The sequence below is a fragment of the Oncorhynchus masou genome, chromosome 6 (genome assembly GCF_036934945.1).
Source record: "Oncorhynchus masou masou isolate Uvic2021 chromosome 6, UVic_Omas_1.1, whole genome shotgun sequence".
Taxonomy (NCBI): domain Eukaryota; kingdom Metazoa; phylum Chordata; class Actinopteri; order Salmoniformes; family Salmonidae; genus Oncorhynchus; species Oncorhynchus masou.
The window spans coordinates 72,604,985-72,749,163 of NC_088217.1; the positions used below are offsets into that span (position 1 = coordinate 72,604,985).

Genomic DNA, 144,179 nt, shown 5'->3' on the forward strand with positions numbered 1-144,179 from the left:
TCAAACTAAGACACTTATGAAGTGCAATATTTGTGTTGTTATACAGAGTTGAAAACCACTATTTGTTGTTGGTCTAAAGTATGATCTACATTCAACTATGGCAATAGCATGAAAACATCTCTCACATACACGTTCTCTTAAAACATAGAATACAGAATACTACCATACTTCTAAGTCACACCACTGCAGAAACAACAGTGTTACTTACAGTAAAAAAAACTATTTTTAACTCCAAAAACACATCTTTCACAATTCTTTCTTTATTATCTGTTTTCGTACAACAGCTACTGTATGATGAGCTATACATGTTCTTACTCAATAAAATAGCAATAGTGTTGCTGGAGAGAAACCATAAAAAATGTATTATTACTGTACTGAATACTAGCACAATATATACAGTACTGTATTGACCCAAATGCTACCCTGGCCCTCAGCCTATGATGTATTGTCGGCCTGCTGTATGGAGATAAATGTATGTCCACATTCTGTAAATTAATTAAACAACATCTCAATATTACTTTAGTTTGAAACCTTACCATTCCTTGTCCTCAGACAATGTATTTAATTATCAAATAGTCCATTAATACTCTCTGGAAAACTATGTTACTAAAGAAAACTTTATTAGATACATTATTTTACAATAGTATTTTCATCTTTCAATTATTATGTTATGGTGTGTTGTAGGCATACTATGCATGGTCTTGTTGTATATCACCCTTGGTAGGAAACATAATTCAAATGTTTATGATATAAATGTATATTAATCTAAACCAAATCAATGTTATCAATGACCTAATATTTAAGATCATGTTAATGTCTAAAATAAATAATATTGAGGTTCTATATATTTCAAATGGCTTGCAATGACTATGCAACTAACTAAGAAATACAAAGCAACAATAGAATCATTTCATAGTGCAGTCCATCCTAACTATTGATTGTTTTTAATGAACAGTATAGCATGCGTGAAATGGCGGATGTGGGATAACCTATGTAGGAAAAACTCCAAAGCTTCTAGTCCCCTTATTGCACCTCTGTATAGGTGATGGCCCCTTCCTGAAGAAGGCACTATGGATGCTTCATTATCTCTTAGCTGGCTAGCATCCTGGTGTTAGGGTCTCACAGCTGTCTATTGGTTGGCTACACTAACCCACCAACCAATCAAGTGTCAACGTGCACAAAGCTGCCACTGAGTGACATCTTATGTCTTGTGTCATCTCCTCTTCCCATTTGTGTCTTTCCATACTTGTCCAAACGAATTCTATCAAATCCAACTGAAACTGCTAAAGGTAGAGATAAGAGACCCAGTAGACGATGTTGAACAGGAGGAACGACGTAGGGAAGAAGACTCTCGAGTAAACGTCCAGCTCCTTAATGTCGACATGGATGCGTCCTTTCCTCCACCCACCCCCCTTACACTCCTCGTAACAGCAGAAGAAGCTCTGGCAGTCCTTCCCGTCCAGACACTCGTACACGTCCTCATAGTCCTGCCAGTATGAGTAGTTGTTGTTCAACGGTACCACGGTGGTGGGGGACCTGGGCCCCATGTCTAGCATCGAGTAGGTCTGTGGGAGGGGACAGAGGAAGGCCATCTCCTTAGATGTGTAAGCGATAAAGGGAGAGAAAGAGAGGGAGTGTGAGAGAGGAGGTAGGGCAAGAAATGTGGGGAGGGGGCAGAGGAAGGAAGACCTCATACAGGGATGCAGCTTAAGCCCCACCCTCTTCAACATATATATCAACGAATTGGCGCGGGCACTAGAACAGTCTGCAGCACCCGGGCTCACCCTACTAGAATCTTATGTCAAATGTCTACTGTTTGCTGATGATCTGGTGCTTCTGTCACCAACCAAGGAGAGCTTACAGCAGCACCTAGATCTTCTGCAGATTCTGCCAGATCTGGGCCCTGACAGTAAATCTCAGTAAGACCAAAATAATCGTGTTCCAAAAACGGTCCAGTCGCCAGGACCACATATACAAATTCCATCTAGACACTGCTGCCCCAGAGCACACGAAAAACTACACATACCTTGGCCTAAACATCAGGTAACTTCCACAAAGCTGTGAACAATCTGAGAGACAAGGCAAGAAGGGCATTCTATGCCATGAAAAGGAACATAAAATTAAACATACAAATTAGGATCTGGCTAAAAATACTTGAATCAGTTATAGAACCCATTGCCCTTCATGGTTGTGAACCAAGAATTCACAAAATGGGAAAAACACCAAATTGAGACTCTGCATGCAGAATTCTGCAAAAAATATCCTTGTAAAGCACCAAATAATGCTTGCAGAGCAGAATAAGGCTGATACCCACTAATTATCAAAATCCAGAAAAGAGCCGTTAAATTCTACAACCACCTAAAAGGAAGCGATTCCCAAACCTTACATAACAAAGCCATCACCTACAGAGAGATGAACCTGGAGAAGAGTCCCCTAAGCAAGCTGGTCCTGGGGCTCTGTTCACAAACACAAACACACCCTACAGAGCCCCAGGACAGCAACACAATTAGACCCAACCAAATCATGAGAAAACAAAAAGATAATTCTTTCCAATGTGTCAAGTAATTAACAAAAACACAGAGCAAACTAGAACACTGTTTAGACCTAAACAGAGAGTACACAGTGGCAGAATACCTGTCCACTGTGACTGACCCAAACTTAAGGAAAGTTTTGATTATGTACAGACTCAGTAAGCATAGCATTACTATTGAGAGAGGCCGCTGTAGGCAGACCTGGCTCTCAAGAGAACAGACTATGTGCACACTGCCCACAAAATGAGGTGGAAACTGAGCTGCACTTCCTAACCTCCTGCCAAATGTATGACCATATTAGAGACACATATTTCCCTCAGATTACACAGATCCACAACAAATTCGAAAAACAAACACAATTTTGATAAACTGCCATATCTATTGGGTGAAGTACCACAGTGTGCCACCACAGCAGCAAGATTTGTGAACTGTTGCAGCAAGAAAAGGGCAACCAGTGAACAACAAACACCATTGTAAATACAACCTATATTTATGTTTATTTATTTTCACCCTTTTGTACTTCGTTACAACACTGTATATATACATAATATGACATTAAAAATGTCTATTCTTTTGGAACTTCTGTGAGTGTAATGTTTACTGTTAATTTTGAATTGTTTATTTCACTTTTGTATTTTATCTACTTCACTTGCTTTGGCAATGTTAACATATGTTTCCCATGCCAATAAAGCCCCTTGAATTGAATGTAATTGAGAGAGGCAACAGGGAGGGGGCGGGGGGACAACAAAAGCCAGACAGGAGACAATAAATACATGTGGGCAAACAAGGGAGAAAGACAGATGGAAAGATGAAAAGAGACAGAGAGAAAGAGATGAAGAGAGAAAGAGAGCTGATGCGTTGTGAGTGGAGCTGTGCTGTCATGCATTAAAGCTCCGCAGCGGGCCGTGTCCTCCCACACCCAGCAGGACGCTGTCATAGCCCAGGCAGGCAATGAGATAGAACCCCTCGGCTTTAGTGCTCTACCTAAGCTGGGACTCACTCACTGGCTCGACAGCACTACACGACATGACATGATGACATGACACGCCATTTACCAAGTACACTCTGTGACCGGTAGCTAGTGCAAGAGGATGGATATATGAAGGATGGGGGATAGATCAGACCTCAACCCTCACCGGGGGGCAACCTCCCAATTTGCTACCATGCAGGTCAGAGCCACTGACTAATACTATCACAGCCCATGCACAGTGTGACTGATGCAAGAGGATGGAGATATGAAGGATGGACTAGACCTCCACCCACTGAGACCATAATCGCTACCATGGCTAGAGCTATTGACTGTGACAACACAAACAACCTCAGTCCATGTCTATAACAGCATTACACTGTATCGAGAAAAGTTACACCGTTTCGTCATATGGAGGAAAGGTACACCATTACATGGTATGGAGGAAAAGTACACCATTACATCGTATGGAGGAAAGGTCCACCATTACATCGTATGGAGGAAAAGTACACCATTACATCGTATGGAGGAAAGGTCCACCATTACATCGTATGGAGGAAAGGTACACCATTACATCGTATGGAGGAAAGGTACACCATTACATCGTATGGAGAAAAGGTACACCATTACATCGTATGGAGGAAAGGTACACCATTACATCGTATGGAGGAAAGGTACACCATTACATCGTATGGAGGAAAGGTACATCATTACATGGTACGGGGGAAAGCTCACCAGTCTCTGTGTCTTGTTTGTCTTGTTGTAGCGGGGCTTCTGTGCCCTGTAGGCGAAGTAGTTTTGGATGGCGTACTCCATCATGGCCGCAAAAACAAACAAGAAGCACACAGTGACGAAGAGATCCATGGCCGTCACATAGGAGACTCTGGGTAGGGAGGTCCTGGCCACTGTACTAAGGGTGGTCATTGTCAACACAGTGGTGATACCTGAAAGGACAAAGTCAGCGTCATAACACAGATTGTTCACCTAGTTTGTTTGGGGGTTCGAACCAGCGACCTTTCGGTTACTGGCCCAACACTCTTAACTGCTAGGCTACCTGCCACCCCGTACAAGCTGTTTGATATCGCTCTTGGCAAAATGGCTGCAATATTTTTCTCTGGCAATAGCCTGAATATATTTTTCAAATACGTTTTTAAGATATTTTATCAATTACTGAGGGTTTTAGCTTTAGAAATAAATGGACGTTTACATCAATACATTGTCAGTGCTTAAATATACTGAACAAAAATATGAAGGCAACATGCAACAAGTTCAACGATTTTACTGAGTTACAGTTTATATGAGGGAATCAGTCAATTGAAATAAATTCATTTGGCCCTAATCTATGGATTTCACATGACTCGGCAGGGGTGCAGCCATAGGTGGGCCTGGGAAAACATAGGCCCACCCACAGGGGAGCCAGGCCCAGCCAATCAGAATGAGATTTTCCCCACAAAAGGGCTTTATTACAGACAGAAATACTCCTCAGCACCACACCTCAGAGGATCCCGTAAGTCGGACGTGGAGGTCCAAGACTGGCGTGGTTACACGTTGGTCTGCGGTTGCGAGGCCGGTTGGACGTACTGCCAAATTCTCTAAAACGACGTTGGAGGCAGATTATGGTAGAGAAATGAACATTAAATTATCTGGCAACAGCTCTGGTGGAAATTTCTGCAGTCAGCATGCTAACTGCACACTCCCTCAAAACTTGAGACATATGTGCACATTTAAAAGTGGCCTTTTGTTCTCTCCAGCACAATGTGCACCTGTGTAATGATCATGCTGTTGAATCAACTTCTTGATATGCCACACTTGTCAGGTGGATGGATTATCTTGGCAACGGAGAAATGCTCACTAACCCATTTGTGCACAACATTTGAGAGAAATAAGATTTTTGTGCTTGTAGAAAATTTCTGGGATCTTTTATTTCTGCTCATGAAACATGGGACCATCCCTTTACATGTTGCATTTATATTTTTGTTGAGTATATATAGTGAAAAGTGAGCTAAATGTACCGGATGAGATTTTGCATGTATAGAGCCTTTGATATAAAGTGATGGGTGTGACACGCACACACACTCATATGCACACACACACACTCTCTCTCGCGCTTTTATGCACATCACCAGGAACCTCTCATTTGATGACTGAATGTGGTGCTGTTTCCTAGCAGTTACCATGGAGACAAGAAGGCCCATCTATTTTGAGCTGATATTTCATACTCAATCCCCCCTTCCTTCCTTCAGACTCTGCTGGCCACGATGATTACCTTCACCTATTTCCCTTACCTTCTATACATACTTTGGCACTTTGGCACTTAGTCAGCAGAGTTCCTTCTTAACTTTCAAACAGGCAAGGTGTAAGAGCAACTTTAACTGGTTCCTCCAAATAAAATGGCAAAAATGTAATAAATGACAAAAAGGTAGCGTAAAAAATACAGAAAAGAACAGAAAATAATATAGATACAAAGAATGCATGTGGAAAGATGTCAGTACACCTACACTAAATTAGAGACACAAAGACCCATAGATGTCATATGAACAGATACAGCACATAGAAAATAATACAGATAGAAAGAACTTTGTACAAAGATAGTCTACAGTGCTGTCGTGACACAGAGAGAGAAAGAGAGAGAGAAAAGAAAGACAAAGAAAGTGACAAAAAAGAGGGAGGGGTCACACTGTATGAGTCACTGAACTGAGCATTCCTATCCCTTACTCCCTGTCAGGTATAGCCTGATAGTCATTACCATCTGTGGTGGCCCTTACTCCCTGTCAGGTATAGCCTGATAGTCATTACCATCTGTGGTGGCCCTTACTCCCTGTCAGGTATAGCCTGATAGTCATTACCATCTGTGGTGGCCCTTACTCCCTGTCAGGTATAGCCTGATAGTCATTACCATCTGTGGTGGCCCTTACTCCCCGTCAGGTATAGCCTGATAGTCATTACCATCTGTGGTGGCCCTTACTCCCTGTCAGGTATAGCCTGATAGTCATTACCATCTGTGGTGGCCCTTACTCCCTGTCAGGTATAGCCTGATAGTCATTACCATCTGTGGTGGCCCTTACTCCCTGTCAGGTATAGCCTGATAGTCATTACCATCTGTGGTGGCCCTTACTCCCTGTCAGGTATAGCCTGATAGTCATTACCATCTGTGGTGGCCCTTACTCCCCGTCAGGTATAGCCTGATAGGCATTACCATCTGTGGTGGCCCTTACTCCCTGTCAGGTATAGCCTGATAGTCATTACCATCTGTGGTGGCCCTTACTCCCCGTCAGGTATAGCCTGATAGGCATTACCATCTGTGGTGGCCCTTACTCCCTGTCAGGTATAGCCTGATAGTCATTACCATCTGTGGTGGCCCTTACTCCCTGTCAGGTATAGCCTGATAGTCATTACCATCTGTGGTGGCCCTTACTCCCCGTCAGGTATAGCCTGATAGGCATTACCATCTGTGGTGGCCCTTACTCCCTGTCAGGTATAGCCTGATAGTCATTACCATCTGTGGTGGCCCTTACTCCCTGTCAGGTATAGCCTGATAGTCATTACCATCTGTGGTGGCCCTTACTCCCCGTCAGGTATAGCCTGATAGGCATTACCATCTGTGGTGGCCCTTACTCCCCGTCAGGTATAGCCTGATAGGCATTACCATCTGTGGTGGCCCTTACTCCCTGTCAGGTATAGCCTGATAGTCATTACCATCTGTGGTGGCCCTTACTCCCCGTCAGGTATAGCCTGATAGTCATTACCATCTGTGGTGGCCCTTACTCCCTGTCAGGTATAGCCTGATAGGGCCACCACAGATGGTAATGACTTACTCCCTGTCAGGTATAGCCTGATAGTCATTACCATCTGTGGTGCCACTTGTGAACCTGGCTCTTTGGGAATGTCACCCAGTACACCCCATCACTGCCACCAAACCACACTACACCCTCAGGGGGCACCTGCATGTCAGCACCTGCCTCCTCCTTAGCCCCCTACCACCACCAGCCACTCTGACATACCTCCTGCTCTTTGCAGTCAGAGCCCATTTTCCTTATCACTCTTCTTTCTTTTCAACCCGCTATCGATCAGCGGGGAGGCCCGGAAAATCAACGCTGCGCTTTTGTGCCCCAGAATAGACACTAAATGACTTCTTTTGTCAACGAGAATGGGATATTTATCTTTACTCCTACAGTCAGCATCCTTACCTGTTAGCAAGGGGAAAGACAAACATGTTTCCGGGCTTATCTTTGTACGGTGTCGTAACAGGTGTCAAGACTGCCGAGGGAGACTATTCAATGTGATTGTGGTGGTTCAAGGATGGTTTGGTGATGAAACGGACTCGTTAATACACTTTAAGCTTCGACTTGTTTAACCACCGTTGCAAATGTGGTTGTGTTGTCACTTAGTTAAAGGTCATGTATAATGCTAATACTGTAATTTGGACTAAATGTGATATTTGACCTTGAAGACAAAAAACATGACTTGGTCAAGGTCACAAACAAGAGCTGTCTGGAGGAATTGAATCGTACTTACCGCAAAGTTCAACTCAAACTCCAAATCACCTTCAACTACATAATCCAGACGAATGCGCATGCACTAATGGAAAGCATGCATCGGGGGGGAAATCATGAATGAATTACAAGCGTAAACACAAAAGGTGACTGTTAAGCCTTGATGAATTACAAGCACATCGCATATACAAAATACAATGGTACAAGAATCTGAAAAGCAGAACATAACATTGCGTAATTGGTCTCTGGTCTAAACAATAAAATATCGATTTTTCATGCAATCTGCCATTGTGGTAACCTTCTTTTCAACCATCCAGCTAGACTCCGACGTATTTTTTTCCCCTTTCAGAATAACACATGCAGAGGTAGTCATTTCTGAACACATACAGTGCACTACATAAACACTGGTGGAACAGGTTTGATTGAATCCTTGGGGTTCTTCATCTACTTATTATCACATCAGTGTGTATCCTGCCAAATGGTATTCTTCAGATCAGGTACCTAGTGCTGTTCTGGCAGGGGCGGCATCACTATTGATCCAGAAGGAGACCCAGGAGAGCACCACGGTGAGGATACAGGGGATGTAGGTCTGGATGGTGAAATAACCCATTCTCCTGCTCAGGTCAAAGTACACTGTCATGACCACATAATCACCTGGGAGAGGGGGGGGGGGGGGCGAGATGGGCGTAGAGGGGGAGGGAGCAAGTTAAGGAGGAAGAGAGTGGGGGGGAGTGAGGGAGAAAAAGAGCGATTGAGGGAGAATCGGAGCGTCAGGTGGAACAAGAACGAGCCAGCATGGGGAGGGAGAGAGGGGTGGAGTGTGGGAGAAAGAGAAAGATTGAGGGAGAATCAGAGCGTCAGGTGGAACAAGAACAAGCCAGCATGGGGAGGGAGAGAGGGGTGGAGGGTGGGAGAAAGAGAGAGAGAGAGAATCATGAGATATAGCATCAGGGGGAACCACAGAATATGGCACCATACACAATGCTTCAGGGAGTCTACTTTGGTGGGTTTTGAAGAGGGATGCTGTAACAATAGAAAGAAAGGAGGCAGATATAACAGAGGTAGAACCAGAAGTCCCTGATGGCAAGGTGGTATGGGAACTGTCCACTCGCCATTTTCCTCATTACCACGCTATTCATTTCATGCTGGATGAAAAACAACAAGAATAAATTTAACGCTTTGTTTTCCCGAGTTTGTCGAGATGTAAATTAATGACATGCTATTTTTAGCTGCAGGAGCAAGCTAGCTAATCATCATGCAGCATGATGCAAGCTGGGAGTCAAGAAAAAGTGAAAACAAGATGAGAAACGTCTAATTTCCTTGAACAGAACTGAGGGAAGATCTGTGGAAGAACTCTGGCTTTCATGATTTCTCCACTCAGAACGTGGACTTGTGTCAGTGCACCATACGCAGAATACATCATTTATTGGATCACCTGAGTTTTCAAGACAAGACTTCAAGACTTTCTTTTCAAAATGGAGATGAAATCATCGTTCTCCAAAAGGAATAAAGTACAGCATGAACAATGTCACCTATGAAATTTGAGAATAGGGTCAATATGGGTTAATTACAGCTTGAGGATTCATACACGAGATCAATTTATCAGCCCCTTAAAACGCTGCTACATTAATCTTCGATGCTGTCACGAATGCATTAAAAATGTATTGCAAAGTCATTTCAGCAAGCACCACTCATGAGTATAATTAGATACCTGTTTGTAAAACACGACCTTAGTCGCAAGGAATGATGGTTGGAAATAAATAGATGTAGAATTCAGTATTAAAACCAAACCACATCCTCGGCCTCTGAAAATAATTTAAGTGAATAATTAAATATTTTGAATCTTTAATCCTGATGGTTTGTATAAAAATATGTTTGCCTTTATACCGGATGGGATAACTGATAAGCTTCAAGCAGCCTACAGAGAAACAATATGTTAAATGTCACATTGAATTATGAAAACAGGTAAATGCACTTTCATTGTGCACTATTTTATTACACAGTGAATGATAAAGACAACGTCTACTCCCTGAGCACTACTCTTAAGTTCACTACCACCACAGTACTACTCCTACGTCTACTACCAAAGTACTACACCTAAGTCTACTACCACAGGACTACTCCTACATCTACTACCAAAGTACTACTCCTAAATCTACTACCAAAGTACTACCCCTAAATCTACTACCACAGTACTACTCCTAAGTCTACTACCACAGTACTACTAACACAGAACCCAAACCGGCTGCGCGCGGTTAGCCTGCGTGCATACATTTATTTTGCCCCCCCACATCAAACGCAATCACCACAAGCAGGTTAAAATATCAAAACAAACTCTGAACCAATGACATTCATTTGGGGACAGGTTGAAAAGCATTAAACATGTATGGCAATTTAGCTAGTTAGCTTGCACTTACTACCTAATTAGTCCTATTTAACTAGCTTGCTGTTGCTAGCTAATTTGTCCTGGGATATAAACATTGGGTTGTTATTTTACCTGAAATGCACAAGGTCCTCTACTCCGACAATTGATCCACACATAAAACGGCCAACCAAATCGTTTCTAGTCATTTCTGCTCCCAGGCTTTTTCATCTTTGAACATATATGGTGATCACATCTAAACGTTCATAGTATTACTACGACGACTGGCAAAACAGTTCATCTTTCAATCACCCACGTGGGCATAACCAATGAGGAGATGACACATGGGTACCTGCTTCTATAAACCAATGAGAAGATGGGAGAGGCAGGACTTTCAGCGCGATCTGCGTCAGAAATAGAAAGTTCTATTTTAGCCCTTGGCATCGCAGATGTTCATTGGAACGCAAGAGCAGTAGGTGCAATAATTTAATAACTTGGATTTCTACATTTATTTTGCGACGCTCGCACACGCGACATGTCCGGTCTGGTCAGCATGTTAGTCTACTACCAGAGTACAGCTCCTAAATCTACTACCAAATTACTACTCTTAAATCTACTACCACAGAATTACTTCTAAGTCTACTACCAGAGTACTACTCCTAAGTGCAATTTCAACCTGTTTTCTGCCCTGCCAAATGCTGTCTTTGTCATTTCCATGGTACAATAATACTACATATCTTGACTATCTTCCAAGAAAAGGTATTGTCTTTGCTCTCTGGCAATATCTTGCAAAACTGGCAAAGCAATTGTCTTTGCAATGCGATAGTTTACAAAGACTGGAAAAGCAATTGACTTAAGCCAGAGTGGTGGCACCAGACCTCAAGACACCAGCTGGTAATGCCTGCTGTCTCCCACTGCTAACAGACAGGAGAATATGACAGATCATTTACAGTAAATGTAGATCATTTTATTAAAAAACAGCTAAAAATAGCACTGTCCTTTTTCCTTGGAATCAGTATCTAATAATTCAGAGAGAAATGGGATGGAGAACACAGGAGCCAGTGAAGGGCTGTGATGAGGATTTATTTTATTGGTTGTGAAAAACAGGTCAGCTGTTTGGGTATTAAATGTACGATAACTAATTTACTGTACCTGCTGTTGTTTTTAGGACGTCTGTAGTATTCCGCAGGCCCATAAAGTCAAACTGGTAGAGGCGCCAGTACTTCTGGTCTGAGGTTTCGATGGAGTTCCTTTTCCATCTGTAAATCATTTCATCCTTGGGGTAACCATCTGTAGGTCAAGTAAACACACAGTGACCCTGTGACCCTATGGTAGCATTTAATTCTAATAAAATAAGATTTATGCTTCAATCTGACCCATACATGTTTCATTGTTTGATGGGTCTTACTGGACATATTCATATGTATGTATTATATAACCTACTAATTGCATACTGTTATATACACTTAAATACGGGAACAGCACACGCGCACGCCGGCACACACACACACACGCACATAGCACCACTAGACTTTTAAAAAGTAAAAAACAGGGCCATAGTAAAGTGCTGTAAGAGCAGATGAAAAGGGACAGAACCAAGTGTAATGGGATACTTTGAGTTACTGTGAGAGTGTTGTGTTGATGCTGGAGTTGACCTTCCCTTTTCACAGAAGTGTGTGTGTGCCTCTGAAATCTAATTTGAAAGCCATGCAACGGAAATGAATCACTTCATTGTGCTCTGATGATTTCAAGCAGGTGAACTGTATCCCATTGACATGTTATTATGAGGTGTGTATCTCACACACACACACAAAGCGACAATGTTATTCACATTAGCGAAAGCTACAACAAAGGGAAGCTGGTGAGATGATGTGGAATGTGCTGAGTGCATGTCCATATCTTAGAAACTATTATGCCGTGAAAGTACAATACAATAACGAGGAGGCAGAAAGCTATGTTTAGGCTAGGGCTCAGCTGCAAGTTGGGTATCAGGGTTTGGCTCTGGAGTTGGCACTGCCTCCTAAAGGTGTGGTGTCCAGGGCATCCAGGCCAATGAGAGAGGGGGCTGCAGCTTCATGGCCCTGCAGCTGATCCACATGGCTGCGGTGCACTTTACTGTCAGGCGTCCGAGTCCTGTAAGAGGCCGGTCCAGTGGCTTCTTCCACAACTGCAAGGACCTACATAGGGCCTCGAGTACATGTACACAGACTGTACACGTCAGGTGGAAAACACCTTAAATGATCACGGCCCCTGTCTGCATCACCCTCCTGCCTTAGACGCATGTCACTTGCCATGTCCGGGTGCAGCCGATCTAAAGCAGTTGTCAATTGCCTGTTCATTAACAGCTCGGTTGGAATCTTGCCAGTTGACGCCGTCGTAACATGTTGAGACAGCAGGAACCTTGACAGTCAGGCCTGCCAGTCACCCACCAAGATTTTATTTTATTTATTTTTTATTTTACCTTTATTTTACTAGGCAAGTCAGTTAAGAACAAATTCTTATTTTCAATGACGGCCTAGGAACAGTGGGTTAACTGCCTGTTCAGGGGCAGAACAACAGATTTGTACCTTGTCAGCTCGGGGATTTGAACTTGCAACTTTTCGGTTACTAGTCCAATGCTCTAACCACTAGGCTACCCTGCCGCCCCAAGATATAGATCCTCCTTGGTTGTCTGAACCATGTGTTCAGCTTGGCCATTGGAGAACGGATGATATGGGGCTATGGTGAAATGTCTGATTCATTTACACCCAGCGAACTCCTTAAACTCAGTAGAAGTGAAGGCAGCTCCATTATCTGACACCAGGACGTCACACAACCGATGAATGGCAAACAGGAAATGGAGGGTTCTTATTACAGCACCACAGGGCATCAAGATAACCATGGCTACTTCCATGCACTTTGAATGGAAATCTACTATAATGAGAATTACCCAGAATTACCCAGAAAAGTCCATATGAAGACAAGCATTTCTTTGTGGTCCACTCCCATGGGTGCAAGGCAGCCTTGTGTGAGCAGGGTGACTCCTGACAGGGAACACAGTGACGCACCACAGCCTAAATTTCCATGTGCATCCCGGGCCACCACACATATCTCCGTGCCAGTGCCTTCATCCTCACTATTCCAGGATGCATACCATGCATCATGGAAAAGATCCCCATGTTCGCCATGCCAGGTACCACAACCCGACTGGCCCACAACACACAGTTCTTGTGAACCAACAGCTCGTTCCGACGATACCATTGAAACCCAAACGGTCTACCATGAACCTCAGAGGCCCATCCATGCAGCACCCAGCGAAGCACTCTGGGACAGGACAGGATCCTTGGAGAAGGGCATCGGGCACCACCTTCTACAGCATCCCTTCCCAGGGAGGTGGTGGCTCAGACAAAGGGGTAGTGAGTGACAGGCAAATCAGGGCATCTGCATTAGCCAACTGCTTCCTTGGATGATAGCAGAGCTCATAACTATGTCCCAGTACTCAGACTCCATCTGACCATGCAAGTGAAAATATTTTTGGGCATGGGCTTCATATGATGAAGCACGCCCATCAAGGGCTTGTGGTTGGTGTAGACCACAAAATGGCGACCTGACAAATACTGATGGAACTTCATGACAGCAAAAATGTTCGCCAGGGCCTATTTATCCGGGTGTGCATACTACTGTTCAGCGACAGTTAGGGTCCTAGATGCGAAGCACACAGGTGCTTCCCAACCATCATATTCCACATGACTAAACAAAGCCCATATGGAGATTCATCACAGACCAGTAACAGGGGTTTTCTATTATCATAGTGGGCTAGCAGCCCATCTGCTTGCAGCAGCTGCTAAGCCTCTTTATAGACTTCTTCATGAGCGGCCATGTCCAGTAGGCGATGCCAGGGCTGTAGCTTTATCAAGCAGGAAGCAGTTGTAAAAATTGAGATGCCTCAGAAACGACTGAAGCTCAGACTTGTTCTGGGAAGAAGGTGCCTCCTTAATGGCCTTTACCTTATCCTGGATTGGTCGCACGCCTTCCGTGGAACCCCAGGAACTCAACACTGGGTGCAGCAAAAATGTACTTCTCTCTCTCAGGCTGTGGCCCCCCCATGGGTACTATAGACAACATACTTCTCAGGGTCTGGGTGACAGTTTACCAAGTGTGTCTGTTGTGTGGTCATAGTGGGCATGAATGAACTGCCTGAGGCCTGGGACTGGGACCTTTGTCAAACCAAGTCGAGCTATATGTCCCCTCTGTTTACAGTAGTGACAGGTTGCAACCCTAAACCTACATCTGTTGGAATTATGAGCACCTCCACATCTGAAACAGGCTTTGAAGTCATCTCTGGACTCTGACTCCGCCCCCTCTGTGCGCACCGGCCTACTACGTTCAGCCAGATGAATTACAGGAACAGTCGGAGGACCTGTTCTTTCAGGGTGAAGCAGGCAGGCATTATTTGCAGCAGTCTCAGCTGCCAAGGCTTTTACCTCAGCCACTCTAAATATCAGATTGGGCTCAGCCAATAGACTCATCTAACAATTCTGTCAAGCAGCATTGGCTCCAGCTGATCTCCAAAATGATGGTGCACCGAAAGCCTGCACAGACCAGCAATGAAACTGGTGATATTCTGATTTGCCTTTTGTTTCCAATTATGAAAATAAAATCTCTGCACAGTTTCTGACGGATCTGGGCTGAAAGGCCACTTCAAACATGCCACTATGTGGGTAGTGAACCTAATGTACACTGAACACAAATTATAAACACAACAATTTCACATACCGAGTTAGAGTTCATATAAGGAAATTAGTCAACGGAAATAAATTAATTCGACCCTAATCTTTGGATTTTACATGACTGGGAAAATTGATACAGATGCCTTAAAAAAGGTAGGGGCGTGGGTCAGAAAACCAGTCAGTATCTGGTGTGACCACCACTTGCCTCATGCAGCGCAACACATCTCCTTTGCATAGAGCTGATCAGGCTGTTGATTGTGGCTTGTGGAATGGTGTCCCACCCCTCTTCAATGGTTGTGTGAAGTTGCTGGATATTGGCAGGAACTGGAACACGCTGTCGTACAGATCAATCCAGAGCATCCCAAACATGCTCAATTGGTGAAATGTCTGGAGAGTATGCTGGCCATGGAAGAACTGGGACATTTTCAGCTTCCAGGAATTGTGTACAGATCATTGCAACATGGGACATGAGGTGATGGCGGCGGATGAATGGCATGACAATGGGCCTCAGGATTTAATCACAGTATTCAAATTGCATTCAAATTGCCACCAATAAAATACAATTGTGTTTGTCGTCCGTAGCTTATGCCTGCCCATGGGGCGCTCTGTTCACAATGTTGATGTCAACAAACTGCTCGCCCACACGACGGCATGGATACACGTGGTCTGCGTTTGCGAGGCCGATAGGATGTACTGACAAAATTACATTGGAGGCAGTTTATGGTAGAGAAATTAACATTAAATAATCTGGCAACAGCTCTGGAGGACATTCCTGCAGTCAGCATGCCAATTGCACACTCCCTCAAAACTTGAGACATCTGTGGCATTGTGTTGTGTGACAAAACTGACACAATTTAGAGTGGTCTTTTATTGTCTCCAGTACAAGCTGCACCTTTGCAATAATCATGCTGTTTAATCAGTTTCTTGATATGCCACACCTGTCAGGTGAATGGATTATCTTGGCAAAGGGGAAATGCTCACTAACAGTAATATAAATAAATGTGTGCACATTATTTTTGAGATATACATTTTTTATGCATATGGAACATTTCTGAGATCTTTTATTTCAGCTCATGAAACATAAAACCAACACTTTACACGCTGTGTTTATACATTACATGAACAAAAGTATGTGGACAACTGCTCGTCAAACCTCTCATTCCAAAATCCTGGGCATTAATATGAAGTTGGTCCCCCCTTTGCTGCTATAACAGCCTCTACTCTTCTGGGAAGGCTTTCTACTAGATGTTGGAACATTGCTGCGGGGACTTGCTTCACTTCAGCCACAAGAGCATTAGTGAGGTGGAACACTGATGTTGGGCGATTCGTCCCAAAGGTGTTCGATGAGGTTGAGGTCAGGGCTCTGTGCAGGACTGTCAAGTTCTTTCACAATTATTTTGACAAATCCTTTCTGGATGGACCTCACTTTGTGCATGGGGGCATTGTCATGCTGAAACAGGAAAGGGCATTCCTGTTCTCTTGGCATCCACCAAACCCAGATTCATCCGTCGGAATGCCAGATGGTGAAGCTTGATTCATCACTCCAGAGTCCAATGGCGGTGAGCTTTACACCACTCCAGCCGACGCTTGGAATTGCGCATAGTAATCTTGTGTGCGGCTGCTCGGCCATGGAAACCTATTTCATGAATCTCCCGACAAACAATTCTGGTGCTTCCACGTTGCTTCCAAAAGTAGTTTGGAACTCAGTAGTGAGTGTTGCAACCAAATATTTTTATGCGCCGGTCCCATTCTGTGAGCTTGTGTGGCCTACTATTTTGCAGCTAAGCCATTGTTGTTTCCACTTCACAATACTCTACTCAGCAAATTGGATGTAGCCTATCACAGTGCCATCCGTTTTGTCACCAAAGCCCTATATACTACCCACCACTGCGACCTGTATGCTCTCGTTGGCTGGCCCTCACTTCAAATCCGTCGCCAAACCCACTGGCTCCAGGTCACCTATAAGTATTTGCTAGGTAAAGCCCCACCTTATCTCAGCTCACTGGTCACCATAGCAGCATCCACCCGTAGCACGCGCTCCAGCAGGTATATTTCATTGGTCATCCCTAAAGCCAGCTGCTCCTTTGGCTGCCTTTCCATCCAGTTCTCTCTTATAGTCGTATAAGTCTTATGGTCTTATATCTCCCTCACTAACTTTAAGCATCAGCTGTCAGAGCAGCTTACCGATCATTGCACTTGTACACAGCCCATCTGTAAATAGCCCACCCAACTACCTCATCCCAATGTTGTTATTTTTTTTTGCTCATTTGCACCCCAGTATCTCTACTTGCACATTCATCTTCTGCACATCTATCACTCCACATCACTCCAGTGTTTAATTGCTAAATTGTAATTATTTTGCCACTATGGCCTATTTATTGCCTTACCTCCCTAATCTTACTACATTTGTACACACTGTATATAGATTTTTCTATTGTGTCATTAATTGTACGTTTGTTTAGCCCATGTGTAACTCTGTGTTCTAGTTTGTGTCGCATTGCTTAGCTTTATCTTGGCCAGGTCGCAGTTGTAAATGAGAACTTGTTCTCAACTGGCCTACCTGGTTAAATAAAGGTGAAATATATTTAAAAAATAATAATAATTGAAAAACAGCTCTTACAGTTGACCGGGGCAGTTCTAACAGGGGAGAAATATGACGAACTGACTTGTTGGAAAGGTGGCATGTTGAAAGTCACTGAGCTCTTCAGAACGGGCCATTCTATTGCCAATGTTTGTCTAAGGAGAATGCATGGCCGTGAGCTCAATTTTATACAACTGTCAGCAACAGGTGTGCCTGAAATATATACTTTCGTACATACAGTTGAAGTCGGAAGTTTGCATACACCTTAGTCAAGTACATTTAAACTCAGTTTTTCACAATTCCTGACATTTAATCCATGTAAAAAATTCCCTGTTTTAGGTCAGTTAGGATCACCACTTTATTTTAAGAGTGTGAAATGTCAGAATAATAGTAGAGAGAATGATTTATTTCAGCTGTTATTTATTTCATCACATTCCCAGTGGGTCAGAAATGTACATACACTCAATTAGTATTTGGTAGCATTGCCTTTAAATTGTTTAACTTGGGTCAAACGTTTCAGGTAGCCTTCCACAAGCTTCCCACATTAAGTTGGGTGAATTTTGACCCATTCCTCCTGACAGAGCTGGCAGTTTTGTAGCAGTGGCTTCTTCCTTGCTGAGTGGCCTTTCAGGTTATGTAGATATAGGATTAGTTTTACTGTGGATATAGATACTTTTGTACCTCCAGCATCTTCACAAGGTCCTTTGCTGTTGTTCTGGGATTGATTTGCACTTTTCGCACCTAAGTGCGTTCATCTCTAGGAGACAGAACACGTCTCCTTCCTGAGTGGTATGATGGCTGCGTGGTCTCATGGTGTTTATACTTGCGTACTATTGTTTGTACAGATGAACGTAGTACCTGCAGGCATTTGGAAATTGCTCCCAAGGATAAACCAGACATGTGGAGGTCTACAATTGTTTTTCTGGGGTCTTGGCTGATTTCTTTTTATTTTCCCATGATGTCAAGCAGAGAAGCACTGACTTTGAAGTTAGGCCTTCAAATTCAGCCACAGGTACACCTCCAATTGACTCAAATTATGTCAGTTAGCCTATTAGAAGCTTCTAAAGCCATGACATCATTTTCTGGATTTTCCAAGCTGTTTAAAAGGCACAGTCAACTTAGTGCAAGTAAACCTCTGACCCACTGGAATTGTGATACAGTGAATTATAACTGAAATAATCTGTCTGTAAGCAATTGTTGGAAAAGTTACTTGTGTCATGCACACAGTAGATGTCCTAACCGGCTTGCTAAAACTATAGTTCGTTAACAAGAAATTTGTGAAGTGGTTTAGAAACATGTTTTAATGACTCCAACCTAAGTGTATGTAAACTTCCGACTGCAACTGTATGAGGTATTTTTGTTCAGTGTAGAATACGTCACCGTCCCGCACACATAGAGCAGCACAGTGCATTTACTTTCGTCATTTCCAATGTCATTAGCCACAAAAAAACATTCCAGCCTTTCAACATACTCCTCCCAAGACCTATGCTTTTCATCAACAAACTCCTTACTCTTCCCATAAAAAGCCATGATCACGTCAGAAAAAGAAAATCCACTTTTATTTATTTAACTAGGCAAGTCAGTTAAGAACAAATTCTTATTTATAATAACGGCCTGCCTCGGCCAAACTCTAACCCAGATGATGCTGGGCCAATTGTGCACCAACCTTTGGGACTCCCAATCACGGCCAGTTGTGACACAGCCTGGAATCAAACCAGGGTCTGTAGTGACACCTCTAGCACTGACATGTAGTGTCGTAGACCACTGCTCCACTCAGGAGCCCATTTTATGTTTACTCACAAATCCTCCTCAAACATTCCAGTCCAGAGCCGCCTCGTGTTCAGTACTATGTCCGTGACATAGTGAAAGTACAATCCAATACTGAGGAGGCAGAAAGGCAAGTTTAGGCTATTTACTCCATGGTGCAAGCAATAAACATGAACGCCATGTCGGCAGGTGACTGAACTTTTACACCCACTGTATGGGGCGGGCACGCTATATATGGGAGTGTCTGTACACGCTCCTTAACGTGCCCACAACAACATTACCCAATACATAACAGAACCCACATACTCTCCTGTCTCCATTAAGATAGTAGCAGTACAGTCAGTACACTGTAAGATTGACTCTTCACTGGTAAATGTCAGTTATTGACATATCCCACTCTGTACTGTAGGTTACACTGAAACGAGCCATGGTAGACAGCCCAGCCAACTTCCTCTCTCCTCTGCACAGATAATAGCTTGGGTCAAAGCAAAGAGAATGTATAAGGGACAGATGTCTATTAATCCTTGTATAGCAGCCTATATGCACTGTGCTCTAGGTTCGGTCGTATATAAACACTTCAATGGACAGAAATGACTAATCTCTTACCTGGGATTCTCTTTTTTTTCATTAGATTGAGTCACGATGTGCTTCCTGCTTAAAGGGATAGTTCACCCAAATGACAAAATGACATTGGTATCCTTACCCTGTAAGCAGTATATGGACAAGGTATGACATCAATCCATGCTTTGGTTTAGTTTCCCTGGCACTGTTTCCAAATGCTAACGTTTTAGCATTTGTGGCACAAAGCCCATTCAAGTCATGGGCCCATTTTTTTGCTAATAAGTGACTCTGCTGAGCTTCAGAACTCATTTGAGATACTTTGGGATGATTTGAACGATGTGCAAACATTTGTAATGTCGGTCCCATGACACAAATGCTAAAACATGAGCATTTGAAACAGTGCCAGGAAAGGTAATCTAAAGGACGGATTGCTGTCATATCTAGGCTGCTTACAGGGTAAGGAAACCAAATATGTCATTTTGTAGTTTGGGTGACCTATCCCTTTAAAGATCTGAAAGATGAGAAGTCCACATTGATTTAATAACAAAATAAAATAAATGTTTTAGATAAATCAATGGAGGCTGCTGAGGGGAGGACTTCTCATAATAATGTCTAGAACGGAGTGAATGCAATGCCATCAAACATGTAGAGACCATGGGTTTGATGCCCTTCCATTTTTTTCTGCTCCAGCCATTACCACGATCCTGTACTCCCCAATTAAGATGCCACCAAACTCCTGTCGGTGAAATGTGTTATTTTACAGGGTCAGCCATAGCAGTACAGTGCCCTTGGAGCAAATTATGTGCCTTGCTCAAGGACACATCGGCAGATCGTTCACTTTGTCGGCTCGGGTATTCAAACCAGCCACTTTCGATTGCTGGCCCAACGCTCTAACCGCCAGGCTACCTGCCGCCATTGTCACCATGGGAGCACAACACGCCACATGTCCAATGTTCTTTTCCCTGGGGTAAGTGAAAATATCAAACAGCGAGGATGTGTCTGTCGGCTCTGCCATGCCAGTGGGTGGGTGGTGTGGAGGAATGGATAGAGTTTTCCAGGTCAGAGATTAAGCGTATTCTCTATTGAGCATGCTTTTTAAACCAGGACTACGCTCAATCTGTGTCTGGGCAATCAGACAAAGATGTTGATTTACAACAACAAAAAACATTCAAATCCAGAATAATATGATAGGACTATTTTCTGAAGGTGACATTTTTGAGGATGACTTACTGTATGGATGCACATAGAGTACACAGGCTGTGGATGGTGAAGCAATGGTGGTTCATTGGAAGGGTGAGGAAATGGAGGGGGCATACGGGGGGGGGCGATTTATTGTAGACTTAATAGAAGTAAGATCAAGGTCTTTATCTGGGAAACAGCTGGAAATCCATTAGCTTCAGTGTGCATGGCCTTCACATCCTGTTCCCACCAATTCTTTAATTAGGGTAGAAATTCAATGTTCTACTTCACTTAATAATAACGTTCTATGTTCACTTCCCATTCTGCCTGAGCTGAATTTTGTCCCATTTTATTGCAGGTGACGTGCTGTTGTTGTGTTGTTAATGGACTGCCCAGAAAGCCTGGTCCTTTTCCATGTGGCTTTAAAGAATGGAAAAGAGGTACAGAGTAGGTTTGCATCAAGCTTTCACATTGGTGACTCACACATTCTCATGAAAGACTGCAGAAAATCTTTCAGGCTACAAACCTATATACCTTTCAGAGAATCTGCCCAACAAGCCTCCTACTCAAAACAGTTGTATGTGCATCGACCTCATACTGTGACAGAATAGAAATGGTATCATTTGGATCCAGTACATTGGACCTGTAGTGACCAATGGCGTTCATTGCGGATACCTCCATCGTTTATAGAAAAGTGAGTTGTAAAGACTACAGTACGTGGGTGAGAAGAAAATGCCCGGGATAGCATGGTCTGACTTTTGGTGTCTATTGTGTATCATAGTGTGATTGTCTTGTGTTGATTGTTGGATATATTAGGGGTATGTGAGACAAGGTAGATGCACCTGTCCAGAGTTGATTATTAGGAAATGGAACTATACTAATTTGCTCAATTTATGAAACAAACAACAATTTGGTCTGTCATTGTTTGTTGCAAATAACATTGCTGCCTAACCTTGCTGCCCCCCCCCCCTTCCCTCTTCAAAAGGATCAGAATGGAACTAAGCTTTCAAGCTTTATTGTGTTACCCTAGATGATTTTCTTAAATTGTATGTGGAGGCATCAATTAATCAATCTATATGAAATATATTACCTATTCTCATGAATTTTTCATGTATCTATATGAAATATGATGTTTCCTGATGTATTGTTCATATATTAAATATACTACTTTTCCCCATATATTGTTCATAAATGTACATGATTTCCCCATATATTTTTTTAATATGTTTATACAAAATGTGACATATGAATGGGTGACATGATTGCCTTGCCGCACAATACTCACAGCTAGAGAAGACCAGGGGACAGGAGTGCTCATCCATAGGGAAGTTGTGGAGCTGCAGCTGGCACTCTGCATTGATGGTCAACCTACAGCACGAGTCAGAGAGAGGCCGTGAGTGAGCATTGCCATCGTTTCTCACATACACCACTGGTGATGTGAACGTGTCATTTATTGATGAAGACAGCATAGGGTGTGAAATAAGGGACGGCTGGCTCTTGATGTTGTTCTTACATACTGCACATGCTGAGAAAGAGACAGAGAGCCATAATGCTGAATTTCGCTGCTATGCTGTTTCCATTTTTTTTGTTAGTGTGAAAAGAATGAGCGATTGCAGGGATAACAAACTGGCACCTTGTTGCATGCCTGTGAGAGACCTAATGGGCCACCTATCATCCTGACATGACTGCCAGTGCCAGGGGGCTGGAGATTGCCGGTCGGCCGGCCGACTGGTCGCCTCCGAGTCTGGTGAGCCCTTCAAATTGTTATTTTCCTTGAGTTTTTATTTATTTTATTTATTTCACCTTTATTTAACCAGGTAGGCAAGTTGAGAACAAGTTCTCATTTACAATTGCGACCTGGCCAAGATAAAGCAAAGCAGTTCGACACATACAACGACACAGTTACACATGGAGCAAAACAAACATACAGTCAATAATACAGTATAAACAAGTCTATATACGATGTGAGCAAATGAGGTGAGATAAGGGAGGTAAAGGCAAAAAAAGGCCATGGTGGCAAAGTAAATACAATATAGCAAGTAAAACACTGGAATGGTAGATCTGCAATGGAAGAATGTGCAAAGTAGAAATAAAAATAATGGGGTGCAAAGGAGCAAAATAAATAAATAAATTAAATACAGTAGGGAAAGAGGTAGTTGTTTGGGCTAAAATATAGGTGGGCTATATACAGGTGCAGTAATCTGTGCGCTGCTCTGACAGTTGGTGCTTAAAGCTAGTGAGGGAGATAAGTGTTTCCAGTTTCAGTGCTTTTTGTAGTTTGTTCCAGTCATTGGCAGCAGAGAACTGGAAGGAGAGGCGGCCAAAGAAATAATTGGTTTTGGGGGTGACTAGAGAGATATACCTGCTGGAGCGTGTGCTACAGGTGAGAGATGCTATGGTGACCAGCGAGCTGAGATAAGGGGGGACTTGTAGATGACATGGAGCCAGTGGGTTTGGCGATGAGTATGAAGCGAGGGCCAGCCAACGAGAGCGTACAGGTCGCAATGGTGGGTAGTATATGGGGCTTTGGTGACAAAACGGAGGCTATTTTGTAAATGACATCGCCAAAGTCGAGGATTAGTAGGATGGTCAGTTTACAAGGGTATGTTTGGCAGCATGAGTGAAGGGTGCTTTGTTGCGAAATAGGAAGCCAATTCTAGATTTAACTTTGGATTGGAGATATTTGATATGGGTCTGGAAGGAGAGTTTACAGTCTAACCAGACACCTAAGTATTTGTAGTTGTCCACGTATTCTAAATCAGAGCAGTCCATAGTAGTGATGTTGGACAGGCGGTAGCGATCGGTTGAAGAGCATGCATTTAGTTTTACTTGTATTTAAGAGCAATTGGAGGCCACAGAAGGAGAGTTGTATGGCATTGAAGCTTTCCTGGAGGGTTGTTAACACAGTGTCCAAAGAAGGGCCAGAAGTATACAGAATTGTGTCGTCTGCGTAGAGGTGGATCAGAGACTCACCAGCAGCAAGAGCGACCTCATTGATGTATACAGAGAAGAGAGTCGGTCCAAGAATTGAACCCTGTGGCACCCCCATAGAGACTGCCAGAGGTCCGGACAGCAGACCCTCCGATTTGACACACTGAACTCAGAGAAGTAGTTGGTGAACCAGGCGAGGCAATCATTTGAGAAACCAAGGCTGTCGTGTCTGCCGATGAGGATGTGGTGATTGATAGAGTCGAAAGCCTTGGCCAGATCAATGAACACGGCTGCACAGTAATGTTTCTTATCGATGGCGGTTAAGATATCGTTTAGGACCTTGAGTGTGGCTGAGGTGCACCCATGACCAGCTCTGAAACCAGATTGCATAGCAGAGAAGGTATGGTGAGATTCGAAATGGTCGGTAATCTGTTTGTTGACTTGGCTTTCGAAGACCTTAGAAAGGCATGGTAGGATAGATATAGGTCTGTAGCAGTTTGGGTCAAGAGTGTCCCCCCCTTTGAAGAGGGGGATGACCGCAGCTGCTTTCCAATCTTTGGGGATCTCAGACGACACGAAAGAGAGATTGAACAGGCTAGTAATAGGGGTGGCAACAAAATCGTCAGATAATTTTAGAAAGAAAGGGTCCAGATTGTCTAGCCCAGCTGATTTGTAGGGGTCCAGATTTTGCAGCTCTTTCAGAACATCAGCAAAACGGATTTGGGAGAAGGAGAAATGGGGAAGGCTTGGGCGAGTTGCTGTGGGGGGTGCAGTGCTGTTGACCGGGGTAGGAGTAGCCAGGTGGAAAGCATGGCCAGCTGTAGAAAAATGCTTATTGAAATTCTCAATTATGGTAGTAATTATTATTATCATAATTATATTAATTATGGAGTAACAAACTCGGGCAGACTAGTTAAGAAAATGACTGGATGAAGAAATGCTCTCGTCCCGGAGTTATGTAGGTCATCGGACCGAATTTCACCCTATTCGTCTTCTCTTTTTTCTTCTCCTTCTCCTCTTCCTCTGTCTCCCTGATAAAATGCCACTCTTGTTTACATTGGCTTGACTGAAGTTCACAGTGAAGAGGAATTAATGAGAGCTTAGATGGGAGCTTGATTCACTCCATTGTTTTAATCAGACCAGGATGCCACTCAAGAAGATTTATAGATCTGCTAAATGATAATGCTGATGAATAATGCTAACTGAATGCTTACTGAAAATGCTCATTAATAATGCAAACTGATATTGCTCACTGACAACGCTCAATTATAATGCTCAACAATAATCATCATCAGTAAATCAAATCACATTGTATTGGTCACATACACATATTTGGCAGATGTTGTTGTGGGTGTAGCGAAATTCTTATGTTCCTAAATTCAACAATGCAGTAATATCTAACAATACACACAAATCAAAAAAAATCAAAAGAAAGGAATTAAGAAATATAGAAAAATTATAACGAGCAATGTCAGTGTCCGGAATATACATATATATGTATATGATGGTGTGTATAAACATTATGGGCATTATATGACGCTAAATAACAAATCTCAGTGATAATGCTCAATAATAATGTTCAGTGATAGTGCTCATACACTGTATAATGCTAAACAATCATTCTCAAAGATAATACTAACCGATAAAGCTCACTGAGAATGGCTGATAATGGCAGATCTTGTATGATTTCGCCTTGTGGAGCCAGCCAGGTCAGTGCTGACAATAATTAACCTGCCCACACATTATTTTCCTTTGTCCTGTGCTTTGCCTGTTGCCAAGGGAATGCCTCAATCAGTGACGCAAACAGCAGGGTGATGTCTCTTTTCTCAATGAAGGTGAGTCCACGGTTGAAAACGTTGCAAAAAAGGACTGAATGGATGACATTTATGACCTAAAAAGCATGACCTCCCTAAGACAGTGTACTTCAGTGTGTAAAGCGAGTGTACCAAGTATGCTCACCCACATAATGGAGCAATGATGAAAGAGACAAAACAATGTCTGTCTTATCATAGAGTAGACAGATGTTTATTTCTGTGTAATGGCGTAGCAACAGTATGTGGTACAGAAGTCAGTGTTTGTGCCACCTTCTTATACTGTGTTGAACTCTACCTGAGTTCTGAGGACGTTAGAATATTCTAGATCTTCAGTACAAAGACAGGTAGTAATGACACTATTTTAATTTATATTGTCTTTTTCTTTCCTTTCAAGGGAAAACCCAATGTTTGCTACACTGTAAATTCTGAACTAAGATGGAACGATAGTTGGCTGTTCAAAACAACAATGTCTGTGACATCTGATAAAGAAAAGCCATTTATTTTACCTCAGCGTGTATAATATCTTCCCATCGTTCCAGATACGCAGAAGCTGATTGGGCATCGTAATCCAATGAGAGTCTGCGTTCTTGGAGTTTCTGAAGATGGTGTCAGGGACCCAGATCATTCCCACCATGTTGCTGTTTAGAGTCAGGATCTTCATAGTGCTGTTGTATTGCAGACGGCTGTCGATCCACGTCTGTGCAAAAATGATGTCAATTTCGTATTCCTGTAACAAAACAGAACAAAAGTACCTTTAACCTACATGTATTATTACATATTTTATGATACATTTTGGTCCCAACTCTGGAGAATATATATTTTTTTTCATTGAGAGAAGCTGCACATTGCTGTGTTGATGGTCTACCCGAACATAGAGACAGGACGAGACAAGACCTTTGTTCTCTTAGACAAAACATACCATAAATGATTCTATGATAAGACAAGTTTAAATTGCCTTAACATTTAAAAGTGCTAAAAAATAGAAGTATTTCTCTTTTCCTAATCCCTTATGTTGACGTCCTCTGGAAACCACATCTTGATTCTGACGGGTGACCTTTTGGAAACTTTTACAGGCACATGGGACCTGACTTTAATGCAGCACTAATTAGAGTGTGATGGGTGCAGCACGACTGTAGCTGTTACCATGACCTTAAGGAGTAAAAGGACAGTCGATCACAATATAAGTCAGTCTAAAGAGTATATTACTCAAGCCTCCCAGACAATAGCCACAGTAATTTATAATATCTGGTTTGGCTCAGTTGGTAGAGCGTAGCGCATAGCACAGGTTTAATGGGTTTGATTCCCGCTGGGGCAACCCTAAGAAAAATGTATGCATGCATGACTGCAAGTTGCTTTGGATAACAGCATCGGCTAAATGGCATGCATTAATGTATGAGAAATAAAGTGAAACGGGCTTGATCAGATAAACTAGTATCACAGATAAGATACATCATTTACCTACATGACTACATTTGAATTAATAATGCTGATCTAACATTTTACAATGTTATTCCACCCATGAGTTTCTCACTAGCTAAGTTCCGAAGATAAATGTGATATGAAATCAGTGATTAATCGTGAAGGAAATCTGAAAAACCCAAAATACTAGGTATGCATTTATTCCGCTCTCTCCCCCTCTAACAGCTTCTGTGTCGTCCTGTAATACCCTTGAAATGTAAGATGAAGGTCAATAAACTGTTTGTATAAATATGAATAGATATTTTCCTCAGAGGCATCGCAATTAGTTTCACTTCAGTAACTTAATTACAACCTTAAGACTGCAATGACATTTCATAGTCTTGAAAAAATGGCTAAAACAAAGAAGATGACTTGCTTCCTAAACCACTGCTAGACCCGGCTTCCTTACATCATACAGGTGTGTACAGTAAACTACTATGTCATCGGACAGTAATTCAGGGTATCTTATTTATTTAACCTTTATGGACACAGCAAAGTCACACTGAGAACCAGGTCTCTTTTAAAAGGATCAGTGCTATCCGGAATCCTTGGCACGTCCCTACCCTAAACCCTAACCTTTAACCCCTGGCATTACCCTAACCCTTGGATGTCCCAAGGATTCCAGTACAAAATGCACACATTAGGAAAGAGCTAATCAATCCCGGCGTGTGCACTCATCACTAATCATGAGTAGCCTAGGTCTCTAATTAAGGTCTTAACATGCCTGTAGGGGACTACATTTTCCAAATTCAGTCTACCCTGGAGTCTATTCCATCTCTACACTAAAAGTAAGGAATTTAGAAAAAGCCTTATTATCTACCTCAGATGAGGGCCATAAGCAGCTGGATATGATTGCTACTGTTAAAATCATCACTCTGGCGATAATATTTGGTTATAAAATACACGCTGTGCTCAAACAGCTTATCAGTGTAGAGATGGAAAAACCACATCCTCTTTCCTCGTTCTGTGTCATTAACGATTATGGAAATCATTATGAAAGCTCATACCCACGCTTTTAATGACTGATGCTACAAGACGTGAAAAAGGCAAAGCAACAGTCTTACCACGATGAACGTGAGTTCAAATTAAACATGTAAAAAAAGAGGTCAATTATGAATGTACCTTAGCCTCTCTGTCGGTCGTTACCGACAGAGAGGCTAAGAATTACTCCCAGAGCGCAACTTCCAGGCCAACACTAAGCACCCCTCATGAATTTAAAGTCCAACAGCAGGCACTAAAATGAGCATGTCAATTGCGACATTATGAAAGGTCAAGTGAGAAAAAATTATGCTCTGAGGAATTACAGCATTACAGTACAATGCCACGATCTGTAAATCCACAATATCAACCCATTAGAAGTACTCACAGTCTTGTGTATGATTCATTACACTTGCTTCCATGCACATTTCTGTTCTACATTGTTTATTTAGCCTGGTCCCAGATCTGTTTGTGATCTTGCCAACTCCATTGCTGTCATTGTCAAGCCAAACTTTTTTTTTGCAAATTATATATATATATATTTTAGAAAGGCTTACAGTGAGGAAGCAAAAGGTCAGTCTTGTGTAAAAGGTTGGCCAACAATGGGCAGCTTGCTTGTAGAGAGCTTTGAACTTTTGCATGTTGTGTATGGCTGGCTGTGGCTTCTGCTACGGGTAGCCCCGTTGCCTTGGACACAGAGTGAGCCTCCCAGATATAGCCTAAAAATAGCAATTCCTGTGAAGATGTCCCTTTAAACAAAATGTGTCAATAATTCAGTGAGTATATCAAGTAACCAGTGTCATTAAACGATGGTCATTGTGGTTGAAATCTACAATCCAGAAACTCAATGTGTGGGATACTTGGGAGAATCTATGAAAACAATTGTTGAAAACAAGACAATGAAAACATTTTGAAATGTCTCACATGTTTCTTTTCTGATATGTACTAAAGTAATGGTATTGGATTAGCCCAAGGGAACCACTGCGATCCTCTGTTGGCTAACAAAAAAAAAATGTATATATTTTTAACACTAATTGTCACTGTAAATCCTAGCTGACAGCTGTCAAACTATATGAGTATGGATATTGGATAGCAAAGCTAATGGAATCCAACAGACAAATTATTTCCTATGCTCATTGCTCTATGACGACAGAGGTATGATGACACCAATTATTAGAAAGGGGAGATACGATCTGGGCCTGTAGCCTTCATATAGTCCCATATAATCCTATAGTGATCTACTGGAATATGGAGGAGGGTAGACAAAGTCTAAAGTTCATACTAGCACACCACATAGAATACAGACCAAATTATGAATATGAGTTGTTAAAAGCATTGGGCCAATGACTGAAAGGTTGCTGGTTTGAATCCCGAAGCCGACTACGTGAAAAAAAACTGTTGCTGTTCCCTTGAGCAAGGCACTTAACCTTTATGCTATTGTAAATCCCTCTGGAGAAGAGCGTCTGCTCAATGACTAAAATGTACATGTAAGTGGTATAGTATGGATATTGAGACAGATGTCCTGATGCAATCCTTTAGAGATCTATCAGAAACTGAAGGTTAGACAGACTGCATAATAGGATGAGTTCTCTGTTGGTCGAGTAAACACTACCCACTGATCTACTGTTGTTCCCCTGAGACCTGGTGTCACATCTTAGATGCACTCCATTTTAAACATGGTGTCGTCAAACATCCCTCTTCCTCTCTGTGGGGTGGCTCCTCACTAGTTAACATTATGTAAGCCGTTGTTATCTAGGTTAGACATTTTGGCAGACTCTTATCAATCTATTTTCATTCTGAGGAGAGCAAACAATCAGACAGGTTCTGAAGAACTTATTTTTGTCTTTATTGGCGCTAATCCTGTGGAACATAAAAATAACCATGCCCTGGAGAAGAATATTGATTCCTCATATTAACACAATCTTTTTTCACTCAGCAAAAATGCACCAAATAACATCATAGATCCATCATTTTTCAATGGCACCACATGAAGCACTGTAGCGTTGCGAGATCTCATGGAGAGAGAGTCATTATCTTTAACTGATGGACTGTAGGCCGAGATTACTGTGGCATAGTGTCCTCTTTTGGTCGGCTAATTCGACGTGCTATCTTTCCTGAATAGCACCAGCAACTATGACCACTGTGCTCTGAGATAATGGTACTTAATCAGACATGCTCCCATCACACTCTGTCCTAGATTAATATCTGCTTCAGTGACGTTGACTCATCCGAGGACTCAGTCCCGTCGGTGTAAATAAACCCTAACCATTCCCCGATGGCAAAAAAAAGACTCTCCTTCTCTTTGGATCGCTAACAATGCCGATGGAACATCGGGTCTGGGTGACTACATACTAGGCTTATACTGTAGATATGGCTTAAACAGAAACAATTATAGTAGAGTACATACCATGAACCTAGAACATCATGTCTGAGTGAGTAGCCTTTGTTGACTATACAAACCCAATATATATTATTGCACATTATCAATATGGATGGGTATTACACGGTTCCAAATACTATGTCAAATACTATGTCCATAGAACATCATACCTGGGTGAGTCTATTGACTGCCAACCCTACTGTATATGAACATGTAACAATTACGGTTGATGATCAATATGGATGCCCTGTTCCATACAACCCATCGACTTGACCTGCTGCTTTGTCTTCCAGAAACAGAGTTCTGATGATCTAAATGCGTTAAATGGACATTCGAGGCATGGGAGATCAGTTCACAGGGTGACGCTCGGGGTGCACTGAAGTGTGACGGGGGTTTGCAGCTAAGCCGAGCTGAAGAAATCGGTTGTTTTTCTTTTCTTCCTGGCTTTTGTAATGTTGCCAGGACAAACAGTTACAGGGGCGGGGCTAAGGGAGGGTGTTGGGTGCTCCTATAGGCTATCGTAGTCTAGCCAAAGTCACATTGTGGTGGAGATCTGTGTGACTCACCAATCACTGTGTATCTAAAATAATCAGGTAAAAATCCAAGGTGGGGTGAACATCATTCAGTTATGTGATGGTCTGGTGACTCACTAGTAGGTGTAGCTGTTGATTCTAAACAAAAATGGCTATATGGCCTGAATGAACTTCACAACAATAAAAAATAACAACACACTACACAAGATCACAAAACATAGGGATATTACATATAGGATCAATTTAAGTAAATAAGCAACAAGGCTTAAGCACTCTGATGTATATCATGAATAACACACTAAGGGTTGTTCTTACTACAATGGGAGCTAGAGTTGTATTACACCCTCACACAGTACGCATTCAATATCCATTGCGCTATCACTGCTAAGCATTTGAGCCATGTACATTTGAGCGATTTTACATTTGAGTCATTTACATACAGAGCATACCGATACAGTTACTACGGGTATAACAGTTGTCTGAGCACTGTGACCACAGGCTCTATTTCTCATTCCATCACCCACGCATCCCACTTCACCACCAGATACAACTGCTTTCCTGTGCAGCCCAGCTCACAGGGGATATGAAGGACAATGGAAAGTGCATCTTGCCTTTACTCTCTTGGCCCACAGTTGACCTTGTTTTTCAAGAGGCACAGAAAACCAAAGTAAGCCAATTATGTTCATGATAAGCAGGAGAGAGAGAGAGAGATAAATATTCACTTACCATGTCTATTGATGATACAGGTCCGATGCTATTGACGTATATGTCGACGTCGATAAGCGTTGGTTTAACTGTAAAAGACAGAAGGAGCAATCACTGTAAAAGCACATTTTAACCACAACCAAGTGTAGTAGCATTTCCAAGCCTAGGGTGCCATGTCGAGAGTGTTTGAAAGGACATGCCTACATATCTGTCGTTGACTCTGGTCGACTTTCAACCGTGTCTGAGGGAGGAAAACACCTGACACACATTGATTTTGGGGGTGAACTATCACTTATCATAAGTGATGCTTATACGAGAAGTGGTTCACCAGTTTCATTCCAGGCAGTCACCTTTCACTTGAGACATAGGAAACTGTTTTCCGCACGGCTCAAATCTATTGAAATAACATGCCATACACGATTCCAACCCTACATTTCACAATTCAATTTAAAGCCTGTTCTCTATACCTAATCTTACAAGGCGTCGCTGTAATGAGCAGTTCACGCTTGCGTGGCTAAGTGCACCTCTGTCATTGCACATTAGCCTCTTTCATAGGCTTTGGCAACTTCGGCAATTAACTGTTGAGGTGGTGCAGTACACACATCAGACTATGACAGAAAAATACGCACAAAGTCCTATTTTAATTGCGACAGGGTGCAATGGAGGAATAGATATGAGAGTTTTGCAGAATTCAGATGCAAGAAAAGTACCTCGTCTTTTTTTTAAATGTGTCTTTTTATGTATTTATTGTTTACTTCAGTTTATTTAGTAAATACTTTTCTTTCTTTTTTTACATTTCACTGTAAGGTCTACCTACACCTGTTGTATTTGGCGCATGTGACGAACACAATTTGACTTGACAAGACATGATTAAGTTCCACTTTAGCCACTATCATCAAATAACACAATGTACATGTATGGCAGCAACGTTTTTGAAGTCACTGGGTAAAGTACTTTCCTGGGGTTCCTGGGCACCCCTGGGTGCACATTTAGTTTTTTTGCCCTAGCACTATACAGCTGATTCAAAGAACCAACTAATCACCAAGCTTTGAATCAATTGTGCAATGCTATGCTAGGGCAAAAAACAAAACATGTCCCCAGGAGTGGCCCCAGGACTGAGTTTAGGAGACCCTGCTTTAAATTAAGTAAAATGGCGCTATTGGAGTATTATTCAAAATAGTAGTACAGTAGTTTTACTGTCAAATTCAATATAATCATGACATATGGGAAGGTGAATGCACTGCCCATACGAATCCTCTGTAGAGTTTCCCCATAATCTACGCTGCTTTGACTTGAGTTTGTTCACTTACTGTTATCTGTGATTTATTCGCGCCAAGACCGGCCCTCCCTCCCTCCCCTTCCTGATCAAGCAAGCATGATTACAACTCCCCATCTGCAGAGTAAAATGCCCCCATGAGGGTTTTAATGGAGGAGCAGCATTTACACCCAGTTAGCCTGTCAATGTGATGAGAAATACATTTGCCCTAGTCAGCCCCACCGGTCTCATTCACCATGACCGCTCAATTCTCCTAGTTTAAATCCGCATACATTGTATTAAAATGTTTTCTGTTGCCTTTGCATTGCTTTTGTCTGGTCTGATCTTTTCTGAGCTGGCGTCATATGTATCAAGTGTCTCAGGTAGGAGTTCTGATTTAGGATCAGTGTTGACTGTTAGATTACATTGAATATGATTCCATGGACAGTGGGATCCTGATCCTAGATCAGCACCCTTATTTTGAGACAGTTATAAGCTATATGACAGGCTCTCCAGTGTCTTTGTAACACATGGGGACGTACTACTCAGCCTGTGTCACCACTTGCGCCGCTGATTCATTAACTGTTCGGTGGCGCCGTTTGGTAGACAATTCGGGAGGGTGGTCACGTGTGCTAACAAAGCAGATGTCCTGGGTTTGAGCCTTGGTGAGCCGCGTGACAGACATTATGCCTTGTCCAAGGTCTGTGTCTCTAGCCCAGTAAATGAGCACAATACCCTCAGTAAAGCCACTCTCGTCAGCCTCTAGTCGCTTTCTTCCCCTCGATCTCCTGTCAGCCAGAATTGTGACAAGCTAATTTCATCTTTCACAACAACAATCCAAACACAAACATCTTCAGATGAGATCAATGGGCCGGGTGATATCTGTCATCGGTCTTAGGAGTCGTGTTAACAGTGTCTGCATCCCAAATGGTACCCTATTCCCCATATAGGGCTCTGGTTAAAAGTAGTGCACTATTAAGGGAACAGGGTGCCATATGGGATGTAGTGAGGGTTAGATCGAGCCTTGCTGCACTCCGTCTTCTACTTCACTCTGCCAGACAGACAGAGGTCATTAAAAGCGAGGTGGTAGACAGACATGACCTAGTGTGTTCTGGGAGTTTGGGGACAGACTATATTAAAACAGGAAGTGAGACATCTCAGATGGCTCTGTCCCTGGTCTCAGCTGCATCCTGAAACTAATATCCTCTAATTGTCCTGATCAAAAGAGAGACTAGGGGACGAAAGCCAGAGAGAGCTGTAGTTGATAACCACAAAGCATTTATTGGTGACAGTATTGCTGTACAATTAAAAAAGTACATTTGAAAATGTTAATGATACCCAATTCGATCAATCACATAGTGGAAAATAAATTGTATGGGTATAAACATAATGTTACTACAGAAAGGACAGGTGTAGTTTTTGTGTTGATTAGCTGAGAAATACATATAGAATCCATACATGATCTCTAAGACTTGATTTGTGGTGTGTTGGTTCTGTCACAATTAACACTCTGGCTGCATTTACACAGGCAGGCCAATTCTCATTGTTTTTCCACAAATTGGTCTTTTGGCCAATCACATCAGATCTTTTTCAGAGCTGATTTGATTGGTCTGTTTTGGCTGCCTGTCAAATACGCAGCCTCTGACTAACATTTTGAGTGAACCTGCAGTGTTTCTCCTTTATCTGCAATTGATTGAATTAGGGACCCAAGTCCACATCATCTCAACATAATTTCACGTTGCCTCTAACCATTGAATTGATTTTCATCTGCTCCCCATGTCTTGTTAGGGTCCCTAACAAGACTTATTAGGCCATTTTCTTGAAAAGTAGACATAGACTGGGGACACCATGTTTTGGGACACCATGTTTTGGGACATGTATTTCGATCTAATCTCACCAATTACGCACCAAATAGCAGGAGTATATGGGGCTGCTTTGGGAGGAGAAAACAACAGCAAATTAATCTGTTGCTGGGTTCCAGTGTTTGTGAATGCCCCGGCTAAATATCTGAGAGTCCCTTTAACGATAGCACAGGGAATGGGTTAATAGCCTATTAATCAACCAGGCCCTGTTTTACTGGAGTTGAGACCTGTGAGACCCACACTAACAGTATTAAGATCAGCAGAATGGGCGGGGGCATATGGCTATAGTTCATTATATGAGAGAGACTTTGAACATGCATTGTGCACCTCTGGCGATCCTATCTTCATTAGGATGTGTGGTTCTGTTTCAGGTCCTGCCATTGTGGCTCCTGCTAACCTGATCACTATAGAGCCGGAGGAGACGGCTGAACTTTATCTGATGGGAAACAGGTGACATTAGGTTGAGTGATCGCTGTTATTTTCTGACGGAGGGGTATCCAAGATGGATGCTCAGTAGCCTGATATGACCAGTGAGGTTGTTTCCTCGATGTGTCTGTGGGTAATTTATAGCATCAATCTTGTACGGTCCAGAAGTGGGACAAGTTGGTTGATATACAGTACCAGTCAAAAATTTGGACACAGGTACTCATTCAAGAGTTTTTCTACATTGTAGAATAATAGTGAAAACATCAGAACTATGAAATAACACATGGAATCATGTAGTAACCAAAATTCCTAATATATTAGCCACCCTTTGCCTTGATGACAGTTTTGCACACTCTTGGAACTTTATTAACCAGCTTCATGAGGTAGTCACCTGGAATGGATTTCAAATAACAGGTGTGTCTTGTTAAAAGTTAATTTGTGGAATTTCTTTCCTTCTCAATGCGTTTGAGCCAATCAGCTGTGTTGTGACATGGTACGGTTGGTATACAGAAGATAGCCCTATTTGGTAAAAGACCAAGTCCATATTATGGCCAGAATAGCTCAAATAAGCAAAGAGAAATGACAGCCCATCATTACTTTAAGACATGAAGGTCAGTCAATCCGGAAAATGTCAAGAACTTTGAAAGTACTGTATTAAAGATGTTTCGTCTTACACATTCTAAAAGGGCAGATGGGAAATGTAAAGAGTAAGCAGACAGACAGACAGACAGACAGACAGACAGACAGACAGACCCCACCACCCACCCTGAAGCATATTCAGTTCCATATTACATCCCCTCTTTCATAAAAAAAAAACAGAATAAAGATTAGTTGTGCATTAAGATCGTCAGAAACTGTTGCTTCCATTAGTATTATACTGTATATTTCACAGTAGATTCTGACAAAGTCTGGGGATTACACTGAGCTGGTTCCAAAGCCCTTTGCATTTCAACTGTGGAAATAATCATTTGTATTCCCCCCTTAAACACCCTAGTAATCCTTAACAATGGGAGGGTGGAAGACACTTAAGAAGTTGAACATCCATAAGGATAACCTCCATTCACACCCTTGCACCTCAGTAGTGCCCGTATCAAACCAATCAAAGTATTGCGTGATTCTCTGGGCAACTGCTAGATTCAAGAAGTGGGGATGGCCATGGTGGAACTAAATGAGGAGTCAGAGATGAGTGCTCCCCTGATCAGATGTGGGTTCCATTTAATTGAGTGTCTGTCTGTCTTGGAATCTCGGCTCTCCTCTCCGGTGGGTGATCTAATCTAATTACATTTTCAGGGGGCTTAAAATAGAGAAAGGGGTATCAGGCATTCCCTGTCTGCTGAAAGGTTGTGTCAATGTGTCACTGTGGAGAAGCTTGAGAGGACTGAGTTTTCCCAGATTAGCCAAGCTAAACCTATAGTATTCTAAATGTCTACTAATCTACGGCCATTATCCATCTACTACACCTGAAGCAGATACAATGACAGGACCAATTTTGTGGGCCCCTGTTCTGAAATCAATTTAAATAGCAAACTGGATTTTGCGAGAGGACTGAGACTATCCAGTGCAGACAAGCTAAGCCTTTAAGATTCTACAAGTTTACCGCTCTCTGACCGTTGTCCATCTACTAAACCCGAGTAAATGAAATGTCCAGACCAATTCTGTGGCCCTCTGTTCAAAAAACGTTTTGACAGAACTGTGTCCTGTGTCTCTGATGACATCACTTAAAACCGGGGATAACGGCTCGGGAAGAATACATAGCTATCGTCAAGGATATTAACGCAGCACAAACAGCACAAGAAACTCAATGGCAATACCGTCCAATAGCATAGTCAATAACAGTCGACACAATCCAGGTAAAGTTGCACCACTTTCTCCAGCCAACCTTGCCGAAATATCTAAAAACCGATTCCATCTGATTGTGATCCAGCCAATGCAGCTTTAGCGCTGGAATCTCCATCCTGAAGAGATTGCCTGAAGACATTTGCTGAGGGCAAATGTGGAGGCTGTGCAGTCACATCTGACCCAGTGGAAATGGGTCAGTGGAAATGGGTAGTGGGTGTGCTGTTCTGTGCTGTACAGCCAGTCGAGCATTGTGTCTGGGTGAGCAAGGTTCATCTCCCTGAATAAGTGCCATCCAGAGTCAGAAAGGAAAATGAATGTTGGCCTTGGATTGCCTTCATTGTGAATCTGGATGGTGTGATTTTGAAAATGGTTCAAACTCAACGTGGGGCCAAGCTTTGCATTGTGCTAAACTACAGCTTGTGCTAAACTACAGCAGTGCTACCCCCTACCCCAGAGTTATTGTCATAGGTGAAAATGTATAACTAATGTTTAAAATGCATTTTTGGGAGGGGATAAGCATTTCCGTTGAACAAATCGGCCACCATGTACAGGGATGTTCAGAGAAGAGCAGCCGCATTCATTCTAAATCCATTCGTGTCTGAGGGCAATTTATATTTAACAGTGATGCACCTGCGTTTTGTCAGAAATCAAAGTCCCTCTTCAATCATTTCCAACAGCAGCCTGACTAATGCCGGGGTTGTTAATTCACACTTCAAAAAGATAGACTGGAGTGAGGATCTCCTCTTACCCACCCACACACTCTATGCAAACACACTCACACACACCTTCACATGCCATGCTCAAACACACACAGGCAAGCATGCTCTCTCTCTCTCACACACACTAAAACACACACACACACACACACACACACACACATACATTTATATATATATTTATATATATATATATATATATAAATGTAAGCCATGTTTTAGTTACTTGTCAGAACTTTTTGGGAAGTAAATATGTATTCCCATTAGAAATCCTAACCCTAAACCTAACCCTTAAACCTAAAATAGCATTATAACTTTTCAGGACACGCAAAATGTCCTGACTTTTCAGAATTATTTTTGTCTTCCTGTCTTGTCAGGACATTCTGGTCCAGACAAATAGGGAAATAAGTCCACATACACACACACAAACAGACTGGTGTAGGTACGTGTCTGATGAACGTGACACTTTCCCATGTGCTACAACAGCTGGCAACGGGTGGCCATGCCACTCAGACAATTAGCAACATCAAGTGTTACTCACACTCTCACACCCTTCAACCTGGAAATAAACCCGTGACTTACATCTTTCAAGCGGACATACCCTGTCAGCCATCAAACATAGCCCAACACATCCAGCCTAGCCCCATAGAGATCTAAAGGAGCAACCTTGCTAGAGAAGCAGCCAAGGTTCAACTCTGTTCTCTGTGAATGAATCCCTCTGAACTCACCACTGTGCCCGTGCCTGCACTGGAGGAGTGCCACGTGAGAAATGCTACTTCCTGAGTTTGATGCTGATGTACCGTGGTGTGATTCCCAAACTGGGTGGTGCATCATCTTGGCATGCTGAGGAATAATATTCTGACCCACTTTGCCTAGGATCCCCTGACAACCCAAAAGGAAGCTGACATAATAAGGACACAAAAGCAGCCACTTCAACCCATGTGAGCTGAACCGGGAGATGCATCAATATCCATAATCTGTGAGGTTGGAGCTCTGAACTCGGGGATTACAATGTTCCAAGGTGCAAAGCATTGTAGTATACGGCTTGTATAACAGGCATGTAATATATTCATACATGTTTTTGAATATACAATGCATATTATGGGATTGTACAGCATTCAAAAAGGAGCATATGTCTACAGTAAATATGTGGTTTACATGGCCACATGAATAAGAGACAATAATACATAATACAACTAGAATAAAGAGTACATTTGGCCCTATGTGTAATACATTACACCTTCAGACATTACTGTAAAACCCCTACATGCAAAAGGGGCGGACTGTGACAAAAATTTGGCCCTGGTATTTTATCCACACCAGCCCACATCACTGAGCGCACTACCAACTCAAAGCAAACTGTCACTTGCCACATCCTCATGATGATGGTGGCAAATTACGATTTGCTTTTTGAAAGTTCTATATCTTGAAAACGTGATTGCTGACATGCAAAACATTATGGGACTGTATCAACAGTGTACTAATACATACAAAAAATATATATACAATTTTAAGGTGATTATTCCTTTAAACTTTATACGTTATAAAAGCCAAGCTAATAACTTAGGATATATTGCAAATTAGAGCCTGTCGTGTGTTCCCCTGAATCAACACATACCCTAAGTATCAATTACTAAGTGCCACTACCTTTTACAGTTGGTGGCATCAGCCCTGGATCTGGTCGGACCCAAATCATGAGCAATCATCTTATCAAGTCATTCATAGTGATTTATTAAGAAGTGTTATAAATAGACTGCTGAGGTAATCAAGTAATATGTTGTTTCATCCAACACATCATCTAACACATCCAATCAGGTGTGATTCAATATATTTTGATGTGCAACCTGATACAGTGATAGTCTAATTGTCAAACCAAAATGCATGACAATAGTTTCTATATTCTACTGTCAAAATAGGACTCCAGAATTTTGCCGTTTTTTTATGTGCACCAATATCATAGGCTAATTACTTTGGGGTTCAACACCCGAGGAAGTATAAACTCAAAGCTTATGAACTAGATAGCTAACTCTAAATATCATGCCCACTGCTAGTAGCCATGTATTCATCCAACAGTACATTGAATGTCACAAAAAAAAAACGTTGCAATTGTAGGCCCTCGCAATGGCCGGTGAACATTTCACACATACCGATCCATATGTCAAAGCCATATCAAATACCTTGGTTGTAAAAGAGCTGCTATTGAGGTGAATATTGAGAGTTGAGAAATTACAATTACACCTACAGAAAGCTGAGGCTCTCCTCGACAGGGACAACGGGACGAAGCTTCCAAAGCAGTGTTTTTTCCAGAATTGCATTTTGAAATGTTATACAATCAGAACATATTTTTTATCTCGAGCGCATGTTGGGAGAGGAGAGTGTCTTGGCCATCACAACAGCAGGCCCCAGTGAAACACGGCAGGGCAGACACTTTCATTACAGGAATCATGAGGATGATCAAATCAAATTTTATTTGTCACATACACATGGTTAGCAGATGTTAATGCGAGTGTTGCGAAATGCTTGTGCATCTAGTTCCAACAATGCAGTAATAGCCAACGAGTAATCTAACCTAACAATTCCAAAACTACTACCTTATACACACAAGTGTAAAGGGATAAAGAATATGTACATAAAGATATCTGAATGAGTAATGGTACAGAACAGCCTAGGCAAGATGCAGTAGATGGTATCGAGTACAGTATATACTGTACATATGAGATGAGTAATGTAGGGTATGTAAACAAAGTGGCATAGTTTAAAGTGGCTAGTGATACATGTATTACATAAAGATGCAGTCGATGATATAGTGTACAGTACATACATATACATATGAGATGAGTAATGTAGGGTAGGTAAACATTATATTAAGTAGCATTGTTTAAAGTGGCTAGTGATATATTTTTACATCAATTTCCATTATTAAAGTGGCTGGAGTTGAGTCAGTTTGTTGGCAGCAGACCACTCAATGTTAGTGGTGGCTGTTTAACAGTCTGATGGCCTTGAGATAGAAGCTGTTTTTCAGTCTCTCGGTCCCAGCTTTGATGCACCTGTAGTGACCTCGCCTTCTGGATGATAGCGGGGTGAACAGGCAGTGGCTCGGGTGGTTGTTGTCCTTGATGATCTTTATGGTATTCCTGTGACACCGGGTGGTGTAGGTGTCCTGGAGGGCAGGTAGTTTGTCCCCGGTGAAGCGTTGTGCAGACCTCACTACCCTCTGGAGAGCCTTACGGTTGTGGACGGAGCAGTTGCCGTACCAGGCGGTGATACAGCCCGACAGGATGCTCTCGATTGTGCATCTGTAGACGTTTGTGAGTGCTTTTGGTGATAAGCCGAATTTCTTCAGCGTCCTGAGGATGTCGGTGTGGGTGGACCAATTCAGTTTGTCCGAGATGTGTACGCCGAGGAACTTAAAACTTACTACCCTCTCCACTACTGTCCCGTCGATGTGGATAGGGGGGTGCTCCCTCTGCTGTTTGCTGAAGTCCACAATCATCACCTTTGTTTTGTTGACGTTGAGTGTGAGGCTATTTTCCTGACACCACACTCCGAGGGCCCTCACCTCCTCCCTGTAGGCCATCTCATTGTTGTTGGTAATCAAGCCTACCACTGTAGTGTCGTCCGCAAACTTGACAATTGAGTTGGAGGCGTGCGTGGCCACGCAGTCGTGGATGAACAGGGAGTACATGAGAGGGCTCAGAACGCACCCTTGTGGGGCCCCAGTGTTGAGGATCAGCGGGGTGGAGATGTTGTTACTTACCCTCACCACCTAGGGGCGGCCCGTCAGGAAGTCCATTACCCAGTTGCACAGGACGGGGTCGAGACCCAGGGTCTCGAGCTTGATGGCGAGTTTGGAGGGTACTATGGTGTTAAATGTGGAGCTGTAGTCGATGAACAGCATTCTCACGTAGGTACAGTGCCTTGCGAAAGTATTCGGCCCCCTTGAACTTTGCGACCTTTTGCCACATTTCAGGCTTCAAACATAAAGATATAAAACTGTATTTTTTTGTGAAGACTCAACAACAAGTGGGACACAATCATGAAGTGGAACGACATTTATTGGATATTTCAAACTTTTTTAACAAATCAAAAACTGAAAAATTGGGCGTGCAAAATTATTCAGCCCCGTTAAGTTAATACTTTGTAGCGCCACCTTTTGCTGCGATTACAGCTGTACAGCTGTAAGTCGCTTGGGGTATGTCTCTATCAGTTTTGCACATCGAGAGACTGAAATTTTTTCCCATTCCTCCTTGCAAAACAGCTCGAGCTCAGTGAGGTTGGATGGAGAGCATTTGTGAACAGCAGTTTTCAGTTCTTTCCACAGATTCTCGATTGGATTCAGGTCTGGACTTTGACTTGGCCATTCTAACACCTGGATATGTTTATTTTTTAACCATTCCATTGTAGATTTTGCTTTATGTTTTGGATCATTGTCTTGTTGGAAGACAAATCTCCGTCCCAGTCTCAGGTCTTTTGCAGACTCCATCAGGTTTTCTTCCAGAATGGTCCTGTATTTGGCTCCATCCATCTTCCCATCAATTTTAACCATCTTCCCTGTCCCTGCTGAAGAAAAGCAGGTCCAAACCATGATGCTGCCACCACCATGTTTGACAGTGGGGATGGTGTGGTCAGGGTGATGAGCTGTGTTGCTTTTACGCCAAACATAACGTTTTGCATTGTTGCCAAAAAGTTCAATTTTGGTTTCATCTGACCAGAGCACCTTCTTCCACATGTTTGGTGTGTCTCCCAGGTGGCTTGTGGCAAACTTTAAACAACACATTTTATGGATATCTTTAAGAAATGGCTTTCTTCTTGCCACTCTTCCATAAAGGCCAGATTTGTGCAATATACGACTGATTGTTGTCCTATGGACAGAGTCTCCCACCTCAGCTGTATATCTCTGCAGTTCATCCAGAGTGATCATGGGCCTCTTGGCTGCATCTCTGATCAGTCTTCTCCTTGTATGAGCTGAAAGTTTAGAGGGACGGCCAGGTCTTGGTAGATTTGCAGTGGTCTGATACTCCTTCCATTTCAATATTATCGCTTGCACAGTGCCCCTTGGGATGTTTAAAGCTTGGGAAATATTTTTGTATCCAAATCCGGCTTTAAACTTCTTCACAACAGTATCTCGGACCTGCCTGGTGTGTTCCTTGTTCTTCATGATGCTCTCTGCGCTTTTAACGGACCTCTGAGACTATCACAGTGCAGGTGCATTTATACGGAGACTTGATTACACACAGGTGGATTGTATTTATCATCATTAGTCATTTAGGTCAACATTGGATCATTCAGAGATCCTCACTGAACTTCTGGAGAGAGTTTGCTGCACTGAAAGTAAAGGGGCTGAATAATTTTGCACGCCCAATTTTTCCGTTTTTGATTTGTTAAAATAGTTTGAAATATCCAATAAATGTCGTTCCACTTCATGATTGTGTCCCACTTGTTGTTGATTCTTCACAAAAAATACAGTTTTATATCTTTATGTTTGAAGCATGAAATGTGGCAAAAGGTCGCAAAGTTCAAGGGGGCCGAATACTTTCGCAAGGCACTGTATTCCTCTTGTCCAGATGGGTTCGGGCAGTGTGTAGTGTGGTTGCGATTGCGTCGTCTGTGGACCTATTTGGGCGGTAAGCCAATTGGAGTGGGTCTAGGGTGTCAGGTATGGTGGAGGTGATATGGATGATATGGATGATGCACTTTATTGTTTGACCATATCATGGTTTTAGTTGCCCCCCCCAAAAAAAAAATATATGTTTTGAATGAGGTGACAAAGTAGAATGTGCTCTTCCTGTTTTCTATTATCCATAATATTGGCAGTCTAACTGATGACAGAGTAGGAACAGGTATCTTTGGTTATGCCGAATTTGCCTTCGAATATGTTTGCATGGCCTCAGCTCAGCCTATCAGAAAACCAGGCCTGACAATCTTGGTGGGGGGGGGGGTCACTTTTTTCATATTTTATTTTTTTATTATTTTTTTAATGGTGTGTGTCAATTTTGACCAGCACACCCATCTACAAAATGATCCAGCCCATCTGGCATCTGCTAGAATTGCCAGATGACCAATCTGCCCCTGACATCATCATGCAATGTATATTTGTCTTTTTATTTATTTTATTTCACCTTTATTTAACCAGGTAGGCAAGTTGAGAACAAGTTATCATTTACAATTGCGACCTGGCCAAGATAAAGCAAAGCAGTTTGACACATACAACGACACAGAGTTACACATGGAGTAAAACAAACATACAGTCAATAATACAGTATAAAAAAAAGTCTATATACGATGTGAGCAAATGAGGTGAGATAAGGGAGGTAAAGGCAAAAAAAAGGCCATGGTGGCAAAGTAAATACAATATAGCAAGTAAAACACTGGAATGGTAGATTTGCAGTGGAAGAATGTGCAAAGAAGAAATAAAAATAATGGGGTGCAAAGGAGCAAAATAAATAAATAAATACAATTTAAAAAATATAGTAGGGAAAGAGGTAGTTGTTTGGGCTAAATTATAGGTGGGCTATGTACAGGTGCAGCAATCTGTGAGCTGCTCTGACAGTTGGTGCTTAAAGCTAGTGAGGGAGATAAGTGTTTCCAGTTTCAGAGATTTTTGTAGTTCGTTCCAGTCATTGGCAGCAGAGAACTGGAAGGAGAGGCGGCCAAAGGAGGAATTGGTTTTGGGGGTGACCAGAGAGATATACCTGCTGGAGCGCGTGCTACAGGTGGGTGATGCTATGGTGACCAGCGAGCTGAGATAAGGGGGGACTTTACCTAGCAGGGTCTTGTAGATGACATGGAGCCAGTGGGTTTGGCGACGAGTATGAAGCGAGGGCCAGCCAACGAGAGCGTACAGGTCGCAATGGTGGGTATTATATGGGGCTTTGGTGACAAAACGGATGGCACTGTGATAGACTGCATCCAATTTGTTGAATAGGGTATTGGAGGCTATTTTGTAAATTACATCGCCGAAGTCGTGGATTGGTATGTTGATCAGTTTTACAAGAGTATGTTTGGCAGCATGAGTGAAGGATTCTTTCTTGCAAAATAGGAAGCCAATTCTAGATTTAACTTTGGATTGGAGATATTTGATATGGGTCTGGAAGGAGAGTTTACAGTCTAACCAGACACCTAGGTATTTGTAGTTGTCCACGTATTCTAAGTAAAGAGCCGTCCATAGTAGTGATGTTGGACAGGCGGGCAGGTGCAGGCAGCGATCGGTTGAAGAGAATGCACTTAGTTTTACTTGTATTTAAGGCCACGGAAGGAGAGTTGTATGGCATTGAAGCTTGCCTGGAGGGTTGTTAACACAGTGTCCAAAGAAGGGCCAGAAGTATACAGAATGGTGTCGTCTGCGAAGAGGTGGATCAGAGACTCACCAGCAGCAAGAGTCGACATCATTGATGTATACAGAGAAGAGAGTCGGTCCAAGAATTGAACCCTGTGGCACCACCATAGAGACCGCCAGAGGTCCGGACAGCGCAAGATTTGGTTCTTCGTTGCCATGATTATATGTACATGTGAAACTTTTAGAATCGTGAATACAAATGAAACAGTGATGTCTGTGGTGGCGCTCATTATCATATTCATCAAATTATTGTATTGAATTATGCTCCTGCTGTATGTATGCTGAACAAAATTATTAACACAGCATGTAAAGTGTTGGTCCTATGTTTTATGAGCTAGAATAAAAGACCCAATAAATTTACCATATGCACAAAAAGCTTATTTCTCAAAAATGTTGTACACAAATTTGTTTACATTCCTGTTTGTGAGCATTTCTCCTTTGCCAAGATAATCCATCCACCTGACAGGTGTGGCATATCAAGAAGCTGATTAAACAGCATGATCATTACACAGGTGCACCTTGTGCTGGTGACATTAAAAGGCCACTCTAAAATGTGCATTTGAGGTAGCATGCAATGGGCATGCTTACTGCAGGAATGTCCGCCCACGCTGTTAATAGAGAATTGAATGTTCATTTCTCTACCATAAGCTTTCTCCTACGTAATTTTAGAGAATTTGACAGTACATCCCACCAGGCTCACAACCGCAGACCATGTGTATGGCGTGTGGGCCAGCAGTTTTCTCATGTCAACGTTGTGAACAGAGGGCCCCATGGTGGCGGTGGGGTTATGGTGTGGGCAGGCGTAAGGGAACACAATTGCATTTTATCGATGGCAATTTGAATGTACAAAAATACCGTGACGAGATCCTGAGGCCCATTGTGAGGCCTATTTTGTGACCAACCGATGCATATCTGTCTTCCCAGTCATGTGAAATCCATAGATTAGGGCCTAATTAATTGAATTAATTGACTGATTTCCTCATATGAACTGTAACTCAGTAAAATCAATAAATTGTTGCGTTTATATTTTTGTTCAGTGTAGTTCTATCATTTAGTTGTCAGACTTAGGAAGCTAAGAGAAACAGTATGTGTCTACTGTATGAAGACAGATTTGTGGGAATAACTCAGTTTACTACCGACATAATTAACATAAATATCATTAATCTGTCTTTGGCTGAATGCTATCCTCAAGTGCAAATGTTAATATTTTATGACCAGCATTCAGTTTCTGACAACTGCCTTTAATCTAGATCCCATTTGTAATCAACAAGGGACATACGGGAGAGGGTTGTGTCACGGAAACTAACCTAGGCCTACTGTACAATACAGTGTCCCACTCATCGTTAATGGGCTACTATGATTCCTGTAATCTGGGTTGGCCATGTACCGGTAAACAAATAGGCTACAAAAATGTGTATATGTTTATCTGGAATGATTTCCTACTCCTGTTTGGTTGATTAGGTTGTCAGGTGAAGCTCTGACCGAATTGAAAAAAAAAAAACACACACAAAACCACCAGTGAGCGAGCATCGCGCCCGAGGAGGCCTTTTCAACACTATTGACAGCGCGCTTCGCCATACCCATTGAAGGTGCGCGTATCACCACAGCAATTTAGACACTCCATTGAAAGTTTTTACAATATCCGCAGTAAAACAATAGACAAATGTAACTCACCTCCAATATCAGGGCGTAGTGTCTTGTCGTAGTCCTTAAGTAAGTTATTTAATATGAGCGTTGCCTCGGCCTGGTGGTTTTTGGGAGCCAGCATCTGATTGACAGTCGTGTCCTCATAGTCCCCATCGTAGTCCCTTGGGTCTGGGTCGGAACTAAACATCATAGAAAAAAAGAAGTTCGTTTTATTAATAAAAGCAAAATCCTCAATATCACAGACATTAGATTATAATTAATGCATTAAAAATCGATCAGTCTTAATCTTACAGGCCTAGGTTTTTGAATTCAGTGCATAACAAGTGCAGATGAAACCCAACTTTAAAGTGAAATCGTACAATAAGTAATTTATTGAACAGAAAAAATATATAATCCAAAATCAAAACACATCTCCTCAACACAAAACCATTTACAGCGGACGTTCCCGGTCTTACACACAGTAATTAAACTCGGCTACCTACAGAATTTAACTACTTAGGCTACCTATTTATTATGTGATAGAATATACCATTAATATGAAAACACGTTCGACAATGAATAACGCAAATAGCTATTTGGCCAAACATTGAATCTGAAGTTCAATTAATTATCTGCAAGCGCGACGGTGTTGTTGCGTATCAAAAGGCGCGCGCCATACACAGCACATAATAGGCTCTAATTGATTTAATTCATTTTACCACAATTCACATTTCGACTATGTAAAAACAACACCTATTATCATAACAGCCAAGAGACATACCGCACCCGTTGGACTGACAGAAGTAAGAAAGACACCAGCAACTTGGTTGTCATTGTTCATGAAAATGACTTATGATGAAGACGGTGGAGACTTCTGCGTTGTTAGAGCGATGAGTATAGGGAGCCAGGGAGAAGGAGCGGTATATATAAACTGGAACTATGCACCCCGAGTATAGTTTCTTATAGGAAATCCATCAAATCTCCTGATAGTCGACCATGGATTAGGTTGAAGTCATCCGCGTTCGGAAGTCGCCGAGATTGTTTGAGCCGCTCGGGTCCTTCTTTGCAACGTCAATGATCAACGTCTTAAACAGCAGCACCCCACCTCCTTCCGTTCCATTCAATTACAGTAACCAGTTTATGCACCGACATGATGACGTTATTGTTCACAAGGTACAGTAGGGCGTCTACCTACAGAACGAGACTCGTAAAAAGCCTTAAACATTAAAGTATGCAAGCAACATCTTAACTTTGACTAGCCTATTCACTTGCACACGTTTTTCATTGCAAATTGTAGCTCCGTGGATTACATATCATTATCAATATTGCTATAAAACGCTTTTACTTTAAGATAAATTATCACTTGATACATTTCAAGCAGAAAGCCATGGAAATGGCACCATATCCTCTCAAAGTTGCTCCCTTTCTGAGAAAAGGCTGGTTGCCTACAATGCTTTCCCAACCAAAGTCGTGCTCTCCCTGTTTTTAGGAAACATGAAAATGTACAGTAAACTATCGCAGGCTAAATCCTGATACATAATGCTATTGGCCACTTCGTGTTGGTGGCGTTCGTTTTTAGTATCCTTTACTTTCGACTAAACCTATAAAATAATCAACAAAACGTGAGGAAGTTTGCACTGAAAAGCCAGACCACTTCTATTCGGCTGGCGGCAGTACTGCAATTTAGGGCTACTATATCTGTCTGTCCAACCTGGTCTCAGAGCATTTCACATTATTCTGTACGTAAATCTGATATACAGTTTTTAGTATGATATGTTTGTTTCATATGGTATGTATTAATTAGTGAATGTCCACCACCCATTTCGTACGATATCCTACAAATTACAATTCTTATTATATGTTACGAATTTACAAAACATACAAAATGTTACCATTTTTCAAATGTACAATAGGTTACGGATTTGTAAAACGTTCGATATGTTACGAATTCTTGCTAGGTAGCTAGGCAGATAACGTTAGCTAGCTGGCTAATGTTAGCTAGGCTAGGGGGTTAGGGTTAGCTAAAAGGGATAAGGTAAGCTGACATGCTAAGTAGCTGCAAAGTAGATGAAAATTAGTAAGTAGTTGGAAAATAGCTAACTAGCTAAAATTGTCCATGATGAGATTCAAACTCACAACCTTTAGGTTGCTAGACATTCTCATTATACACCTACTCACCCCCCCCCCCCATACTTTTGGTTTTGCTTAAAGTAACCATCTGTCTTATACCAAACACAACATATCATACTAATTTGAGTGTCCCAGGTTTACATTTACTATGTTACATCTTGTCTATGAGACCAGGCTGGTCTGTATGCCAGTGGAATAATACTGTACAGTGGATTTACCTTTTGATGTCTCAGACCCAAGATATAATCTGCCCTAGTAGGAAATAGCAGTTTCCCATGTATGGAGCAGGAACGCAGCCACAGGAGAGGGAGAGAGAGGTTTATTTTTCCCTGGATGCATATTATAATCCCACACCAATTAGAAAGCAAGCGCCTATCTCTCCCATTTTGTCAAGCTAATGCATTTTGAAAGATGTCCATGACATATAAATACATCTGAATCAGGAAGTATTCTTCTAAATTCTCCAACCAGTAGATCAATACCCTTGCTTTCTCACAGGTTTGATTCAAATAGATGGAGTATGTGGCTTTACTGTGTAATACAAGTAGCCTGAAATAGGCTACGGTATAGCCTATCTACATGCAACATGCATACACAGAGGATATAGGCTACGGTATAGCCTATCTACATGCAACATGCATACACAGAGGATATAGGCTACGGTATAGCCTATCTACATGCAACATGCATACACAGAGGATATAGGCTACGGTATAGCCTATCTACATGCAACATGCATACACAGAGGATATAGGCTACGGTATAGCCTATCTACATGCAACATGCATACACAGAGGATATAGGCTACGGTATAGCCTATCTACATGCAACATGCATACACAGAGGATATAGGCTACGGTATAGCCTATCTACATGCAACATGCATACACAGAGGATATAGGCTACTGTGACTGAAAACCATCCATTCTGTTTGATAATTTCTCCCTCCTGAAAACAGAATATAACAATAGGGTAAAAAGCGATTTCAGTGTACTAATTTAATCAAATAATGTACATAGATGTATTGACACTTTTTAGTCACATAATCCATTGATGCATCAGACACACCCATGGGTGGTAGTGTATGCACTATGCTAAGCTACACCCTCATATCGATGAGCTATCATGTGTCTTTTTCTCAGCGTAGCATTGAAATCGTACATTTCTCCCTGCCTGCTGACACGCACCCCAGCTGTCCACTCCATAGGAGCACCACCATTTGTCATCAGTTAGGGCTTATATTGGAGGGAAGCACACAGGGCTCCTGAATGGAAAAGCAACTTAAGCGGAACTAAATCCTTGACAAACAGATGTATGGCAGATGTGGCTGCCACAGTGACTGATGGGATGGAATCAGTCCTCTCTCTCCCTACACAACAGGACCTCCTGGGCCAGTATTTCTGTAATCCATCGAGTCATCAGTGCAGTCCCCTCCTCTCCCATCCTTTGCTAGTTGCTATTAGTGACAAGGGATAGCTCATACATGACACCTCCATGGGGTCATGTTCCATTTGTCCCTTTTAAGATGTACTCGAAGTCTGATTGGTGGATTTTCTTTCAGAGGGATGCTTCATTGTCAAGTGCTTAACAAATTAAAAACATTTGACTGCAACCTTAAATTATGTACACATTTACACCAGTACAAGGAGAATAGTACACATAACTAATTAATATACTGTATCTGAAATTACATTAAATAGGTTTGATTTGTATTGGGATGACAGCATGTAATGGTGTGGCTAGTGGCAATTTACTTTGTGAAAGTCCTTTATCTTGAAAACATGATTGCTGACATGCAAAAGAAGTTTGGAACTGTGTCAATAGTGGACTAATGAAGAAAATACATACACATTTTTTTGTTGTGGATTATTCCTTTAACACAAGATGTCACATAGAGACATACAAATAAAGAAGTATTTTAGTCACTGTCTCTATATACACAAAGAATGTCTTTGTTGCCTAGGAGATCTGAATATAAAATAATAATAATAATAATACATGTAGTTATTGCGTTATCTACAACATGATACTTTAATGAGAACTGTAACGTCAGTGACATTTAAATTATCCATCCGTCACCAATATCATATCCATAATTATCCATCTATCCTCTCTCTGTACACGCTGTGTCGCCGAGTTTATATGATTCTAAGCAACAGCTTGTTACATATAGGCTGTATCTCCATCTTTTACTGAAGTAGGGATTCTTTTTTTGTTCCCAGTACAGAGACCTTGAAGCACAAACTTATTCTTTCTTGTTTCATCCATTATTCTTCTTTCTCTCTTTCAAAAAAAAAAAGATACCGTCTCTCAGTCTCTTGAGTCTGTAACAAGAAAGTAGGTGTTACCACAGAGGCACCATGCCCCAGAGCCATACCCACATGCTCTCCTTCCCGTACCCTGAACAAAGAGCTCTGGGCCTGGGGTGAGGGTGGGTGGTCGTCCCCATGTGGTTGGTTCTCTCTCCAGGGGCCATATCAGATAGTGTTTAACAGGTACAAGCTCATTATCCCAGACTAATTAGATCCTAGCGGACTTCAGGGACTGGGGCCAATCTGGTCATGACACAATGAGGATAGGACAGCAGTGTAGGAGGGCTGTGTTCAGTAGGGCAAATGGTAGCAAAATGTTTTGAAACAGTAAATTAAAATAAGTGTTTCTTACTGGACAAATCCAGGAAGTCCCTTCCTGTTTCAGTCTGTTTCCCCCCCCATTTGATGCCTAAGGAAAACGTATCCTGTTACAGTACACGAGTTCAACCTTTCACACCAAAGGGCAGCTCAATACTTCAAAGTAGGCACCCTCTCCCTCGAGCTTAGGGAAAACACTTTCATTGCGATGGAAAAAGTCAGACCTAATCAACCAACCATTTTATAACTTGGTAATGATTAGAATGTTCCGACTGTGCACTTTCACCTAGGTTGATTAGACTGTATCATCAATTACATCACAGCGTTGTATCTTGCTAGCTTATTTGGCCTCTGTCTCCACAGTTAGACCCACGTTTGTCAAAAATTATTAATCTGTGCATTATATAGATAGAGGTAAGAAATAGTAACATTTTAAATTGTACAAACAGTACATGTGAGATGGGCAAAAATGACAAAAGTATAACAACGTATGTATCCAATAGAGATAAGAGAGATTTGTCCGCAGCATTATACAAACTTCACAAATTGACTGGAAATGACACTGAAAATCATTATTCACCACTTTCCGTAACATCCTAGCTTCCGCTATCTTACTTCATACTACTAACACAGCATGTGTTTCTCAGTCTCCTATTCTTCAAGATGACAGGGTTATAAACAAAAACATAAATGCCATGACCGTTTTCAATTCATTTGAGGCCAGGACAAATGTCCACACTGCAACATTTCAAAAGGTCCTTGTCGAGTTTCACTTTCAAAATGCCATTGATTTTCACTTTCAAAATGTCATTGTTGAATTAAAGCAATGTACAGTAGGTATAAAGAGGGAATATCAAGGCAAACATGGGCAGAGTATCTCTCTAAAAAGCTTCATGCAAATGACAGTATGAGAAAGACAGAACCCATCTCCCATCCTTTGTGACACAGTATCATTTTCTTCAGCAGCTTGTAGGCCAATACGGTTGAAGGTAGGGTCGTGTGTTTGACAAAGACACTATGTTGGAGCCAATATGTTGACTCCTTTGATGACCGGTTCTCTGTTGAGGTAAGTAGCCCAGTACACTAGGTTAAAGGTTCCAAATAGGACAGGGAAAACTATCCGGGACATTTTGTCGATTTTGCTCACGCTGTTGTAGGTTTTCTTGGGGTCCAGGACTTCTGTTTCAGACGATCTTAGTTGTATGGAGGTGCTGTTGGAGATGGTGGAGATAGAGATATCCTTAGTGATGTTGGGGGTGTAGTTCACTCCTGCTGTACAGACGTTGTTGGGCTTCTTAGAAAGCACCATAGGGTCCCTTTTCTGTTGAGATAAAACATTTAAAATGTATCATTTAATATTTAATACGCTACTATTTGTGTTGGATGGATACAAATAGTCTGTGTTACATGTCGACCCACACAAACCGGGGCTAAGCGGTTTTTATTTTAACTTAACGATTTCTGTCAGTAATTATTATGCATGTACAGCATCAACGTTTCCATCACGTCATCCCAAAAATACGACCATAGCTCTCTATCACTTTTCAATGGTGGGATACATGCTGGGACCCTCCATGGACTCACCTTTGGGTGCTGAGCCTCCATGGCCTTCTTGCCATCCCACGCCCAGCTCCTCTTGGTGAAATAGTTGACGGTGGCAAACTCGATAAGCGCGGAGAAGACGAACGCATAGCACACAGCGATGAACCAATCCATGGCTGTGGCGTAGGCCACCTTAGGCAGCGAGTTGCGAGCGCTGATACTGAGAGTAGTCATAGTCAGCACTGTAGTGACACCTGATAGAAGAGCAGAGACGTCATGTTCATTAGGGCACACAGTGGAAAAGGTTTTCAAATGTTTTGCAATGGAAAAAAATCAAATAAGAGTTACAAGGCCATGTAGTCCCTCCTTGTTTCAGTCCGTATTCTTCCATTCTCTGCCTAATGAACCCTACCCATGTATGATGAGTGAGCAACAGGTTGTAATATATTATTTAGTGTTTGGGAATCGAGTGGTTGACATAATCTGTAGTGACGTGTGGAAGCTGTAGACATTTTGGGATCATCAACTAGATTCAGCCGCAGGCACATTTGTACTTGAGCGGATGGTCAGGGGGCCGGAACATAATTACAAATCATTTGTAGACTGCAAATAGACCGCAAGAAGACCAAACAAGTATAATATTTCACAAAAACATAATAATTTCAAACATTGCTACATTTGTATTCAATAACATACAGTATACAGTATATACTACAGTTTGTGGACACACCTTCAAATGAGTGGATTCTGCTATTTCAGCCAAACCCATTTGCAGACAGGAGTATTAAATCGAGCACACCGCTATGCAATATCCATAGACAAACATTGCCAATAGAATGGCCTTACTGAAAAGGTCAGTGACTTTCAATGTGGACCCGTCATACAACAGCTCAGCCGCGAAGTGGTAGGCCGCACAAGCTCACAGAATGGGACCGCCGAGTGCCGAAGTGCGTAGCGTGTAAAAATCATCTGTCTTAGGTTGCAACACTCACTACCGAGTTCCAAACTGCCTCTGGAAACAACGTCAGCACAAGAACTGTTCATCGGGCGCTTCATGAAATGGGTTTCCATGGCCGAGCACACAAGCCTCAGATCACCATGCGCAATGCCAAGCATCAGCTGGAGTGGTGTAAAGCTTGCCGCCATTGGACTGGAGATGCGAATGCATAGTGCCAACTGTAAAGTTTGGTGGAGGGGGAATAATGGTTTGGGGCTGTTTTTCATGGTTCGGGCTAGGCCCCTTAGTTCAAGTGAAGGGAAATCTTAACGTTACAGCATACAATTACATTCTACACAATTCTGTGCTTCCAACTTTGTGGCAACAGTCCTGTTTCAGTCCCGTTCCAGTATGACAATGCCCCCATGCATAAAGAGAGGTCCATACAGAAATGGTTTGTCAAAATTGGTGTGGAAGCGCTTGAGTGGCCTGCAAAATGCCCTGACCTCATCCCCATTGAACACCTTTGGGATGAACTGGAACGCCGACTGTGAGTCAGGCCTAATCGCCCAACATCAGTGGCTGACCTCACTAATGCTCTTGTGGCTGAATGGAAGCAAGTCCCCGCAGCAATGTTCCCAGAAGAGTGGAGGCAGTTATAGCAACATAGGAGGGACCAACTCCATATTAATGCCCATGATTTTGGAATGAGATATTCAATGAGGTGTCCACATACTTTTTTTGGTCACTAATAATAGCTCTCTCTATTATGGGTGGGAATACTTTGGAATAGATTTTCAAAATGAAAATCACTTCGAGCTGATTTGCTGGTGTTTTTACAGTTTTATTTCCAACAATAAATAAATTAAAGTATAAAAAAACATGCTGTAGACATTCAGGGTTTTTTAGGGACAAGAGAAAGGTGTTCATCAAAGGTGTTCATCACCTGTGAAGTCTATAATTGCCTGAAAATCTATTTCAAATTGCCGTCATCATGGATGATACAGATAATTGTAGTTTAACCAGGTCGTTATTGTGAAAGGTAATGTGTTCTCAATGACTTATCGGGCTAACTAAAGGTTTAAATAAAAAAATCTAACACGATTCATGAAAATTGTGATGAGTGTACAGTATGTGTTGGGTGATGGGGCAACATATAGTGTTCATTTTGAGTTGAAAGTACACTTTTTGCTAGAGTTGATCCAAGTGGTTGTGTTGAGGTCATACTAACCAAAAACGGTCCTGGCTGGTACAGATTCACGGTTGAGCCAGAAGGACACCTGGGACAGGATCACGGTCATGAAGCAGGGCATGTAGGTCTGAATAACAAAGTAACCAATCTTCCTCTTCAGGTAGAAGTGACACATCATGACTGTGTACTGTCCTGTTGGTTTAGAAGACGGTGGGACAAAGAAATAAATTATTGCGGTGGTAACAACGATGGAGATATACAGTAGAAGGACATAGTGAATCGCTAAGTCATCCTGCATTTTTATATAATTGTATTATATATTTGATAATTTTATCGAACTTTATAATATGCACTTTTGTTTAAGCGTTATATAACAATAAAAAAAACACATGACAAGGATGCAACAATCGGCAACAAATATAATTATCTAAGAAAATAACTATGCAGATTAATAAAATATGATAGAAAATGGTGTCGCTACAATATGTATGTTTTACACTCAATAATGTGACAGTTTCTGTCTGAGGTAAATGTTTAGAGGTAAAAAAAGGGGAGAGGAAAAAAACAAACATATCCTGTTAACCAACTGAAGATTGCATTTGAAGCTTTAAAAAAAATCCTTTCCAGCTTCCCACAGCCGGAGCCTGATAAACTATAGAAAATCCACTGATGACTGCTGCGTTCTCCAGGCAAAATCCGATTTCTGTATCTCACTAATCCCCTGTCACAATCTGCATCCTGCCATCAGGGAAAACGCTAGCTCAGTCCTGCCCACTCACTCAGCTCGGCTCTGCTCTGCTGTGCTCTGGCCTCGCACACTCGACAAGGACGCGACGCTACCAAATCTCCAGCGACTGACGGACAGATATCTGCACACCTTAGCTCCTAGTTAATCACAATTCTCCCAGGGGTGTGATGGAGGGGGGTTGACCTGGTGCCCCATGGAAAGTTTGTGTTTCTGTGAGCCAAAAGGACGCAGGGCCAACGCAGGCACCATCATGTCTCCAGCCCCAGAAGCCCCAGCTAGCCGGCATCTTCTCGGCCCACCGGGGAGACACCCATGACTCCCAGCCTCTCTCCGCCTCGAGCGAGCGACCGACCGGGGACCGATCTTCCATCCGGACTGTTTGCTATTGATGCATGGAGCCCGATGAGACTCATAGAGGATTGAACATGTACCTTTGGTGGATTTTACTGCAAGGATTCTGGAGCGTTTATGGGGAACTTCCATTCATTGCAGACAATAACGCAGCCATGTTGGTCAACTGGTGAGTACTAAGGCAACGGTGGTCCCAGAATGTTCTTGAAATACTTTAAAAAAACTTGACTTACATGTAAATATGCAAATTTAAATAAGAAAACAACTGGAATAGGCTGGGTTTGGGATTATGTCCAAAGGAGACATTGCAGAAAGGCACACTGTTCTAAACCCAACTAAGGGACTCCATTTTGCAGGATAAACTATATTTCCCTCTTTTACCAAACAGTGTACTATATCATTTTAGGGGAGTACGGTACTTATTTTGTAAATGTACTGTGAGGGGGTATAGGATGTCATGTCTCTAAACCGAGCCGTTTGATAATCTCGTCTTGATTTAGCCATAGAGGGATTGTACCTAAAATTAGGCACTTGCTAATTCAAGAACCACAACAGAACTGACCCACTGGATTCCCATCGGGGACAGTGAACTCTACTGACTTGGCCCTGGCCCAGGCAGACGGCCTACAGCCACCGCCTGACCTCCGCAGCTCCCATTTGTTACTTGCTGGGAAGCAGAGAGGAGCAGGTGGAGGAAAGGAGATGCGCAGAAACCCACTTTTAGCTCACGGGCCTGTTGACGTTTGGGGTCAGTCCACAAATGGACTATAGTTGACACTTTACAGTGGCCCCGCAGGGAAGCTTATAGGATCCCGTTGCCTACTTAACAGGCAGGGAGGGTTTTAGTTCTTATCCATGATCAAGGGAGATTGCCATGGAGGGACTGTCCTGCCTCTCCTCTCCTTTCATGGCCAAAGAGTTAAATGGCTGTGATGATGACTCTGACTGGGCTGGATGGTTTCTGCTATTCTACGCACAATACTAGGGAAATCCACACTTTTAATAGCCATTCTGCAGACAGCAGCTGATGTATATTACAGTTCCACTTTACATAAGGGAATTAAGCCTTTCAATCCCACGTGTCCCTGCCCGGGAGCCTGGGATGTCCAATCCCTTGGGGGGCTGTGATGTCGTCCTCTTATGCAAAAGCCTGATGGGGCAGTCAACATGGGATTAACCCTTGACTCAGGACAGGAATAAGTGAGTCCCCGTGTAGCCTAAGTGACAGCTATCAAAATGTCTCAATCTACATTCCATTCCAACATCCATATGTGCATAGCAATTAGAATGCATACCATAATACATTGCTTAACTCTAGGGTTTGCAAGTGTGGATAACGGAAGAGGCCTGGGACAGGTTGAGTGTATATACAGTTGAAGTCGGAAGTTTACATACACCTTAGCCAAACACATTTAAACTCAGTTTTTCACAATTCCTGACATTTAATCCTAGTAACAATTCCCTGTCTTTGGTTAGTTAGGGTCACCACTTTATTTTAAGTGTAATGTCAGAATAATAGTAGAAATAATGATTTATTTCAGCTTTTATTTCTTTCATCACATTCTCAGTGGGTCAGAAGTTTACATACACTCAATTAGTATTTGGTAGCATTGCCTTTAAATGGCTTAAAAGCTTCCCATAGTAAGTTTGGTGAATTTTGGCCCATTCCTCCTGACAGAACTGGTGTAACTGAGTCAGGTTTGTAGGCCTTCTTGCTCAAACACGGTTTTTCAGTTCTGCCCACAAATGTCTATAGGATTGAGGTCAGGGCTTTGTGATGGCCACTCCAATACCTTGACTTTGTTGTCCTTAAGCCATTTTGCCACAACTTTGGAAGTATGCTTAGAGTCATTGTCCACTTGGAAGACTCATTTGTGACCAAGCCTTAACTTCCTGACTGATGTCTTGAGTTGTTCAATATATCCACATAATTTTCAGTTAGCCATGCTAGCTAATAAGTTAGCACTTTAGCGAGTGTACTCGGCAAGTAGCCAATACTATGACCTGCCTCATGATGCCATCTATTTTGTGAAGTGCACCAGTCCCTCATGCAGCAAAGCACCACCACAACATGATGCTGCCACCTCCGTGCTTCACGGCCGGGATGGTGTTCTTCGGCTTGCAAGCCTCCCGCTTTTTCCTCCAAACATAACGATGGTCATTATGGCCAAACAGTTGTATTTCTGTTTCATCAGACCAGAGGACATTTCTCCAAAAAGTACGATCTTTGTCCCCATGTGCAGTTGCAAACCGTAGTCTGGCTTTTTTATGGCGGTTTTGGAGCAGTGGCTTCTTCCTTGCTGAGCGGCCTTTCAGGTTATGTCGATATAGGACTCGTTTTACTGTGGATATAGATACTTTAGTACCTGTTACCTCCAGCATCTTCACAAGGTTGATTTGCACTTTTCGCACCAAAGTACGTTCAGGCATTTGGAAATTGCTCTCAAGAATGAACCAGACTTGTGGAGGTCTAAAAAAGAATTCTGAGGTCTTGGCTAATTTCTTTTGATTTTCCCATGACGTCAAGCAAAGAGGCACTGAGTATGAAGGTAGGCCTTGAAATACATCCACAGGTACACCAACAATTGACTCAAATGATGTCAATTAGCCTATCAGAAGCTTCTAAAGCCATGACATTATTTTCTGGAATTTTCCAAGCTGTAAAAAGGCACAGTCAACTTAGTGTCTGTAAACTTCTGACCCACTGGAATTGTGATTCAGTGAAATAACCTGTCTGTAAACAATTGTTGGAAAAATTACTTGTGCCATGCACAATGTAGATGTCCTAACCGACTTGCCAAAACCTATAGTTTGTTAACAAGAAATTTGTGGAGTGGTTGTAAAATGAGTTTTAATTACTCCAACCTAAGTGTATGTAAACCTCCAACTTTAACTGTACCTCACCTCGACTTGTGTAGATGTCCTCAGAACCTGCAGTCTGGCCAATCAGGTGGTACTGGTTGAGACGGGATCCATCTTCTGCCACCACTACAGACTTGGCAGCACCGGTTTGCCAGAGGTACACCACCTCAGAGACTGGATAGGCATCTGAAAGAGAGAAACAGGACACTGTGAGAATGCTAATGAGATATTATACTGGCCAGGGTACATATCAGGAACTAGCATGTCTCAGATCGAAATTATAGTTGAAACTCAGATCTTGAGTCAAGCGACACTAGGATGAAGCTATTTCTAGGGCTAAACGTTCTTCTGGCAACACAATTGGAGGCCTATATCGTGTAAGCATGACATGCATGCTGGGGAAGGAACATAACAGTTTGTTACTTATGTCTAGGACACAAGGTTCCTCATATTCTACTCTAAGTGAAACTAAGTAGTGGTTTGGTGTTCAAGTTGATTTATTTAGCAAATGCAAAGTCCCGGTGCCAAAAAGTTGCTTCTGATCCTGCTGTGTTGAGTACAGCTAGGCACCCATTGCGTTTGTGGATTTGTCACTTATGTGGTGAATGGTTTTCTCTCTAAGAACAGATCTTAAGAGACAACATAGCTATACCCAATCTCTTTTCCTTTACCATAGTAAAGAAATTGACTGGAAGCTGTACAGTATAGACTAGAATAAGGGGCTCTGCCAACTTTGGCCCTCTGGGGGCTTCAGGCTTGGATTGAACTGTGGTTGAGCGCATGTTTGCAATGCAACACAGCTTGTTAATCACATAGCCACAGTGGCTGATTGGAGCTGACAGTGTCGGCTAACGCTGACCCCCAAGGTCTGGTCCAAATTACGCCTCTGCCACAGCAGAGAGGGTCATCAGGCATTGTGACATACAGAAAGACACAGATGCATACGTAGACAGACAGACAAATGGTTAGACGGACAGACAGGCAGGCAGGCAGACACACACACAAACCCACCAACTTCAGATTGTAGCCTACTAGTTTTTTTGCTCAAGTCAGTGATCTGTAATCAAATTATTTCCCAATTAATCTAAAAGGGAAATTATTTATCTTGTCAGCTCTCTGTGTGGATTACAGGAGGGTCCAGTGTGGAGGTCACTCTAAAGCTGGGGCAAAGCCCTAAAGACTCATGACATCCACAAGGAGTTGCATTGGCTCCTCTCCTGAAACACTGACCCAAGATAGAACACAAAGGCCTGCCAACCATTAGGATCTCTTAATAGGCTATATCAATAGAACAGTCTGGATCGAGGAGTAATACAATGTTCAGGTCAGGTCAGCTACAGTTTACAGTAGCCAGGTAGGGCATGTCAAATATGAAGATTTTGGAGATCTGTTACAACCAGAAACACACTTTTTACACTACTCATAACAGACAGCTATCATTTGAAGTACAAATGTATCTATTTTTCCTTTTTTAAATTAATTAACAAAAGTATTGTTACTCTCAAATCATGAGATATATACTATGTACATTCTACACTGAACAAAAATATAAATGCAACATGTAAAGTGTAGGTCCCATGATTCATGTGCTGAAATGAAAGATCCCAGAATTATTCTAAACACATAAAAATAGCTTTTTTTTTCTCTCACAAATTTGTTTACATCCGTTAGTGAGCATTTCTTCTTTGCCAAGATAATCCATCCACCTGACAGGTGTGGCATTTCAAGAAGCTGATTAAACAGCATGGTCATTACACAGGTGCACCTTGCGCTGGGGAAAAGGTTGAGGACAGGTAGAAGTTTCTAAACCCGGTCAGAGTCTGATGGGTACAGGACAGCAGGCAGGCTCGAGGTCAAGGTAGGCAGAATGGTATGGCAGACAGGGTCAGGGCAGGCAGAAAAGGTTGGAACCGGGAGGACTAAAAAAACAACAGGAGTACAGAAAAATACGCTTGTAGGCTTGACGAGACAAGACGAACTGCCAAGAGACAAACAGAAACCATCGGTATAAATACACAGTGGATAATGGGAACAAATAGGAGACACCTGGTGGGGGGTGGAGACAAGCACCAAACAAGTGAAACAGATCAGGGTGTGACAGTACCCCCCCTCTAGGGGCACCACCTGGCGTCCTACCCGGGCGCATACCTGGTTGACCGGGATGCCGGCGGTGAAAGTCAGCGATGAGGGCCGGGTCCAGGATGTCCTTAGCGGGGACCCAGCACCTCTCCTCCAGGCCATAACCCTCCCAGTCAACCAGGTACTGGAAACCCCTGCCCCGAGGTTGAACACTCACGAGGCATCTCACCGTGTATGCCGGATGGCCATCAATGAGACGGGGAGGGGGGTGGGCCTGGAAACAGGAGACAAAGGGCTGTGAGACAAAGGTTTAATCTTAGACACATGAACCATGAGATGTATACGGAGGGAAGCAACAGAAGACAAACAGCAGTGGGACTAAGGATTTTAGAGATCGGAAAGGGGCCGATAAAGCGGGGGGAAAGTTAAACGGGGTTCCACCCTGTGGGGCAGATCCCGAGTGGAGAACCATACCCTCTGCCCGAGATGATAACGGGAGGAGTTCTTAAGGAGAGCGGACCGGGATCTCTTCCAGGTACACCGACAGCGACGGACTAACATCTGGGCTGAGGGTATGCTGACCTCTTCCTCTTGCTCTTGGAAGAGTGGAGGCTGGTAACCCAGGGAACACTCGCAAGGTGAGAGCCCAGTGGCCGAGCACGGAAGGGCGTTCCGGGCGTACTCCACCCACACGAGTCGCTGGCTCCAGGTGGATTGGCCGAGACGAGGCACGGAGTGCCATCTCCGGGTCCTGATTGGCACGCTCCAACTGGCCGTTGGACTGAGAATGAAACCCGGAGGACAGGCTTGCCGACAACCCAATGAGGGTACAGGTAACTTGCAGGTAACTTGAAGGTACCTTGGGGAGGGGAATGAAATGGGTGCCTTTAGAAAACCTATTCACCACTGTAAGGAAGGAGGTGTTGCTATCAGACAGAGGGAGACCAGTGACCGGGATATATGCAACCAGGGGCGATGAGGCACCAGGGAGTGGTTGAAAGAGGCCAGCCGGAGCTTGCCGCTGAGTCTTGTTCTGATCGTCCACAGTGTGGAGACATCAGAAAACATAGTGGGCCATCAAAAACTTTGTCGGATGAAAGCCAGGGTCCGGTAGGAGCCGGGATGATAGGTAAGCGTCGAGGAATGTTCCCATTCCAGGACTTGGGGAGCGGGTCTGAATCAGGGCCCCCTGGGGTCCGGCTGGGAATGCTGCACGTTGTGGACCAGGCTCTTGATTCCCCAGACAAGTGTAGTAGCGAGACAGGAGATAGGGGAGGATGGTCTCTGGGTCTGCTGGTGTAGCCGCAGAACTATACAGGCGAGAGAGAGCATCAGGCTTAACATTATTGGGCCCAGGGCGGTATGTGATGGTAAAGTTAAACCGAGTGAATAACAGAGCCCAACAAGCTTGTTTGGATTTGAGGAGTTTAGCGGTGCGAAGATATTCAAGTTTCTTAAGGTCGGTCCAAACTAAGAATGGGTATTCTGCCCTTTCAAGCCAGTGCCTCCACTCCTCCAGCGCCAACTTTACCGCAAGAAGCTCTCGATTACCAATGTCATAGTTCCTCTCAGCAGAATTCAGGCGATGAGAAAGGAAAGTGCAGGGGTGCAACTTTCGGTCCTGGGCCGAACGTTGGGACAAAACGGCCCCCACTCCAATGTCCGAGGAGTAAACCTCCACCACGAACTGACAGGATGCCCTGTCGGCAGCTTAAGACCATGGGAACCTTAGAATAAGTGAGTTCAGAGCGGGAAGAAGCCAGGGTGCTGTGGCTCCGAATGAAGCAGCAGTACAAAACATTGCAGCTGCACTCTAGAGGTGGGTTAGGGCCAATCCATCACCACTCTCACCTTGTCAGGCTCCATCTGAACGTCCCCTTCAGCGATGACGTATCCCAGAAAAGAGATAGTGGAGCGATGGAATTCACACCCTCAGCTTTCACAAACAACTGGTTCTCCAGGAGGCGCTGAAGGACATGTCGGACATGCGCTTGAACAGAACGGGAGCCAACAAGGATGTTGAAGGCGTTCTTCCACTCGTCTCCCAGCAGCCAGAGAGGGAATATAGCCGCCCATGAGGCAGTGTGGTGGAGGAAGTCATTGGCGCAATCATAGGGCGATGTGGAGGAAGGGAGGTGGCGCAAGCCTTGCTGAAAACCTCCAGGAGGTCCTGGTCCTCCGCGGGAACGGCGGAGAAATCAAAGGCTTTCCCAGAGCCCGCAGGAGGACATCCTGGGACAGACTGTGCCGCTTTAAGGAAATGTGAGTGGCAGAACGGACTCCAACCCAGCATAGAACCAGTGGTCCAGTCAATCAGGGGGTTGTGTCTGGAGCCATGAAAATCCCAAAACAACAGGAACATGGGGAGATTTAATATGCAGAAGCTGTATGTAACTCAATGTGATTGCCCGACACTCACAGGTTAATGGAAACCGTACTGTGAGTGACCCTGCCAATGGAGCGTCCGTCCAGTGCTCTGGCGTCCATGGGAATGGAGAAGAGTTGTGTGGAGATGCTCAGATACTAGAGTAGCGTACACAAAACTCTCGTCAGCCCCAGAGTCAATGATCACCCGGAGAGATTTAGACCAATCACCCCACAACAGGATAACATGGAAAGGGGTACGAGTAATAGGAGTTAGAAGACTCCCAGTATGGCCCACCAGCGTACTCATATCTACTGATGAGCCTGGTCTTTTACTGGACAGGTGGATATGTAATGCCCTGTAGCACCACAATACAGGCAACTGTTGGAACTCAGCCTGCGTAATTGTTCCTTAGGCGACAATCGAGCCCTGCCCAGTTGCATAGGCTCTGGAGTAAACGAGTCGCCCGTCCCATCTGATTCCAGAGGGGGCTCGGGTGACTCGGATCCTCTCGAGAATGCAGGCGTCGGGGAATTCCTGGGTTCTTCGGAGGCGAGAAAGCAGTCATGGAGGAGTGTGGCCGAGAACAGATCTCTCTCTCCTGCGTTCCCGTAGGCGCCCATCGATCCTTATGGTTAAGGCTATGATGGAGTTGTGTCTAAGGGTAACTCCCGAGCTGCGAGTTCGTCTTTAATCTCCGCTAATATTCCATGAAGGAAGATGTCAAACAGGGATTCCAGGTTCCAGGCACTCTCGGCGGCCAACGTGCGAAAGTCTACCACGTAGTCTGCCACACTACAGGAGTCTTGACGTAGTAGAAGTAGCTTTCGGGCCTCCTCTCTCCCAGACACCGTTGAATCGAACACCTTACTCACCTCCGCCACGAAATCCTCCAGATGAAGGCAAATGGCAGATTGTTGCTCCCAAACCCCCGTTTCCCAGGTGAGAGCACTTACAGACATCAGCGATCTGAGATACACTATCTTTGAACGATCCGAAGGAAACGAAGAGTGTTGCAGCTCAAAAGATGAGGGAGCAATGGGAAAGAAATGCCCGGCAGGTTCCAGGATCCCCAGCATAGCGCTCCGGAGGAGGTAAGTGGGGTTCTCAGGAAGCAGAAAAGGGTAGTACCGGGAGGAATAGAAAACAGGGACTAGAAAAACAGTACGGAAAAACGCAGATGACGAACTGGGAACAGAAAAACGGAACCACCGGTATAAATACACAGGGGATAATGGGAACAAAAGGGATACACCTGGTGGGGGAGTGGAGACAAGCACAAGACAGGTGAAACAGATCAGGGTGTGACAGCCACAGATGTCTCGAGATTTGAGGGGGCGTGCAATTGGCATGCTGACAGCAGGAATGTCCACCAGAGCTGTTGCCAGATAATTTTATGTTAATTTCTCTACCATAAGCCGCCTCCAACGTTGTTTTAGAGAATTTGGCAGTATGTCCACTCGGTCTCACAACTGCAGACCCCGGGTAGGGCGTCATGTGAGCAAGCGATTTGCTGATGTCAATGTTGTGAACAGAGTGCCCCATGATGGCTATGGGGTAATGGTATGGGCAGGCATAAGCTAAGGACAATGAACACAATTGCATTATATCGATGGCAATCTGAATGCAGAGATACCGTGAAAAGATCCTGAGTATATTTATCATGCCATTCATCCGCTACCATCAGTTCATGTTTCAGCATGGTAATGCACAGATTAGGGCCTAATGAATTTATTGCAATTGACTGATTTTATGATATGAACTGTAACTAAGTAAAATCTTTGAAATTGTTGCACGCTGCATTTTATATTGTATGTAAAGTCAGAAACCTAGTCTCCGGATTCAGGAAAGCACTGGCTAGGACATTACCTGCAGTCCAACAAAGAGAATTCAATCAAGTGCAGATGAAGGATTTACGCTTTATCAGAGGTGTTAACCTCATTTAAACTGAAACAACTAGCAAGCTGTTCCTCTCTTGAACACTGTCACTGTAGAAACAGTGTTGGATATTGACGTGAAACCACACCTTTCCTAAAAATACAGCGCCAACATTCTGAGAGAAACCTCAGAAACAGCACCTTTCCTATCTGCTATCAATTTGAGGCCTAGGTCTCTTTAAGCAAGCAGGGAGATGCAGAGGAAAGTGGATAGTGAGGAATAATGGGCCAGTCAGAACCATGGGAAATAAGTGGAGGTACAGATATAGGATCTTCATTTGAGAGAGTTTGCTATAGCAGGGAAATAATCCTACAGCAACAGGAAATTTGAATTGTTATTTCGATTGTAATTGACGGACATTTTTCACAAGTTAAAATCCAGTCTGAAATTAATTTCAAGGTGGAAATTACAAACTTGAGAAGGATTTTAAATCCTCAAATGCACTACATGTACATGTTCTGCATTGAAGAAAAGTTCTCCTGCAACAGGTTGATCAAATTAATATCCTGCATCTGTATAGAGTCCTCAGCATTTGTAGATGGTTTGTATATAAAATTGAAAAACACAAAGGCCTAGAGAACCAGGTTAAGAAAGGGATGAACCACAGGAACCTGGAAGAAAGAAAATGAGACACAGAGAGAGAGAGAGAAAGAAAATGTGAGGGTGAGTCATGTTCTTCAAGGCTATACACTGTACCAGTCTACTTCATTTCAACTTCATTTCCATGTTCCATGTAATTTTTGTAAATATCTTCTTTTTTTTCTAATTAAGGATGAAAAGAATGACTGTAGTTTAATCCCCGGATGACAAAGTGTCTTTCTGGATTAAAGAAAATAATCAAAATGAGGTACACTGTGAATGTTCCTAGGGACGAAACAAGCATTTCTCCCTCGTTGTAGGAGGAAAATGCCTGTGTGTGTGTGTGTGTGTGTGTGTGTGTGTGTGTGTGTGTGTGTGTGTGTGTGTGTGTGTGTGTGTGTGTGTGTGTGCGTGCGCGTGTGTGTTGGGTGGGAAGAACAGAGAAAAAGAAAGTGATGGATCAATGTAAAGTGCAGTAACTAAGCAACCGAGCTCAATAGCATGCCATAGCACTTTGCTGTAGTACTGGTACTACTTGCCATGCCTAGTGGATTGCTATTTACAGTCAGACTTCTTGGATGGCTTTAGCCCGAAAGCCAGGGCCAAAATGTAAAGTTGGGTGGGTTTAGAAGCATTAAGGATAATGACGCGGGAGATACCACGATTTAGTAGTAGAGCTAAAGGATTTGGCAGGCGGTGCCTGTCACCTATGCCAACTTAACGGCAACCTCTCCCCGACTGAGATTGCACGGTACAAACCCATCTATTACATAACATGAACATTAAGAGTTGCGATAGATGAATGAATGAATGGCTGAATGAGTGAATAAACAAATGAATAAACAAACAAACAAATACATGAACAAGTGAACAAATGAAATGATGGACAGATTTGATATCATCTTTGTTTACATACTGTCCACGCACCCATACATCTTAATCTGAAAACCTGAGCCATCTACTGTACCTGTGAGGAGACTGTGCTAGTACCTAATAGTAATAGGATGGTTTTACAGCGTCTAAAACCCTCCTGTGATTTTAATTGACCATGGGAATAGAAAAGAGCTACACCGTGCATACAGCAATGCACTGATTGAGCCTTGCCTGTAATACGCAACCCATTTAAACCAGCCTCGTATATCAAAAGAGGCTGTGCCTAGGTCCCAAATGGCATGCTGTTCCCTATATAGTACACTACTTTTGACCCGAGTCAAAAGTAGTGCACAAAATAGGGAATAGGGTGCCATTTAGGGCGCATGCAGTCCTCTGTACTCTCCATACAGATAACCTTGTGTTAGCAATGCATGGACGACAATAGAGAACCCAGCCCCTAAAAGCACTTCAGTTCACCATAGCTCTGATCGGTTGAAGACTGAGAGAGACTTGAGTGCCATCATTCCATAGACTTCAATGACTGTTTATTACAGCACTCTTGTAGATTATTTCTGTATTATGATATAGTTTTTTACACCAATTTAATCATTTTATGAATTTAGATGTGGAATAGTGTCAAAAGGGCCCATTTTTGACCTGTGATGTATTTTTGCTGGTCATTTCAATATTTTACTGTTCCTTGTAGTACAGTGCACTAGTTATGAGTTAATCTTCAAAAAAGAGTGCCTGCTAAAAGTACGATATGCAATAGTGTGTCAAAAAAGCACAAGAAGGCGATCCCACATCTCAAGTATGACGTTGCATTGACCCCCAAATGACGTCTTAGCAGCAGCAGCATGGTCAAGTCAGACATTTTCCATGCTAATCCACAGACCTATACAAATGTAGGCTCTTAATTTGTTCCAGTTTGTTATAGCAGGAAAATGATCAGGAAACAGGAAATAATGAATGGACATTTTTGTAGAGGTTGATACATTTTTCATTAGGGCAAATCATGTCTAAAATTTCAATGTGGAAATGACAAACTTCAGAAGCATTTTTAACTCTCAAATAGACGACACATTTTAAATGTCCTGCAACAGTTCTCCTGCAACAGGGTGATCAAATTACAACCCCACATCTGTACAAACATACACATACTCCCTCCTCCCCACACACTAGCACATCCATTGTACTTATCATGGACATTATTTGATACGACTTCGTTTTTCTGTGCCGCTTGAAAAAAAGGTCAACTGTGGGCCAAGAGAGTAAAGGCAAGATGCACTTTCCATCGTCCTTCATATCCCCTGTGAGCTGGGCTGCACAGGAAAGCAGTTGTATCTGGTGGTGAAGTGGGATGCGTGGGTGATGGAATGAGAAATAGAGCCTGTGGTCACAGTGCTCAGACAACTGTTATACCCGTAGTAACTGTATCGTTATGCTCTGTATGTAAATGACTCAAATGCAAATGTTTTCTGAGTGTCTGGCAAATCTAGTCTGAAATGTCAAAGTGGAAATTCTAAACTTTAGAAGCCTTTTTAAAACTCAAATACACTACAAGTTTGTGTTTCCTGCTTAGCAGAACAATTCTCAACAACCAGTTGAGTGATCAAATTAAGATTCTACACCTGTAGGGGCAGTCCAATATAGTTCCCCTAAGGAAAAGCACCTTTAGTAAATCTGCATTCTCTGTGAGAGCTTCCCATGTCTGGAATACACTGCCATCAGACACACATAACTGCACCACATATCACACTTTCACAAAATCCTTGAAGACATGGCTAAAGGTCAATCAGATTTGTGAACATGGTCCCTAGCTGTGTGTTGCCGCTTTCCATGTTGTCTGTTGTCTGTAGCTTGTGAGGTGTGAAACACTTTGTTGCTTTTATGAATTTTGTCTTGCTGCTTTTTGCTCTGTCTGTATGCTACGTCTTGCTTGTCCTATGTTGCTATGTCTTGCTTGTTCTATGTTGCTATTGTCTATATTGTAATTGTTTTTAATAACCTGCCCAGGGACTGCGGTTGAAAATTAGCCGGCTGGCTAAAACCGGCACTTTTACTGAAACGTTGATTAATGTGCACTGTCCCTGTAAAAATAAAAATAAACTCAAACTCAATCAGCTAGGTAATCTGGCTATATACGTCCTATGGTGTGACAAAGCCCAGGGTTTACTATAGTGTGACATGCTCAGGGCATTCCTATTAGCTTCCCTGGGACTATCCATCTGTAGTGACCCCATCTAAAAGGTCAAGGTACGGCTGAGCTATTTCAGGCCAGCACTTAAACCAGGCAGGCAACACCCATACCAACCCCGCCTTGCCCCAACCCACAACACTTCAGGAGAATGTTAACATAACAGGATGAGATACTTAGCTGCAGATGCTGGTGTGACACCTGGATAAAACAATTACAAGCAGTTTCCAGTTCTGGAAATCCTCTGGGTTTAGGAACGTATGGTTTTCAACTTGAGAGGGGGGTCGAGGGGTTTCACCGAACGGTTGAGAATTCAAATAGTAGAATACGCCGGGTGAAACTTCAAAACTCGTTTGTGCATAAGCAGTTTTTTTCTTGTTATGCCAGTCACTGACAGTCACTCAATTAGCCCATGTCAGCATGAAAAAAAAGGTGAATAGGTCTAGCCAGCTATTTAAACTTGTTGTAGTGGCGGCAGGTAGCCTGGAGGTTAAGAGTGTTGGGCCAGTAACCGGACGGTTGCTGTTTGAATCCCTGAGCCGGCTCTGTCTGTGCCCTTGAGCAAGGCACTTAACCATAATTGCTGCTAAAAGTCACTCTGGATAAGAGCGTCTGCTAAATGACTAAAATGTAAATGTAGTAATCATGGCTGAATTACCGACCAGGCACGAAGGGCCATTGACTTTGTTAGTCACTCTCATTCAAATACTATATTAACATAGCATAAGTCATTGCAAAATGTGTCAAATTTCTGGAAACTAGCTTTAAAACTGCAAATAATTTGCTCTACCCCAATAGCATAATGTGTTGAATTACAGGAAATTAGCTGTAAAACTTTTCTCTGCTCCATGGCGGAATAGAATTGCATAGAATGAGTTCTAAAATTGCTAAATGTTCTCTTTGCCCCATGGCAAAACTTGTAGAATTGCAGAAAACATGCTTTAAATTGCTACATTTTTTTCTATGCCCATGGCAAAATGTGTGGAATTGCAGGAAATGTACTTTAACTTTTTCTCTCTGCCCTCAAGAGGGGGGGGGCTACTAAAATGTTTTGCCAGCGAGGTGTGGGGTCCCCCCAACCAAATCTCACTGAGGGTGCACACAAAGGCTAGGGCCAGCCCTGCCTGACCATAGTCTGCTTTTAGGTCTAATTAGTAAATGGGAATACAACCCTGGGAGCCCTGGTGAGGGGGTACAGTAGGATAGCCCAGGTGCTGAGGACACAGGCCACGTGCCAGGTTACCAAAGGTAATTAAAGGCCTGGTTACCTGAGGTAACTAAGGGCAAGGTTACCTGAGGTAATTAAGGACAAGCAATTTGATTAAAGGATGGATAAACCTTTTGACCCTCCACCTAGTTTAACTGAACCAGGTTTAGCTCCTCCGGCTTTCAGGACCTTCCTTATTGCGGCTCCGTCGTTGTGGCTGGATCCTGTGTTCTTTCCTTGTTCCATATGTACCATCCTATACTGTGCAAGCTCAATTGTCTCTTTAGAGGAATTGATTTTGTAGTTTAATGAGTTGGAGGTTTACCGAGGTATAAATAATGCTGTCATTGACTCATACTCCGATCATAAGAAGTCTGGGCCTAGTAATGTTTATACGTATGAGATCTGTGCCGTTGTATTATTGGGGTGGCAAAGCGTAATACACTAAAATATCAACAACACATGGCATTGTACTCACAGCTTCCAAACTTCAAAGGGCAAGCATGAGCATCCATTGGGAAGTCCTCCAACTGCATGGGACACTCTGCCGATATGGTTAACCTAGAGAAAGACCCAAAAGATCAAGACAATAAACCCAAATCTCCTGCAGATTTACTATGATAATCCTGTACATTACAAATCCAGTGCTGCCATCATCATCGACATCTTCGTCTCCAGCGCTAATGTTAGTTGCATAGATAGCACAATGCCTGTACGATTACATCACAGGGTTTATTTTTTATTATTATTATCCCCCCCCCCCCTTGTCAGCCTCATCATTTCTAGACAGAAACACCAAGAATTCACCCTGATCCAAGCACATGGCATTACATAGATTATACTGCCATCTTGTGGTGGTTGTATTATTTGTGAATTCCCGGCTGTGGTTCACGTCAAATCCCGCATGTGCTGTATGTCAAGAGTGTATTCACAGAGAACTTCTCCACAAAGTAACCACACATAGTAACACATTGATATAACAATGAAATGAGGCCACTTCTAGTCCTTGAGGACCACATGGACTCAGGTTGTGTTCACTTCACTGCATCATTATTCAATGATATTACTTTGCTTCTATGTGTCAAAAACAGCTGACATGTTTCAAGCTCTTATTGGATCATATGAAGCCCAATTCTCATTGGTCTGCATTATGAACAGGAAAGGCTGCCATCATGTGGTTATAAGAGAAACTGCAGGACTGGAAATTGAATAACCTGATTTTTTTGTCTCACAAGGAAAGTATATTGGTATACAGGTATGATAAGCTATATACTAATGTAGGTCCATGCATAGAGAGCTGCCTTTTTCCCTTACAAAATTAGGGCTACAAATAGACAGGTGTCGTCTATTCTAAAACATCCCATGTAATCCATTTTTTTCCATTCACAATAATGAACCTGCATTTGTTGTGTGATTAACATTTACGTGTTATGTGCTGATGTCACCAGTGCACGTCAAAGTAATGGACATGCCAAAAAGACTGCACTAGTTCCTTAATATGCATATTTCATGCATCAGAGGTACAGTTTGCTATGGAAATGAGAATACTACATGATGCTCTCGTGCTTTAACCTCTTCTGCATCATAATATAATGGGGTGCAGCCTGTTCTCGTTAAGCACATACATTATGATGGAAATGGATTAGAACACTGTATGAATTATTTGTGGCGACAAATGTATGACTTGCTCTGAAAACTCTGTTGCTCTCGGGTTAATGTTTCGGGAATTCGGGGGGTGGGGGGTGAGAATGCAATCACATTTAGTCATTAGAAGGAGAGAAGGAGCTCTCCCCTGATGTCGGTGGATTCTGAAAGGCTGGACCATGCAATAAATCTAGGAAGCGCGCTAATCTCCTTCCTGGTAATGGAAATACATTAGGAGACAGGAGTAAAACCGGACCGATTAAAAGCAGAAACGTCCTGATGTTTCATTTCCTGAGTCGTTGGGAAATCTATTATCTTTTTAAATGATGGGCCTGATATCCGCTTCTTCTTCTTCTTCTCCTTTCACTCATCAGACAGCGATTCCAGAGACGGCGATGCCTGATCGTGCCAAATAGTGCCAGGTCACATGGCCATAAGGGGTTTTAATATGGTTAATCTATTTCTCTTGCATCTGTTTATCTGGCATTAAGATGATCTTAGTGGGTGGTATTGATATGGAATAAATTATACCTCCTAAAATGATACCAGGAAGTCCTGATCTATTCGTATGATTGCTATTGGTTGTCATCACTTCCTGTTCCTGTCTATTATGAATTCAAGGGTGAATATTTCATCTAATCTGCCACATATTGGTCAGTGTTCCATAACATACATAATACAGCATCACAAAGAACAAAAGAACAGAAGGTTGTCTGAGCCTACGTTACCAAGAGCTGGGCTGAGTAGAACAGCTGTGCAGAGGCTAGTTACCTCCTACACACAGACAACAACAATAACCAAACCAGTTCAGGGCCATATGTGAATCGTGGCTGGCTGTATTTCAGTGAGCGTAACGTTTGTTTTTCAGACACAAAGCTCAGATATTATTCTCTATAAGTCTAAGCCTTTCGGGTGGGGAAGGGGAGGTTCAGCTAACATATGGAATTGTTTTATGATGGTCATACCATGGATCATTTAGCTATTTGATTTGGAATTGTAGGATCCCTGTAGGTATTCCACAAAATATTTAATTTGGTCTTGACTACTATAGCCCATAGAAACGCATTGAATAACACATTCATAAATGGCCAAACAGACAGTCCAAAATTAAAAGGGGGAATAAGATTTTAAAGTGTCTTTCCTATATTTAAGAGATATAAGAAAGCTAAGTTAATATTCTTGTTTTTTGGATACATATTTAACCCCCTTTTTCCCCCCCCAATCATTTATTTTTTAATAGTTACCTTCAGACGAGTGACACTTGTGGAGATCATAAATCCAAAATGGAGAACACTATCATATTTGTGAGAATCTCTCCTTTCCATAGTAGGGTCATATTAGTTTGTAGCCCAAACGTTTCAGACGCTACAAAGGTTTTCGTGAGAAGATCGATTTTGGGGATGTCTCATGCTCTGAAAAGCACTGCTGCAGCTCGGCCACCTTCCACCGTAGATGCGGAATTCTGACATAGACAGATGTGGTGGATTGAGACGCAGTCCAATCAAAGAAATGGACATCTCCAGCTTAAACTGACAAATTTTGATGGAAATATTTTTACTATGTTACTTAGTTTGACGCATGGGTGCAAAAATAGACTCTAAAGGATTATGGTTCAGGGTCAGAGTTTCTCTTGGTCAGTCCACATGGTCAGAGTCCAAATTCAAGGATGTATTCAGTGAGGTGAAACATTTAGAACGTTGCAGATAGAAATGTGATGAATGATTACTGATTTAGAATGACAGACAATCCTATCTCTATCAGATAGAAATGCGATGAATAGACCTGACACGATTCCCCATACTACATTACCGGTACTCCTATCTGTCCTATGTGATACATTTCTAACTGAAATAGCACTGAACGGTCCCGTGGTTGGTACCTCATAGTGTAGAGCAGCGTCCCGTCATCCTTCAGTCTCAGTAGCTTGTTCGGTGTGGTCATGTTGTGGGCGATAGACTTTTTCCCGTTGAGGAAGAATGTGTCTGGGGTCCAGATGTTACTGGCCAGGAGGTTGTTCAGAGGCAGCATCTCCATGGGTCCTTTGAAACACAGGCGCTCATCTTTCCAGCTTTGTCGGAAAAACACATCAATGGTGTACTCCTAAGGTGGAGAGAAACATGGTGTTGATACATGGTGAAAACACTCAGAGTCAAAGCCCATGGGGCCAATTACATGGACACATACAGATCTGCTATTTTAATTTGATCACTCAGACTCAGTGGATGTTCCTGTGCAGGAGGAAATGCAACGTGTGGTGTACCTGAGATTTGAAAAAGTGTTTCAAATATTTTTATTTTGTTGATTATTTAATTTAATTCGATTTTATATTTTCGACTAACCTTACAACCCCTCCCCTCATTGGAGTAAACTAACAAACAACAACACTTCAGCTTCTACTTCCAGCTTCTACATACTATCTTCTGGAAAGTATTGACTTTTTCAACATTTTGTTACATTACAGCAGTTTTCTAAAATGGATTGAAGAATCAATAATCCTTCGCAATCTACACACAATACCCCATAATTACAAAGCAAAAACAGGTTGACATTTTTGCTAAAACAATATATAAATAAAAAAATGTATTTACATAAGTATTCAGACCATTTGCTTTGAGACTCAAAATTGACATCCTGTTTCCATTGATCATTCTTGATGTTTCTACAACTTGATTGGAGTCCACCTGTGGTAAATTCAATTGATTGGACATGATTTGGAAAGGCACACAACTGTCTATATAAAGTCCCACAGTGCATGTCAGAGCAAAAACCAAACCCTGAGGTTGAAGGAATTGTCCGTAGAGCTCCGAGACAGGATTGTGTCAAGGCACAGATCTGGGGAAGGGTTCCAAAAATGTTCTGCAGCATTGGAGTCCCTAAGAACACAGTGGTCACCATCATTCTTAAATGGAAGAAGTTTGGAACCACCAAGACTCTTCCGGTCGAGAAGAATTGGTCAGGGAGGTGACCAAGAACACAATGGTCACTCTGACAGAGCTCTAGAGTTCCTCTGTGGAGAAAGGAGAATCTTCCAGAAGGACAACCATCTCTGCAGCATTCCACCAATCAGGCCTTTATGGAAGAGTGACCTGACGGAAGCCATTCCTCAGTAAAAGGCACATGACAGCCCACTTGGAGTTTGCCAAAAGGCACCTAAAGACTCTCAGACCATGAGAAACAAGATTCTCTGGTTTGATGAAACCAAGATTGAACCTTTTGGCCTGAATGCCAAGCATCATGTCTGGAGGAAACCTGGCACCATCACTACGGTGAAGCATGGTGGTGGCAGCATCATGCTGTGGGGATTGGGAGACAAGTCAGGATCGAGGCAAAGATGAACGGAGCAAAGTACAGAGTGATCCTTAATTAAAATCTGCTCCAGAGCGCTCAGGACCTCAAACTGGGGCAAAGGTTCACCTTCCAACAGGAGAACGAGCCTAAGCACGCAGCCAAGATAACGCAGGAGTGGCTTTGGGACAAGTCTCTGAATGTCCTTGAGTGGCCCAGCCAGAGCCCGGACTTGAACCCGATCGAACATCTCTTGGAGAGACCTGAAAACAGCTGTGCAGCAACGCTCCCCATCCAACCTGACAGAGCTTGAGAGGATCTGCACATAAGAATGGGAGAAACTCCCCAAATACAGGTGTGCCAAGCATGTAGCTTTATACCCAAGAAGTCTCGAAGCTGTAATCGCTGCCAAAGGTGTTTCAACAAAGTCCTGAGTAAAGGGACTAAGGCTGTAACCTAACAAATGTGGAAAAAGTCAAGGGGTCTGAACACCTTCTGAAGGCACTGTACTTTTTAGACACAATATATTTTGCAATAGTTATCTTTTATTTGTTTTTACTCCTATCCTTCCACTACCCTCAACTCCTCCCGCCTATTTCTGAAGACCATCCAGTTTGATTTCTATTTGCCTTGTATTTTTTACTGTGCTTTTTCACTAAAGTTTTGAACCTATATACATTTTACGGACACAGTGTGTATTTACATTTGTTATCTTGTTGTTATTAGTCCCACCCTTCAGCTCTAGTCAACCCTTCCCATACAGTTGAAGTTGAAGTTTACATACACTTAGGTTGGAGTCATTAAAACTCATTTTTCAATCACTCCACAAATTTCTTGTTAACAAACTATAGTTTTGGCAAGTCGGTTAGGACATCTACTTTGTGCATGACACAAGTCATTTTTCCAACAATTGTTTACAGACAGATTATTTCACTTTTAATTCACTGTATCACAATTCCAGTGGGTCAGAAGTTTGCAAGCTGTTTAAAGGCACAGTCCAGAGGACATCAGCCAAGACCTCTGAAAAACAATCGTAGACCTCCACAAGTCTGGTTCACACCTTGGGAGCAATTTCCAAACGCCTGAAGGTACCACCTTCATCTGTACAAACAATAGTACACAAGTATAAACACAATGGGATCACGCAGCCGTCATACCACTCAGGAAGGAGACGCGTTTTGTCTGCTAGCGATGAACGTACTTTGGAGCGAATAGTGCCAATCAATCACAGAACAACAGCAAAGGACCTTGTGAAGATGCTGGAGGAAACAGGTACAAAGGTATCTATATCCACAGTAGAACGAGTCCTATATCGACATAACCTGAAAGGCCACTCAGCAAGGAAGAAGCCACTGTTCCAAAACTGCCATAAAAAAAGCCAAGCTACAGTTTGCAACTGCACATGGGGACAAAGATCATACTTTTTGGAGAAATGTCCTCTGGTCTGATTAAACAAAAATATAACTGTTTGGCCATAATTACCATCATTATGTTTGGAGGAAAAAGGGGGTGGCTTGCAAGATGAAGAACACCATCCCAACCGTGAAGCACGGGGGTGACAGCCTCATGTTGTGGGGGTGCTTTGGGAGAGACTGGTGCATTTCACATAATAGATGGCATCACGAGGCAGGAAAATGATGTGGATATATTAAAGCATCATCTCAAGACATCAGTCAGGAAATATTGGTCACTAAAGGGTCTTCCAAAAGGACAATGACACCAAGCATACTTCCAAAGTTGTGGCAAAATGGCTTAAGGACAACAAAGTTAAGGAATTGGAGTGGCCATTACAAAGCCCTGACCTCAATCCTATGGAAAATATGTGGGCAGAACTAAAAAAAAGTGTATGCGAGCAAGGAGGCCTACAAACCTGACTCAGTTACACCAGCTCTGTCAGGAGGAATGGGCCAAAATTCACCCAACTTTTTGTGGGAAGCTTGTGGAAGGCTACCCAAAATATTTGACCCAAGTAAAACATTTTAAAGGCAATGCTACCAAATACTAATTGAGTGTATGTAAATGTCTGACCCACTGGGAATGTGATGAAAGAAATAAAAGTTGAAATAGATCATTCTCTCTTCTATTATTCTGACATTTCACATTCTTAAAATAAAGTGGTGATCCTAACTGACCTTGTGAAAAACTGAGTTGAAATGTATTTGACTAAGGTTGGATTTCCATTTGCCATATATATTTCAACGGTGCTGTGATGTTTCACAAAAGTACTGAACCTTTCTATTGTCATAGTTTCTACAGAATGGGTGATTTGCAAAGTCATAATCAATCGATCAGTAATATAATCATATTTTTGGCCCCCAAAAAAATCTTTGATTTACAATCTGTATGAACGATGACAATAAAAAGCTTTTTAAAGTTTGCAATTCCCACCTTAAAATGTCAGACTTGATTTGCCCTAACGAAAAGTGTAGCAACGCCCACAAAAATATCCATGAATTATAATCCACATAATAATTCACATTTCCTGTTGCTGCAGGATTCTTTTCCTGCTGTGAAAAAAAACAATACTAAAAGCAGATTCTCCATTGAAATAACGTTTCAGTCCAGGACTGTGCTTCACCTGCATCCTGGAAAACAACCCGTCATGTATTTCTTTATAAAATATTGATGTATTACTTAACAAAAAAAAAAAGATGAATACATGTCATTTATATGCATCTAGGAGAATTGTTGTGTGTTCGTAACATCTACAGGAGGGTTTGGAGTTTCTTTCGCAAATAATTACATTAGTGGACGTCATTGAAACCGTGCATTATGAAATGGGCTGTAAATTGACTCACCATTTCAGTATCTGAAACTGGGCCAAAGCTTGTGACAAATATATTGGTTTTGATCTCCGTGACCTTTTCTGTGGATAGAATGGGATTTGGAATATGACCGTGAACATGAAGAGACAAGAGACAGGGACAAATTCAATTTACGAGTAATCAGCATTGAGATTTCCATTTCAAATCTTTCCAGCCTTCAATGATAGAAACCATTCTAAGGAAGTGAGTGCAGCTCTGTTCTCCAACCCCATTTTGGCAAATCCATGTTGGATGTATCCGTGTTACATAAGCGACATTTATAAAACAAGATTTAGAACGGGGGGGGGAATTGATTAAAAAAATCACTAAGAACAAATGGGTGGAAGAACATTTTCTCTTCTCTAAGAGATGCAGGATATTTCTATCTCCCGGTGAACACTCTTCGACTCCCTCTCTCTCTCGTCTGAATAAAGGTCTGGACCTCAAGGTTACTTTTTGCAGATGGAGGTGGTGGTCATGAGGGGGGCTGTGTGATATATATGGCGTGTTGGCAGTGCAGTTCCTTCTCACTTAGGATTGATCTATTACTGTGATTGCTTTGCTCTTGGAATGTAATTCCAGTCAATGCAATTCTGTATATTAGAACAGTCTCTTCTATTTTTCTCACAGAATCCAAGAAGTCTATCGAGTGTGATTTTACATAGGGGGAAAATGCTATGCTGGATCACAAATTATGTATGAACTAAGCATTGGCATACTGCAGTCCCCCCCCCCCCGCAAGGTCCGAGCAAGTTTAATAGCTTATCTCATGCTATTCTACACATTTTGCCATGAAACTGAGAGAAAATGTTGCGGTTTTAAAGTTAATTTGCTGATCATTTTGCCATGGCTTATGTGTTCATATGCTATCTGGGGGATAGGTGAACTCCAGGGGGCCCCCAACCAAAAAGAAAACGCCCCAGAGCTTGCCCCCCCCCCTGCAAGTGAGGGGGTGTTTCCAAAGCATATAGTTGGTCCCACGTGGGGCCACACAACACCTCTCGGTATGGAGCGCAGTTCACTATGCATTTATCATCTCATCAGCTGCTAACTTTTCTTCTTGTGACAGGTCAATTTGCTGCAGCATAACCTGCATAGTCTTTAGGCTACAGTAATATAATTGCTTTAAATCAGTGCACACGCAGGCACACTCTCTTAGTGTTTCTCTTTCCCATCAAATCCCGTCAAGTTGCAAAAGAACCAAAATACATTTCAGTGTAAATTCTAACAAAGACAAACTGTACGTGGAAACAGAAACATTCACATTTCACACTGTATTTTGGTTCTATAAATCTCCTGCATCAACATGCTACAATGGTTCTGCTGCACCTGGCTTGAGTGTACTCTGAGGAAATCTAATGTCACATAAGGGATTTTGCGGAACACAAGAGTATTAGTGAATGACATTTGCCCCAATAAAATTAATACTGATATAATACTGCATTGTACTGTACTGTATTGCATTGCATCGTACTGTACTGCATTGTACTGTATTGCATTGTACTGAATTGTACTGTAACCTCTAGTGATATGAGTTTGGATCAGAGTGGTCTGTAAGTCGCTATACATTACCTCCAAGTCCTGGTCTGAGTCTGTTGTCGTAGCCGTCCAGCAGTCCGTCCAGTATCCGTGTGAAGATGGTGATGTTGTCATTAGCCTCTGCCTCTTTCAATGCCTCTGCTGTGGTCTGGCCAAGACTGGGAAAGACGGAACATCAATCAGGCTGGTTAGTTCCACATACTGTAACATGGAGACTGCTTGACAAGGCTAGTGTTGATGGAAATAAAGCACATCATTGTTGGGCATGTTACAGTATATCTACTGTTCCAATGAGGATGTAATGCAGTGTATAGTCAGATTGGATGGTAAACGTTTCACTTACCCCACGTGACATGTAATACACACCAGCAAGACAGAGATCCACACGTGTTTCATTGTAGAAAAGCTGGGCATTTTGTCCTCTATGTAGGGAATAACAACATGTAATCCACAATCAGTACTTTCAGTAGTATGTATTGTCATCATACTTCCACTCCTACTTATCCTACACTATACTCCTACATTATACTCCTACCAGACAATTATTACTACAGTACTACTAACACTATAGTACACTAATGATACTGTAGGTACGTTGGTGTTATACTGTACCCCACCCTTCCCGAATACACACACTTGACCACACACACTTTCAACTAGCAGCCCTATAATGGACCTACAAGAGTAATCAGTAGGCTAACCTTGATACAATAACTCTTTGAAACTGTGAATATACCAATCATGTCTTTCCACATTCCTGGCTGACGTCCTTGTGTGCATTAATTTTGCCCAATGCTAAACACCTTGTTGCAGCAGTATTATAACATCTCCCCATTTTGCTGCAACTGTTCGTGTTCGCAGTAGCACTGTATTGGTGGTCCTCACTGCGTATGAATTCGCAGTCAGTGCAATAGGTTTTCAATGTAGGCTAATGATGTACCCTCGCTGTTCCCTTTCCCCAGACCCCCCCCCCCCCCCCACACACTCATACCCCCCTAACAAAAGAGGGAAGGAGGGTGAGGGTGCTTCTGATGCCATCCTCATGCATAAAAGAGGGTTAAAAATCAATTACCTGTAGAGAGAGCCATCATCTTGATTTAAATCCAGGTTAGAAAACGATACAAAACCCGCAGCAATGAAAGTCAAGGGTATGCTGCTGCTCCTTCAGAGGGATATAGATATTCTCCGTTTATATTTGCCACCGCAGGCAGTCTCGATCGTGTATTGTTCTCTCCTGATTTGCTTGACTGACTTCCTACTCATGTCAAGCAGATGTTTGCGTCTTGTGCTGCCACCTCCTTCCCGCCTTTTGGAGATGAGAGGTTTTAATGCCGAGCCCTCATCTTTGGTCGTGACAACAACGTTTTTCGTGCCACATACCCTTGGTCTCAAGTAATTTGTCCACTCAGAGCGGACTAGCGGCCCGGCGCCCCATCTAAATCAGAAATCACACTCACCTCCAGTTGCCGCTCACATGCACACACTGCAACGATTTGCTAACCGGTGCGTTATCATAGGTGCGACAGTGAAAACGATCCTCCAGGAACTCAAAGCGTCACTTAACTTTCCCCTGTTATCTTACTTGCCACTGTAGGCTACTCTAGCCTATACATATTGCTGTGGTTAGTTAAAACGTAATCCTCTCCCGCAAGCTAATATACTGTCTAGTCGAAATCAATTTAATGAATGAGGGGCAGTGGGTTGATCCATCCAGAAGAAGAAAAAAATAAGGCTATATCCCAAGGACCCAATACAACGGTTTACCTATTCAGCTACATGTTCAATTTTGGTCCTCTCTGTTTACCTAGCCTTTTCTCTCATTCAGTGGGAAATGCGTCAGCTTTGTTGAGAAGAAAATGACCGCTTATTATAGCTTTAGTGCACATGGTACTGCTGCCTCCAGAGTACTGCCTATGATTCCGACCCGATCTATTGTGCCACGATGACTCACCAGCCTAAGGTCCATCATTGAGAATTATAACGGTAATGACTCGAGGAAATCGAGAATGAACGCACTCAAATATTAAAAGAAGGATCGCAATAAATCAATGTCTATCAAAAGGTGTGATTACACAATCTTTCCTGAAAAAACAACAACTTTTTTTTTTTTTACAGTTATCCTACATCAAACAAAGTCGTTATACCAATTGCCATGAGAGGGTACTCTCACTCCATATCTTTTGACAGAACATTATGCTGACTAATCATATTTCACTCTACTGTAGCACGGTATTCATTACAATCAATAGTTGACAGTTCAGTTTGACATATCTATAATGCGTGAATTATTTGCACCAAGTAGACACATGTTGCACTGTCTTGTAAATTGCTAGGTATGTCTGAGTTATTTAAGTGGTGCTAAGGTGTTTCCGCTCCATGTTTGAGCTGTTCAGCTCCGTCCCTATAGCGCGTTCTGACCCTACCGTAATTCCATCGGGTGGTGCTGAAACTAACTTGTGCATGGAAAACACTCATTCCTAAAGTACAATACTTATCATATAAAGCTCGTCCAGTGTTTGAGAAAGAGAGTATGCCAAGTGTGTCCTATTATAAGAACATCACATGGTCCAAAAACAATTAACCCACTGCATACCTACTATAGCGACGCCTACAACTGAATGGACTCAATTACAGACTTTACACTGTGCTGTATGTTACCAGGTGTGCGTTATCACCGTATATATAAATCATAATCACCTTGTGTGACTGTGCAGGTGTAAATGAAAGTGTTGTACTGAGTCATATTTCCTCTTTTCGTCCACCCCCCCCCCCCCACCCCCATTCCCCCAGGAATGCAGTCGATGGAAACAAGAAGTTGTTTGCAATCTATGATACCAGGTAAGTACATCAGTCAGTTAGACTGACAGTCCCCACGGTCTCGAATGGTCGATTTTGATTATTGAATGGGGCTTGGAGGAAGGGAGATAGACCCCTTATGACACTTTGCATCAGGTATAGCAATTCAGTCTAGGCCTACATCTATTTGTCCCATTATGTGAAATCTTAGGGATTAGAACATATTCAGGTTTAGAGTCAATTAGATGAATATCTGGAGTGAGCGGGTTGGCTCCAATCCAAGCCATTACCTTTACTGCCTCCACCGGTGGCGTCTTTGCCAGTAGCCTACATACATTTCAGTGAGGAGTATAGTTCTTTCATGTCTCCCGGTTGCATAGAGAGAGAGGATAGAAATCCGAAATACGAGGGATGTCAAACCGAACAGATCTGAAGGGTCTGAAAAGCCAACGACTTCCTCCACGAGAACTTGCCAATGGAATAATCTGATTTGTAAACATATTGTACCGTTTTTGCGTTGCACTTTTTTTCCACCTAAACAGTAAGGAATGTGGGCTTTTCTGAGTGGGAAATTATTTAGTGTTCTTTCAGCACCAGTGATTGTAGCTGTCGTTTGTTGCGCACAAAGGTGAGTGATTTCTCTAGTAAAAGTGTGACGGGAAAAACGAACGTGCAATTTTGTAGTAAACATAATCTTTTTTGTTGTTGTTTCAGCGTGAATGAACCAGGGAACATGTCTTTTGTGAAAGAGACGGTGGACAAACTACTAAAGGGATATGATATTCGTCTTCGACCAGACTTTGGAGGTACGTTTTCAAAAGTGGGGCAACCATGTTGCAGCGTGTCCATGTTTACTATGCAGATTCGCACATCTTGGGCTCATATTGCAGCCATTTCTCGAATGAATTGTCATTGTAAATTATACCATGCATTTGCATTACAGGGGCCCCTGTTGCAGTTGGCATGAGTATAGATGTGGCGAGCATAGACATGGTATCCGAAGTCAACATGGTGAGTGAACCCCCCCATACTGTAAACATTGGGACACACAATTGTTATTTTTGCTTTGCCCACTTTCATATAGTACTTGAATATGTTTCTCCTGGGATTCACGAACTGCATAAACTTTCATTCAAAGTCATACAATAATGTCCTACAATTAGAGTTATTGTGTGCCTAACTATGTTTCACAATGTTTTTATTCAGCCAATATCACGTTAGATACCAGCCGCTGTCCATCAGACTAGTGCTGAAAAGATATGGTCTACATTTAGGATGCAGAGTGGTACTCTGCTCTGCACTCTTTTGTCAGTTGTCTTGTGTTTGTATGTAACTCAACTCAACATTTCTGAGTCATTCTCCCCTTGATCTTGTTCGTCAGTTTTGCTAACTGTATTGGTATGTGGCATTGGAAAGTGAAAAGTACAGTATGTTCAGCAACTCCAGCACTTCAAAGAGGAGTATTAGAAGCTTAGACATAGTCATTCTCTCTCTCTCTCTCTCTCTCTCTCTCTCTCTCTCTCTCTCTCTCTCTCTCTCGCTCTCTCCTCCGCTCTCTCTCTCTCTCGCTCTCTCTCTCTATCTCTCTCTCTCTCTCTCTCTCTCGCTCTCTCTCGCTCTCTCGCTCTTTCTCTCTCTCTCTCTCTCGCTCGCTCTCTCTCTCCACTCTCTCTCTCACTCTCTCTCTCTCTCTCTCTCTCTCTCTCTCTCTCTCGCTCTCTCGCTCTCTCTCTCTCTCCGCTCTCTCTCTCTCTCTCTCTCTCTCTCTCTCTCTCTCGCTCTCTCCTCTCTCTCTCTCTCTCTCTCTCTCTCTCTCTCTCTCTCTCTCTCTCTCTCTCTCTCCCTCTCTCTCTCTCTCTCTCTCTCTCTCTCTCTCTCTCTCGCTCTCTCTCTCTCTCTCGCTCTCTCTCTCTCTCTCTCTCTCTCTCTCTCTCTCTCTCTCTCTCTCTCTCTCTCTCTCTCTCTCTCTCTCTCAATTCAATTCAATTTGCCTTTTTGACCTGAAGTAACAATGTACATATTGCCAAAGCTTACTTTGGAGATTTACAATATTAACATCATTAAAATAATAATAATCTATTGTCAACAGGATAACAGCAATAATGATAATCAAGGGTCAAAATAACCATACATTGAACAATGGGTTAGAGGACATGTGCAGGTTGGTTGGTCTGACAGACACTGTACCTCATCTTATGGCAGGCAGCAATGAAGTGCCCTGCCAACGCAGAGCTCTCTGCGTCCTCCCCCAACAGGCCGGGTAGTTTGTTCTCATCAGAGAGGTCTTTGAAACCTTGAATACGATTTTCTTTACTCACTCTCTCTCCCAGCTCTCTCTCTTTCTCGCTCTCTCTCACTCTCTCAAGCTCTCTCTCTCTCTTTCACTCTCAAGCTCTCTCACGAACGCACGTGCTCGCACGCACACACACACACGTACCTCTACACCCCCCACTCCGCACACACCTTTAACCCCCCATGCATCTGTGGCTTGTCTTTGAATACACCTGCCTGGGCTCAACTTCTTACAACTGTGCATGTGCAGTGTGTATCCTGGAAAGTGGCGCAGCATGTGCACAGCAGCTGTTCGCGTTTCTATCAGAAATAATGATCTCTGGGCTGCTCCCCTATCTGGGACTGGCATTTCAGGTGAGAAGCCACTTAATTCGCCATGTGCGCAGGAAACTACAGTACAGTGAATTTCTTACCTTGAGAATGCAGTGTTAATAATAATTAATAATAATAATAATATAGATAACAAAAACATATTTAAATAATAACTACGATGTGAGATAATTTTAAAAAACATATCACATTTACATAAATATTCTGACCCTTTACTCAGTACTTTGTTGACGCACCTCTTGCAGCGATTATAGCATCAAGTCTTTTTGGGTATGACGCTACAAGCTTGGCACACCTGTATTTGGGAAAGATGGGGAGTTTCTTCCATTCTTCTCTGCAGATCCTCTCAAGCTCTGTCAGGTTCGATCCGGAGCGTTGCTGCACAGCTATTTTCAGGTCTCTCCTGAGATGTTCGATTGGGTTCAAGTCTGGGCTCTGGCTGGGCCACTCAAGATCATTCAGAGACTTGACCTGACGCCACTCCTGCATTGTCTTGGCAGTGTGCTTAGGGTTGTCCTGTTGGAAGGTGAACCTTTGCCCCAGTCTGAGTTCCGGAGCACTCTGGAACAGGTTTCATCAAGGATCTCTCTGTACTTTGCTCCGTTCATCTTCTTCTCGATCTTGACTAGCCTCCCTGTCCCTGCCACTGAAAAACATCCCCACAGCATGATGCTGCCACCACCACGTTTCACTGTAGGGATGGTGCCAGGTGCCAGGGTTCAATCTTGGTTTCATCAGACCAGAGAATCTTGGTTCTCATGGTCTGAGAGTCTTTAGGTGCCTTTTGGCAAACTCCTAGCGGGCTGTCATGTCCCTTTTACCGAGGAGTGGCTTCAGTCTGGCCACTCTACCATAAAGGCCTGGTTGGTGGAGTGCTGCAGAGATGGTTGTCCTTCTGGAAGTTTCTCCCATCGCCACAGAGGAACTCTAGAGCTCTGTCAGAGTAACCATTGTGTTCTCACCCCGTGGGGTCAAAATGATCCCAAGAACGGTGAGCAAAAATCTCAGAACCACACGGGGGGACCTGCAGAGAGCTGGGACCAAAGTAACAATGCCTATCATCAGTAACACACTACACCGCCAGGGACTCAAATCCTGCAGTGCCAGACGTGTCCCCCTTCTTAAGCAAGTACATGTCCAGGCCCGTCTGAAGTTTGCTGGAGAGCATTTGGATGATCCAGAAGAAGATTGGAAGAATGTCATATGGTCAGATGAAACCAAAATATAACTTTTTGGTAAAAACTCAACTCGTCGTGTTTGGAGGACAAAGAATGCTGAGTTGCATCCAAAGAACACCATACCTACTGTGAAGCATGGGGGTGGAAACATCATGCTTTGGGGCTGTTCTTCTGCAAAGGGACCAGGACGACTGATTCGTGTAAAGGAAAGAATTAATTGGGCCATGTATAGTGAGATTTTGATTGAAAACCTCCTTCCATCAGCAAGCGCATTGAAGATGAAACGTGGCTGGGTCTTTCAGCATGACAATGATCCCAAACACACCTCCCGGGCAACGAAGGAGTGGCTTCGTAAGAAGCATTTCAAGGTCCTGGAGTGGCCTAGCCAGATCTCAACCCCATAGAAAATCTTTGGAGGGAGTTGAAAGTCCGTGTTGCCCAGCAACAGCCCCAAAACATCACTGCTCTACAGGGCCAAAATGGGCCAAAATACCAGCAACAGTGTGTGAAAACATTGTGAAGACTTACAGAAAATGTTTGACCTCTGTCATTGCCAACAAAGGGTATATAACAAAGTATTGAGATAAACTTTTGTTATTGACCAAATACTTATTTTCCACCATAATTTGCAAATATATTCATGAAAAATCCTACAATGTGATTTTCTGGATTTTTTTCTCTCATTTTGTCTGTCATAGTTGAAGTGTACCTATGATGAAAATTACAGGCCTCTCTCATCTTTCTAAGTGGTAGAACTTGCACAATTGGTGGCTGACTAAATACTTTTTTGCCCCACTGTATATAGAGAAATCAAATTAAATCAAATCAAATTTTATTTGTCACATACACATGGTTAGCAGATGTTAATGCGAGTGTAGCGAAATGCTTGTGCTTCTCGTTCCGACCATGCAGTAATATCTAACAAGTAATCTAACAATTTCACAAGAACTACCTTAAACACACAAGTGTAAAAGAATGAATAAGAATATGTACATAAAAATATATGGATGAGCGATAGCCGAACGGCATAGGCAAGATGCAGTAGATGGTATAGAGTACAGTATATACATATGGGATGAGTAATGTAGGGTATGCAAACATATAAAGTGGCATTGTTTAAAGTGGCTTGTGATACATTTATTACATCCAATTTTTAATTATTAATGTGGCTAGAGATTTGAGTCAGTATGTTGGCAGCAGCCACTCAATGTTAGTGATGGCTGTTTAACAGTCTGATGTTCTTGAGATAGAAGCTGTTTTTCAGCCTCTCAGTCCCAGCTTTGATGCACCTGTACTGACCTTGCCTACTGGATGATAGCGGGGTGAACAGGCAGTGGCTTGGGTGGTTGTTGTCCTTGAGGATCTTTTTGGCCTTCCTGTGACATCGGGTGGTGTAGGTGTCCTGGAGGGCAGGTAGTTGCCCCCGGTGATGCGTTGTGCAGACCTCACTACCCTCTGGAGAGCCTTGCAGTTGTGGGCAGAGCAGTTGCCGTACCAGGTGATACAGTCCGACAGGATGCTCTCAATTGTGCATCTGTAAAAGTTTGTGAGTTTTTTGGTGACAAGCCAAATTTCCTCCTGAGGTTGAAGAGGCGCTGCTCCGCCTTCTTCCCCATGCTGTCTGTGTGGGTGGACCAATTCAGTTTGTCCGAGATGTGTACGCCGAGGAACTAAACATGTTCCACCTTCTCCACTACTGTCCCGTTGATGTGGATAGAGGGCTGCTCCCTCTGCTGTTTCCTGAAGTCCACGATCATCTCCTTTGTTTTGTTGATATTGAGTGTGAGGTTATTTTCCTGACACCACACTCCGAGGGCCCTCACCTCCTCCCTGTAGACCGTCTCGTCATTTTTGGTAATCAAGCTTACCACTGTAGTGTCGTCTGCAAACTTGATGATTGAGTTGGAGGCATGCATGGCCACGCAGTCATGAGTGAACAGGGAGTACAGGAGAGGGCTGAGAACACACCGTTGTGGGGCCCCAGTGTTGAGGATCAGCGGGGTGGGGATGTTGTTTCCTACCCTCACCACCTGGGGGGGCCCCTCAGGAAGTCCAGGACCCAGTTGCACAGGGCGGGGTCGAGACCCAGGGTCTCGAGCTTAATGACGAGTTTGGATGGTACTATGGTGTTAAATGATGAGCTGTGGTCCATGAACAGCATTCTTACATAGGTATTCCTCTTGTCCAGATGGGTTAGGGCAGTGTGCAGTGTGATTGCGATTGCGTTGTCTGTGGACCTATTCGGGCACTAAGCAAATTGGAGTAGGTCTAGGGTGTCAGGTAGGGTGGATGTGATATGGTCCTTGACTAGTCTATCAAAGTACTTCATGATGACGGAAGTGAGTGCTACGGGGCGATAGTCATTTAGCTCAGTTGCCTTAGCTTCCTTGGGAACAGGAATAATGGTGGCCCACTTGAAGCATGTGGGAACAGCAGACTGGGATAAGGATTGATTGAATATGTCCGTAAACACACCATCCAGCTGGTCTGCGCATGCTCTGAGGACGTGGCTAGGGATGCCATCTGGGCCGGCAGCCTTGCGAGGGTTAACATGTTTAAATGTTTTACTCACGTTGGCTGCAGTGAACGAGAGCTCGCAGGTTTTGGTAGTGGGCCGTGTCCGTGACACTGTATTGTCCTAAAGTGAGCAAAGAAGTTGTTTAGTTTGTCTGGTTTTCTTTTTATGGTCCGTGATTGACTGTAGACCCTGCCACATACCTCTCGTGTCTGAACCAAAGAATTGTGACTCTACTTTGTCTCTATACTGATGCTTAGCTTGTTTGATTGCCTTGTGGAGGGAATAGCTACACTATTTGTATTCGGTCATGTTTCCAGTCGCCTTGCCCTGTTTAAAAGCAGTGGTTCGCGCTTTCAGTTTTGCGTGAATGCTGCCATCAATCCAGTTGCTGCGGAGGGATGCAGAGCTGTTGGCCGGGGTTGGGGTAGACAGGTGGAAAGTGTGGCCAGCCGTAGAGAAATGCTTATTGAAATTCTCAATTATCGTGGATTTATCGGTGGTGACAGTGTTTCCTAGCCTCAGCTCAGTGGGCAGCTGAGAGGAGGTGCTCTTATTCTCCATGGACTTTATAGTGTCCCAAAACGTTTTGGAATTAGTGCTGCAGGATGCAAATTTCTGTTTGAAAAAGCTAGCCTTTGCTTTCCTAACTGACTGTGTATATTTTTTCTTGACTTCTGAAAAGTTACATATCGCGGGGACTATTCGAAGCTAGTGAAGTGCGCCACAGGATGTTTTTGTGCTGGTCAAGGGCGAGCAGGAGACACGGCGCTCAGAGAGTTAGCGGGCTGGGGCTAGTAGCTGGGTCCTCACCGACATCAACAAAGGCAGAGGCCGGTTGAGAGCACATCGGCCGAAATACGTCAGCAGACCAGTCGTGATGGATCGGCGGGGCTCGGAGTCGACAAAGGTCCAGGCCAATTGGCAAGAGAGGTATTGTAGTTGGTGTATTTTGTTTGCTAGCCGGGGGAATGGGCCTAGCTCGAGGCTAATTGGTGCTTTCATCTGGACAAAGGCGTTATCAACAATAGCCACTCGGTAGCAGCTAGCTAGCTGCGATGATCCGGTGTAATGGTCCAGAGCATCCGGCAGGAATCCAGTGATGTAGTGGAGGAAAAAAGCAGTTCGATATGTTCAGATATCGCACTGTGCAGACTGGCAGATATTATCTGGGATATCCAGGCTAAAGCGGCTGGTGTCTGTGCTAATGGTAAAGACTGCTAGCAGTGACTAACAATGACTAAATAGCTAGTAGCTAATTAGATGGCTAGCTTCTGAAGGATAGCTTCTGATGCAGGTACCAGTTATAAGGTCTAAAAAAATAGCAGATCCATACCACGTTGGGTGAGGTGGGTTGCAGGAAGGTATACTTAATTTGAAAATGGAAAAAGAGATTGAAATGTATACAGAACATTTTTAAAAGCTGAATATTTACACGGGACAAAAACAAACACGTCTTGCTGCTACGCCATCTTGGTTGAGGCCACTGTGTTCTTGGGAACCTTCAATGCTGCAGAAATTTTGGGGGACCCTTACCCAGATCTGTACCTTGAGACAATCCTGTCTCTGTGCTCTACGGACAATTCCTTCGACCTCATGGCTTGGTTTTTGCTCTGCCAATTTAATATTGTAATAGTGACCAGTAGCAGAATAAATAGATACATACTAATGGTAATGGCAATCAATAATCAATGGATTCTAACAGGCCCCTCAGGCGCGACGCCCGCTGAATGCCCATTCTGCTAACCTGCTAGCTACCTAGAGCTACTTGGAACCCTACTAATTCCACGACTGGTCTAGCAGCATCACCCAACGAAGAGGCAGAAACAGACTTACCCCCATCGCGACGTCTGCCAAAGGCTAACTTGCTAGCCCCGGTCTACTAATTGCTAGCCCCTGCTAACTTCTTGCTTGCCTGCCCTGGTCTGCTAACTGCCAGCCCCTGCTAACTGCTTGCTTGCTAACCTGGTCTGCTAACTGATAGCTTGTTTAGCACCGGCCTACTAACTGTTAGCATGTTAGCATCGGCCTGCTAACTGTCTGAATCGCTGTGTTCCCAGTCAGCCCAACCACTCACTGGACCCATATGTTCACCTGGCTATGCATGCCTCTCTAAAATATCAATATGCCTCATCCATTACTGTCCTGGTTAGAGATTACTGTCTTATTTCACTGTAGAGCCTCTAGCCCTGCTCAATATGCCTTAACCAACCATGTTGTTCCACCTCCTACATATGCAATGATATCACCTGGTTTAAACGTCTCTAGAGACTATATATCTATCATCATTTCTCAATGCCTAGGTTTACCTCCAATGTACTCACATCCTACCGTACCTTTGTCTGTACACTATACCTGTAATCCATGCTATCGTGCACAGAAACCTGCACCTTTTACTCTCTGTTCCGAACGTGCTAGACGGCCAGTTCATATTGCATTTAGCCGTACCCTTATCCTACTTCTCCTCTGTTCTTCTGGTGATGTAGAGGTTAATCCAGGTTAATCCAGATTGCCCTCCCTATCTTCTGAGCTCGTGCTACTAGGTGACCTAAACTAGGACATGCTTAACACCTCGGCCATCCTACAATCCAAGCTTGATGCCCTTAATCTCACACAAATTATCAATGAACCTACCAGGTACAACTCCAAATCCGTAAACACGGGCACCCTCATAGATGTCATCCTAATTAACTCACCCTCCAATACACCTCTGCTGTTTTCAATCAAGATCTCAGCGACCAATGCCTCATTGCCTGCATTCGTAATGGGTCAGCGGTCAAACGGCCTCCACTCATCACTCAAACGCTCCTTAAAACACTTCTGCAAGCAGGCCTTTCTAAAGACCTGGCTGTGTATCCTGGAAATGACATTGATCTCATCTTGTCAGTAGATGATGCCCTGGCTATTCTTTAAAAGTGCCTTCCTCACCATCTTAAATAAGCATGCCCCATTCAAATAAAATTGAACTAGGAATAGATATAGTCCTTGGTTCACTCCAGACCTGTCTGCCCTTGACCAGCACAAAAACATCCTGTGGCGTTCTGCATGAGCATCGAATAGCCCCCGTGATATGCAACTTTTCAGGGAAGCAAGGATCAAATATACACAGGCAGTTAGGAAAGCTAAGGCTAGCTTTTTCAAACATAAATTTGCATCCTGTAGTACTAACTCAAAATAGTTCTGGGACACTGTAAAGTCCATGGAGAATAAGAGCACCTCCTCCCAGCTACCCACTGCTCTGAAGATAGGAAGCACTGTCACCACCGATAAATCCACGATAATTGAGAATTTCAATAAGCATTTCTCTACGGCTGGCCAGGCTTTCCACCTGGCTACCCCTACCTCGGTCAACTGCCCGGTACCCCCCAAAGCCCCCACCATTTCTCCTTCACCAAAATCCAGATAGCTGATGTTCTGAAAGAGCTGCAAAATCTGGACCCCTACAAATCAGCCGGGCTAGACAATCTGGACCCTCTCTTTCTAAAATTATCTGCCAAAATTGTTGCAACCCCTATTACTAGCCTGTTCAACCTCTCTTTTGTATCGTCTGAGATTCCCAAACATTGGAAAGCTACCTCGGTCATCCCCCTCTTCAAAGGGGGTGACACTCTAGACACAAACTGCTACAGACCTATGTCTATCCTACCCTGTATTTCTAAGGTCTTCGAAAGCCAAGTTAACAAACAGATTACTGACCATTTCGAATCCCACCGTACCTTCTCCGCTATGCAATCTGGTTTCAGAGCTGGTCATGGGTGCACCTCAGCCACTCTCAAGGTCCAAACGACATCATAACCTCCATCGATAAGAGACATTACTGTGCAGCCGTATTCATCTACCTGGCCAAGGCTTTCGACTCTGTCAATCACCACATTCTAATTGGCAGATTCAACAGCCTTGGTTTCTCAAATGATTGCCTTGCCTGGTTTACCAACTACTTCTCTGATAGAGTTCAGTGTGTCAAATCGGAGGGCCTGTTCTCCGGACCACAGGGTTCAATCCTCGGGCCGACTCTCTTCTCTGTATACATCAATGATGTTGCTCTTGCTGCTGGTGATTCTCTGGTACACCTCTACGCAGACGACACCATTCTGTATCCTTCTGGCCCCTCTTTGGACACTGTGTTAACTAACCTCCAGACAAGCTTCAATGCCATACAACTCTCCTTCCGTGGCCTCCAACTGCTCTTAAATGCAGGGAAAACTAAACGCATGTTATTCAACCGATCACTGCCCGCACCTGCTCGCCTGTCCAGCATCACTACTCTGGACGGCTCTGACTTAGAATACGTGGACAAATACAAATACCTAGGTGTCTGGTTAGACTGTAAACTCTCCTTCCAGACTCACATTAAGCATGTCCAATCCAAAATTAAATCTAGAATTGGCTTCCTATATCGCAACAAAGCATCCTTCACTCATGCTGCCAAACATACCCTCGTAAAACTGACCATCCTACCGATCTTCGACTTCGGTGATGTCATCTATAAAATAGCCTCCAACACTCTACTCAACAAACTTGATGCAGTCTATCACAGTGCCATCCGTTTTGTCACCAAAGCCCCATACACTACCCACCATTGCGACCTGTATGCTCTCGTTGGTTGGCCCTCGCTTCATACGTGTCGCCAAACCCACTGGCTACAGGTCGTCTACAAGTCTCTAGGTAAAGCCCCGCCTTATCTCAGGTCACTGGTCACCATAGCAGCACCCACTCGTAGCACGCGCTCCAGCAGGTATATCTCACTGGTCACCCCCAAAGCCAATTCCTCGTTTGGTCCTCTTTTCTTTCAGTTCTCTGCTGCCAATGACTGGAACGAACTGCAAAAATCTCTGAAGCTGGAGACTGATATCTCCCTCACTAGCTGTAAGCACCAGGTGTCAGAGCAGATCACTGCACCTGTACATAGCCCATCTGTAAACAGCCCATCTATCTATCTACCTCATCCCCATACTATATTTATTTATTTGTCTTGCTCCTTTGCACCCCAGTATCTCTACTTGCACATTCATCTTCTGCACATCTACCATTCCAGTGTTTAATTGCTATATTGTAATTACTTCGCCACCATGGCCTATTTATTGCCTTAATCCCTTATCTTACCTCATTTGCACTCACTGTATATAGACTTTTTGTTTTATTTTGTTCTACTGTATTATTGACTATGTTTTGTTTATTCCATGTGTAACTCTGTGTTGTTGTATGTGTCCAATTGCTATGCTTTATCTTGGCCAGGTTGCAGTTGCAAATGATAACTTGTTCTCAACTAGCCTACCTAGTTAACTAAAGGTGAAATAAAATAAAAAAATAAAAAAATGGACAGCAGTGTGAAAAATGTGGCAATTTTTCATACACGTGACATTCTCAAGAACAAGGCGCAAAATTGAATATACAGAGAGCCAAAATAGAAGAAAGAGATGAACTAATTAATTCACTGATTACATAATGAATGTTCTGGGTGATGTTCAATTAAGACAACAAGTTTTGGATGATGTAATATTCATCCTGGAGGATGTTCACGCGTCTCAGGATGCTGATCGAGGATCTGTTTTGCCCTTTAGATCATAATAAATTGAGGTTACGTTGACATGGAGGACCTAAACCTGGATCAGCACTCCTCCTTTTGTGACACCTGACACATACGGACCCTGGTCTTGTAGTGATTGCGATCGTTCTAGTAAGCACTGTAACCCAACCAAGTAAAGCGTTAATATGCTTTGATCTTCCTGAAACCAGGGACAGTTGTTTACGTTGGAACAGGTGGCTCTTTTGCGCCGCGACAATGGAAGTAGCCTGTAGGAAATGTGTAAATGAGATGCTCCTCTTTCCCTTTGATAGAAGAATCTCTTTGAAGATAATATGTAGTCCCGTGGGGACTCTATATCTTTGAAATGGCAGAATTAGCTCTAAAACACTGGCTGGTCCTACATAGGTAGGTAAATACAGCTTTGTGTATAGTCAGTGATCTTGGGTTAACAAGCTGTTCTCTCTCTCTCTGTGAGAACCTCAGTGATGGCTACATTTGCAGTTTGTCTTCCAAATAGATGTTTTCTCTCTACACTTAACACTGCATGGAGGAGGCAGGGGAGAGACTGTCATAGCCATAGCCATCAGTTACCATGGGAACTAGGGTAATTACTAACACATACTGTATGACTGTGTATTGACTGCACCCAGGTGATGGTAGAACTTGAAAAACAATATTGACCAAAGAAAATTGATGAACCATCTGAATGGCCACTGTGCACTTCCTTTGTTATATTTCCCCAGTTTATTGAACAATAGATTTTTACTTAAATGACTGTCCATTTCAGGTTAGTTGAATCTCAAGCAACTGGAGTAAAAAGAGAAGAAATGTTGTAGGGTAGCTTCAGTCAAATTGTTGTTGTATGGAGAAGATATGAACCCATAAGGGACCGCAGAAATGGATATCGATTTGAATTCGCTATGAGATAGCCCGAGTAACCAGCCATCAGTCCCTCTGCAGAGTGGGTGTGTGGGTGCAGAAAATCTGTCATATGGAGTGGATATTTTTTCTCTCTCCAACTGTTCCTGTCATTAATGTTAGCTTTTCTCTGTGTCTATCTGAAGAAATCCTGCCCCATCTACAGCCCATAGACCATACTGACGCTGGAATTTACATATAGGTTCATTTAACGTTCCATCAGGAACTATGTGCAACCAAATGTCGAAGGGCACCATTATCACCATAACCCCTATGAATATTGGCAGGTCTACCAGGGGTTGTGAGGCAATTGGTCTCCTGAAGTTATGGCTGTAATTCCCAGAGTGCTGTAGGAGAGTTATAAGAGGTGTAATGGGGTTATGCTTAAACGCTGACCCCCACTTTATCATTTTTGATTGCTATCGGACATGATTCTATCGATCCATGAAGCCAGCTCTCTGCAGTAGCATGATCCCACTACAAAGTCTATATAGCGAGTGTGTGTGTTTGAGCGTGTGTGTGTGTGTGTGTGTGTGCGTGCGCGAGTGCCTCCTTTTGTGCATGGCAAAGCTGAAGATGTGTGCCCACATTTCCGGTACAATGCTTTGGCCCAGCATCATATAATGTTATTGTGTCGGTGTACACAGGCAGCTATTTATCCCTTCAGTCTTCTGTGTAATTCTTGCTTGATTCCTGCCCCTGGGGAATCACTTGTAAAATCCTGTATGAATCCTTTTATCACAGTTTTAATTTATCTATCAAACCCCACTAATGCACGTACAGAGAGATTCATTGTTATCGCAGCCAAAGCTCTGTGTGTTTAGAAGCCATTATTATCCATTACATCTCTATATACGGCTCTGGGTCTCCCCTCTCATCGTGTATGTAAGATCATTTCTGGGGTAATCAGCTCCTACCACTAAAGGCCCTTAGAGTAGATCAGAGACCATGCGTGCTATTTTTAATATGCTGTTGAGGTTCACCACAGAAGTGGGGAGAGAGTGTGATTACCCGCAGTGAAAAATGGGCTTCCAGAAGAAATCTCTTGAGGAAGCCTGTGGAATTGCTTTGAAAATTACCGACTGTGTCAAATGATTCTTTACTGAGTTTGGATTGACAATAATGTATAACCGAATTAGCGAGATTGATTTGTTTTTATAACTGTGTTTGCAATTTGAGGGTCACTGTTAGTGTAGTTTATCGCTGTTTGGCTTAGTATGTTGTTATTGATGGCTACTAAGATGTTAGCTGACTATTGTAACTGCACTATGAATATCTCCTGTTTTAACATTTTATTTAACTAGGCAAGTCAATTAAGAACAAAATCTTACTTACAAGGAACAGTGGGTTAACTGCCTTGTTCAGGGGCAGAACAACAGACCTTGTCAGCTCGGGGATTCGATCAAGCAACCTTTTTTGTTACTGGCTCAACACTCTAACCACTAGGCTACCTGATTTGCATGCAAATAAGCCTTACATAGCTACTCACAATGTCAGTTGGAATTGTATTGGCGAATGACCTTGGGGTCTACGCATAACTTCATCTTTCTACGAATGCGTGATGTCACAAGGAGACCATTTTGTAAATGCGCTAAACGTACACGGATTTATGGCAAGGGGTGAGATCAAAGAATTACGGACGTTGTTGGTGGGATAGGGCCCGGTTCATAAAGAGTGGTTTTGTGTGAAAGCATGATCGTGATAAGCCAGTTGGTTGATAATGAGGAGCATCTGTTGGAGACAGGGAGCAGATGCAATGACAAATGAGAATAGTAGGCTACTGCGTCGGTCAGTGTACAGGTAGGTTGATCATCACACAGGGGATCATCACACACTGTAGGTTGATTTAAATGACCCCACCAAACAAGAGCAGGTTCAACTCCCTCAAAGCTTGCGTCCCAAATGACACCCTATTCCCTATGCAGTGCACTACTTTTGCCCAGGATCCACTGTGTAAGGGTGCAATTTGGGACGTGCCCAGTATCATCAGTAACATTAGGTTACTAAATGAATTACAGAAGGACAACAACAAAAAACGCTCTCTTGGAGAATGTAGTTGCAGTAAAATTGCAGTAATATGGATGACCATGACTGACCATTCCTTACAGGGTGCGTTATTGAATGAAAATAAATCAAAGGCTATACACACACACACACACACACACACACACACACACACACACACACACACACACACACACACACACACACACACACACACACACACACACACACACACACACACACACACACACACACACACACACACACACGGAGAGAGCTAAACAGTGCGCATTAAACATGCAAAGAGCCTTCCCCTCAGTCCTTCCAGGTTGATACCAGGTTGATTCCTCCTTCGAGGAGATCACCACAATTGCCACTGTAGCATGACAGCATCAGTGTGATAAACTGTCTGATTCAGAGTCAGACTTCACAAGGGGAAAAACTACTCCTTTATTTGAAATGCTCTGTGATTGTCCCTGTGCAAGATTTATAAGAATTCCAAGGCAGCTGCGGCTTTGAATGCAGGACCCGTCTACAGTGGTTATTTAAATCATTCATGCTCTTTCATGTTAAGTCTTATCTAAAACTACATCCCTGACTGGTTCACACTTATCACCCCTGGAACACTCCCATCTTGAAATACCTGAAATAATCTCCGGGGACATGATTGAATAGTTGGTTGGAGGTGTACGGAGTCATACATTTAGTGTACATTTTGTATCTCTTTATCCTAAAAACTGATCAAATGGAGGGAGTACTTGCCCCCTCACTTTCAATTGGCATGATGTCTTGCCTCTGGCTCTCCTCCATAGCAAGCTGCAAAGACTGAGTAGGCTGCACTGAAATATTGGACCCAATACTACACAATGTAATTGGCTTTAGTCAGAGACCATGTGGTTGGCTCCACTCATAACAGTGCTGCTGGCGTAGAGAGAGAAACACATTGCTGTCGGGTATTTTGGAGTGTGTGGCGGAGCCACTTGGACAGACTCCTGGTACAGCCTGGCCCTGCCTACAGTATGGCTGTTGTGTAATCGCCATTAGGACTGTGGCTGAATCACACAGCCATGCCACACTGTTCCTCCTGCTACCTGGTGGGAAGCCTTCTACTGCGGCGGCCATTTTGACACAGAGGGTCGGTATTGAGGAGAAGTGGAGTGGGTTGAGTGGGTCTGAGGGGAAATTTGGAAAATCAGTTTGGTTGGCAGGAGGATGTGTCAGAGTAGCACACTGTGTGCCATCATGTTGCAACCTTTCCCCTCACCATTCAGACAGCTTGTGACTGTAAACTCCACATCTCTCCTCCCAAAATAGGCTTATCCACAATCATTCTCAGAACTATGGGGTGCAGACTCAAGAAACACACACACACACACACACATGCACTGTATGTCAATAAAAAATAAGGAAGTGTATATACTACAGTATACTAACATCACCATGTGTTAATCTCCTTCCAGGACTACACTTTAACCATGTACTTCCAGCAGTACTGGAGGGACAAGAGGCTGGCGTACTTAGGGATCCCACTGAACCTCACCCTGGATAACCGGGTAGCAGATTCACTCTGGGTCCCTGACACCTACTTCCTGAATGACAAGAAGTCCTTCGTCCACGGTGTGACGGTCAAGAACCGTATGATCCGCCTCCACCCGGATGGAACAGTGCTCTACGGCCTGAGGTGGGTTCCAAAGCAGTGGAACCAATGGGTTCTAGATTAATGCATCCAAGACTGATTCATTTGAAGGGATATCACAATATTTGATTATTTTATAGTAATAAATGCTGTGTGGTATGTTTGAGCTGCTAGTTTTTTTAAATATGTTTTTAAAGAAGTGGGACATTCCCACTCCTCTCTTTCTTTCTGTTTATTGGAAAGCATAGATGGAGAGGAATAATAGAGGAGAGAGAACAAAAATAGCAGTGGACCAGATTCTCAACCATGCTGCAGTGATCTTTGTGTTCTGGAGGCAGTGGCTTAGACCACTGGTCCACCTCTAGGCCACCAGCTGCTATGTTTTTGTCTTGTAAATATAATCCCTTCCTATAGGCTCAATTTCAACATATTGGTACAGTAGCGTGTACACTGTCAAGCTTTGTTGAAATGTGTATTTTTAAAGCATATGGTAAGATCAGAAGAAAACAACAACAAAAAAAGAAAATGTATAGATGATGATGCAGGCTCAGCTGTTGCTTTGTTATGATTGCCTGTTTCAATATCCATAGCCATTGGTCTTTGTAGTTTGACAAGTCCTGAATTGTTCATCAGGATAATGAATATGTATAATGCATGGTTTTCTTCCAAATTGAGCCATCCAGCATGGAAATTCAATGATTTTTGCATATTAATCACTCGCACTGGACTAGTTTTGAATTATACGTAGTTGGATTCAATACAATGCATTGATTCTGTTCTTTTAACATCCTGTAAATCTGTTTCATGTACCCCCTCTAAAGAACGTGTGTGTGTGTGTGCGTGTGTGTGTGTGTGTGTGTGTGTGTGTGTGTGTGTGTGTGTGCGTGCGTGCGTGCGTGCGTGTGTGTGTGTGTGTGTGTGTGTGTGTGCGTGTGTGTGTGTGTATGCGTGCGTGCGTGCGCTCACTTGCACGTGTGTAGGTGGAATCATCCATCTTGTCTAATAGCTTCTGACAAACACACTCGTCTGGATGTAATGCATTTCTGAGATGACAGTATAGCGATGTGACCTGACATTCTTATCCATACAGACATATATGACTTATATGGTTTAGATTGTGGAGCTTATACTGTCTAGTGGTTACAGCTTCACTAATGGAGTCCAGGAATTCAGCAACTTGTGCAAACATGATTAGATTCGGACTTCTTCAAGCCAAGGGTACGTGGGGAAGATCAATCGTTGTTGTACCGGAAATATTCAACCTCACGATCTGACCAAAAGGACAAAACCCCTGGGGTTCATAGCTATATGATTTAGCAGACACTTTCATACAAAGCAACGTACAGTCACGAGTGCGTATATTTTACGTATGGGTGGCCCTGGGAACAAACCCATTATCCCGGTACTGCAACACCCTGCTCTACCAACTGAGTCATACAGGACCACAGTCCACTCGTCATTATCCCAACTCAATCAATCACTCACCCTGAAACCCACGGTCCAACTGTAAGTGATAATGTATGGAATGGAATCCCAGAGTAGGATCTCCAGACATTACTATGTGGAATGTTCCGATGTTACATTACCTGTCCAGTAATGTAACCGAGACGTGAGTGTACTGTAATGATGAGTTCTGGTTCTGAAGGCTTATTTCGTCATATCTGGTCTACCTGGCTGAACCTGATACCAACCGAAACACTATGAGTGAAGATCAATGCACATATATAGTTTCTCTTCAACAATTATAGTCTATACTGGAATGTATTCCGTTTCAGCTCTTCTTGCTGACAAGTGGGACCAGAGAGATAACCTTTGTCTCTGTGGAGTTGACTGTGGTTGTTCAGGAGATCATAACGTGATGGGTGATTAACATCATACTGTAATTATATGGTTTCATGCACAGGTGAGAAGATTAGGTGGATCCACAGCAGACACTATGGCTGGAGAACGTGTGTGTGTGGGCTCCGGTAAAGCTTAAGTTAACGTGATCCTCTTTCCCCCTTGTGTGTGTTGACCTCAGGATCACAACGACGGCAGCCTGTATGATGGACCTGAGGAGGTACCCTCTGGACGAGCAGAATTGCACTCTGGAGATCGAGAGCTGTGAGTGGCCTCAATACCATCAACCTCTGAAATGACTATTTCTCTATAAGATTTCACTATTTCAATATTTTACTATATAAAACAAAATGATGTGTATACCATTTTACTATTTCAGTATAAATAATATTTTTGTAAAAGATATACAACCACAATGGAGATTACGGTGAGACTGGATGTTAAATGTCCAATGAAGCCGTTTTTATCTCAATATCAAATCACTTCTGGGTAACAATTAAGCACCTTAATAAGCATCTTATTTTCAGTTCAAATGTTAAACGAGAAACAAAAATGGACTCTTTGGGAGTGGTCGGAATGGGGAGGGGAAAACGGAAAACTAGCTGTTATTGGCAGAGATGTTTGGAACTCTCTTTCTTATTCGTCTATTATACTAATTTACCACATGGTTATGTCACCAGGAAGCCCAAAACTCCATCCCACCAAAACACATTGAAATTTCAGGTGGTCTTTTCATAGCTCTAACTCGAAAAGGGCATTATCATAATTTTCACAATTTCACAGTACTATTGCAACCTCTGAGTGTGGAAATATACACTGAGTACACCAAACATTAGGAACACCTTCCTAATATTGAGTTGCAAGGACTCTACAAGGCATCGAAAGCGTTCCACAGGGATGCTGGCCTATGTTTTAACTACATTGGCAGCACGTTTCCTCCATGTGCTGCCAATGCTTCCCACAGTTGTGTCAAGTTGGCTGGATGCCCTTCGGGTGGTGGAGCATTCTTGATACACACGGGAAACTGTTGAGCGTGAACAACCCAGCATCATTGTAGCTCTTCACACAAACAGGTGTGCCTGCCACCTACTAGCATACCCCGTTCAAAGGCACATACATTTTTTGTCTTGCTCATTCACCCTCTGAATTCACCCTCAAGGCTTAAAAATCCTTCTTTAACCTGTCTCCTCCCCTTCATCTACACTGATTGATATGGATTTAACAAGTGTTAGAGTTGCTTCAATGACATCAACAAGGGATCCTAGCTTTCACCTGGATTCACCTGGTCAGTCTATGTCATAGAAAGAGCAGGTGTTCTTAATGTTTTGTATACTTGTATACAGAACACAGAAAAATCATGTTTTGAATTGCCCTGGGGCTTTTTAGTGGTTAAATTGAGAGAGTGGAGTTGATGATCTGTGACTTAGTTTCTTCACATGGTATCCCACTCCAGGAGGTTCATTCTAACCCTGTCTTTCTTTCTGTGGTTCAGATGGATACACAACAGATGACATTGAGTTCTACTGGAAGGGAGGAGACAATGCGGTGACGGGAGTGACACGCATTGAGCTGCCACAGTTCTCCATAGTGGACTACAAGCTGGTGTCCAGAAATGTTGTCTTTTCCACAGGTAAAAAACACATTCTCAGAAAATACACAGCCCGACCATGTTATTTTCCATCTAGCTTTTTACTCAACCAGTGCTCCACTATGAAACTCTTCACTGCTACTTCAGTTATCTAGTGGCTGTATCTTCCAGTTTCGGAAGAAATGTTATCGGTATCATTGACACCGTTTGGTGCGTGGGTGCTTGCATGTTCATGTATGTCAGGGTGTGAGAGTTTGTATGTATATGCACTTGCTTGTATGGGAGAATTCCTCATCTACCTTTATTTGAGAACCCGATGGCAGCCATTACATTTGAGCGTCCAGTGTGGCCCCTCTATACTCTTTCCTCTCTCCCTGGCTCCTCTGTGGCCCCCTGTCTCCCTTCTCCCTGGCTACTCAGTGTGGGCCCCCCCTCTTCCCTCTCCCTGGGTCCTTGGTGTGACCCCCTGTCTCCCTTCTCTCTGGAGGGCCCCCTCTCTACTCTCTCCCTGGCTCCTCTGAGGACCCCTGCATCATACTTCAAAGGCTAAAGACCAACTTTCCTCCATGTGCTACTGTTGCTGGCTTCACTCACAGAGACTCACACAGGAGCAGTGAATGATGGTAGGATGGCAATTACCCAGCTGTTTTCTTCAGCTCTTTAAAAGAGAGAAGCCACAGAGAAGCAGTCTGGGAAACAGGGCATCAGAAATTCATGTGGAAAATAAGGCCCAGAGCATCAATTATTCCCCTCCAAGCTCACAAGGAAACATTGCCATCAGGATTTTAAGTTTTAATGTCATGTACACGAGTACAGTGAAGTGCCTTTCTTGAACCCAACAATGCAGTAATCAATCAACAATATAGTGCTAAAAATAACACGAGGTAGAACAAAAGCACACAGGAAACAGAAATAAGAAGTACACAAGAAAGTAAGTAAGCATACTATATACAGGGTTAGTCAGTTCCAGTACCATATTTACAATGTGCAGTGATACTGTAGCGGTAGAGGTAGATATGTATTGGGGTACGTTGACTTGGCATATATGATAAACAGAGTAGTAGCAGCGTATATGATGATTGTATGTGAGTGGGTGTGCGGGTGTGTAGTCAGTATAAATGTATGTGCATAATATTATGTGTGTGTGAGCAAATTATGAATTGAGTGTTTGTGTGTTGGAGTGTCTGTGTGCGTGAGTGTGCAGGCCCTGTGAGTGTGCATAGAGAAAGTACAATGTAAATAAATGAAATACAAAGGTCAACTCCGATTGGTTGGTTCAGATTGGTTGTTTTCCCATGCCCCCCCCCTCTCACTTTAGTAGTGGATAAAGGGGATCTGTGTTGAACGTTGCCAGAACGTTGTCAGAACATTGTCGGACATCGCACCCTTGCATTACGAGAGTTTTCGCGGTCGTGGTCGTCAAGGGTGTTGTCATGGTTACCGTATCACCATCATCGCCATCCTCCTATTCCTTCCTCTCCTCCTTCTCATCCCCCTCTTCCTCCTCCTCATAACATATGGTGTACTTTCCCACTCGCTGACGTACGTCCAGAGACACAGCGAGTGTGAACGCTTAGTTGCACACCTACATCCTCTGTATCACCAATCTTCTTTCAACACCTACTTTCGCCTCCCACTATCTCTTGCATAATGTTACCTTTCTTAAAGGGACAGTTCCCTCCCTTGACGAATGTACCACATCTCACGTATACAGTACACGGACAGCAATCCGTGGATCCAGATAGTTTGTGATTCGAGAGTTTGATTGGTTTGTTTCGAATGTTTGTGTGCAAATCAGTGGGAGTGGTATGATCCGTGTTAGCGTGACTCAAACCCCGTGCTTAAATAAATAGCCACAGTAATGTGTAGTATTGGAGGATAGGATTTTTTAGGTCAACTTCTTAGTAGCAGTGGAAGGACTTCCTCCTATCGCTTAGAGGTGTACAACTGACACCCTTGAGTTCTGCATTCCTTCTGGTACTCGTTTTGTCCTTGGCGCTTAATGGATCAATAAGTGTCATTGATTGGCTGAGGAGTCCACACACTTGGATACCCAGATGTTAATTTGTCTCTGATTAACAAGGCAAGGCATGGACGAAAACCAGCAGACGCTATGACCCTTGAGGACCAGAGTCATGCATCACTGGTGTAATGCTATACAGAGAGGAATGTGCAACTCAAATGGACATTTACGATGACAGATAGGTGATAAAGTGTGTTTTTCATAAGCCAGGTCAGAGAAGAAATACGTACATTACCAAATGCCTAACATATCAAGCTCCAAGACTTTTATACATGCATAAATTATGAAATAGTTTAAAATAAATAATATATGTCGATTGAAAGTGCAACATTTTCTATCATCACAGTTAGTATTGAAATATTTTATTATTTGCCTCGCATTCAGCCACCGTGTGTCAAATTGTTGTGAAGTATGGTTCAAGGATGCTTGTTTCCATAGTGATAAATCCAACCCATGCTGCCATTGCCATAGAAACAAAAACAAAAACACGAGGTGTTCCAGTATGCTCCTCGAACCAAGAAGTCGTTCAGTCTGTTCAACCGCTCAACATCCTGTTTTCATAGGTGCCTACCCACGACTGTCTTTGAGCTTCAAGCTAAAGAGGAACATCGGCTACTTTATCCTGCAGACCTACATGCCCTCAATCCTGATCACCATCTTGTCCTGGGTCTCCTTCTGGATCAATTACGATGCCTCGGCTGCAAGAGTGGCATTAGGTTGGTGTACAGCCCCATATGTTACACATTGTACAATATTAACAAGCCTCTGAATCCCGTTTCCCTATCATGTGTGACTGATCACAACATCCCACTAATTGTACAGTCTTAGAAAAAAAGGTGCTATCTAGATCTCAGAAGGGTTATTCGGCTGTCCCCATAGGAGAATCCTTTGAATAACCCTTTTTGGTTCCAGGTAGAACCCTTTCCACAGGTGCTTCTACATGGAACCCAAAAGGGTTCTGCCGGAACCAAAAAGGGTTCTCCAAAGGGGACAGGCAAAGAACCCTTTTGGAACACTTTTGTAGGGTCACACATACGGTCTAGTCCGTGAGAGAATTATATTCTAATTCTATTTTGATGGTCTACTCTGTATTGCTGAGTGGACAGATTCCCCTGCACTCTCTCATGAACATAAAGCAGAGAATTGGGAGGTCTTTGCAAAGGCCTGCAATATCCGGTGGCTTGCTAATAAGGAGTCCACCAGAGAAAAACATTAACTCCCTCAGTGATGGATCGTTATGGGATTTCCGTTGCCACCCAGAAGGGTGCTTTGTGGAGGCTGCATCCCGGTAAGAGCAGCAATCAAGATATCAATGCAGTGGGGAAACAATTGAATTGTTTGAAGGTAAAATTGATTAGGGAGCAGTGTTACAGTGAATTCCAAATCCAGACGACCCACTTGGCCCTAATCTTGTTCCAGCACATTTTCTTCACTCTCTCGTGGTGTACCTTTACTCAATAACTCTGAGCAAAAAGAAATAAAACTCCCCATTGAGTTACAGTACGTACATTTTAGCAGACTTAGAGCAATCCTTTTTTTCATACGGGGTCCCACGTAGGAATTGAACCCACAACTCTGACCATGCTCTACCAACTGAGCCACGCAGGACCTACAGCGCAGTCAGTGTAGCTCACAACCTCCATGCATTCAGTGATATACAGGATGCGTGGTGCGAGTAAAGCAGAGTACAATAACCTGGACCTGTACGTGCAGTGTTCAGCAATGTAACACTCCGAATGTTTGTTCAAAGCACCAGTGCTGTTCCATGTCCTCTAGAGTTGCTAAGGCTGATGTGATCATACTTCCTCACTTTTAGACTAGAGTATCTTCTGACACTTGAGTGTGGACCAAATCTCATTTTCTTGATAACCTCACACCCAATTTCAGAGAACAGATGATAGGAATAAGGTATCGATAATGCCGTTAGCAAGCAGAGTGCTACAGGATCTGAAGTCATTTGCACAATGTTTTAGTGTCTCCTTCATGATGATTATGCAGCAGAAATAGAGTAGGGAGGCTGTCTGAAACATACAATTAGAGAGACATTAAAGGGGCAGTCTGGGATTGGTGGATCCATTTTTTTTTTACTTTTAAATGAATGATATATACTGTATATACAGTGGGGCAAAAAAAGTATTTAGTCAGCCACCAATTGTGCAAGTTCTCCCACTTAAAAAGATGAGAGAGGCCTGTAATTTTCATCATAGGTACACTTTATCTATGACAGACAAAATTAGAAAAGAAAAATCCAGAAAATCACATTGTAGGAATTTTAATGAATTTATTTGCAAATTATGGTGGAAGATAAGTATTTGGTCACCTACAAACAAGCAAGATTTCTGGCTCTCACAGACCTGTAACTTCTTCTTTAAGAGGCTCCTCTGCCCTCCACTCATTACCTGTATTAATGGCACCTGTTTGAACTTGTTATCAGTATAAAAGACACCTGTCCACAACCTCAAACAGTTACACTCCAAACTCCACTATGGCCAAGACCAAAGAGCTGTCAATGGACACCAGAAACAAAATGGTAGACCTGCACCAGGCTGGGAAGACTGCAATAGGTAAGCAGCTTGGTTTGAAGAATCAACTGTGGGAGCAATTATTATACATCTAGTTTATTGTTCAGTAGCAGACCAGTATGTTAGCAGATGTGGAGTACTTACCACTTTCTCACTTTTGGGAGGTACTATTTAAATGCATAATACCTACACACCTTACATTTTTCCTTTGAAAGTGGCTAGAGAGAGAGAGAGAGAGAGAGAGAGAGAGAGAGAGAAAATAGAGAGACAGAGAGAGACAGAGGCTGAAAGAGGCAGTGAGAGTGAGAGAAGCTCCATAAAAATATATTTATCCCCAGAGAGTCCGGTCTCCTGATGAAAAAGGAGGGAGGCCCACGGGCACATGGCCCTGTGATTAAATTGTCAGGTCGGTGGGTGCAGTGAAGGACAGAGAGTAATAGAACCACAGAGGGAACACCGATAAAGAAGATGGCTGCCGTTCAGCAAAACCCCAGAGATCGCTGCAATGAATAAAAGCAAAAGGGGGAGAACGCTGCTGTTCCTCAGAGCGAGAAAAACACACGCACACACACACACACACACACACACACACACACACACACACACACACACACACACACACACACACACACACACACACACACACACACACTGACACAGCAAACCGGTAATACTTAAAACTGTCCCCTTTAATGTACCAATAAATCAAGGAAAGGGCCAGATTGATCCTACACTCTAACTACCTCCAGTGTTGCTTTATGACAGTACTAGCTACTGGTGCACATGGTTTATATTTCTTGTAAAGGAATAAACATTTCTGCATGGACAACAGATTAAGCATGTGCAAAGAAAGCATTGTCTCCATAAAGATACCTTTCTTTAGGACATAACGTATAGTATATTTAACATGAGACATTCAAAACTTCTTCCACTGTTAAAATGTCACTCACAGCTGGAGGCTGAATGTACACAATTATTCAATGAGTTGTTTGGGGTTGGTGGTGTCTGAGGGGCAAGTAGAGGACACATTTTTGAATTTCTACCAGGGGAAGTTATTTTGGCTCAGAGCACAACAGGACTAGCCAAGTCCTATTCGTTATATACTGTAGCCAACTCTTCTACCATTGTCACACCATGCGTGTTTTGGAGGAGGATTTAATTGGCCAAAGCACAAACAGACTGGAGCACCAAGCTACAACGAGGCAATCCAAAATTCTATCAAATAATTTTCTGCTCTGTCCTGGGAGGTGGTTTGGCCAGAACATAATTACAAATAATTAGTAGACTGAAATTTGACCACAAGAATCCCAAACAGACATAATGTTTGACCAAAACATAATTATTTAAAAGCTTGCTTACATTTGAATATGATCATGTGTTCATGTGTGCAATCATGTGTGAACATGTTCCCACGTTTAATGGAGAGACACGTGATCATATTCAAATGTAAGCATGGTTTTAAATTAATATGTTTTAGTTCCCATACTTGGGAACATATTTATTTAATTAAAATCACTTGGAGCTGATTTCCTGGCTTTTTTACAGTCTTTATGTCCAACAATGAAAATTAGAGATATTCTCAGAAAACTTGTGGGGCCAGTTAGGGAACCCTGCCTTAATCTGTCTGTTGTAATCCAGGGATCACCACTGTGCTCACCATGACCACCATCAACACCCATCTGAGAGAGACGCTCCCCAAAATCCCCTACGTCAAGGCCATCGATATGTACCTGATGGGCTGCTTCGTCATGGTCTTCCTGGCCCTGCTGGAGTACGCCTTCGTCAACTACATCTTCTTCGGCCGAGGACCACAAATGCAGAAGAAGCTGGCAGAGAAAGCCGAGAGGGCCAACAATGAGAGGGCGGCCAAATACGACACCAATCGGGTAAGTCTTCACGAAGATCTCTGTCGAGATGCTCTAACTTTTTCAAAGTTCTTCCAAGTTGTCGGGCGTTATCTTTGCGGTCCGCACACTCTTACGACGGCAGATCAGAAACTCTATAAATATGGTGTTGTGTTTCTTGTGGTTAGTCTCCTCAGGAAGGAGGTAAAACGTCATCTCTTAAGCTGACTAAGCAGCCTAATAGAGCAAAAACGCTCCGTGTCTCACAGTCGGTGAGTCTTGACCAGCAGACACGTATTTTTTCACTATCTGTCTGACTTGTCTGTCACCATTGACTGACATTACATGTTTCATGTCCGCATGAGAATTTAATGAGTCTGTACGTGTCGCTTGTTACCCAAGTTGTCATTGTCCTTTGTTCAACTTCTGGTTTGACGTTTGCACGTCCAATGCAAGTCTGCAAGCCCGCTAATGTCTATGTTCCATAGTGTCGCTACAAAAAAAGATATTGTGCTGTGTTGTCCATTCGAACGTTCATTCAAAGTGCCTTGTTCTCATTCCTGCATAGTCTCATATCTTGATTCTCCAATGTCTGTCATTAGTCTAAGTGGGTTTATCGTGGACATAGTTCCGGTTCTCATCTCACCCTTGAACCCGTCCAGAGCAGGACCATCATGTTGTCATAGCTCCAGATAATACATCAATCCTCTACTTCCGTCTCCAGGCGGAGTCCCACGGTAATATCCTGCTGACCACCCTGGAGATCCACAACGAGGTGGCAGGAAATGAGGTCACCACCAGCCTGGCGGACAGCAGGAACTCCTCCGTCATGGGATTTGACAACACCAGCACAGGTACCGGCGTCCAGTGCAGGAAGGCGAGCCGGTCCTCGGGTCCTCGCCACAGCCTCGACAGGCACGCCCAGCTCAAGAGGCACAAACTGCGGCGGCGCTCGTCACAGCTCAAAATCAAAATCCCTGACCTGACGGACGTAAACGCCATCGACAGGTGGTCGCGGATTATCTTCCCCTCTGTTTTCTCCCTCTTTAATCTAATCTACTGGATGTATTATGTCAACTGATTGACTGATTTTAGGGTTAGGTGGTGTTAAAAGTATTATTATTTTTCCCTTCGTCATTGTTTTGTCTTTTTTTACGCGACAGGAAATGTTTTGCTATTAAAAAACAAAGGACTGCCTCTATATGGCACAGACAAAATGCTTTGACTTCTTTGTGAAAGTTTTTATATTTGCAGTCATACTCAAATTATGGATTGCGGTGGATTGCTAATTCTGAAAATGTTGTACAGAACTATGTAGATAAATACCCATACCGTAGGACTGGTACTGTATATTTCCCAGTATTTTTGCCCCTCTGTAGTTTGATAATGGAGATCTTTATACCCAATTCAATATGTGCATTTTGCAAGAAAGAAAATGTACATTGTTTTGTTTTTTAAACAAACCCAAATAAAATAAAAATGTTATGTAATGTATTATGCATATACACAATGAATTGTAATGAATACTTTATAATTATTTACATATTATTTGTCATTTATGAGAATCAATGCAAAAAATATATACTCATGTTTTGTGATGCTTTATCACGTATATATTTTTGTCTTGGTCAGATAGCATAATTATCAAGCGCACATACAGTATTTGCAAATTTTACAGTGAAGTGGTCCTGTTAATGTATGTCTATGTACAGTGTATTATTATTAGTAGTAGTAGTATTGCTATTATTACCATTATTATTACATACTGAACTATACCATTTTAACATAGGGGCAAATTAATGTCTACTGTTGAGGGTTTAATATCTCAGGTTCTGCATTTTGCTAATTGGCAACCATTAACATTTTCAAAATCCTGTCAAACAGTCTTGAAATTGGAATATTGATTGGGAATCTAAACATACCCACCACTGCACTCAATGAATCTGTCACGGTTCACATATTTTCTATCTGATATTGTGAATGCTTGACAGGATTTCACTCAGTAAATTGACGACATTCCTTTAAATCAGCTCCATCTTTGATAGCTGTCGAACTCTCCTGCCAACGGCCTAGTGCTATGTACTGTATAACATGTCTTTGTGAAATGTTCTGATATTTTTGTAAGGTGTAACGTTGACTAAAGCTACAGTATATTAACTCACTCTCTTGCGCGCGAGCATTGTAGAAAATAGATTCCCTCGGTTCACAGCATTCCATGGAAGTGGCAGGGTTGAGGGTGTGTTTGGTTTTTAGCATTTGACTGATTTTTACTGCTGAAATGACCTCCCAACTGTAAATATAATGTATATAACAGATTTGACGTAAGTGTGCAATTTTTTTTATTTGGGGTTGTCTAATTAGTTGTCTGTTTTTATAAGACCATGTGAAATACCGATGACATTTCTGTCCTCTTTAAATGCTTGAAAATCTATTGAATGAACATGTGGGGTTGATCATATATTTTTTGATTCCTTTCTTCAGGTTTAGAAGCGATGAATGCCATGAGACTATCTGTCAAATGCACAGACGATATAAATAATACAACGAAACACATTGTAAATCAAGGGCATTTGCCAACCACTGATATACACAGTACATCATCCATTTCTATATTTCTATCATCTATTCTGCACAGCTATCATAGAAGCACATACAATGTGTCAGTCTCTCAGTTTACAACTGATGCATGCATTCTGTTCTACAGGGCAAGGACAACGAGCCATAGTCATTAGATTGTAACCAAACATCTAACGCATCCCATTAGGAAATGTAATCAACGGCATGGAAGTAGCTAACATTTGGTGAAACATTGCCGTGGTTCATATCATGCTGCTCTGGCCGAGAGACAATGCCGAGATGGCACTGTCTCTTGTTTCTCTATGCATGTTATATTGCATGAGTAATGTCGATTAAAAAAAACTTAACCCTACTATCTTAAACCTGTATCGCAGGTTACAAGTACAGTTCCAAGAGATTGTGATAAACTGCCATTTTCTGGTTGGTTACAGAGCAACCAATCATATCCTGAGGTCAATGGCTGGGATTCACAACGACAGTCTTCAAATATATAACACATTTATATACGCATAAAGAATAAATTGCGTGCCCATGTATTTTACCATTACCAACTTGCAGCCAATTGCTTATAGTAGTGACATGTATCTCTGGTATGTAAATATGCTTTGCTACTTGATCATTAAGCTTGTTGTGTGTTTTGGGTTTGAGTGATATAATGGTAATGTGTGTGGTTACACACGCTGGCCTATAACAGTTCCAGACCCTGGGGTTTCCCTTCTCTACTGTGTAGATGAGGCCGTGTTGGCTGGGTCTTGGTGTAAGATGACTAATATCTCTTGGTCTTGGTGTAAGATGAGTCATGTATCTTGTTCTTGGTGCAAGATTAATCAAATATCTTGATCTTGGTGTAAGATGAGTAATCTTTCCCGAGACGTAAAGACTTGAGTTAGCCCTTCAGAGCTAATGCCTAGTCTTTAGATCAGAGGGCTGACGGTCTTGTGGCATGCAGGAGACCTGGGTTTGAATCCCAGTCAGTCACATTGGCACATTCAATCTGACACTGTTTCATGCATTAAGTGCGCTCATCTTTGCTGGCTTCTAATGTTGTCTGGCCCATGTTCTGTTCTGCCATAAATGTATATTTAGGTATAGATATCTGTGTTTATGTTTCTCTCCCTTATTTCTTTAGGTTATAATGTTGCTCTATTAATTAAATAATATCAATTGTATGACAGTAATATCGGGTTTTGCATCCATTGAAATCCATGTTTTCTGTAACACTTCTGTTATAAGCTATAGCAACAGGATGAACAATGGACAGACTTCAAAGACAACATTTCTTGTTCCTAATGCATTTCTGTTGAATGATTGAATCTAGACAAAGCCCAATAGTTTATGATTTATATGTCAGGTGAAGATAAACAAATGATTACCAGTATTCCTGGATTGTGATTAAAACTGTATTTATCAATGAATATGTGTGTGTGTGTGTGTGTGTTGCATGTTCTGATATGCCTTCCGTGACTGTAAATACACAAAATAGGTGTTCATAGCCATGTACACTGAATATAAATGTATTTTTATCTCTCACAGTGTACATATTAACTCTCAAGGAAGTGTTTTTTTCATAATTTAACACTGGATTAGTGGGATTCATGTGTACACTGAAAGTGTTACATTTAAAACTGTCCCAGTGTACGATTATGATCTTCGCCGGCAATCATGGACTGTAGGTCTGTGCCTCCTACAAATTGGGTATTCACACTCTAGTACACGTCCAAAAAATACTTCACACTCTGCCTCTCCACCATCCAGCCATCTAGCTTAATTAAAGCAAGGGCCCTGGGCCGTGACCTACAGTATAAGTCGTCCATTACTCTGAAGTTGGACCCGCCAGACATACGATCATTTTATCTGAGTAAGGAACCATCCACACTTTAGGTCAACCTGCCTGGGGCACAGAACCAACAACACACTTAACCCGCACGGTCCGAGGGATTACACTATGACATAAAGTGCCCCAAAACACAACCCTTTCCCTTGGAAGTAATGGCATCAATGAATCATGCGACTCCACCTCCTGAATTTATCATACCGTTTATTTTTATTTAACTAGGCAAGTCAGTTAAGAACAGATTCTTATTTACAATGACGGCCTAAGGACAGTGGGTTAACTGCCTTGTTCAGGGGCAGAACGACAGATTTTTTTAACCTTGTCAGCTCAGGGATTTGATCTAGCAACCTTTCGGTTACTGGCCCAACGCTCTAACCACTAGGCTTGCTGCCACCCCTGTTACTAGTAAGGCCAACAGGGTTTTGTATGCCCAAGTGCAGCCTACTCATCGTGGTTGTCGCCAACAAAACAACACATCTAAGGAGACGTTGAGATGTAGCCAATAAAACTCACTTATACACTATAGGCAATAAAACACGATGGAGACGCAAGTGTTATGGCTCTGATTATTACCAGTAACCTTATGGGGCAAGTGGTGTGATTGTGGGGTTCGCCATAGAATACACCTATTTTGTGTAGGAGGTGTGGTTGATAAATTGGTTGTAATAACAGGCTGAGGGAAAATTATTCTGTATTTCCTGGAGGGGATCTCAACCCAGCATTAGAGTGTACAGCTTCCAGAAACGTGACAGAGGCAGCTGTGGAATAATTGTCACACCCTGATCTGTTTCACATGTCTTTGTGATTGTCTCCACCCCCCGCCTGGTGTCACCCATTTTCCCCATTATCCCCTGTGTATTTATACCTGTGTTCTCTGTGTGTCTGTTGCCAGTTCGTCTTGTTTGTCAATTCAACCAGCGGTTTGGTCTCAGCTCATCTCTCTTTTTCTCACCTTCCTGGTTTTGACCCTTGCCTGTCCTGACTCTGAGCCCACCTGCCTGACCACTCTGTCTGCCCCTGAGCCTGCCTGCCGTCCGGTACTGTTGCCCCACCTCTGTTTTACTGACCCCTGGCTGCCTTGACCTGTCTATTGCCTGCCATTGTTGGATTATTAAACCATTGTTAATTCGACATTGTCTGCATCTGGGTCTTACCTTCATTCCTGATAATAATGGTGATATTCAGGCTTTGACTGACCAATAGGCACCATTGAACTAATTCTCACTTTTATTACACCAATGATCAACCTCATTTGATCCATTACTATTGTGATTCTACAGATATGAATGCACAAACCCCATGACAAAATACAGCCAATCACAAGCACTCTACGTTGTGATTAAACTTTACGTAGTATCGGTATAAAATACCTAATATGCAGTGGTTTCAAGAGTTAATCATATACAGTATGCAATATTTATCCACCCTAAGGTACCGTGGGGATCTGACGACTACATATAGACGGTGGAAATGAATTTCTTTGCAGCCTACCAGTTCTCTGAGGTAAAAAACAATAGTGTATATGAATAATTGCAGGGGAAACTGCTGCGGTAGGCAGTTCAAACCCCAGGCACCCCCAGCGTCAATAGGGTTGCTCATGATAGATTTGTATACTTTCTTACTTAAAACTTGGACTCCATGGATCTCGATCCCAAAGTTGCATTGCATAACATACCATTATTAGAATCATCTAAAGATAACAGGACTCAGCACTTTGAGCAGGCAGAGGTATGGTAATTTGCCCACCTAGTTTGTTTCATGAAATAATTATCAACACATCCAACCCTGGATGATATTCCTGTTTTGTTGAAATAAGGCATACGTTATATGAGTCACCCATATTTTGTCTAGGATACGGCTACCAAATTATCCCCATACAGTACACTCTCTCCTCCCTTCTCCCCATACAGTACACTCTCTTCTCCTCTCTTATCACCATACAGCACACTCTCTTCTCCTCTCTTATCACCATACAGCACACTCTCTTCTCCTCCCTTCTCCCCATACAGTACACTCTCTCCTCCCTTCTCCCCATACAGTACACTCTCTTCTCCTCTCTTATCACCATACAGCACACTCTCTTCTCCTCTCTTATCACCATACAGCACACTCTCTTCTCCTCCCTTCTCCCCATACAGTACACTCTCTCCTCCCTTCTCCCCATACAGTACACTCTCTCCTCCCTTCTCCCCATACAGTACACTCTCTTCTCCTCTCTTATCACCATACAGCACACTCTCTTCTCCTCCCTTCTCCCCATACAGTACACTCTCTTCTCCTCTCTTATCACCATACAGCACACTCTCTTCTCCTCCCTTCTCCCCATACAGCACACTCTCTTCTCCTCCCTTCTCCCCATACAGCACACTCTCTTCTCCTCCCTTCTCCCCATACACTCTCTCCCTCCCTTCTCCCCATCAGTACACTCTTCTCCCCATACAGTACACTCTCTTCTCCTCCCCCACTTCTCCCCCCTTACAGTACACTCTCTTCTCCTCTTCTCCCCATACAGCACACTCTCTTCTCCTCCCTTCTCCCCATACAGCACACTCTCTTCTCCTCCCTTTTCCCCATACAGTACACTCTCTTCTCCTCCCTTCTCCCCATACAGCACACTCTCTTCTCCCTTCTCCCCATACAGCACACTCTCTTCTCCTCCCTTCTCCCCATACAGTACACTCTCTCCCCTCTCCCCATACAGTACACTCTCTTCTCCTCCCTTCTCCCCATACAGTACACTCTCTCCTCCCTTCTCCCCATACAGTACACTCTTCTCCTCTTATCACCATACAGCACACTCCTTCTCCTCCCTTCTCCCCATACAGCACACTCTCTTCTCCTCCCTTCTCCCCATACAGTACACTCTCTTCTCCTCTCTTATCACCATACAGCACACTCTCTTCTCCTCCCTTCTCCCCATACAGCACACTCTCTTCTCCTCCCTTCTCCCCATACAGTACACTCTCTTCTCCTCTCTTATCCCATACAGCACACTCTCTTCTCCTCCCTTCTCCCCATACAGTACACTCTCTTCTCCTCCCTTCTCCCCATACAGTACACTCTCTTCTCCTCCCTTCTCCCCATACAGCACACTCTCTTCTCCTCCCTTCTCCCCATACAGCACACTCTCTCTCCTCCCTTCCCCCATCAGCCTTCTCCCCATACAGCACACTCTCTTCTCCTCCCTTCTCCCCATACAGCACACTCTCTTCTCCTCCCTTCTCCACATACAGCACACTCTCTTCTCCTTCCTTCTCCCCATACAGTACACTCTCTTCTCCTCCCTTCTCACCATACAGCACACTCTCTTCTCCTCCCTTCTCCCCATACAGCACACTCTCTTCTCCTCCCTTCTCCCCATCAGCACACTTCTCCTTCCATACAGCACACTCTCTTCTCCTCCCTTCTCCCCATACAGCACACTCTCTTCTCCTTCCCTTCTCCCCATTCTCCCCACAGCACACTCTCTTCTCCTCCCTTCTCCCCATACAGTACACTCTCTTCTCCTCCCTTCTCCCCATACAGTACACTCTCTTCTATACAGTACACTCTCTCCTCCCTTCTCCCCATACAGCACACTCTCTTCTCCTCCCTTCTCCCATACAGCACACTCTCTTCTCCTCCCTTCTCCCCATACAGCACACTCTCTTCTCCTCCCTTCTCCCCATACAGCACACTCTCTTCTCCTCCCTTCTCCCCATACAGCACACTCTCTTCTCCTCCTTCTCCCCATACAGTACACTCTCTCCTCCCTTCTCCCCATACAGCACACTCTCTTCTCCTCCCTTCTCACCATACAGCACACTCTCTTCTCTCCCTTCTCCCCATACAGCACACTCTCTTCTCCTTCCTTCTCCCCATACAGCACACTCTCTTCTCCTCCCTTCTCCCCATACAGCACACTCTCTTCTCCTTCCTTCTCCACATACAGTACACTCTTCCTCCCTTCTCCCCATACAGTACACTCTCTTCTCCTCCCTTCTCCACATACAGCACACTCTCTTCTCCTCCCTTCTCCCCATACAGCACACTCTCTCCTCCCTTCTCCCCATACAGCACACTCTCTTCTCCTCCCTTTTCCCCATACAGTACACTCTCCCTCCCTTCTCCCCATACAGTACACTCTCTTCTCCTCCCTTTTCCCCATACTGTACACTCTCCCCTCCCTTCTCCCCATACAGTACACTCTCTTCTCCTCCCTTTTCCCCATACAGTACACTCTCTTCTCCTCCCTTCTCCACATACAGCACACTCTCTTCTCCTCCCTTCTCCCCATACAGCACACTCTCTCCTCCCTTCTCCCCATACAGCACACTCTCTTCTCCTCCCTTCTCACCATACAGCACACTCTCTTCTCCTCCCTTCTCCCCATACAGCACACTCTCTTCTCCTTCCTTCTCCCCATACAGCACACTCTCTTCTCCTCCCTTCTCCCCATACAGCACACTCTCTTCTCCTCCCTTTTCCCAATACAGTACACTCTCTTCTCCTCCCTTTTCCCCATACTGTACACTCTCCCCTCCCCAAACAGTACACTCTCCCTCCCTTTTCCCAGTACTGTACACTCTCTTCCCTCCCTTTCCCCATACAGTACACTCTCTTCCCTCCCTTTTCCCCATACAGTACACTCTCTTCTCCTCCCTTTTCCCCATACAGTACACTCTCTTCTCCTCCCTTCTCCCCATACAGTACACTCTCCCCCTCCCTTCTCCCCATACAGTACACTCCCTCCCTTTTCCCCATACAGTACACTCTCCCCATACAGTACACTCTCTTCTCCTCCCTTCTCCCCATACAGTACACTCTCTTCTCCTCCCTTTTCCCCATACAGTACACTCTCTTCTCCTCCCTTCTCCCCATACAGTACACTCTCTTCTCCTCCCTTTTCCCCATACAGTACACTCTCTTCTCCTCCCTTTTCCCCATACTGTACACTCTCCCCTCCCTTCTCCCCATACAGTACATTCTCCCCTCCCTTTTCCCCATACAGCACACTCTCTTCTCCTCCCTTCTCCCCATACAGCACACTTCTCTCCTCCCTTCTCCCCATACAGCACACTCTCTTCTCCTCCCTTCTCCCCATACAGTACACTCTCTCCTCCCTTCTCCCCATCAGTACACTTCTCTCCCATCACCATACAGCACACTCTCTTCTCCTCCCTTCTCCCCATACAGTACACTCTCTTCTCCTCTCTTATCACCATACAGCACACTCTCTTCTCCTCCCTTCTCCCCATACAGCACACTCTCTTCTCCTCCCTTTTCCCCATACAGCATACTCTCTTCTCCTCCCTTCTCCCCATACAGTACACTCTCTTCTCCCTTCTCCCCATACAGCACACTCTCTTCTCCTCCCTTCTCCCCATACAGTACACTCTCTCCTCTCTTATCACCATACAGCACACTCTCTTCTCCTCCCTTCTCCCCATACAGTACACTCTCTCCTCCCTTCTCCCCATACAGTACACTCTCTTCTCCTCTCTTATCACCATACAGCACACTCTCTTCTCCTCCCTTCTCCCCATACAGCACACTCTCTTCTCCTCCCTTCTCCCCATACAGTACACTCTCTTCTCCTCTCTTATCACCATACAGCACACTCTCTTCTCCTCCCTTCTCCCCATACAGCACACTCTCTTCTCCTCCCTTCTCCCCATACAGTACACTCTCTTCTCCTCTCTTATCACCATACAGCACACTCTCTTCTCCTCCCTTCTCCCCATACAGCACACTCTCTTCTCCTCCCTTCTCCCCATACAGTACACTCTCTTCTCCTCTCTTATCACCATACAGCACACTCTCTTCTCCTCCCTTCTCCCCATACAGCACACTCTCTTCTCCTCCCTTCTCCCCATACAGTACACTCTCTTCTCCTCCCTTCTCCCCATACAGTACACTCTCTTCTCCTCCCTTCTCCCCATACAGCACACTCTCTTCTCCTCCCTTCTCCACATACAGCACACTCTCTTCTCCTCCCTTCTCCCCATACAGCACACTCTCTTCTCCTCCCTTCTCCCCATACAGCACACTCTCTTCTCCTCCCTTCTCCCCATACAGCACACTCTCTTCTCCTCCCTTCTCCACATACAGCACACTCTCTTTTCCTTCCTTCTCCCCATACAGTACACTCTCTTCTCCTCCCTTCTCACCATACAGCACACTCTCTTCTCCTCCCTTCTCCCCATACAGCACACTCTCTTCTCCTTCCTTCTCCCCATACAGCACACTCTCTTCTCCTCCCTTCTCCCCATACAGCACACTCTCTTCTCCTCCCTTCTCCCCATACAGTACACTCTCTCCTCCCTTCTCCCCATACAGCACACTCTCTTCTCCTCCCTTCTCACCATACAGCACACTCTCTTCTCCTCCCTTCTCCCCATACAGCACACTCTCTTCTCCTTCCTTCTCCCCATACAGCACACTCTCTTCTCCTCCCTTTTCCCCATACAGCACACTCTCTTCTCCTCCCTTCTCCCCATACAGCACACTCTCTTCTCCTCCCTTCTCCCCATACAGCACACTCTCTTCTCCTCCCTTCTCCCCATACAGTACACTCTCTCCTCCCTTCTCCCCATACAGCACACTCTCTTCTCCTCCCTTCTCCCCATACAGCACACTCTCTTCTCCTCCCTTCTCCCCATACAGTACACTCTCTCCTCCCTTCTCCCCATACAGTACACTCTCTTCTCCTCTCTTATCACCATAAGGCACACTCTCTTCTCCTCCCTTCTCCCCATACAGTACACTCTCTTCTCCTCTCTTATCACCATACAGCACACTCTCTTCTCCTCCCTTCTCCCCATACAGCACACTCTCTTCTCCTCCCTTTTCCCCATACAGCATACTCTCTTCTCCTCCCTTCTCCCCATACAGTACACTCTCTTCTCCCTTCTCCCCATACAGCACACTCTCTTCTCCTCCCTTCTCCCCATACAGTACACTCTCTCCTCTTATCACCATACAGCACACTCTCTTCTCCTCCCTTCTCCCCATACAGTACACTCTCTCCTCCCTTCTCCCCATACAGTACACTCTTTCTCCTCTCTTATCACCATACAGCACACTCTCTTCTCCTCCCTTCTCCCCATACAGCACACTCTCTTCTCCTCCCTTCTCCCCATACAGTACACTCTCTTCTCCTCTTTATCACCATACAGCACACTCTCTTCTCCTCCCTTCTCCCCATACAGCACACTCTCTTCTCCTCCCTTCTCCCCATACAGTACACTCTTTCTCCTCTCTTATCACCATACAGCACACTCTCTTCTCCTCCCTTCTCCCCATACAGCACACTCTCTTCTCCTCCCTTCTCCCCATACAGTACACTCTCTTCTCCTCTCTTATCACCATACAGCACACTCTCTTCTCCTCCCTTCTCCCCATACAGCACACTCTCTTCTCCTCCCTTCTCCCCATACAGTACACTCTTTTCTCCTCCCTTCTCCCCATACAGTACACTCTCTTCTCCTCCCTTCTCCCCATACAGCACACTCTCTTCTCCTCCCTTCTCCACATACAGCACACTCTCTTCTCCTCCCTTCTCCCCATACAGCACACTCTCTTCTCCTCCCTTCTCCCCATACAGCACACTCTCTTCTCCTCCCTTCTCCCCATACAGCACACTCTCTTCTCCTCCCTTCTCCACATACAGCACACTCTCTTTTCCTTCCTTCTCCCCATACAGTACACTCTCTTCTCCTCCCTTCTCACCATACAGCACACTCTCTTCTCCTCCCTTCTCCCCATACAGCATACTCTCTTCTCCTTCCTTCTCCCCATACAGCACACTCTCTTCTCTCCCTTCTCCCCATACAGCACACTCTCTTCTCCTCCCTTCTCCCCATACAGTACACTCTCTCCTCCCTTCTCCCCATACAGCACACTCTCTTCTCCTCCCTTCTCACCATACAGCACACTGCACACTCTCTTCTCCCTCCTTCTCCCCATACAGTGCACTCTCTTCTCCTCCCTTCTCCCCATACAGCACACTCTCTTCTCCTCCCTTCTCCCCATACAGTACACTCTCTCCTCCCTTCTCCCCATACAGCACACTCTCTTCTCCTCCCTTCTCACCATACAGCACACTCTCTTCTCCTCCCTTCTCCCCATACAGCACACTCTCTTCTCCTTCCTTCTCCACATACAGTACACTCTCTCCTCCCTTCTCCCCATACAGTACACTCTCTTCTCCTCCCTTCTCCACATACAGCACACTCTCTTCTCCTCCCTTCTCCCCATACAGCACACTCTCTCCTCCCTTCTCCCCATACAGCACACTCTCTTCTCCTCCCTTTTCCCCATACAGTACACTCTCTCCTCCCTTCTCCCCATACAGCACACTCTCTTCTCCTCCCTTTTCCCCATACAGTACACTCTCTCCTCCCTTCTCCCCATACAGCACACTCTCTTCTCCTCCCTTTTCCCCATACTGTACACTCTCCCCTCCCTTCTCCCCATACAGTACACTCTCTTCTCCTCCCTTTTCCCCATACAGTACACTCTCTTCTCCTCCCTTCTCCACATACAGCACACTCTCTTCTCCTCCCTTCTCCCCATACAGCACACTCTCTCCTCCCTTCTCCCCATACAGCACACTCTCTTCTCCTCCCTTCTCACCATACAGCACACTCTCTTCTCCTCCCTTCTCCCCATACAGCACACTCTCTTCTCCTTCCTTCTCCCCATACAGCACACTCTCTTCTCCTCCCTTCTCCCCATACAGCACACTCTCTTCTCCTCCCTTTTCCCCATACAGTACACTCTCTTCTCCTCCCTTTTCCCCATACTGTACACTCTCCCCTCCCTTCTCCCCATACAGTACACTCTCTTCTCCTCCCTTTTCCCCATACAGTACACTCTCTTCTCCTCCCTTTTCCCCATACTGTACACTCTCCCCTCCCTTTTCCCCATACAGTACACTCTCTTCTCCTCCCTTTTCCCCATACAGTACACTCTCTTCTCCTCCCTTTTCCCCATACAGTACACTCTCTTCTCCTCCCTTTTCCCCATACTGTACACTCTCCCCTCCCTTCTCCCCATACAGTACATTCTCCCCTCCCTTTTCCCCATACAGTACACTCTCTTCTCCTCCCTTTTCCCCATACAGTACACTCTCTTCTCCTCCCTTCTCCCCATACAGTACACTCTCTTCTCCTCCCTTTTCCCCATACAGTACACTCTCTTCTCCTCCCTTCTCCCCATACAGTACACTCTCTTCTCCTCCCTTTTCCCCATACAGTACACTCTCTTCTCCTCCCTTTTCCCCATACTGTACACTCTCCCCTCCCTTCTCCCCATACAGTACATTCTCCCCTCCCTTTTCCCCATACAGTACACTCTCTTCTCCTCCCTTTTCCCCATACAGTACACTCTCTTCTCCTCCCTTCTCCCCATACAGTACACTCTCTTCTCCTCTCTTCTCCCCATACAGTACACTCTCTTCTCCTCCCTTTTCCCCATACAGTACACTCTCTTCTCCTCCCTTTTCCCCATACAGTACACTCTCTTCTCCTCCCTTTTCCCCATACAGTACACTCTCTTCTCCTCCCTTTTCCCCATACAGCACACTCTCTTCTCCTCCCTTTTCCCCATACTGTACACTCTCCCCTCCCTTCTCCCCATACAGTACACTCTCTTCTCCTCCCTTCTCCCCATACAGTACACTCTCTTCTCCTCCCTTTTCCCCATACAGTACACTCTCTTCTCCTCCCTTTTCCCCATACTGTACACTCTCACCTCCCTTCTCCCCATACAGTACACTCTCTTCTCCTCCCTTTTCCCCATACAGTACACTCTCTCCCCTTCTCCCCATACAGCACACTCTCTTCTCCTCCCTTTTCCCCATACAGTACACTCTCTCCTCCCTTCTCCCCATACAGCACACTCTCTTCTCCTCCCTTTTCCCCATACTGTACACTCTCCCCTCCCTTCTCCCCATACAGTACATTCCCTCCTCCCTTCTCCCCATACAGTATACTCTCTTCTCCTTCCTTCTCCCCATACAGTACACTCTCTCCTCCCTTCTCTCCATACAGTACACTCTCTCCTCCCTTCTCTCCATACAGTACACTCTCTCCTCCCTTCGCCCCATACCCCCTTCTCTTCCTCCCTTCTCTCCATACAGTACACTCCATCCCCCCTTCTCCCCATACCCCCTTCTCTTCCTCCCTTCTCCTCCTTTCTCATCTCATACAGTACATTCTCTTTTCCTCCCTCTCTTCTTCTCATACAGTACAATCTCTTCTCCTCCCTCTCTTCTTCTCATACAGTACACTCTCTTCTCCTCCCTCTCTTCTCCCCATACAGTACACTCTCTTCTCCTCTGTCTCTTCTTGTCATACAGTACACTCTCTTCTCTTCCCTCTCTTCTCCCCATACAGTACACTCTCTTCTCCCCCCATACAGTGCGCGGGCTCTTCTCTTCCCTTCGCTTCTCTTCTTCTCCCCCCATACAGAGTGTGCACTCTTCTTCTCCCCCCATACAGAGTGTGCGCTCTTCTTCTCCCACCCATACAGAGCGTACACCCTTCTTCTCCCCCCATACAGAGCGTGCACTCTTCTTCTCCCCCCATACAGAGCGTGCACTCTTCTTCTCCCCCCATACAGAGCGTACACCCTTCTTCTCCCCCCATACAGAGCGTGCACTCTTCTTCTCCCACCCATACAGAGCGTGCATACAGAGTGTGCGCTCTTCTTCTCCCACCCATACAGAGCGTACACCCTTCTTCTCCCCCCATACAGAGCGTGCACTCTTCTTCTCCCCCATACAGAGCGTGCACTCTCTTCTCCCCCATACAGAGCATGCACTCTTCTTCTCCCCCATACAGAGCGTGCACTCTTCTTCTCCCCCCCATACAGAGCGTGCACTCTATACAGAGCGTGCACTCTTCTTCTCCCCCATACAGAGCGTGCACTCTTCTTCTCCCCCCATCCAGAGCGTGCACTCTTCTTCTCCCCCATACAGAGCGTGCACTCTTCTTCTCCCCCCATACAGAGCGTGCACTCTTCTTCTCCCCTCATACAGAGCGTGCGCCGCTCTTCTCCCCCATACAGTGCGCCGCTCTTCTCTCCCCCATACAGTGCACGTTCTTGTCTTCCCCCCATACAGTGCACGCTCTTCTCTTCGCCCCATACAGTGTACACTCTTCTCTTCCCCCATACAGTGCACGCTCTTCTCTTCCCCCATACAGTGCGCCGCTCTTCTCTTCCCCCATACAGTGCATGTTCTTGTCTTCCCCCCATACAGTGCACGCTCTTCTCTTCCCCCCATACAGTGTACGCTCTTCTCTTCCCCCATACAGTGCACGTTCTTGTCTTCCCCCCATACAGTGCACGCTCTTCTCTTCCCCCCATACAGTGCACGCTCTTCTCTTCCCCCCATACAGTGTACGCTCTTCTCTTCCCCCATACAGTGCATGTTCTTGTCTTCCCCCATACAGTGCACGCTCTTCTCTTCCCCCATACAGTGTACGCTCTTCTCTTCCCCCATACAGTGCACGTTCTTGTCTTCCCCCCATACAGTGTACTCTCTTCTCTTCCCCCCATACAGTGCACGCTCTTCTCTTCCCCCCATACAGTGCGCCGCTCTTCTCTTCCCCCCATACAGTGCATGATCTTGTCTTCCCCCCATACAGTGCACGCTCTTCTCTTCCCCCATACAGTGTACGCTCTTCTCTTCCCCCATACAGTGCACGTTCTTGTCTTCCCCCCATACAGTGCACGCTCTTCTCTTCCCCCATACAGTGCACGCTCTTCTCTTCCCCCCATACAGTGTACGCTCTTCTCTTCCCCCCATACAGTGCACGTTCTTGTCTTCCCCCATACAGTGCACGCTCTTCTCTTCCCCCCATACAGTGCACGCTCTTCTCTTCCCCCCATACAGTGCGCCGCTCTTCTCTTCCCCCCGTACAGTGCACGTTCTTGTCTTCCCCCATACAGTGCACGCTCTTCTCTTCCCCCCATACAGTGTACGCTCTTCTCTTCCCCCCATACAGTGCACGCTCTTCTCTTCCCCCCATACAATGCACGCTCTTCTCTTGCCTTCACCTCTCTTCTCCTCGTTTCTCTCCAACGTCCATGCTGAAATAAAATGGTGTTTCCACCTATGAGAACACTATTAATTTCTGTCTCAACATTTTAATTCCAGATATTTTTCTTGGACTTCACCTCTCTCTGACCTTGTGATACCACCTCAATACTTCGCAAATAACCCCACCAACACAAGAAGAGCCAACCCAAATTCCATTACCAGCTGGGTTGCTGTTTCCAAAGCCTGCCAAGTGAACTGAACTCAATTACAAACATGTCTTTGGGGCTTGAGAAAATGGTGCAATCCTCTAACAGTATCCCTTGCAAGACATTGAAACGCCATAGAATGGTCCTATGTTTGTGTTCAGTCAGCTTACTTTTCCTGACCATTCACAGCCTTTCCTCTTGACCAGAACACCCTGGTCTAATCCATTGATCTGCGAGATTGACAAAACCTGCTTTATGCTGCATTCTGTTATCTAATTCACAATCTCTCACCAACGTTTACCTGGCCCTACATCAATCAATGTGACAGTATCCAAGTGCATCAAACACAGATCTTTGTGAAAGCCGGAAGAGTCAAAGCCAGTAGCTTGCAGGGCACCAGATAACAGCAAAGCTGTTTTGAACCACAGAGATCACCATCCAATAAAGCTTGAAAAGCTAAAAGCATGTTGTTGGCCTGAGAGAAGTCCTCATCTGGCAAGACAGTACATGGCTTGTCACCAAGGGAGTATGAACATATTTACGTTGAGAGTATGAGAGGAAGCTGTGTTCGCAGTCCTTGCATTATCACATAAACCCATTATTTGGTGGCAGAAAACATTTTGAACTTGAAGTTACATAAATTTGACATGAATTAGAATACAAATTAGAACGTTGACGCATCATTTGTGCAGTTGCTTAATGCAGACTTGCCTTTGAACGTTGCAAGAGATTGTTCTATCGTGAGGTGTTACAGTTTAGGGCTTCTTATATTCAATATCACAAGTGATGGCTCGGGTATCTCACCGGTTTTGACCTCCATATGGTCAATATTTGTTGTTGCAGTCCTAGTTCCTGTTAGGACATGCACAACTAATAACAACATTAGTTTCCTTTAATCTAGGGACCTTCCAGTTTGTTCATTTTTATAGATACAAGGGGATCTTTGGAGGGATGACAGACACATTGTGATAGATGGCTGAAATGTTTGGCCCCGGAAAATCACAGAAACCACTCTAGAGGTCAGTAGATGCCATGTTGTGGAAGAAAAATATCTACCTCTGTATCTACAGAATCTACCCCAAAGTTTGTCCTTCACTATGTTGTCTTTGAAAAAGATCATTGCAAATCCTACCATTAGTCTTAGGTTTATAGTAGACAAGACCCCGTGGATCAGAAATGAATTGTGTACGGCATTTAACATACAGTTGAAGTCGGAAGTTTACATACACCTTAGCCAGATACATTTAAACTCAGTTTTTCCACAATTCCTGACATTTAATTCTCGGAAAAATTCCCTGTCTTAGGTCAGTTAGGATCACCACTTTATTTTAAGAATGTGAAATGTCAGAATAACAGTAGAGAGAATGATTTATTTCAACTTTTATTTATTTCATCACATTCCCAGTGGGTCAGACATTTACATACACAAAATTAGTATTTTGTAGCATTGCCTTTAAATTGTTTAACTTGGGTCAAACATTTTGGGTAGCCTTCCACAAGCTTCCCACAATAAGTTGGATACATTTTGGCCCATTCCTCCTGACAGAGTGAGTCAGGTTTGTAGGCCTCCTTGCTCGCACACACTTTTTCAGTTCTGCCCACAAATGTTCTATAGGATAGAGGTCAGGGATTTGTGATGGCCACTCCAATACCTTGACTTTGTTGTCCATAAGCCATTTCATAACTTTGGAAATATGCTTGAGGTCATTGTCCATTTGGAAGACCCATTTGCAACCAAGCTTTAACTTCCTGACGGATGTCTTGAGATGTTGCTTTACTATAACTACATAATTTTCCTCCCTCATGATGCCATCTATTTTGTAAAGTGAACCAGTCCCTCCTGCAGCAAAGCACCCTCACAACATGATGCCGCCACCCCCGTGCATCACGGTTGGGATGGTGTTCTTCGGCTTGCAAGCCTCCCCCTTTTCCCTCCAAACATAACAATGGCCATTATGGCCAAACAGTTCTATTTTTGTCTCATCAGGTCAGAGGACATTTCTCCAAAAAGTACAATCTTCGTCCCCAATGTGCAGTTGCAAACCATAATCTGGCTTTTTTATGGCGGTTTTGGAGTAGTGGCTTTTTCATTTCTGAGCGGCCTTTCAGGTTTTGTTGATTTAGGACTGGTTTTACTGTGGATATAGATACTTTTGCACCTGTTTCCTCCAGCATCTTCACAAGGTCCTTTGCTGTTGCTCTGGGATTGACTTGTACTTTACACACCAAAGTACATTCATCTCTAGGAGACAGAACACATCTCCTTCTTGAGCTGCGTGGTCCCATGGTGTTTATACTTGCGTACTATTGTTTCTACAGATGAACGTGTTACCTTCAGGTGTTTGGAAATTGCTCCCAAGGATGAACCAGACTTGTGGAGGTCTACATTTTTTTTCTGAGGTCTTGGCTAATTTCTTTTGATTTTCTCATGGTGAAAAGCAAAGAGGCACTGAGTATGAAGGTAGGCCTTGAAATACATCCACACAGGTACACTTCTAATTGACTCAAATGATGTCAATTAGCCTATCAGAAGCTTCTAAAGCCATGACATCATTTTCTGGAGTTTTTCAAGCTGTTTAAAGGTACAGTCAACTTAGTGTATGTATACTTCTGACCCACTGGAATTGTGATACAGTGAATTATAAGTGAAATAATCTGTCTGTAAACAATTGTTGGAAAAATGACTTGCGTCATGCACAAAGTAGATGTACTAACCGACTTTGCAAAACTATAGTTTTTAACAAGAAATTTGTGGAGTGGTTGAAAAACGAGTTTTAATGACTCCAACCTAAGTGTATGTAAACTTCCGACTTCAACGGAATAAACCATTCTCACATCAGCGCGATGGCCATCTGCACGACTCGTGCACTAACACGTGACTGTCAAACAAACACAATACACCAGAGACACATCTCATTTGTTTTTCTACTTCATAGTTTGAAAGATATGGCATTGAACATTCTGCACCAATTAAACCAAATTGGTAACAGTGCATTCATAACGCTGTTGTACTGTATGTTTTGGTATATATTTGAGTACCCCAAAGTGCCTCATAGTAATTCATCTCATTGGCTTTATTGTGATAGGCTTTTCTTCAAATATTCCTTCTTATGTCTTCTTTGTTTCTCCCATTTCATTTGATTTGGGGGTGTTTCTGTTTGTGGGATGCCAATGCAGATGTTATACCACGCAGTTCTGAATTTGTCGGTCCCTGCGCTAAATCCATTATGGGCCAAGCCACTCTTTCAGTGTTACGGTAATGACCGAATCACCATTGTTACATAATGACGCAATCATTTTCACAATTGGGAGAAGGATGCAATCTAAAATGGTCAGGGTAACGTTAGTCCACAGTTCCAGTTTACTGACCCCACAAGTCCTGCTCATTGTCCCAAAATCCACAGGAAAACATAAATGCTAATGTGTAACTCCAGCCACTGAAATTGAGATTTAGTTCTGCAGAGATTCCCTCTGAATAAATTATATCAGATTTTTTTACCCTCTTTCTCTTTTTTTTACAGGCCTCCTGACACACTTTCTGCTCATTCATCAACAGCATAGTGAGTGAGAGGGAGGAGGGATGGTTCTGCATCAAAGGACTGTCTCGGTGACTGGGGGAATACATCCCTCTCTTCAGTGTGTGTTTGATGATGCCTTTCTGTTTTAAGAACTCAATGACACACTTCAGCTGGGTATTAGCCTACTTTCTCATCTTTCCTATGTTGTCTTCTATTCAGACCTGGGTTCAAATGCTATTTGAGTTTTCAAATACTTGCAGTGCTCATTTCAGTCTGCCTGGAGTGTCAGATGGGCAACGTCAGCACTTTTGCAACTATTCTATTGGTTCCATTGCACCAGGTAAACTCAATGAAGACCATATCGGAGATAATTTCCAAAAGTATTTGAACCCAGGTCTGGTTCTCTTTGACATACAGACAAACTGCTGGATTTTTCCTCTTACGGCAGGGTAGCCTAGTGGTTAGAGCATTGGACTAGTAACCGGAAGGTTGCAAGTTCGAATCTCTGAGCTGACAAGGTACAAATCTGTCGTTCTGCCCCTGAGCAGGCAGTTAACCCACTGTTCCTAGGCCGTCATTGAAAATAAGAATTTGTTCTTAACTGACTTGCCTAGTAAAATAAAGGTCAAATTACAAAAATTACTGTGTATACTGTACATTACCTAGTACATCAGAAGTTGTGTCCTAGTTCATGTATTGCATCAGTCGTACACTTGAATATAACTGCAACAACTTTTAAGGTTGACTTTCAACTTCAAAGGATGCTACCTTCACGGTGCGCCTTCTGTTGCAAAATAACATCCTCTTATATAAGATGATCCTGATGAGGGAAACGTGACGAAGCCTGAAGCTACCCAATGGAGCATAGCTTACTGATCTAACTTAAAAGGGTAGTCCCATGAGATACCACAGCGATGTAAACCAGTGAACATTGCTAGTAGAAGTCAAACTATTTAAGTTTGATACCAACATTATAGACTTGTCTTTGTCACAGGGGTGCTCTATGGATTTGGAGAGGAGGAGAGTCTTGTCCAATGTCTCCAAATGATACCCACTCAATAAATATTTTTTTTGTGGCAGTGAGAAGAGAAGACAAGATTGTGGAGGTCGTGTGTTTGGATACTAGGTGACGTGAGAGGCTTGGCCACAACTGCCCCTGCCCCTGACTGATTAAAGGTAGAGGAATGTGTCTCTGGGCCTGAATGTACTGTATAATCAAAATAATGACTTACTCTTTGGCAATACAATGCTGGCTTATTCAAGAATCCATTCCACACTAAAAACAAAAAAACAAAGAGTGGACCTTTCCCGAATTCGAAGTATGGTTTGGCTGTCTTAGTTTCAATGGGAAGAGGATGCATTAGTGTTTTATAAGTTAAAGCTGCACAATGCAGAAATTGCTCCACCATTTCCTGGTTGAAAAAAAGTTGAATAGTTCCTCTAATTTCCGTTTGACAAAGCAAATAAGTATATGTTTTTATTTTCCATAACCAAAAATAAATGTATTTTCAGCTGTTTGAAGCTGGTGTACAAAACTGAAAGTAAAAGACATACAAACTTAAAGCAAAGACAGGAAGCATAGAAATGGCACATATAGAACTTCTTAGATTTTATGTCATTTTTACTTTTACTTTCTTTTACTTTTTCGTTCAGTGAGTGACAGATCTATAACTCGGCTCGGGTCTCCCAGAAAGTTACACATTGCAACTTTAAATGACTGTGGTTTCTGCTTTACAGTACCTCCTGTTTCTGCATTTGTCTCAACCAGGGATGCCATGTAACCGTCACTACCTTTGGTATACTGACTTTTCTCAACTCATGTAGATGATGAGTCCATTCTGCTGCCCGGTAAGGATATATTATTAAAGACATGCTCCTGAACTTTGGCGACTACTAAGTCTTTTTTAAATCTCCCGCTTTGGGCTGGGTGTGTGAATGTGTAGTTTATACATGCATAATCTATGACCATAATTATTGTCTTTACCACCAAATCTATAGTTTGAAAGCCACTGTATTTCTGAAAGCTGTGCAGCCCTACATTTCCCCCCACGTGGGTCAGCCCCCTAATAATTTGAGTTCAACAATTGAGTTTAAGCCCCTCGCCATGTGAATGACAGCTAGCAAGAGGCACATACTGCACACACAGGAGAGAGAGAGAGGGGGGAGAGAGAGAGAGAGCAATGACGTTGCTGAATCTGTGATCGAGTAAGCAATTTTCTGGGACCACTTTTGGCTCGTGAGTACTACTTTCAGAACTACTGGCTAAAAAGTCAACTAAAGTACCGGAAAAGTTCCCTTTTCACTCAGTGTAAGGTGTTACTTGTAAGAGGTATTTTTAGGATAGGGCTTACTGGTATGAATCTTGTAAAAGTTGCATGATGATTTAAGCTTTGGACATTTCTGTTGAAGACTTTGGTGGCTTTTTTAATGGATACGTTCTAAAAAGGGACAGCTGGCATGTTTAAGGACAGAATTCAAAGGAGAGGTTTACAATTTAGTTGCTGCCAATCAAGCGTGAATGGGGGAGCTTGACTCATAATGGAAAACTGATCATTCTTCAAAGTAGACAAGAGAACAATGATCCATGCCAGCTTACCCTGTCATTTCTTAGGCAAGTGATACATGCCATTTCAGTATCCAGTACAGTTCGTAGTATAGATTTCTCGGAGATTCCGCTCAACATTAACCTTGAATCACCAGGCCTTTCCTCAATGAAAACATACATATTTCTCCACCAGCTCCATCCAAAATCGTTCATTCTGTACATTCATCCCCTTTCTCCAATCTCCTATGAGTCTTTAAACAGCATTACGGCAGATTGATTGGTGACTTCGGCCTGGATCAGCATGTTTGAACCGAGCAGCACTCAGAGTGAGCACTGTAGCGGGCTTCCATTTGTTTCCCCCATGACAGAAGCAATATCTATCCTGTAGACTCATTAGAAGACAGTGAACAGAGTGAGTAGCAGCTGGGCTCAGGGGAGTGGAGGAGAGGTATTGGGGGGGGAAGATATTTCTTGCAGCACATGCCTTGAGATGGTTTAATGTTAGCCCTTTGCTGATAGCACCTTGGCCCCATCTATTAGCCATTGAGGGTTTATTTATGGGTGTCTCTGAGGCTGTAGTCGCTGTGATAGACAGTGTGGGGGAGTGAGAATAGCTCTGTCTTGGTATCACCGGATCTTTGAGTTGATCTCTGTACCCACCGGGAGAGAGCTATGTCTCAGCTCAAGTGAATAGGCCCAATGAGACTCTGACACTGTCCTAATATGGACACCACATGTATTGACTACTAAATGTATGTAATAGTAACCAAGACACACAGCCAAAACCTAGAGAGGAACCAGGCTATGTGGGGTGGCCAGTCCTCTTCTGGCTGTGCCGGGTGGAGATTATAACAGAACATGGCCAAGATGTTCAAATGTTCATAAATTACCAGCATGGTCAAATAATAATAAGGCAGAACAGTTGAAACTGGAGCAGCAGCACGGTCAGGTGGACTGGGGACAGCAAGGAGTCATCATGTCAGGTAGTCCTGGGGCATGGTCCTAGGGCTCAGGTCCTCCGAGAGAGAGAGAAAGAAAGAGAGAAGGAGAGAATTAGAGAATTAGAGAATGCACACTTATATTCACACAGGACACCGAATAGGACAGGAGAAGTACTCCAGATATAACAAACTGACCCTAGCCCCCCGACACATAAACTACTGCAGCATAAATACTGGAGGCTGAGACAGGAGGGGTCAGGAGACACATTTAACCTGGTCTCAGAACATTTCATATTATCCTGTAGGTAAATCCGCAAATTCCGTTTAGTATGATATGTTACGTTTCACATGGTATGTAAATTCATTAGTGGATTCCATGACCCATTTAGTATGATATGTTGCGTATTACAATTTGTATTATATGGTTTGAAGTTTGAAAATGTACAATATGTTACGTATTTGCAAAACGTATGATGTGTTACTGAATTCTAGCTAGGTGGCTAATGTTGTCTAGCTGGCTAACATCAGCTTTGGTTATGTTTAGAAGTTAGGTTAAAGGGTTAGGGGAAGGGTTAGCTAACATGCTAAGTAGCTGCAAAGTAGCTAAAAAGTACTAAGCAGCTGAAAAGTTGCTAATGAGCTAAAGTTGTCCACAATGAGATTTGAACTCGCAACCTTCAGTTTGCTATAATTACAAGTTATACGCCCAGCCATCCACCCCGACCAACCACCCTACTTTCGTTTCTGCCATAAGTAACCATCTGCCTTACGTAACCATACGAAATGTAACATATCGTACTATTTTGATAGTCCAGGATGAACTTTTACTATGTTACGTCTGTATATGCAATTCTCTGAAACAGTAAACAAACTGGAGTTTCACTCCCTCTGCTGTATACTCAAGGTACATGTGTAGTGTGTGTGTGTGCCTGCCTGCCTACCTCCTTTCTAAATGTCCACCATATTCATACCATCAGGACCTTAATTAAAAGAGAACCATACCCAGTAATTATGAAATGTTCTCTAACTATATCTAGCTAATTAAAGTATTACAAATGATCTACTAATGAATACCAAGTCATTGAATCCATTAGGTGACATTATGTGTATGTTTGGACATTTCAGTAGATTCAGCTATGGGATAATTACAAATTTAATTAATAGAAATAACAGATGGAGGAAACCTGCAGTTGAAATACATGACATGATGACCTAGGAAGCTATTAAAGTATTTCATTGGTTCGTACACAACCTCTGACATATGTGTGTGTACAGTAATGCAGCCAGAGTTCCCAGCATTCATTTTCTAAGCAATCTCCTCTCACAGTAATTATATTTATTTGGAGGCTGCTATTATTCAGAGGAAAACGCTTTCAACCTTGCAAGAGTCAAAAGAGGGTGTCTTTGTCATGGCGTACATCTCAAATGGCAACTTATTCCCTGTCTAGTGCACTACTTTTGACCAGGGCCGATAGGTGCACTATGCAGGGAATACGGTGCCAATTGGTATGCACATAAGGTACTGGCCGCTGGACAGAAAAAATAAATACACTCATCTTTTGTTGGGTTTTCTAAAGTCCAGTTACCTTGTCATGTTGCCAGGTAACTGCAGCCACGTGTGGTGGGTTTGTGTCAAATAAATGGTTAATGGCATTCCTGGGCACTGAAACAGGGCAGACGCCCTGTGAAATGACTTGAAGCATCACACGTACGTGTACACACACACACACACACACACAACTGCACGCATGCACTTGGCGTAATAAACACACAGAACAAAATACTAGAGCCTACAAAACCCAGAAACATATCTCTACATCTTAATAACCCTAATGTCTTCTCCTCTTCCCCCTCTCTTTTAACCTGCTGATGTTGGATAATAGGAACTGAAGGAGGGCTCTTAGCAAAGATGTCTGAACTACTTAGCTAATACAACTTCCAGTATGTAATCCTTTACTATAAAGCAATGGGATTAATGTAAGGCTTATTTCAATATCCCATGTGTAGTCATGATTCACTGTATTTGATGTGTTCGCCAAAAAAGAAATAAATTGTGAGTAAAAGGAAGACTAGACATAAGTCAATAACAAAGCTAATCCCCTTTATCCTCTCTGCAACAGCACAACAGATACAGTTGTAACGTGCTTAGGCCAATAACATGCAATCTCCAAATCAACTTTTGTCAGAATTCTCACTTCTGTACTGCACTAACAATACGTTATGTGTCTTTAGGGGAATCCAGGAATGTGCTTTAATGCGATCTGACAGTCATTGGATTATACACACATTACAGAAAAGGATAGATTTCCCTGGATGGACATTCAGGCTTTAATTTGGTTCACCGAGAGGTAGGTCCAGTTTTGAACTGCTGTGAGTAGAGATATCTGTCCCAGCTCTGTGAACCTTCAACCGGGCATGAGTCTGCCCGACAGCTACCTGGGAGAATCCAGAACCTAAAATCCATATTTAAGTTACCTTGATTCTGTCCACTCCTTTCCCTGTTGAGGTTGGTGATATTTCAATCACAGACACCCACTTGCCAAAAGCCAATGTTTATTGACCCTTCACAGTATACCATTGGGGTCTCTTTACTGAAATTTCCAACAATGTTAGAGCTGGAATCCTTAATTGAAACAATTATAAAGTGCCCTCCCCACTGTGTTTTTGGCAAAAAAAGCTGAGAGATGGGGCCTGAGAAATCAAACCAGTCTCAAATTCAAAGCCAGAGCTATGGTTATGATATCAAAATGATAGTTTCAACCATGTTTTGAAGCAATATGGTGTTTGGTTACATTTACATTGGAGGAAAACGAGCTTATATTGTGTGTTCTGATGGGGTATAACAGTTGAACTTAGCTCATGAGGATTGTAGCTTTAAACCACATTGAAAAAGGTATGCCTAGTTGTTACTATTCAGTGCAACATGCAAAGTGCCATACAGACACGTTTCATTACACTGCTTTCTGTTTATATACAGTCTCCCTCTTCATGCCCTTACAAGAGGGCTGCTTAGCGAGGGCTTGCCATCTCTTTTGCCTGAAGCATTGCCGAGTAAACTCGGATGGAAAACCATTTTGGGGTAGGCTTTGTAAATGCCTTGAGAGCGTTGGGTGCCTCTGGAGTGCTCCGACGGTTTGGATCCAACTCTGCATTTAGCTCTGTGGGTGTGATGCGGCTCTCGTTTGCAGTACAAATGTAGAACGCGGGCTCTCCTACATGAAGGGTATCTGAAGAAGTTATTGCCACGGGCTGTGTAATGTTCATCTTATCATCTTATGAAAAGAACTGCAGGTAAACCACGAGTCAACACAGGCCAGTCTAGTGTATCTATTTGCATGGGTTATCATGATTCATTGGAGAGTGTAGCATCACTCACTGTCCCACCTACGCAGCTAAAAAAGGACCCTGATTGAAGAACCCAGTTTGTAATGGATACACATGGAAACAATAATAGCCTGGAGAAAACAAACAGTAATCAGATCACTGGCTCAGCTGAACACCTGAATAAAACCAAGTGAGAAATGTGAACGTCATGGAATACCCAGTAAAATGTTCACATCCGAGGTACAATGGCATTTTATATATTTGTGAAATCATTTTGTTCAAGCAGGACCCCCACTGAGATGAAGAAGAACACCTGGTATTCCAGTGTGTCTTGTCTATGCCTACAAGGATAAATGAAACAAATCTTCTTGAAAGTTGCATGCATAATCTCACACAGCATCATGACACTCTACACTTTGGTTCCAGTACACCAAATGCATGAAGCATATCAAGATTTTGCTCAGCAATATGATGTCCTTGCAGTGTTCCAAGCAGACCTGGATTCAAATACTATTTTGAATCTTTCAAATCCTTGTTAAGCCTGTCTGGATTGCCAGATGAGCGGGGTTTGTTATTTTGCTTATATTCTATTGGTTCCTTTACACAGAGGAAACTCAATCAAGCCCAGATAATATATTTGAAATTACTTCAAATAGTATTTGAACCCTGGTCTGGTTTCAGTAAGCTCGCCTGATTTGTTTCAAATGAGGAGAGCTGTTTAACTACACCATTTGTACTGATCAGCATGATATAAGCAGCTGAGTCAGCTTGTTAGCCAAGGCTAAATGGCTGCCATGAGCACTAAACTTGGTCAGACATCACTGGTCTCAGTTGTAAGGCAGTCAGCATTCAGTAGCCTCAGGGGTGAGAGTGGTATATATATTAAACTGTAAAAGCAACGTATGTGGGTGGCTCTCGGAGCCGTCTAAGACAAGCAGACCCAGCTCTGCTGACGACCTGCCTGTGATCCACAGGTCATAGAGCCTCTGGGCAGAGCACTCTGTTGTAATGATGGGCTATGAAATGTCTCACTGTGTTCATGTATCTGGATAACTGTGCACTCATCTAATCAATCTTGTATTTCTTACATAAAAGGGCAGCTATGAAGGCATCCTGGAGATGTTGATCAGTGAAGGTATATTTATATGCACACAGTTCTCTTATAATCAGGTGAGACAAAACTGGCCTGGAATAGAAATCTGCTCACACTGTAGCTGTATGGGACCGGGTTGGTCACCCCTGTTGCATGTTGTCAATGTTTTACATACATTTTCAGACAAGGACATCTTTACTAATTGGTGTGATTATGGTGACTCCCTGTGGTCATGTATGAATACTGCAAGTTAAAGTAAGAATAAATTCCTCAAACTCACACACGTGTTGCGGTCATGAAGCTATTGATTTAGTTTTGATATGTGGCAACAATCCAACAGTTCCAAATGTAACAGCAACTGTAAATGTTGCTCTTACATTTGTTGTTTGTAAATGTTCTCTTCTCTATTTGGTCTGATTGGATAGCTATAATCTACTGCTCAGTTACTCCCATTGTGTTTGTAGTATACATGAGCCTACATAGACCATATCTTGCACAGCCTGCATTGGATATAATTTACAACTGGCTTAGTCTACTTAAAGACTGAAACAGTCGTTTCAGTCTCTCCCTCCTTCTCTCTCTCCCTTTTTCCTTTAATGGCCAAACACATATTTCACTAACAAGCACTAGCAGGGAAAGAAAATAGAAGGAAAATAGAAGTTGATTGGGTCCTCTGGGTTTGTTTTGGAACTCTCACTCCACGGTGGTAGGAGCCAAAGGGGCCTAATGTATTCTCTATGAAATCAGGGCCTCATACATTCCTAATATCCCCAATGTTTTCTAACAAGGTCTCTCCTTACCAATGCTTACAGCAGGGATCATCAACTAGATTAAGCTGCGGGACGATTTATTCTTGACTGGATTGTCTGTGGGCCACGTGGGAATACTTTGGAACAGTCAATTGCAGATCATTTCCTGGTGCTTTTAGTCTTATGTCTAACAATGAAAATTGTACATTAAAAAAAATATTTTAAAAAGTGTTTTGGCTCAGAAAACTTGGGGTGCCAAATAAAAACAACCTGCAGTCCAAATTCGGTCCGCGGGTCGCCATTTAGGGAGCCCTGGTTTACAGTTACAGCAGCCATTCTAATGAGTCCTGATATACTATAAACCAAGAGTACTACCAAGTAGGCCTATCTGTCCAAGTGCAAAGTCCAACAACCCAAAATGGGGAAATAGCTATTTTGCCGAAATCTACGGTTGGATTATAGCGAACAGTGTGTGTGTGTAGGCTTCTGACCGCCCGTCTTTGCCTCTATGAATAACTATTGAGTGTTTTGCACCACCTAGTGGTCAAATGTTTTATATTCCCCACTAGAGTAGAATGCCCAATTCCAATTCGACCACTAGCACCTATTTCCTAGCCTATACACGGTCTTGTCTACAGTCAAATCTGATGAGATTGGATATGTATTAAGAATAAGATGACATCTTATATTTTCACCATATTGTTTAGATTCACCCAATATCGTTCAGCTCTTCAGGGATGAAGGAAGTATAGTTGGTAGGAGTAGATTTGGAATTTGGGAGGCATTGCGTCACAAGTCAAAGACCCTTCTGTGTTTCCACTCACTCGACGTTTCCTATCGAAAGTAGTTTTGGTTCAGTTGAAGCGTAAATGGACGGTTTATTGTACGTCCCGGCGTGTATATTTAATCTACTTCACCTGAATGCTGTCCATTAAAAAGTAAAATCAAGTTACGAAATAGCTAAATACAAGATTGTTGACTTTTCGCTTGCTGGCTAGCTCCGCCAGCTGAGTCTTAACGTCAAGATGGACCAGGCAGCGAGCCGATACCAAGTGGTGAGCCAAAACAATCGACATTGCCATCTGTTTGGGAACCAACTAGTATAAACAACCCATTTACAATATCACTTGGTGTCAACATAGACTATACATGTTTAAATTGACGGCTTGTATAATCAAACGGATGTTCCTCGTGCCTATCACTTTCGCATTATTCAGCAGCAGATCAACAATAGCTACAGTAGCTAACCTAGCTAAACGTTAGCTAGCAAGTTCCAATTCAATTTGAGTCGTTAATCATCCACATGACAGCACTTTATCACTTAGTTAACTCCGCTTGTATTGGTTTTCTGAACAGATAAGTTACTTAGCTGGCTAGCAAACGTTAGTTCGCTGTATGTCAGCAAGTGCCAGGTAAGCTAACCCAGGCTGGACTTCAATTATATGCAGCCATTTGTGGCAACACTACCAAATAAGCTACCTCGCTCAAGTAAAGTTAGAGCCCCCAAAACACGTACATAATATAAACAATGTTCCATGACATCTGTAGTGCTCAATAATTGGCTTTCCATGAGAACAATATTCACTCCCCCCACAAAGAAGATGCCATTCATAGTTACATAATAATGGTCGGAAAAACAAGGTGGTTCGGTTATTGTTCAAGCCAGTTTGCTAGGTAGTTATTAGCTATTTCAGCAGTGGTGGGGGAGGTGGTTCGATGCCGCCCTCTTGGCCGCAGAGACATGTTGCTGTTTTAATTCAAAATACTTCCAATTCTTCACAATTTACCATGGGGCAGATATAATATTTTACAGTTTTAAAGCTAATTTCCTGCATTTCTATACATTTTGCCATGGGGTTGATAAAAAATGTGCAGTTTAAAAGTACATTTTCTGCAATTCACACATTTTGGCATGGCTTATACTGTGTTCTTCTTGTGCTGTCTGAGTGACTCAAAACATAACATGCCATGACATTTGTTTTATTTGTATTCCCCCAGTCTAGTTTTCATTTTGGTGGTTGTTAGTTCTCAAAGATGGTCTTACAAAAAATTATATAGCTCTGTTATGTTCTCTACATACATTATTTCTGGTCTTAAGTTTACACTGAAAATGAACATCCCCCAAATTATTTTCACAAAAACAACTAAATATAAAAGATAGAAATTACAAAAAATAAATACATGTATTATATATACTGAACAACAATTGAAACGCAACATGTCAAGTGTTTCATGAGCTGAAATGAAAGATCCCAGAAATGTTCCACATGCACAAATTTGTTTACATCCCGGTTAGTGAGCATTTCTCCTTTGCCAAGATAATCCATCCACCTGACAGGTTTTGCATATCAAGAAGCGGATTAAACAGCATGAATATTACACAGGTGCACCTCGTGCGGGGGACAATGAAAGGGCACTCTAAAATGTGCAGTCTTGTCACACAACAGAATGCCACAGATGTCTCAAGTTTTGAAAGTGTGCAATTGGCATGCTGACTGCAGGAATGTCCACCGGAGAATTGAATGTTAATTTCTCGACCAAAGCCACCACCAACGTCGTTTTAGAATTTGGCAGTGCGTCCAACCGGCATCACAACCGCAGACCACGTGTATGGTGTCGTGTGGGTGAGCGGTTTGCTGATGTCAACGTTGTGAACAGAGTGCCCCATGGTAGTGGTGGGGTTATGGTATGGGCAGACATAAGCTACAGACAATGAACACAATTGCATTTTATCAGCAGCAATTTGAATGCACAAAAATACAGTGACAAGATCCTGAGGCCCATTGTGAGGTCAATTTTTATTAAAGGTATCTGTGACCAACATGCATATCTGTATCCCCAGTCATACAGATATCCATAGATTAGGGCCTAATTTATTTAAAATGACTGATTTCCTCCATATGAACTGTAACTCAGTAAAATCGTTGAAGTTGTTGCATGTAGTGTTTGATCTTTTTGTTCAGTATATACACTGCTCAAAAAAAATAAACTCCAATTAACTCCAAGTCAATCACACTTCTGTGAAATCAAACTGTCCACTTAGGAAGCAACTCTGACAATAAATTTCACATGCTGTTGTGCAAATGGAATAGAAAACAGGTGGAAATTATAGGCATTTAGCAAGACACCCCCAATAAAGGAGTGGTTCTGCAGGTGAGGACCACAGACCACTTCTCAGTTCCTATACTTCCTGGCTGATGTTTTGGTCACTTTTGAATGCTGGCGGTGCTTTCACTCTAGTGGTAGCATGAGACGGAGTCTACAACCCACACAAATGACTCAGGTAGTGCAGCTCATCCAGGATGGCACATCAATGCGAGATGTGGCAAGAAGGTTTGCTGTGTCTGTCAGTGTCCAGAGCTGTGTCGAGAGCATGGAGGTGCTACCAGGAGACAGGCCAGTACATCAGGAGACGTGGAGGAGGCCGTAGGAGGGCAACAACCCAGCCGCAGGACCGCTACCTCCGCCTTTGTGCAAGTAGGAGCAGGAGGAGCACTGCCAGAGCCCTGCAAAATGACCTCCAGCAGGCCACAAATGTGCATGTGTCTGCTCGAACGGTCAATAACAGACTCCATGAGGGTGGTATGAGGGCCCGACGTCCACAGGTGGGGGTTGTGCTTACAGCCAACACCGTGCAGGCTTGTGAGACCATATACTGGTGTGGTTGGCCCTGGGTTCCTCCTAATGCAAGACAATGCTAGACCGCATGTGGCTGGAGTGTGTCAGCCGTTTCTGCAAGAGGAAGGCATTGATGCTATGGACTGGCCCGCCCGTTCCCCAGACCTGAATCCAATTGAGCACATCTGGGACATCATGTCTCGCTCCATCCACCAACACCACGTTGTACCACAGACTGTCCAGGAGTTGGCGGATGCTTTAGTCCAGGTCTGGGAGGAGGTCCCTTGGGTGACCATCCGCCACCTCATCAGGAACATGCCCAGGTGTTGTAGGGAGGTCATACAGGCACGTGGAGGCCACACACACTACTGAGCCTCATTTTGACTTGTTTTAAACACATTACATCAAAGTTGGATCAGCCTGTAGTGTGGTTTTCCACTTTAATTTTGAGTGTGACTCCAAATCCAGACCTCCATAGGTTGATAAATTTGATTTCCATTGATAATTTTTGCGTGATTTTTGTTGTCAGCACATTCAACTATGTAAAGAAAAAAGTATTTAATAAGAATATTTCATTCATTCAGATCTAGGATGTGTTATTTTAGTGTTCCCTTTATTTTTTTGAGCAGTGTATTATAAAAAAATACAAAATTGGAGTGGAGGTTGTCATTTAGAAGTGGCGGCCCACCGCTTCTAAATGAATATAGAGGAAACACTGGGGTTCTAGAGTAGGGTGGGCAATAGGTTGAACACTGTTCCCCTATCCATCTTTCTACTTGGCGATACTTCCATAATTATCGATTTGGTAGGCACCGGTGTCTTCTAAACACCTTTTTTCCAGTTTCAGGTGGAACTCCGATAACGAGGAAATATTCAGAAAGATATTGAATCCACTTTTTGTGCCAATTGAAAAATGACTCTTACATGTGTGTAAATATTTGTTTGGGTCGCGCTGTGTGACGCGCTGTCATCTAACTCACTTGGCCTCTAGCACCAGCTTTAGCTATGCTGCTGGAGGTTTGCTATTGCTCGGATGTCTAGTTGTCAATGTGAATGCCGTGTATCCAAGGCTAGGGTTACTTCTGGTTTAGTCCTGTATCGGCCTATCACTCTCGAAAGCAGTTTTTTTTTTTTACTTTCATAGTCGTTATCATGCCATTTGTATTTAGGTTATCAATAATTACCTCCACAGACTGATTTGAGATGGGATAAGTTAATTAGGCAGTTGTTGTAAGCCATTGAATAATGTTGCCTACTGGCCTTAAAAGTCCAAATGCCCACTGCTGCACTATGCTGGAATGCTTGCTAACGTCAGGCATATCATGGTATGCCTTACCTTTTTTTGCTTTTTCGAAGTGCAAAACTTTTTCAGCCACAGCCGTGCTATTTTCGATCCTGCCTCTGCACTTTCCTCGGTCGCTAGGCAACTGTGGATTTGCCTCTGTGTCATTTCTTTCAGGTTTTGAGGGTAACCTGTATTTAGATGCGTCATACAGGCTGTTTTATAATGTAAACTCCCCAACCATCCTTGTTATTTGTGTACACTCATTCTGAACAGGTCTTTAAACATGTAGGCCTAACCTAACTTTTCAGACTTGTATCCAACACGTATACTAGATAACCTCAGGAGTTCTTGTTTAGGCCTTGGTGTGCCGATGGTGAAATAACTAATTCACCCCTGGCCAATTATGCAGTTGTTTAGCTCTTGCATAACTCGTGTCCTTGACACCGGATAGCATCGCACTCACTCATTCTCCTGGCTTTGCACATTGACCCCGCAGTGCATAGAGTGCTGCTGGACATGATGCCAAACTACAGCTAAGCCACAAGTTAAACGCTGGTCTGTTGACCTACGCAAACGCCAAGTGAGCCTCAAGTGAGCTGCAAGACTAAAGCAACATTTGGCACTGCTGCCACACTGATCAAGGCCTAGGCTATGCATCCGCTTAAGCTACATCATTTGTCATTGGCCAGATATAAGGCTGTGCTGTCTTCTCTATAACATTACTGTCACCCTTCTGTTTCCCATGACCATGTTGTCTTCTTCCAACTGGATGCTATGCTGGAAATTAGCCTAGATCACATGTTTTGGATGTCTTCAGTGCCCTTAGCACTGGAATCAAATGTTATTACAAAACACCAGATGATCTTTCAGTGTTGGGCTATGACCATATCTCTCCAAGCGTCTCGGTTTACAGGGCTTCCCTCTCCTTCCTCACCTTTGACATTCTGTGTCGTAAATTTGTGACGTTGGTTTTATTGAAGTGATACTTAACTCCTCTCTACCCCCCCACCCCCCCTTCTCAGTTTGAGAATGATGAAGACGACTCCTGTGAGCCCTCCACCAGCGCCCAGCAGCCGTGCACCTCGGCCCAGGCCAACTCGTCCTCCCAGGCCTGCCCTGTCCCAGTAGCCCTGGGGGGGGATGCAGAGGCCCCACCTCCCCCGTATGCCAGCATCGCCCTGGGAGCCACCGCTGCCATGCCCGGTACAGAACCAAAGACTCTATATACTGTCTGTCCGGCTCTTTTATCCCCATTCTACTCTTCAGTTTAGCTTCTGTCTTTGCTTCTGCCTTTTCTGTGTCTCACTTTGTCTTTCTGCCCCTTTCTCCATCTCATTCTCTTATAGCGTCTGTAGCTCTCATGTAGTTCTTTCAAACACGTTGGAACCAGCCAGTTGCCCTAAGTATAGGCCGATAATTCACACTCCTGGAATTAAGCCGATGTGATTTCCTTATTTGATTGAATTGATTCCGAACTCCATCTTCACCTTGTGAACAGTGTTCATTTGATTTGTTGTGGTCTAATTGGCCATGTCTCT

General features: G+C 43.3%; 4 protein-coding genes across 8 annotated transcripts in view; 2 read left to right on the top strand and 2 right to left on the bottom strand.

Annotated features, from left to right (window-relative positions):
- Positions 1–238: 238 nt before the first annotated feature.
- On the bottom strand, positions 239–48,187 carry LOC135542586 (gamma-aminobutyric acid receptor subunit gamma-3-like). Of its 2 annotated transcripts, none has more exons than XM_064969676.1 (9): positions 47,791–48,187; positions 47,058–47,209; positions 31,971–32,038; positions 26,402–26,622; positions 22,436–22,518; positions 11,506–11,643; positions 8,493–8,645; positions 4,234–4,442; positions 239–1,565 (listed from the first exon to the last, which is right to left on the bottom strand). In XM_064969676.1, exons 1-9 carry the CDS (start codon positions 47,841–47,843, stop codon positions 1,284–1,286), a joined length of 1,359 nt encoding a protein of 452 aa, XP_064825748.1. In that variant the 5' UTR covers positions 47,844–48,187; the 3' UTR covers positions 239–1,283. The 2 variants fall into 2 exon arrangements, with proteins under 2 accessions (XP_064825748.1, XP_064825747.1); XM_064969675.1 differs by having other exon boundaries at positions 239–1,595.
- A 2,812-nt stretch (positions 48,188–50,999) lies between these two features.
- LOC135541684 (gamma-aminobutyric acid receptor subunit alpha-5-like) lies at positions 51,000–80,168 on the bottom strand. The gene is made up of 9 exons (XM_064968001.1): positions 80,164–80,168; positions 79,945–80,069; positions 78,367–78,434; positions 74,163–74,383; positions 71,118–71,200; positions 59,444–59,587; positions 55,480–55,632; positions 53,354–53,565; positions 51,000–53,090 (listed from the first exon to the last, which is right to left on the bottom strand). The coding sequence occupies exons 1-9, from the start codon at positions 80,166–80,168 to the stop codon at positions 52,785–52,787; spliced, it is 1,317 nt and encodes a 438-aa protein (XP_064824073.1). The 3' UTR covers positions 51,000–52,784.
- Positions 80,169–82,734: 2,566 nt separating this feature from the next.
- On the top strand, positions 82,735–112,915 carry LOC135542587 (gamma-aminobutyric acid receptor subunit beta-3-like). Of its 3 annotated transcripts, none has more exons than XM_064969680.1 (10): positions 82,735–82,749; positions 83,422–83,513; positions 83,651–83,718; positions 98,932–99,152; positions 101,128–101,210; positions 102,439–102,576; positions 105,121–105,273; positions 108,718–108,965; positions 109,112–109,195; positions 109,648–112,915. In XM_064969680.1, the coding sequence occupies exons 2-10, from the start codon at positions 83,441–83,443 to the stop codon at positions 110,002–110,004; spliced, it is 1,425 nt and encodes a 474-aa protein (XP_064825752.1). In that variant the 5' UTR covers positions 82,735–82,749; positions 83,422–83,440; the 3' UTR covers positions 110,005–112,915. The 3 variants fall into 3 exon arrangements, with proteins under 3 accessions (XP_064825752.1, XP_064825750.1, XP_064825751.1); XM_064969678.1 differs by lacking the exon at positions 82,735–82,749 and adding an exon at positions 83,049–83,335; XM_064969679.1 differs by lacking the exons at positions 82,735–82,749; positions 109,112–109,195 and adding an exon at positions 83,049–83,335.
- Positions 112,916–138,508: 25,593 nt separating this feature from the next.
- The window catches only part of LOC135542588 (NEDD4 family-interacting protein 2-like), a 10,244-nt gene continuing 4,573 nt past the window's right edge, over positions 138,509–144,179 (top strand). Inside the window, exons 1-2 of one of the 2 annotated variants that reach the window (XM_064969682.1) lie at positions 138,509–138,793; positions 143,664–143,844. In XM_064969682.1, the coding sequence (XP_064825754.1) occupies positions 138,764–138,793; positions 143,664–143,844 (211 nt within the window). In that variant the 5' untranslated portion in view covers positions 138,509–138,763. The remainder of the gene's footprint in view (positions 138,794–143,663; positions 143,845–144,179) is intronic. The other variant, XM_064969681.1, reaches the window with a different exon arrangement.

Bases quoted from the DNA above. Each gene is read 5' to 3' on its own strand.
- LOC135542586 (XM_064969675.1), bottom strand. From the start codon at position 47,843: ATGACAACCAAGTTGCTGGTGTCTTTCTTACTTCTGTCAGTCCAACGG. The intron at 26,623-31,970 runs GTAAGTGAATAT...GTTTTGTTACAG, and splicing joins CTGTATCATCAATAGACATG to GAATACGAAATTGACATCAT. The intron at 11,644-22,435 runs GTGAGTATTGTG...CTTGACCTACAG, and splicing joins TCCCCTGGTCTTCTCTAGCT to ATGGTTACCCCAAGGATGAA.
- LOC135541684 (XM_064968001.1), bottom strand. The intron at 74,384-78,366 runs GTGAGTCAATTT...TCTCCACCTTAG, and splicing joins CAGTTTCAGATACTGAAATG to GAGTACACCATTGATGTGTT. The intron at 55,633-59,443 runs GTGAGGTACAGT...CTAAACCAACAG, and splicing joins GGACATCTACACAAGTCGAG to GACAGTACACAGTCATGATG.
- LOC135542587 (XM_064969678.1), top strand. From the start codon at position 83,256: ATGTGGGCTTTTCTGAGTGGGAAATTATTTAGTGTTCTTTCAGCACCA. The intron at 102,577-105,120 runs GTAAAAAACACA...CTGTTTTCATAG, and splicing joins AAATGTTGTCTTTTCCACAG to GTGCCTACCCACGACTGTCT. The intron at 109,196-109,647 runs GTGAGTCTTGAC...TTCCGTCTCCAG, and splicing joins CGCTCCGTGTCTCACAGTCG to GCGGAGTCCCACGGTAATAT.